This window comes from Cololabis saira, chromosome 23 (genome assembly GCF_033807715.1).
Source record: "Cololabis saira isolate AMF1-May2022 chromosome 23, fColSai1.1, whole genome shotgun sequence".
NCBI lineage: Eukaryota > Metazoa > Chordata > Actinopteri > Beloniformes > Belonidae > Cololabis > Cololabis saira.
Genome location: NC_084609.1, coordinates 29,540,684 through 29,684,862, shown reverse-complemented (window position 1 = coordinate 29,684,862; position 144,179 = coordinate 29,540,684). Strand labels below are relative to the sequence as shown.

The following is a 144,179-nucleotide window of genomic DNA, read 5'->3' as shown; positions in this document are numbered from 1 at the left end:
TTGTGCTCTTCTTCTGAGTCAGAAGGAAAACATTCTCCAAGCCGAGCCAAAGATCAACTGAGAGAATCAGAAAGGCACAGTCAAATAAGGAATAATGATTCATAAACCCATCGATCAGTACAAACAGCTGCTTGATGGAATGTAAAAGTATGTGAAAGTAAAAACTTGGCACTCATCAGTCACTTATTGCTTAACACATTTTTTACGTACTTGTTGGGTATCCAAAACCATGTTTATACTCTTCCCAATTTCTGTTGAAGGACAAACGGTCTCCGGTACGTCTCTGAAGAACTGTCCAGCCCCCATCCGAAAGCATCTCGCAGTACACCTGTCCAGTAAGCATGCAACAAGTGTCAAGACATTTTATTTTTCCTCTCCTTTTCTGTAGAAGCTAATGTTTTCTGCAGGGTTTTGGAAGAAAATTATGTATTTTACAGACATTCTCCAAACAGAGGAGGAAACTTCAAGTTTAAACTTAGTTAAGGGTTAAGTTCATCACCCCCAATATCCCTACATACGTCTAATACTGTAGGTGGGTATTGACGAGGGTATGCCTTCTCATTAATAAAGTGTTTGAAGTTGCACTGTGTAAATTGTTGCGTTGAACTGAAAATCAGATTAAATGAAATAGAAAAAAGCTGGTAAAAATAACAATTTTTGTTTAAAAGTATAGAAGGATTTCTGTCTTAAAAAGCGATAATTTACTTTTTTTTAAGCATTTCAAACATTTTTCACTTGAATTCAGATGGTTAAATATATAAACATATTGTTTAATGTATGAAAAAGATCTCATCACTACCCTTTTCACTGGAAACTGCCAGACTTCATTGTTTAATTGTATACCATACGCTTCAATTCCTACTTTCTACAACCCACATTTAACTTTGACAACGATTTATTTCTTCACTATTAACCCACTGTCATTTAAAAGCTTAATCACATCTGTCAGTCATTTTTGATACCTGAAATGGAGGGAAGGGTTCAGCCTGGATAGTATAAACCCCACTGTATGCTTGTGGGTTCGCAGACTGAATCTCTGAGCAGTCTGTCATAGAGGTTAAGATGACATGAAAAAAGGATGACTTACATGATGATACAGAGCATTTGAACTGTATGGCAAATGAGCAATGATGAAAAGCTTACCCTCAGGATAGTTTGGCTGTACAGCAAACAAAAAACATTTTGAAATTAGACTTGATCTTGTGTAAATACACTATTTAAAACTAGACAATGTGGAGAGTGAGGCAAAAATGTAAAGGGCTGTGGAGGCAGCACCTGGACCTTTACCTGACTTCTCTGTTGAGAAGAGCTCAGAAGAAGGACAAATACGAGTCCACGAAAGCCAGTCAGATCCTTCATTCTGTCCTGAGTATCAGAGTGACATAACCTCCTCAAAAGTCATCACGATTCAAAACATATTGGGGTAAAAACACACATTTATGATCAACATTGCTCTATAAACGTACCTGCATGTTGGATGAACTTTGTCTTCCTGCTCAAACTCCACAACAGAGGCTCCTTATAAACACCCACTGAGCTGCCACACCTCCTTCACAGTTATGGCAAATGTCGTCATTCCTTTGTTTTTTGCGCACATGTTTATCGACATTTTGATTAAGTTTTACAGACATGACCGTACAACACGTACTTCAAATACCCCACCCACCAAGGATATCATCCATCAAGATAATAAAAAAACAACAAAAAAAAAAAACAGGAAAGCTAAATAGGCAAATGCACAATAAGAAAAAATAAGGACACATAGGGCCATGCAATCAAACAACAAAAAACAAAACAAGCAGATGCACAGACATCAGAGCATCAGCACAGATGATTACAGAGTCATGTAGAGAATAAGATTCAAGGGTCAGGGGCACACTGCAGATCCGTGCTTTCAAAAAATGGTAAGAAAAGGCCCCAGATTTTATAGAATTCACAGAGTCTGCATGTAATACTATAAGTCAGCTTTTGTAAAGCCAGACATTATGATCATTCCTTCAGCCAATGATTGATAGGAAGACATAAATGAGATCTTTTGAATGGACAAGGAAGAGATGAATCAATTTAATTTCATTTTCAGGATAGTGGCTTAAAATACACATTTTAGGGAAGATAGCAATAGGTTTGCAAATTCTATGTATTACCTCCTTCCAAGATTTTTGCATCTTCTAACATTTCCAGATGCAATGGAAGCAGCTGCCTATTTTACCCTTACCACTCCCCTTTGTTTGGCAGATGGATCTGTGATGTTATGGGGTTTTTTTTTATTTAAAAAATTAGATATACACTGAATGGATCTGTGACCAGGTTTGATTTGACATGGTGCCCATTTATTTTCAATGGCGAACGACCAACTATACATTTTGACTCTGAGTAAGATGGGTTTTTTTTCTTTTGGGGGGGGGGGGGTTGTGACTTGGATAATGTGTTTGTCTGTTTCTTTCTTCCTCTTCTTGTATTATTTTCTGCTTTGAGGATTTACTGTCATGTTTCCATGTAAAAAAAGAGCTCAATAGAAAAAAAGAACAAAATATAAGTTGCTTCATGCTGTTGATCGAGGTCTCCTTATATGGAAAACTAATGTATAGTATTCATGATAGTTACCAAATGTCCCAGAGTTTTCGTTTCAAGGTCGTAATCTACAAATGCTCCATAAAATTATAAAATTAATAAATAAATTGACAAATCCCTCAGAGCTACTGTGTACTGTGGGATGCACAGTAGAACAGTAGGTGTGAAGTGTTAATGTATTAATGTGATTATATGGTTTCATAAAAGGCCTCGGGGCCTAGATCTTTTACCACTGTGATGGAAAATGTAGCCTTGGCCAGTTTGATTAAACCAAATCTACTACGATGAGCCTTGGCCTGGATACAGAGTGCAAACTGATACTTTGTTCCTCAAAGATTAGCTCTGACTTTACAATGATCTGTTTATGAGAATCGTAGGGACAGTCATCATTTTGTGGTGTTTAAAATCATTATGCATCCCTTGTTCTGTATCATTTTCTATATATTTTCTATATAGTATATACAAATTATAGATAATAAAGTGCTATACAAGAGGGTGGCTTAAGCCCTGACCTGGTACTATTCGTAATAAGTTAGACAAAAAAAAGTAGACAGATGAAATTAACATTAAATAATATTAAATAATGCAGAGATAGAAAAAACCTATCTGAGGTTGCTAAACTAGTGCAAATATTCAGTGCATATTGACTTGGGAGTGCTAACAAATGGCATAAAGTTTCTACAGTGCAGATAGAGTGGCGTAATGGAGATCAGAGGGGGGTAGAGTTGAAAAGAGTAACAGCTCTGGGGAAGAAGCTGTTACTCAGACGGGTGGTCCTTGACCGTAAGCTCCTGAAGCGCCTGCCTGAGGGCAGGAGGGAGAACAGTCTGTGAGCAGGGTGAGAAGAGTTTTCACTACTACTACTACTGTCATTTAGCAGACGCTTTTATCCAAAGCGACTTACATCTGAGAGAACAACACAAGCACAAAATCACATAGGAGGGTCCAGCTGGATAAGTGCTGGTTAGACTGCTGAGAGTCCAGGTGGACACAGGTGCTGCCATGCCAGCGCTAGAATATATATATATATATATATATATATATATATATATATATATATATATATATATATATATATATATATTATATACAGAGGTGGAAAAAGTACAAAAATATTGTACTTAAGTAAAAGTACAGATTTTCTGCTTGAAAATTACTTAAAGGAGCCGTGTGTAAGAAATGGCCAAAACTGTACTGCAGTCACTTTCAAAATATTGTTGAGCGGCGTGTACCCTCCCCCTCCTCCCCCCGACCAGAGGTTGCCAGGTAGGCTGCAGAATGCAGCAGGAACGTAGGCTGCCACCATGGCTGCAATAATTAGAGCCGAGCTGGCAACCCGGATGCCGAAACAATACTGACTTGGTGATTGGGAGATAGGTGGAGGGTGGAGCTTCAGAAACAATACTGACTTGGTGATTGGGAGATAGGTGGAGGGTGGAGCTTCAGAAACAATACTGACTTGGTGATTGGGAGATAGGTGGAGGGTGGAGCTTCAGGCCAAAACAAAAAATGACAACATAAACATCAGTTGAGGGCTGCAACTCCTCTTTTTAAACTGGAATATCCTGGCTTGAGTGCTGTTGTCAGTGACATAAGTATTTGAAATGAACATGATTTTTAAATGTCTGTTGACATATCGGGGTCATTTTATGATTCGTTTTATTATTGCTCTTACATACAGCTCCTTTAAGTAAAAACTTCCCATTAAGAACATTACTTAAGTAAAAGTACCTCAAATTAAATATAATAAAGTACCAAAAGTAAAAAGTACAAAATTCAAAGTACAAAATTATTTTCAAAAGGATTGCAAAGAAATGAAGTCCCAACATTGTCATGCTGTCGAAAGTGGCTTTATTCCAAGAATTTGCTTACAACTCTAAATAATGGTGATAATATTCAGACCCCTTTAGCGTTTGTCTCCGTTACCCCATTTTAATTTCTCCCTTTGCTCATCACTGCTGCTGTACCCCATTGGCCCGCTGACAGGTACACCCCCAGCCTGTAGTTGTTGTGGTATGGTTTTTAAAGGACCCAAGTGCAGGGAGAGAGAGGGAGGCCAGAGGCAGGAGTTCTCAAAAACAAAAGGATTTAATCCAAAAAAGGCAAAACACAAGGCGCTGCAGAGCAGGATAAACAAAAACCAGGAACAGGGAAAACCGACGAGGAGACATGGAGGGAAGAACCAGTACGGACCGACAGGGAACCAAGGAATGACAAGACAAGATATACTGAGGGGATAACGAGACAAGACGAGACACAGGTGTGGACACAATCAGGGCAGATGGGACACAGGCGGGGCAAGACAGAACTGAAAGTTACAAACACTGGGGGGAAGTGTCAAACCCTGACAGTACCCCCCCCTCAAGGGACAGATCCCAGATGTCCCCAGAGTCCTAACCCAGGGTGGGCGGAGGGGGCCTGGAGGAGGGCCCAGGCCACACACGGCCAAAGTTCCGGGGGTCGACCTCGGGACCGGGCAGACCAGCGAGACCGCTCGGGGGGGCGTCCCCGAGGCCTAGGCCTGGGTCTTGGCGGGGGGCGTGACGGGGATTCTTGGCGTGGCTCGGGGACTTGACAGGGCTCGGGAACCTGACGGGGCTCGGGAACCTGACGGGGCTCTGGGACCGCCTCAGGAACCGAGGGCTGCGGGACCGCCTCAGGAACCGAGGGCTGCGGGACCGCCTCAGGAACCGAGGGCTGCGGGACCGCCTCAGGAACAGAGGGCTGCGGGACCGCCTCAGGCACAGAGGGCTGCGGGACCGCCTCAGGCACAGAGGGCTGCGGGACCGCCTCAGGCACAGAGGGCTGCGGGACCGCCTCAGGCACAGAGGGCTGCGGGACCGCCTCAGGCACAGAGGGCTGCGGGACCGCCTCAGGCACAGAGGGCTGCGGGACCGCCTCAGGATCCGGAGTCGGGGCTGACAGGAGGCGGGGAGCCGGAGTCGGGACTGACAGGATGCGGGGAACCGGAACAGGCAGGATGCGGGGAACCGGAACAGGCAGGATGCGGGGAACCGGAACAGGAGCAGACAGGATGCGGGGAACCGGAACAGGCAGGATGCGGGGAACCGGAACAGGAGCAGACAGGATGCGGGGAACCGGAACAGGAGCAGACAGGATGCGGGGAACCGGAACAGGAGCAGACAGGATGCGGGGAACCGGAACAGGAGCAGACAGGATGCGGGGAACCGGAACAGGAGCAGACAGGATGTGGGGAACCGGCGTCGGGGGGCAGAGGATCCCCGGAGCTGCCCGAGTGGGGACCCGGGTCCGTGGCGCTGGCTGCGGGGGTACCCGGGTCCGAGGTGCCGGCTGCGGGGGTACCCGGGTCCGAGGTGCCGGCTGCGGGGGTACCCGGGTCCGAGGTGCCGGCTGCGGGGGTACCCGGGTCCGAGGTGCCGGCTGCGGGGGTACCCGGGTCCGGGGCGCTGGCCCCCCCTCAAGGGACAGATCCCAGATGTCCCCACAGTCCACATCCAGGGCGGGCTGGGGGGGAACACGGGTCCTCGGAGCTGGCTGAGGGGGGGCACGGGTCCTAGGAGCTGGCTGAGGGGGGGCACGGGTCCTCGGAGCTGGCTGAGGGGGGGCACGGGTCCTCGGAGCTGGCTGAGGGGGGGCACGGGTCCTCGGAGCTGGAGCAGGAACAGGGGTCGATGCGTCCAGGACCACCGCTAGAGCAGGAACAGGGAGCGATGCGTCCAGGACCACCGCTAGAGCAGGAACAGGGAGCGATGCGTCCAGGACCACCGCTGGAGCAGGAACAGGGGGCGATGCGTCCAGGACCACCGCTGGAGCAGGAACAGGGGGCGATGCATCCAGGACCACCGCTGGAGCAGGAACAGGGGGCGATGCATCCAGGACCACCGCTGGAGCAGGAACAGGGGGCGATGCGTCCAGGACCACCGCTGGAGCAGGAACAGGGGGCGATGCGTCGAGGACCACCGCTGGAGCAGGAACAGGCTGGGGCTGGCGCTGGCGCCGTCGCTTCCCCTGGGGCTGAGAACCCCCGGGCCCGCCCCGAGCCAGGCGTGTTCCCCAGAAGGGGGGAACAGGCTGGAATGCGTCCAGGACCACCTCGGGAACAGGAAGAGGTGCGTCCAGGGCCCCCACCGGAACAGGCTGGGGCTGGCGCTGACGCCGTCGCTTCCCCTGGGGCTGAGAACCCCCGGGCCCGCCTCGAGCCTGGCAGGTTCCCAGAAAGGGGTCCCCATTTTTCTCTGCCTCTCGGCGGAAGAACTCAAAAAGAGTAATATACTCTCCCGCTGGGTCCATGTTGGTCGGTCCGTTCTGTTGTGGTTTGGTTTTTAAAGGACCCAAGTGCAGGGAGAGAGGGAGGCCGGAGGCAGGAGTTCTCAACAAAAGGGTTTAATCCAAAAAAGGCAAAACACAAGGCGCTGCAGAGCAGGATAAACAAAAACCAGGAACAGGGAAAAAACGACGAGGAGCACATGGAGGGAAGAACCAGTACGGACCGACAGGGAACCAAGGAATGACAAGACAAGATATACTGAGGGGATAACGAGACAAGACGAGACACAGGTGTGGACACAATCAGGGCAGATGGGACACAGGCGGGGCAAGACAGAACTGAAAGTTACAAACACTGGGGGGGAAGTGTCAAACCCTGACAGTAGTATGCAGTGACAAAATTAAGCAACCCCAGCTGAAGGAGGATGAAGGAGACTCTTGAACTTTTTTGTTTTTATTGTTATCATCGTCTCTATTTGATTCTTTGTTTAGCTTCCGGCTTTTCCTGTCAAAGTGAACAATGGCGACCGAGAGAGAACCAGAACCGGAAATGCGTTGCTACCAAGCAAACCAATCACAGCCCTCTCGGTCTGCGTTGGGTCTGTGTCGTCTCGACGCGTAGTTACATTTTTTGGGAGGTGCAGGTCAGGCTACGGCGTAAGCTCTATGTTGATTTAACACAGAACCATAATTCAGCCTTAAGAAAGACACAGTCTTGTAGTAAGTGCATGCACCACCCGTTGCAGTCTCTTGCACTCCGCCACAGAGCAGCAGCTGCCGTACCAGACTGTGACACAGTTGGATGCTCTCGATCACGCAGGGGTAGACAGTGTTTCCTCTAGGAATTTTTTCAGCAGTGGGGGCATGCTTCCCGGGGGGGGGGGTGGCGGCGTAAATGTACGGCGTACACAAATGACCACTTGACAGCAAATGTAACTTTCAAAACCTATTTATTGGCTTTTATCCCTGAACAATAAATAAATGTTACTTCAACTTCAACTCTAACCAGTTGAAAATGTAAAAAATAAATAAAAACAATAACATTAAATAAATAACATGTAAACATCAGCTAGATGAGGCTGTGTAGACTCGATGACAAAGTTTGCACCCAGGCTCAGAGCACTTAATTTTCCTTGGCTTTTTAAAGAAGAGCTGTAAGGCTCTGTTGTAGGGAAATTCTCCCAGAGGTGGCCCATTGATGCTTAGCAGCATACATGCTGCAAGATGATCCCCCTGCAGCCTGTTTCTCAAGTCAGTCTTCACCTACAAATAGAAACAATAATGAGATTGTTTCTCTCAATTTCCTACACCCTAATCATTTAAAATTAAATTAAAATCAAAAAAAAAAAATTAAAATCCCAAAATATCTGTACCGTTTCTGATTGGGCGGGCACTGCGCATCATTTTTAGACACAACAAAGAACGCATACAGCAAAAGTTGTGTCTCGGCGGAGGAACCGGCGTCCCAGCAAAGTGAGAAGAGAAAAAAAGAGTTGTTCCGAACAGCAGACAACGCACACACTAAAGGCTGATTTATGGTTCCGCGTTACACCAACGCAGAGCCTACGGTGCAGGGTACGAGGCGAACCGCACCGTACGTGGAAATGCGGTCTTTTTTTTGCTATTAGAGCATGATTTGTAATGTGAATTTGCAACACTTAAACTACAAATAATAGTTTTTTGACGTGACATCAGAGATTGTGCATGCTCTCTGCGAAAGGATGAGGCCAATCGGGTCGTAGCTGCTTCAACTGTGCGACTCCTTCACGAGGAGCGACCAGGATTTCAAACACGTTTGATTTTCTTGCGACCTCACGATTTGTGATCGGGAGCTCGTCGTGAGCTGTTAATCTCTCGTCGTTACCCCACGTTTACTGCACGAGGCACGAGCAACGATTGGGTCAAAATTGGGCCCGATCAAAAAAAAGTTGCACGACTGGAAAATCGGCTCAAAACGAGCCGATAATCACACAGTGTATGCCCGGCTTTAATGTTCTCAATTTGTTTACCCACATTAGCGTCACTGAGTTGGCTAATAAGTCTACCTTTTCTCCGGTAATTCGCTGCCTTATTTCTTACGGCGACTACTCCTTTTTTTTTTTTCTTACGACGACTCTGACCCAATAGGATGCCCCAAACACCCCACTCCCTCCCTCCCCTCCCCCCGCCGTTGCGCTCATCATCACACAGGCTGTGCTGTGAAGGTGGAGAGATGCGGCGATGGTGCATTTGCGACAAAAAAAAAAAAAAAAAAAAAAATTATAATAAAAAAAAATTTTAAGGCGTGAATGTTAAAGCGTGGCGGCTATGATTTAGCAGTGGCGGGCCACCACTGCTGAATGAATGTAGAGGAAACACTGGTAGAAGTTCACCAGGACGGCTGAAGAAAAGAAGAATAAAGAGGCGCTGGTGAGCTTTCTTGCCGAGGCTTGTGGTGTTGGTGTTCCAGGACAGGTCCTCCGAGATGTGGGTCCCCAGGAACTTGAAGCTGGAAACGCGCTGGACAGCCATCCCGTTGATGTGGATGGGGTCGTGCTCCTAAAGAAGCTCAAAGTCTTCACTACCGAGAGCTGAAGGAATGCACGGCTCAACAGACTTTTTCAGCCTTGTCACAGAGTGTGCTGGGTAGGAACCAGATGAAGGAAACGAGGAGGCGAGAGTTAAAAAAAAAAGTGATTTATTATAAGTTTTATAAGAATTACCAAACACACAAGAGCATAAACTTGAATAATGCAAAAACCTGACCTGAAACATGGAGGGTGGACCGGCAGGCAGCAAGGGAAAGACAAGAAAAAATATACACAAAAGGCTTGACGAGACACAAGTGCACACGATCTGGGCAGATGGGAAGTCAAAACATAACTAAGGGTGCTTTCAGACCTGTGGCCCGTTAGTTTTGTTCCGATTCAGGGGCTAAATTGATACAGTTGTTTTGTTTTTCGTTTGTGGGGTTTGTGTTCACAAGGCAACCTTCTGTAGCGGTTCAAAGCTGTTAACAAATGCCAAATGCGAAAAAAAAAAATGCTACCGCGGCGCAAGAGCGGACCACCTGTCTGCCTAAATTGAACATTTTTTAATTTCACCGTGCCGCGCTGTGACGACATCTCGGCACGTCCAATAGGAGAGAAGGGAGAGGAGAGAGAAGGGAGAAGAGAGAAAGAGTTGTGTCGGTTTCTGTGTGGATTCTGTTCTCACTGCAAACGAACCGCTCCAGGTCTGGAATGGAAGCGAGCCGAGACCACCTCTCCTAGGAGATCTCGTCTCGCTTGTTTTGTGCCACATCCGAGTGCGATTGCTGTGTTCACATATACCAAACCAACCGATCTTTAGGGGGAAACGCTCCCTGTTAAGATTAAGATACACTTTATTGTCCCACGTGTGGGAAATTCGGGTTGGGCTTTAACCCATGCTGCGCCCACAGACAACAATAATCAACAACAACAAAGGACAGGGACTTCTCAAGGACAAGAACATACACCATATTTACATAGACATACATAGACTGTTTCGGAACAACTGCTCCAAACGGGACAGGTGTGAAAGCACCCGTAAACACAGGAACATGGGGTTACACGACAAAACAGGAACTTAAATACCAAAACTGTGAAAACTCAAAAAACATGACAAGCCTGGCTACAGTGCTGAACAGAAAAACGTGGGTTGTTTTTATTATCCTCTATAGCTTTGCAAATGGCTTTTCTATATACGATAAGACTATCTTTCCATGCACAATAAGAGTTACAGACTTAAGGCTGAATTAAAGCTGCAAGCAGCGATGAACGGGCCCTCGCACTCACGGCCACCGCCCCCCATAAGCATATCAGAAATGACACCACCCACGACTTCCTATGTCAAACCATTAAAAAGTTATAGAAGAAAAAAGGGACAACCAATCAGAAGAAGGGGCGGGGCTAATTCAGGCCAATGAAGGTCAAGGACTCCATAAAGAATCTGGTGACACCAGCCACGACTCTCTATGTCAAACCATTCCAAAGATATAGCAGAAAATCGGGACAACCAATCAGAAGAAGGGGCGGGGCTAATTAAGGCCAACGAAGCTTAAGGACTCATTACAGAGTCCCATCACACCACCCACAACTTCCTATGTCAAACCATTCAAAAGTTATGGCAGAGAAAAGTATTCTAGGGGGCGCTGTTGAGCTGTTAGGCCACGCCCATTAATGCAAACCATGAAATATCAAATTTATCGCTAAGTCTGTCTTGCATGCAAAATTTGGTGACTTTTGGAGAACTATCAAATATGGACCAATCAGATTTCAAAATGGCCGACTTCCTGTTCGGTTTCGGCCATGGCGCCAAGAGACTTTTCTTTAAGTTGTGCCATGATACAGGTGTGTAGCGATTTTCGTGCATGTACGTCAAACCGTATTGTGGGGCTTGAGGCGCAAAGTTTTTTCTGTCTGAACCAATCAGATGAAGGGTGGGCGCGCTTTTCGGCGTCTAGCGTCGCCACGGTAACACTTTTGAAAGAGAAAAGTAATGCGTGGTGTCGGAGGATGGAGACGCACATTTTGATGTATAACACACCTGGGTGCACGTTACGGTTTGGGCCGTATTAACTGCCGAAGGAAGGCATAAATTTCGACAAAATGACACGATTAATTCAAAATGGCCGACTTCCTGTTCGGTTTCTCGACTTGACGCCCAGAGACTTTTCTTTAAGTTGGGCCATGATACAGGTGTGTACCGATTTTCGTGCATGTACGACAAACCGCATTGTGGGGCTTGAGGCACAAAGTTTTCAAGGGGGCGCTGTTGAGCCATTTCGCCACGCCCATTAATGCAAACCATTAAATATCAAATTTTTCGCCAGGCCTTACTTGCATGCAAAATTTGGTGAGTTTTTGGGCACGTTTAGGGGGGCAAAAAGGCCTTCCTTTTGTCAGAACAATAATAAGAAGAAGAAGAATAATTCCTGCAATTACAATAGGGCCTTCGCACTGCAAGTGCTCGGGCCCTAAATATGCTTCTGCGTCACACCAACGCAGAGCACACGCCGCAGCCGTGACGCCGTGCTGAACCCTTCGGACTTCTCCGTCTCTCAATTTGGTCGCGGTGCAGTACCCCCCGCGGCCACTAGTTAGCGATCTTTTTCTGAATGGTTTATCCGACTTTTTCCGGTCACAGTAAATCAAAGAAATAAGGACAACTATTGTGCAAAAAACAAAAACAAAAAAAATCCCACATAAACGAAGAAAAGAGCCCTGGAAGTTCACTACTGATTCAAACCGTAAACCGGAAATGCGTTGCTTCCAAGCGAACCAATCACAGCCCTCTCCGTCTGCGTGTGGTCTGCGTCTCCTCGACGCGTAGTTACAATTTTCGGGAGGTGCACGTCAGTGACGGCGTCAGTGACGGCGTCAGTGACGGCGTGTCCTCTGCGTCGATCCAAACCAAACGCCGTAGGCACGGCGCCATTTTGACGCAGAAGCATAATTCAGCCTTTACAAGAGTCCCACTTCCTTTCCATTGCATGGACTTTTTGTTTCAGCATGTAGATATGCAAATTATACCAGATTAGAGATATGATTAGAGAACCTCTTTCTCAAAGGAGCAACTGCATCTAAATTCAATTCAATTCAATTTTATTTATATAGCGTCTAATACAACAGAGTTGTCTCTAGACGCTTTACAGAGACCCATACCCAGAACATGACCCCCGAGCAGTTATTACATAAACAATGGCAGGTAAAAACTCCCCTAGTGGGAGAAAAACCTTAAGCCAAACAGTGGCAAGGAAAAACTCCCCTTTAGGAGGGAAGAAACCTTGAGCAGGACCAGGCTCATAAGGGGGGACCCTCCTGCCGAGGGCCAGACTGGGAGTCAGGGACGGCAACAGTCCCTGACCCTACTTCAAAGCTGAATGAAGTAAATCTGCAGTGTTATTGACAAGGATTTCAACATCAGAGGTAGAACTTAGCTCACTGGCTTCAACTGCTTCACTATCTTCCACTGTCGTAAGATGAGAAGCGATGGCTTCCCTAAATTTAGCAATAGGTTTATCAGATAAACATCTGCTGAAGTAATACCTCAGCAGTAATATTTTGCACTTTAACAATGACAATGTTAAGTTCAAACGTAAATAGTGGAGAGTTAGAAGAGAATTTACAGGTGACACTAACAGATTAACGGGTTTTACGCCGTAGGCGAGAACGAGATCAAGTGTATGATTAAAACAGTGCGTCGGTTTGTTTTCTCTTTGTGAAATGCCCATCGATTCTAGAAGAGCCTCCAAGAACTATATCTGGACAAAAATAAGATGAAATTCAAAATTAGGGTTTTTTTATTTTCCTTTGGTGTCAGTTATTATCTTTGTGTCACACTTTTGGAAAATAATATGACATACCTAAAAAGAACAACTATACAATAATACATGACTGTTTATCCAAGGCCCATGCAGGAGCACATCTTTACTCATTTCCTATCACATGTTATGGGTGATAGGGTAAAAACGTCCTTGCTTCCAGTGGAATATCTACAGCTGCTTATTAGCTAAATGTTATCAACCCTTGATTTATCTCCTCTGACCTCATAAACAGTGCAAATAAATGATAAGTGTGTGGCCTTTTGAGGAAGAAAACAATCAAAGAAAGACCTCTGCATGCAAAAATAACATGTGAAGCACTTACATAACAGCGTTGTAGCAATGCTTTATGGCAGGTATTATCACACCAATAAAGCAAGATTCAAATTTCCCTCTAGATGCAAATAAAAACCCAGGTGTATGTTTTTTACAACACAAACTGAAAAATGTAATTTCTTTCATCTGCTGATGGGACACAGAAAACCCACTGTTCAGTTCTGCACTATTTGATGCAAGTCAATGACCAGGAACGCTGTTGACGCTTTTCACTTTTTTGTGAGAGAAAGGAGTTAGAGGTGGATCAAGCTTGTTTTTAAATTCACCATGTATAAGAAAAGTACAGGTCTGAGTAGGTGATAAGCACATAAAGTGGAGCTCTGAAGAGGGTGCATTTATTCATTTTCAATAATAGTTTGAAGGAAGAACAAAATATAAGGAAGTTGCTTCATGCTGATGATGGAGCTCTTTTTATAGGGAGAACTAGTTTAGAGTATTCATGATAGTTACCAAATGTCCCAGTAGGTTCATTTCAAGGTCATATTGTACAAATGCTTCATAAAAGTCCAAGTAAATAAATTGATAAATCCCTAAGGTGTCAGTATGCTTCTGCGTCAAAACGACGCCGTGCCTACGGCGTGTGGTTTTTGTACACGCAGAGGACACGCCGTCACATGCGCCGTCAGTGACGTGCACCTCCCGAAAATTGTAACTACGCGTCGAGGAGACGCAGACCACACGCAGACAGAGAGGGCTGTGATTGGTTCGTTTGAAAGCGAAGCATTTCCGGTTTCCGGTTTGAAGCAGTAGTGAACTTCCAGGGCTCTTTTCTTCGTTTATGTGTGATTTTTTTTGTTTTTGTTTTTTGCACAATAGTTTGCACAATACTTTGATTTACTGTGACCGGAAAAAGTCGGATAAACCATTCAGAAAAAGATCGCTAACTAGTGGCCGCGGGGGGTACTGCACCGCAACCAAATGGAGAGACGGAGAACTCTGAACGGTTCGTGACGGCGTCACGGCTGCGCCGTGTGCTCTGCGTGTGTGTGACGCAGAACTGTAATTCAGCCTTTACTGTGTATTCATGTGATTATATGGTTTCATAAAAGGCTTCAGGGCCTAAGTTTGTATAGTAAGTAAGTTAGTCCTTGCCACTGTTTGACTTAAGGTTTTCTCCCACTAGGGGAGTTTTTACCTGCCATTGTTTATGGTATGTTTATGTAATAATTGCTTGAGGGTCATGTCTGTTGTATTAGACGCTATATAAATAAAATTGAAATTGAAAATTGAAAATTTAAATGGACTTCATCTCAGCATTCAACACAATCATCCGCCAGCAGCTCATCCACTAACTGGACCAGCTGGGGCTCAACACCTCCCTGTGCAACTGACTGTTGTAGTAGATGATATATCAATAAAATTGAATTAAATTAATTTGAAAAAGTTAGATTTCTTGGAGGAAGAATTGATGAAAAACGAATGCGATAACATGTTGAAAAACATTAGCAGGAGATCAACTCTGTACCAAAGCTGTCCAATTCAGGAGCAGAGACAAGTTTAAAAAAAAAACCAACATGACTAACAAGTTCATACCTTTTAGACCTTTTTACCACTGTGATCGAAAATGTAGCCTTGGCCAGTTTTATTAAACAAAATCTACTGCGACGAGCCTTGGCCTGGATACAGAGTACGAAGAGATACTTTGTTCCTAAAAGATTAGCTCTGACTTTACAAGGATTTGTTTATCAGATTCATAAGGACTAGTCGTGGTGTTTAAAATCCTTATGCATTCCTTGTTCTGTGTCATTTTCCCTTAAATTAAATGAACACATAATACTTAAAATAATTAGTTTTTATATATGACATTTTATATATATATATATATATATATATATATATATATATATATATATATATATTATATATATATATATATATATAGTAAAGGGGACTTATATCCATCTCCATATTGTATGAAATTGATTCATTCGTTTTTTATATTTGTGACACCATCTCGGTGCACAAGACCGGTTCTTTTTTTGGTTAGAAATATTAGCTCATTTTGAATTTACCATAAAATTACATATTATTATATTTTCCAAAATATGAAGCAATGGGCCTGTCTTAGGTACATTCTTCTTTTTTTTTTTTTTTACATCCACTTCGAATAATCGGTACTCTATCAATATTCATAGTGTGTTTCTGCTTATAATGGGATGTTGCAATAATTTACAAGTATATCACATTCAGCCAAATTTTGTACAGCTTTTGTACAGCTGGGAATATCTTTCTTCTGGGTTCCTGCAGGTGTAACAGAATGAGAAGGTACAGTATATATCCTAGCTATTATTTGAAGTCATACACAATACACTGTAAATGTTTATTTTACTTAAGGCATTATATTGTTAAATGACACGTGTATGGTAGTGAAAGAGTCCCATTCCTACAGGATGACATCATGTTGTAGAAGTTGAAAGGAATAACCAGTTACAACTTGGCTGAGATTAGGAAACCCAGAAATAAAGCATAGACTTCACAGAAGTGTCGGCTTCCCACCGGGTTATGTTCTTATCGTGTTTATTTGATTATCAACATTTTGGCCCTCTGATGACAATTAGATAATTTCCTTTAACCACTACAGTGAAAAGAGACAAAAGAAGATTTAACTGTTGAAATTCCAGTCATCTGATGCCAAACATGCAGCTGTCTTCATCACTGAACATGTTCAATCATACGGTGCTTACAGTATGTCAAAATTGTTAGACATGGCAAAGTTTGTTTCCTATTAAGAATTAAAAATACATCTGATAGGCAAGCAGAAAAAAATTAAATCACATCGAGTACGAGTATTTTAATTTGTGTACTTGCCGATACCGAGTACCGATCCGATACTTCTACCACAAAAATAACTAGGCTAAAAATGCAATGAAAAATGCAATGAATTCCCATTAAATTACAGTAAGTAGTATTTCAAAATATAAAATACTACTTACTGGTGTAAGTAGTATTTTATATCTATGGGTTTTATTTTCAACAGATAAATTCAATAAAAATAAATAAAATGAGTAGAATAACTATTTTAAACAAAAAAATAATGTTTCTGTGTAAATAAAAAGTCTCCACCCTGGCACTGTCTTCACATTTAAGAAAATATTATCAAACATATAACATATCAATGAAACATCATATCACGGCTCGAGTGCATCGAGAAGACGGTGAAATCCTTCGTCTTCTCCAGCTGACAGTGGCTGCTCATCCAGCGATATAACGGGTTAGAGCCTCCGTAATTTTAACTTGTCTCTTGCCATTATCTGTCACTTTTGCAGAACCTGAGCTAATGTTGGCTGTTGTTCTTTCAGTATTATTAGCAAACTCTGTATACTCAGCTTTATGATGCGTCTTGAGATCTTTTATCAAGTTGCTGGTATTAAACGACGTATTCTCCTTTCCTCCTCTTGACACCTTAGCAGCAGTAGCTTCAGTCTGCCTTGCTTCTGTCGTCCCTTATTCTTAAATATGTCCACACTGCTGACGTCCCGCTGCATTAATTGTCGCTATCTTGTCTGAAACGGCCCTGCCAGTCTCACTCATGGGTCAAGTATATGAGAGCAGTATCGACCCTGATACCGATACCACTATCGGTATCAGGGCATCCCTTGTACAGACTCCAGGACTTGTCCGTTTAACCAAATCCAGAGACGTGAGACTTTCCCTGCAAGAGATACCGCTCACTGTGACGTCCACCCAGCGTCCTCGCCACTCCACCTCCCAATAGTGGGGTTGGGTGAACTTTTGGCGACAGAGCACCTGGGAAACGCTCTCAAACCACCCTGCATTCACACTGAAAGCGTCACGGGCGTCATAGGCGTCTGACTGCCATTCATTGTCTATGAAAAACGGGCGTCGAGAGGCGGCGGGAGCAGCGGGGGCGGCGGGTGCGGCGCGTCAATTTAAAGTTGAAAAATCTGAACTTTATGCAAATGAGCAGCGGCGACGCTGAGGCGTCGTCCAATCACAGACCGGGATTCCCGAAGCGAGAACTCTCAATGCAGATTGTACTTTCATGTTCACACAAACATACACTCATTCACATGCGTACAAGAGCAGAGCTGTGCACTAACAAACTTATTTTATCAGGAATTAATATATTTCATCCAGCAAAATGACATTTTGCTGGTTTGACTGCCGTTTTTACCTGAACTGATCACGTGAAACACGTATCTGATGGGTGAGGAGCTGGATGGTGAATGATTTTATTTGCTACATTGATCCAACGAAAAATAATTAAAACCCGTGTTTATTTAGACCCTCCAGAGGCGGCCGGCCCCCGGGCCGGTCGCGTCTCTCCTCTCCACCCGCGCTCTCCTTTTTTTTCTCTTACGACCTCAGATCAGACGACCCGCTGAATTTAAGAGGGAAGAGCTCAGCGCCGAATCCGCAACTTCCTGCATATTTCGCATATTTTGCAACTTTCCACCCTATTCCGCAACTTACAGCATATTCCGCAATTTCACCGCATAAAAGCACATAAAAAACCCGCACATTTAATCGCATAATCAATGATTTTAGCCCGCAAAATCAAGGATTTTAGCCCGCGGAATCAAGGATTTTAGTCCGCGGAATCAAGGATTTTAGTCCGCGGAATCAAGGATTTTAGTCCACGGAATTAAGGATTTTTGCCTGCGTTTTTCTGGAGGGTCTATTTATTAATCACAAAACACAGGTTAAACATCATGACCAAATCTGCTCCGACCCGGTGTGTCAGTATCAGCGCAGACAGACTGCAGCTTCGCCTGAATTATGGTTCCGCGTTAAATTGACGGCGTAGCCGACGGCGTAGGGTCGCGGTGCGGTGTGCGTCGCCGCGTACCCTACGCCGTCGGTTCTGCGTTGGTGTGACGCGGAACCATAAATCAGCCACCGGGAGCAAGGGGTCGCTGGGTTGATGTTGATCCGCGGACCAAGCTTTTTAACTTTTTAACAATTGTTAAGGAGCATCAAACTCACTCTTATCTACGCAGAAATAACGCTAAAATATAAAGAAAGCTTCCCAAAGTGTGATCTATGGTGAAATAGGAAAATTAAGATGTGTACGCTATATGTGTAGGCTGTTCCCACTGTTCCCTTCAGTTCTGCAGCGCAGCTTGAAACCACGCCCACCCCCGCCCCGCTGCAGGCACTGACGCTTTCAGTGTGAATGCACCAAGCGGCGAGATGCTGGCGTCGGGACGCCCTTGACGCTTTCAGTGTGAACGCAGGCTGATCTGGGTACGGCTGACCCTGTCTGACCCAGGTCACCTGCTTTCCTCCATCATGCAGAAACAGAGACTTGGAAGCTGAGCTTATGTCGAGTTTCAATGCTCGTGCATCTGTACAAAACACAAACGTGGAATTTTGAGTATTTTATATTAAATTATTGTATTTTTTCTCAGCAACGATGGCATTCAGGGCAATATTAAATCAGTATGAGACCAAGGACTAAAGGGTTCTCCGTCGACCAATCTTTTCTCATAAACGGCCTATAATTAAAATCCCTCAAATGTCAATTTTAGATTGAGACATTTTTCAAAACAGTTTCCGAGACAAGCTGGTGTGTTGCAAACTGTTTTGGTGTGACCGAAAGTGTGAAAAGAAAAAAGAAATCCCCAGATGAAAACAAATTCTGCCATCTGTTGGACAAATAACAAAACAACAAAGTACAGGACAATCCCCCAAATTAAAGTGGCACATCTCAAACTTTCAAAGTAAAATCCATCAATCCGTCCATCAGTACAGTGAGACACATTTTGCACTTTAACTCTTGAACAAAATCAAATGTCACAACCTGAATCAGTATCAAAATGTCAACTTGTTAAGTCAGGTTAAACTTAGTTTTTCAGGGTTGATTTAAAAAAACACTCTGGATTATGGTCCACACTGTGAAAATAAAGACCTGCATGCATGTATATCTATTTTTCTATAAACTGAGTGTGTTAAATTAGGAGTTATTTCTTGAATTCAAATAATGGTAGTCTGTTTAATTTGTATTAAACTGGAGATTACATACAAATCCTGTATCCATCCATTATCTATACCCGCTTTATCCTTTGCAGGGTCACGGGGGTCTGCTGGAGCCTATCCCAGCTCATTTCAGGTGAGAGGCAGGGCAATGGGCAATTTAGAATCATCAATTAACCTAGTATGCATGTTTTTGGACTGTGGGAGGAAGCCGGAGGCACGGGGAGAACGTGCAAAATCCACACAGAAAGACCCCGCTGGGCCAGGGAGTTGAACCAGGAACTGTCAAAATCACCCCCCCCTGTAAAACTGCCATCCCCCCTTTCCATCCCTTATGTCATTTCATCAATGAATGTGGTTTTACTGCTATTTCAACATTTAGAGTCATCACCAGAAAAATAACTTATTTGACAATTTTCACCTGTTTCAAGTAAATTTTCACTTGAAAGTAGGAAAATCTGCCAGTGGGACAAGATTTATCTTCTTATTACAAGAAAAAAAATCTTGTTCCACATGCAGATTTTTCTACTTACTTGTATTTTCTGGACTATAAGCCGCTACTTTTTTCATAGGTTTTCAACCATGCAGCTTATGAAGGTGCTGCTATTCTGTGGATTTTTCTTCCACCGCTTGGGGTGCTCTAACCGGAATTAGAATCAAAACTAAGACAAAATAAATGCAAAGAAGAATATGCTTCTTCTTCTTTAGCAGATATAAGTAGGTAGAAGCAGATTTAAACAGATAAATAGATAAATAAATACTTATTTATTTGATTTTCTCTTGGTTCTGTTCCGTTTTAATCAGCAAAGTTGCTGCCGTGTTAAAAGACACTGTTAGGAAAGGATCTATTTAGGTACAAACAGTTCAAAATCCTTCTGTACATGTAGTAAATATCTAATCTAACAACATAAATATCTGCGGCTTGCATATCTTTTTTTTTTCTTAAATAGAGCGGATGCGCCTTGTATATCTTTTTTTAATTATTTTTTTAAAAATAGAGCGGATGCGGCTTATATACAGGTGCGGCTTATAGTCCAGAAAATACGGTATTTTAAGTGAAAATCTACTTGAAACAGGTGAAAATTGTTGTTTTTTCCAGTGATGAGTCTTGTTTTAAGTGTACTGAGATTTTTTTTTTTACTAAAATAAGACATTTTAACTAGAAATAAGACAAATATTCTTGTTAAGATTTTGAGTTTTTGCAGTGATCCATTTTACTTATCCTGTGAAGGACAGAGTCATATTGATAAGTTCAGAAAAGTGTTTTTTATTGTTGTGTTTTGATGTATTTGATGTAAGCCCAGTGGATATTTAAAGCTTACAGAAGGCTGCATTTAACTGCTGCTATGTCATTCCTGCAGTATTTCTGCAGGTGTTTTGGTCACTGCTATTATTTGTAATATATTATATTATTTGTAATCAGCACAAATTATCTGTCCCCATATGATTAAATCCACCATCCCCCCTGATTTCTTTTTACAACTCGAGTACTGGTTATGGCCTCATAAAAGTAAAGAAATGAGACCACAACATATTAAGGACGCCACACAAAGATTTCAAGGGTTGAAAATCAAATTTTATTGATTTGTTGTTTTTAAAATTAAATGCATAAGTTATGTCTAACATGTGCTGGAATGACAATAAAAACTCCTTGAATATCGTAAAAAATGAATGAACAGATGTCCAGGGGTATTCTGGGAGGTTTTTCTGATAGCTGGTGAATGAGAATGTTTTCTTTTGGTTCCCACGCTATTCCCATTCCATATGCTGCCTTTGGGATCTATTTTCAGGAATCTTAATATTTCCTTCCGTTTGACGGTGTTCACGTGACACAGCAGAACAGACCCACTACAGTCTTGAATAAACTGTCTCAGCGACCTCAAAACCTGGACGAAGCTTTTTTTCAGTAGAGATTCATCTCTTATTGCTGTTGTTTTCCTTTTCTAACTGAATATTGGGTCATGTAAACGCCGAACGGAATATCCCCATCAAAAGGAACAGGAATTTGTTTTCTGCACATGTTCTTTTCGCAAGGAATCCTGGTAATTTGAGTCCAGGAAGTTCTTATAAACACGGAGAAACACAAGACCAGGGGCCTGTACTACGAAGCGGGATTTGGGGTTAGCGAGGTAACTTCAGGTTTAACCCTGGGTTTTCAGGACTACGACGGTGGTTCACTTCTTATCGGGGCACATCGCCATGGTAACTTATGCTGAACCGCTAACCTGCTCCGGAGCAGGTTATGTTCGAGATACAGATCGCCGGGTGTAAAAGCACCGCCCACTGACCAATCAGCTCTCTTGGAAAATGGCATGCCCTTTCGAAGAGAATCCAGTGGAGCTCGGTGCGCGGATCGTGAGAGGATCCCTCCGAAGAGAACGCGTATTCAGGGACCGCCAAAACCCCTTTGCTTTCCCTGATGAGTACCTGTATGAACGATCCAAAAAAAAAGGAAAAAAAGAAAAAAGAGGTGGAGGAGAAAATAAAAAATAAATCAATCAATGAATAAATAAAACAAATCATCACCCAAAATCCGATGTACAGTCAATCCAAAACTAATACCAATTAAATAAATAAATCAAGAAGAAATGAAAAAGAAGATGCATTTGTAAGGGGATAGCAAAAAAGGGATTTTCAATTTCGTTCCTCGAACATTCTGAGAAGTCACTTTAAAATACTAAATACCCACCTCCTGAAAAAATAAAAAATTAAATTAAATAAATAAATAAACCCAATTCTTTGGTACAGCATCAGCACAAGTTATCGGTCAACAACAATAGTTATAGAACCAATATATACAGACTGTCTCAGAAAATTAGAATATTGTGATTTTCTGTAATGCAAACACAAAAACAAAAAAATGTCATACATTCTGGATTCATTACAAATCAACTGAAATATTGCAAGCCTTTTATTATTTTAATATTGCTGATCATGGTTTACAGTTTAAGATTAAGATTCCCAGAATATTCAAATATATGTTTATATCCCTATGAATTTACGCATTTATACAGTCAGCGATCTTTTGCCAGCTGTCTTTCCTGGATTTTGCAGCTGCAACTGTGTTGCTTTTTGCCTGTATTATATGCCTATACTCATCATATTTCCGTAAAATTATTGTTTGCTCTTCGCTACTGAAATAAGCGGCTCTGACAGCGGACTTCTCCATGCTTGCGATTGGTCATGCGCTGAAAACACCGCCCCTTTTATGTGCACGCGCTCATATCCAGATTGGAGAAACCTGGGTTGATATACCGAGTTGATAACCGCCGTCGTGTGACCGCTTAGCGTGATTGCAATTGTCCGGGTTAGTGAATCTGGATAAGGAAAAGATATCCTGGGTATGTTGAACTTGCTTCGTAGTACAGGCCCCAGGAGGAGACTAATACCTTCATAAATGTAATGAAGGATATGAACATTTTGGCATTTGTAGACGGTAGAAAGTACCGGGATAGCTAGATTTACTAAAAGGTGAGCCAAAAGTTGCGCAAAGCAGGATTTGTACGAACAGCAGACCAGATCAAGCACTGCTGGAAGTCGCTGAAAAAGGTGACTTCTACTGGGCTGTTGATTTTTTTTTTTTTTTTTGGGCTGTTCATTATCTGTCGTGCTGCTGTTATTGTTGTTGTTTTGGATTTGGATAGAGAAAGAAGAAGCGGAAATGACAGGAATTGTGTCATGACGTTCTCCGTGCGTCGCTGGTTTGATCCAGATATCCCAAATGATTATTCACCATGTAAACAGGGATAACCCTGTTTGCTCACGCATGGAAACGGAATATTCCGAATGTTTCAGTAACCCGAATATTGACCTTAACCGGAATATTGACTGCATGGAAACGTAGTAACTGTAAAGAAATAACTGAAAAGTCCTCATCTCCTTGTCAATCAGCTCTTTTAAAGTGGCCGAGAGCAGCTCTTTAACACCAGTCATGTCTGCTTTGTCGTTCGGTCATGTGATCATCTTCTCTCTTGTTCTTCTTCTGAAGTTCAAATGCAGCAACACTTTCAGTTTTGAGTTGGTATATGCTGGCGTAGCTGTCATCATGAGCTCAGATAGAAACCGAGTGCACTGTTTACTGGAAATACATTTGTTTGTGCACTCCTCAGATATTTGCAAGTACGCATCATTGCAATACAGAACAATATCAGCTAGTTCAGTAGGCTGATTGTAGACTGATATGAGAGCCATGAAGGTCATTTATGCATGCATATATTGTATGAAGTAGGTCATTTATTCAAACTTTCAATAGCTGCAAAACGTTGGAAACATTAGTTTTAGTTTAGTTTATTTCATTTATTTCGCACATGTAAAAAAACAAGAAAAAAGACAAGAAAAAATACAGGTGGGCATTCCACCACATAAAGAAAAAAACCAACATCAAAACACATATTTCAAGTTACATGTTCGAAAAGCAGTGAGAGAAAGTATAAACTTATTTAATCCCACCCCCTTTCCACAACTAAACATAAATTATATGTCTGTATTTATTTTTTATACTATACACTAATTTGTATAAATATATATAATTTTTACAAAAATAACCTGTTTAATACAAGATGTAAGCTCTATCATAAATATAATATAACTATGATATAAATATAATGTAATATAATATAATACGTATATCAACATGACAAAATAGCAGAACACACACAGCTGGTGATCTTTAAACACAGTCTTCACTTTTATACCTCAAATAAACAGACAGAACACATGTCATGACAAAATATAAAAGCACAGGGGCCGTAGTCCACCATGTCAGAATACATTGTTAACACTGCACCAACTGATTTTTCTTTGCCCTAAATTTAACTGAATTACAATTGTACTTGTCTGTAAAGTAACTTTTGTACATGTGGTCCTGGTGTTTCAGGCCCAGACGTGTCACTCGTGCGACTGGTCATCTGAGCCGTCATACTTCATCAGCAGAGCAATTCACTTCCTGTAACTGTGCTATTCTAATTGTTTATTCTTTCTGCATTCAGCAAGAAATCTGTAATTATCGAAGTATTTTTATTTGCCAATAGAGGGAATGTGCATGATGTCACAGATGCGACTTCACAGCAGGTTACAAACACTGAGTGTCAGAAAGACTGAGTGTCAGCGTAAACTTTCAGTTTGAGCAACTGGAAAACATCTAAAATGGGAAAGAGCTGTTGTGCGATCGACTGTACTCATAGATTTAGCAAGAAATCTGAGTTATCGTTTTACAGACTGCTGAAAAATAAGCTTAAGAGAGACAAATGGATCGCTGCAATTCACAGAAACAACTGGATTCCAGACACCGAAACGTGGATTTGCCGTTCCCATTTTGTATCAGGTAATGTTGGATTTTTGGGTAGCTAACGTTAAACGGTCAAATCATAAAGTTCGGTGTACTCATCACTTTAATTTCCACAACAAATCCTGCCTTGAAGTCGCACCAAGCGTCAAGACTTTTGTAAGCCTTCAAGCTTTGCTTCGTGTATTTCCCCGGCGTAGAAAATAAGTACATATAAACATCAGGAAACTGGATTCGTGGCCAAATATTAATGTCCATGGACCACTGGTTCTTGGTAACTGTACCAAATATTAATGTCCATGGACCACTGGTTCTTGGTAACTGTACCAAATATTAATGTCCATGGACCACTGGTTCTTGGTAACTGTACCAAATATTAATGTCCATGGACCACTGGTTCTTGGTAACTGTACCAAATATTAATGTCCATGGACCACTGGTTCTTGGTAACTGTACCAAATATTAATGTCCATGGACCACTGGTTCTTGGTAATTGTACCAAATATTAATGTCCATGGACCACTGGTTCTTGGTAACTGTACCAAATATTAATGTCCATGGACCACTGGTTCTTGGTAACTGTATCAAATATTAATGTCCATGGACCACTGGTTCTTGGTAACTGTACCAAATAATAATGTCCATGGACCACTGGTTCTTGGTAACTGTACCAAATATTAATGTCCATGGACCACTGGTTCTTGGTAACTGTACCAAATATTAATGTCCATGGACCACTGGTTCTTGGTAACTGTACCAAATATTAATGTCCATGGACCACTGGTTCTTGGGGTAACTGTACGGGTCACTGTCAAGTCCAACTGCCTTTAATTTAAGCCCATAATCGTCTGTTATCCCGTCTTCTCCACTAGTTGCAGCTGTTTTTGCTGATGTTTTTGCCACTCAGTGTGAGTAAGGGGGCTGGTCCAGTGGGGAAGTGACGTCAATGCAGACCCTCTATTCTATTCAAATGTAGATTCAGATTCCACCTTTTTACTCATTGAAAGAAAAACCTCACCAATGAACACAGGACCCTTACATGTACATAACACCCTCCCTTCAAGCTGCAGAAAAGAGAATCTGGGGTAGAAATGGAGAACGTCTGAGGGCCTGGTAGCACAGCGGTCTCTCCGTCCCCACCAACACAGACCTCCCTGCTCCAGCTGCCGGGGAGGCTCTACGTGGATCATGTGATACAAATGGTCCGCGCCCAAGCAGGAGGCTTGGCGCTGTAGTCAACGGTGACCTCGCTCTCTTTAGGCTTCTGTTCACCGCATGTATCAAGGCCACAGAACGTCTCAGGGTCGGCATACGGGTTCTCCAGAGCTTTCAGAACTCTGTTAACCTGCAATGATTGCAAATAAGGTGACCGTTGCAAACCTGATAAATAGTCCTTGTCTTGAATAAAATACACAGATACACAGGTCTGTGTTTCTATAAAACTGATGGTTGTTTTTCTTCACCTAATATTAACTTTACAAAAAATAGAGAAAGAATTATGAGAAAATACAGTTCAGTTATACGGGCCAAACTAAGAAAAAAAAAAATTTAAATTACGAAAATAAAGTCGTAATATTACGAGAATAAAGTCGTAATATTACGAGAATAAAGTCGTAATATTACGAGAATAAAGTCATAATATTACAAGAATAAAGTTGTAATTTATGAGAATAAAGTCATAATATTACGAGAATAAAGTCATAATATTACGAGAATAAAGTCGTAATATTACGAGAATAAAGTCATAATATTACAAGAATAAAGTTGTAATTTATGAGAATAAAGTCATAATATTACGAGAATAAAGTCATAATATTACGAGAATAAAGTCGTAATATTACGAGAATAAAGTCGTAATATTACGAGAATAAAGTCGTAATATTACGAGAATAAAGTCGTAATATTACGAGAATAAAGTCATAATATTACAAGAATAAAGTTGTAATTTATGAGAATAAAGTCATAATATTACGAGAATAAAGTCGTAATTTATGAGAATAAAGTCGTAATATTACGAGAATAAAGTCGTAATATTATGAGAATAAAGTCGTAATATTTGTCCTTCATTCAAACACCTTCATAAAGATGTATTATATATAAGCTGGCTGACCTCAGAGAAGTCTCCGCTTTCCGCAGCACGAATTGCATTCTGGGCGATGTAGTTGCGCAGAACGACACGGGGATTGTTGCTGTTCATCACCCGGAGTCTCTCCCTTTTGAGAAGGGACAAGTCACCTGTGCCATCCGACTCACGGCCCAAACGCCTCCTGGTGTTACAAAACCAGAAGAAAATGTGCATTGCTAGAGAGGTTAGTGTTTTCTATGCAGACACTCAATCCAAAAAGAAGCTTTTTTCAAAACCACAGAGACTGTACAAGGAGTCTGTGCTGATGTTGAGCAGTTGCACAATCCACAGTATGTGCAACATGAGACACTGCTCTTAAGAAAATGCACACAAGTTCATCCTGCGCTCGTCTTACACTTATACAGTTTAAAGTACTGTTTAGAGTCCACTTTTTCTAAAGCTCCACTCTCACAAATCTATCCCAGTATCACTGACAAAATGCAACAAATGTCAGGCCTCATCCTGCAGGTTAACTCATATGTTCATATTTTCTACTCCCCCCTTCTCTCTTTTCTCTTTCTTCTTCCTTTTTAGTTATTTGTTTACTTTTTCTTTTTTCTTTCCTTTTTATTCATCTATTTTTTTAATTTATACTGTGTAGCTTTAATACTTAATTATTACTTAAAATAATTTTCAGTTATTTATTTATCGTTATTAATGTTATTTCCGTTGAATTGTGTAATGTTTTGTCCTTAAATCAAGAACATCCTAGGAGGTAGACTGTATATCTTTTTCTCATTCCATCGAGATGCACAGTATTTTTTTATGGTGTCAAATATCTTATATATTGTAGATTGACATACAGAAATAATATGACACTCAATGTAAATGTGTCATTGATGCCTGTTCTACTTTGCCTTACCCCCTAATAAAATATATATATATTATATATATATATATATATATATATATATATATATATATATATATATATATATATATATATATATATATATATATATATATATATATATATATATATATATATATATATATATACATACACACTGTATATATAAAAAATCTACATTTTATTCTCTCCATGTCTTTGTTTGACATAAAAATCCCCAATATTCAACCTAAAATAAATAAACAAACAAATGTAACTCAACGCTTCCTTAACCAAAGATTGATCTTGTTTTACCTGTACTTGCAAACCCAGCGGAGCCAGTCATCACGCAGCTTTTCCTTCAGCGGATCTTCATCGGTCTCAACAATCTCCTTCATCCGCCTGATCAACTCCAGCTGCCGGGCCAGCGCAGGCTGCTCCGCCGCCACCCCACACATCACCGGATCGCTCTCTGCCATGGACAGAATCATTGCCAATTCTCTAGAAATGGAGGAGATGGCAACGTTTGGGAGTTATCCAGAAATCCAGCTCCAGCTCTGCAGGTCTTGCTGTTCCAGGTACAGTTGCGAGAAGAAGTATTTATTCCATAAAATGGGAGCTGGTCTTTAGATTAGCACCATAAACAGACAAACACAATGTGCTAAAGCTGATAAGCAAACAGTTAATTACTACACACCTCCAATCTTGGTTATTAGGACTTTATGTCTATTCAGTCTATGGGTTTGGTTACTCTTTCCTCAGTCACTGTGAATGTTTAGTTCAATGAAGACATGCAACATTACCAATGTTTGTATGTTTTAGCTTACAAACAATGGCACTGCGACTTAAATGAAAATCCAACCCCCCTTTTTATGGTAAATCAGTGTAAAAAAGCTATAAATTCCAGAGGTTATAAACTTCCTGTTGCCATATCTGATACACTTGACTAAATAAGAGACCTTAACTTTAACAGTTTTTGTATATTGCTGTATATGTGTATGTTTTATTATTATTTAATTAATCTTGATTATAATGAAATAGAGTTTAGGGGGTAGGATTTAAGAAGTTTTTACTTCTTCCTACTTCTTTTCGAGCATGTTAATTATGATGGATGCATGTTTTTATTTATATTTTTGTCTTTTTTTTCTTATTTACATTTATTTATTATTGATTATTATTGTTTGGTTTTGTTTTCACTACTGTTTCATGTTCAAAATAAAATTTCAATTCAATTCAACTTACATATTATCCTGGTATGCCTGTTTCCCAATGTTCTAGCATTTAAAAAGAAGAAAACATCAGATGAAAAGAGGATATAAGTCATTTTAAACCTGTCCAGTGTTCAAGAAGAAATAAATAAGCATTTACTGGGAGAATATGGCGGGGCGGCTTGACAGTTCCCATTTATATCATAGCTACTCTGTTTGAAAAAAAAACAAACAACTTATGCTGCTCTTCCATTGTAGGCTGAGTACAGTGCCTTGCAAAAGTATTTGGCCCCCTTGAACTTTGTGACCTTTTTTCCACATTTCAGGCTTCAAACATAAAGATATAGAACTGTATTTTTTTGTGAAGAATCAACAAGTGGGACACAATCATGAAGTGGAACGAAATGTATTGGATATTTCAAACTTTTTTAACAAATAAAAAACTGAGAAAAAAAAACGGATTAACTTTGCATGCCCACTTTTTCAGTTTTTTATTTGTTAAAAAAGTTTGAAATATCCAATACATTTCGTTCCACTTCATGATTGTGTCCCACTTCTTGTTGATTCTTCACAAAAAATTACAGTTTTATATCTTTGTTTGAAGTCTGAAATGTGGCAAAAGGTCACAAAGTTCAAGGGGGCCAAATACTTTCGCAAGGCAATGTAGCCACCTTTAACTCCTCAATAGAGGCACACTGCTGGAGTATGAGGGCCACCACCGGCCCCGCGGCGGCCCTCTCACCATCCCCCTCCTCAGGCCAGCCAACACAACTCAGCAGCTGGAAGGTGTTTGTGAAATCTGCACCTGAAAGAAAAAAAAAGCCCATTGCAGTAATGCTGCACGAAACAGAGCATCAAGTTGCGCAATTACACCCCGATGAGTCTGTTTACCGGTGATGTGCATGACACGCAACAGGTCTGACACGAGCTCGCCGTCTGCTGCCTCTTCTTTCTGAACAAGTCCCAACTTCTTCCTCATGATACCCAGGTAAAAATCCTCATACGTGGGCGTGAAGTCCTCCAGCACGGCTGCTGCTGCTCCTGCATCCAGCTCGGAGCCCAGAGCCTCGGCCAAGCGAGCCAGGTTCCAGCGGCACACGGAGGGCTGGGCCTGGTAGGAGTAGCGCCTTCTCTTGTCTGACGCATTGCAGACAAAATCTGGATCAAACCTGATATGCAGATGGGGTGTTTTTGGTACAAACTAGTGCTGTCAGGCAGTTAAAAAAATTAATCTAATTTATTACAGGATTTATAATTAATTAATTAATCGAATTAATCGCATTTTAATCTCAGAATTCGAATTCTAGGACATTGCAAAATTGCAGTGCATGACTAATGAATTGAATACATTAAAAAGAGAAGATTTGAAATCCACATTTTTATTGGTGAAGTTTGTTTCATAAATGAAATTCAAAAGAAAGAGCTCAAGCACATCAGCAAACCAATTAGGCCAGGTGTATTATTCAAAAATGCAATACAAATACAGTTAAATAAATAAAATAAGGCTGAGTCTCAAATAGGCACTTAAGCAGACTCTCAATTCAAAATTAAAACTAAAGCTGACTCAATACAGCAATTCAAGTACTAGTAGCTGTAACGTTTACAGTGGAACTTATCCGGACATGTTTAGTGTTTAAATGATAATTCAGGCTGGAGTAGCTCCGCTGATGGGAAAATAATTTTTTACCAAATGTACAAATCACCGCGTTCTTGTTGACAGTCCCATCTTCTTTCTTTTTATACATAAACTTGCCGTTCAAAGGCCCCAGCAAAGATTTGCTGGACTGAGTCGTCCAGGTCTGTTGTCACCCTACTTTGTTTGTTTGACTAGCCCAGCGGTCGGCAACCCAAAATGTTGAAAGAGCCATTTTGGACCGCAAAAAATGAAAAGTCTTGTATAAGCCTTAGAATGAAGACAACACATGCTGCATGTATCTATATTAGTTATAACTGGGGGGAGATTTTTTTTTCATTATGCACTTTGAGAAAAAAGTCAAATGTTGAGAAAAAAGTCAAATGTCGAGAAATGTAGAGGTGTGGCAGCCTAGTGGTTACAGAGGAGGGCTGGAGTCTGGAGGACCCAGGTTCAAGCATGTGGATTGCAACCAAAAGTCAACCACCTTGGGCCCCTGAGCAAGGCCCTTAACCCTTACTGCTCCCCGGGCGCCGTGCCATTGCATGGCAGACCACTGCTACTAGTTCAACTAGAAAATGGGTTAAATGCAGAGAAAGAATTTCCCCATTGTGGGATTACTAAGGGAAGCATTTATTTATTTATTTTATTTTAAAAAAGTCGAAATTTCGAGAAAAAAGTCAATGTTGAGAAAAAAGTCAAAATGTTGAGAAAAAAGTCGAAATGTCAAGGAAATAGTCAAAATTTCGTGAAAAAAGTTAAAATGCTGAGAAAAAAGTCGAAATGTTGATATTAAAAAGGAAAGGAAAAAGGAAGAAAAAAAAGAGAGAAAAAGGAAAAAAAAAAAAAAACAAGAAAAAAGGAAAAAAAAAAAGAAAAAACGGTCAAACATTTTTGAAAAAGCTCCAGGAGCCACTAGGGCGGCGCTAAAGAGCTGCATGCGGCTCTAGAGCCGCGGGTTGCCGACCCCTGTACTAGCAGCAGGAGGGAAGTGACCTGCCATTGCCAAGTGGCCTACAGGTCCCTCAATGGGCCAAATTTAAAATGCTCGCGCATTTTGTAATTGCGTTAACTTTCATAACGCGTTAATTCAATTCAATTTTAATTCAATTTTATTTATATAGCGTCTAATACAACAGAGTTGTCTCTAGACGCTTTACAGAGACCCATACCCAGAACATGACCCCCGAGCAGTTATTACATAAACAATGGCAGGTAAAAACTCCCCTAGTGGGAGAAAAACCTTAAGCCAAACAGTGGCAAGGAAAAACTCCCCTTTAGGAGGGAAGAAACCTTGAGCAGGACCAGGCTCATCAGGGGGGACCCTCCTGCCGAGGGCCAGACTGGTGGGTCAGGGACGGCAACAGCACAGCAGGCAGGTGGAAGCAGCAACGGGATGACCGGGGGTGGGGACCGCAGGCCAGCACACAGCTCCCGAAGCTCCGGCCCAATCAGCAAGTCCCAGGTTGGGGTGCAGGGTCAGGAAAAGACTTGTGCTCCGTAATGCAAGCTACAAGCCACCCATGGCCACCTGCAGGACAAAAGAGAGAAAAGGGAGGAGAAGGGGGGGGCAGCAACGGGATGACCAGGGGTGGGGACCGCAGGCCAGCACGCAGCTCCCGAAGCTCCGGCCCAATCAGCAAGTCCCAGGTTGGGGTGCAGGGTCGGGGAAAGACTTGTGCTCCGTAATGCAAGCTACAAGCCACCCACGACCACCTGCAGGTTCCGGTGTCCGGCAAAGGATGCTGCAACATGGACAAAAGAGAGAAAAGGGAGGAGAAGGGGGGGCCAGCACAAGAAACCACAGGAGCGACTCTGGCACACTAAAGTTTACACTACCTAGAGATTTACCAACACCAGCTACAGGTTTACTAAACACTAACTATAGGCTTTACTAAACAGAAATGTTTTAAGTTTAGTTTTAAAGGTGGAGGTGGTGTCAGCCCCCTTAACCCAGATTGGAAGTTGGTTCCATAGTAGTGGCGCCTGATAGCAGAACGCCCGCCCTCCAAATCTACATTTAGATACTCTAGGAACTACAAGTAAACCTGCACTCTGAGAACGGAGAGCTCTGACAGGAACATAAGGCACTATCAGGTCTTGCAAATAATGCGGAGCTAAGCCGTTTTGGGCTTTATACGCAAGTAATACAATTTTAAATTGGATTCTGAATTTTACGGGTAACCAATGGAGCGACGCTAACACTGGAGAGACGTGGTCTCTCCTGCTAATTCCTGTCAGTACTCGTGCTGCTGCATTTTGGATCAGCTGGAGCCTATTCAGCAAATTACTTGGACATCCTGCTAACAACACATTACAGTAATCTAGTCTAGAAGATACAAACGCATGAACTAGTTTTTCTGCATCACTCTGTGAGAGGATTTTCCTAATCTTTGCAATATTACGGAGATGGAAAAAGGCTATTTTACAAACCTGATTGACATATGGTTTCAACGACAAATCCTGATCGAAAATAACACCAAGATTTCTCACAGTTGCACTGGAAGCCATCGCAACACCATCTAATCCCTTCCTAAGATGCTCTGGACCAAGAATGATAACCTCTGTTTTATCTGAATTTAGAAGCAGGAAATTTCTGGACATCCAGTCCTTGATGTCCCTAAGACATGCCTGAAGTTTAACTAACGGTTCTGTTTCATCCGGCTTCATAGACAAATAGAGCTGCGTATCATCAGCATAACAATGAAAGTGTATGCCGTGATTCTGGATTATACTTCCCAACGGCTGCATGTATAAACTGAACAAGATTGGCCCTAGCACTGAACCCTGCGGAACACCATAACAGACCCTTGACTGTTCTGAAGAAACCTCATGTACATGAACAAACTGGAACCTGTCAGATAGATATGATTTAAACCAACGTAGAGCTGTCCCTTTAATCCCAACAACATGCTCTAACCTGTGCAGTAAAATGCCATGATCTATAGTGTCAAAAGCAGCACTGAGGTCCAGTAGAACCAGTATGGACACTAATCCCTTATCTGAGGCCATAAGGAGGTCATTCGTGACTCGAACAAGTGCTGTCTCTGTGCTATGATGCATTCTGAACCCTGACTGAAAGACTTCAAACAGATCATTTCTATACAAATAGTCACATAACTGGCTTGAAACTGCCTTTTCCAGAATTTTAGACACAAATGGAAGGTTGGAAATTGGTCTATAATTAGCTAAGGTGTCTGGGTCAAGAGAAGGTTTTTTAAGTAAAGGTTTAATTACTGCGACTTTGAAAACCTGTGGTACATATCCTAAACTTAGGGATAAGTTAATTTGGTCCAGTATTGTCGTACCAATAAGAGAAAAAATATGTTTGAATAGACGAGTCGGGATGGGGTCTAACATACATGTGGTTGACTTAGCTCTATTAACGAGTGAAGTCAGCTCAGGGAGGTCTATAGGATCAAAACAGTCTAGAGACAAGTCAGAGCCTAGGGAAGTCGCTAAAGCTGAAGAAACACCTACAACCGGCTGGTTGATTTCTTCTCTAATTCTCGCGATTTTACTGTTGAAGAAACCCATAAAGTCCTCACTACTGAGAGCTGCAGGAATGCACGGCTCAACAGAGTTGTGACTCTTTGTCAGCCTGGCTACAGTGCTGAACAGAAAACGTGGGTTACTTTTGTTATCCTCTATCAACGTTGAATAATAAGCTGTTCTGGCTTTGCGAATGGCTTTTTTATATACTATTAGAATAACTTTCCATTCACGATGAGAGTCTACAGACCTACAAGAGTACCACTTCCTTTCCATTTTACGCACGTTTTGTTTCAACATGCGGATATCTGAATTATACCAGGGAGTTAAGCTCCTGTGGCTAGAAACCCTCCTTTTCAAAGGAGCAACTTCATCTAAAGCTGAATGCAACAAATCAGCAGTGTTACTAGCAAGGAAATCAACATCTGCAGAGGTAGAACCCAGGTCACTGGCCTCGACTACATCACTATTTCGCACTGTCGTAAGATAAGCAATGGCCTCCCTAAATTTAACAATAACTTCATCAGACAAACATCTGCTAAAATAATACCTCCTATTTTGCACTTCAACATCAACAAAATTAAATTCAAACGTTATTAAGTAATGGTCGGATAAAAGGGAGTTTACAGGTGACACCAACAGACCATCAGTTTCAACACCGTAGGTGAGAACGAGATCGAGAGTATGATTAAAACAGTGCGTCGGTTTATCCACTTTTTGTGAGATACCCATTGATTCTAGAAGAGAATCGAAGGCTAATTTAAGATTATCGCTTTCAACATCCATATGAATGTTAAAATCACCCACTATGATGAATTTATCTGTGCTGATCAATAATCCAGAAAGGAAATCTGAAAATTCAGACAAAAACTCCAGATACGCACCAGCAGGGGGCCGGTACACTACCACTAACACAACTGGCTTCTCTGATTTCCGGCTCGGAAATTTCAGACCAAGCATGAGGCTTTCAAATGTATTATAGTTGCACTTGGGTTCAATTTTTGTTTGGAGACCGGAGTTATAAATTGCTGCGACTCCTCCGCCTCGGCCCGTGCTTCTAGGAATGTGATGATTAAAGTAGCCGGGCGGAGTTGATTCATTCAAACTAACATACTCTTCCTCCTGTAACCATGTTTCTGTTAAGCAGAAAATATCACTCCTGCTCTCTGTAATTATATCATTTACTAACAGAGACTTAGAGCTTAATGATCGTATATTTAGTAGTCCGCATCTAATTTTTCGGTCTGTAATTGGTACCAAATGTGCATTGGTTTTAATTTTTACAAGGTTATCTTGGTTAACGCCTCTATAACGCTGCACCTGGTGAACTTTTGGAGGGCGGGGAACTGCAACCACTTCTATTTTGCTAGGCACCTGGCCAGAGTCGCCAATATCATGTAATCCTACAGTTTTAGAGTCGCTAATTACATAATGCAATCCTACAGTTTTGTTGGCAGGCGTTGGTCCTTGAGAAGCAACAGATGTGTCGCTGAGTGGGGAAAAACGGTTAGACACATGAAGCGGGTGGTGGTGTTCTGTGAGCCCTTTAAGACTACCCTTCCTCCGAACCGTCACCCAGCTGCCCTGCCTGGCCGGCTGCCGGGGAGCTGCAGGGGAGCGGTTACGCTCAGCTGCTACGGGCCGGTCCGCAGAGGATTCTATCGGACTATGGTCTAGTTGGCCAAACCGGACCTCTAACTGACTAAGCCTCGCCTCCAGCCCTGTTAAACTACAGCTCTGCATCCTGGCCTGGACCCTGCATTGTCAGGGGGAGTGTCTAATAACATTGGCCAGATTTCTAGACATAAGAGCTGCACCATCCCGGGTGGGATGAATGCCGTCCCTTCTAATCAGACCGGGCTTTCCCCAGAATGTCTCCCAGTTGTCAATAAAGTCCACGTCGTTTTCTGAACACCACTGAGACAACCAGCGGCGGAGCGAGAGCATGCGACTAAACATGTCGTCGCTGGTCAGATTGGGGAGGGGGCCAGAAAAACCTACAGAGTCCGACATGGTCTTGGCGTAGTTACACACCGAGACAATATTCATTCTGGTTACTTCCGACTGGCGAAGACGGGAGTCATTAGCTCCGACATTGATGATAACTTTACCATATTTACGATTACCCTTTGCCAGTAGCTTCAAATTTGCTTCTATGTCGCCCGCTCTGGCCCCCGGGATGCACCTAACTAAGGTCTCTGGAGTCGGCTTCACATGTCTGACTATGGAGTCTCCAATCTTAATTAGAAGTGTAATTAATTAATCTAATTAACGCGCTAAACTGACAGCCCTAGTACAAACTTTAGTGCACTGTGAGTCTCATAGTTTTACCATGAGCCTGTAATAGTAAACCTGCCTGGCCTTCACCTCCAGCAGCCTTACTGTACCTGTCCATGAAACCGAAGGGGCCATAGTCCAGAGTGAGACCCAGGATGCTCATGTTGTCCGTGTTAAGGACTCCATGACAAAAGCCCACACACTGCCACTGGGCCACCAGCTTAGCGGTTCGCATCATCACCTGGGGATGATCCAATAAAAACAGATTACTGATATGATTTTACACCTGCAGCAAATGAAACTCTCTAAAGGCAAGACAAGTTTATTTGTACAGCACAATTCAACACAAGGTAATTCAAAGTGCTTTACATCAACATTAAAAGCGGCAAGACGCAATTAAACAGTAACTAACAAATAAAATTAAAGCTGCAAGCAGCGATGAACGGGCCCTCGCGCCCTTGTGCACGTTCAGGCTGCAGTGGAAGCTTGTATGACTTGATGTAGATTCTTCAGGCCTGGACATTTAGTGGATGAAACCAGCCACAACTCTCTATATCAAACCATTCAAAAGTTATGGCAGAAAGTAGGAACTATCAAATATCGACCAATCAGAAGAAGAGGTGGGGCTAATTTGCACCAAATAAGGTGAAGGAGTCAAAACCGAGTCCGATGACACCAGCCACAATTCTTTATGTCAAACCATTCAAAAGTTATGGCAGAAAGTAGGAACTATCAAATATGGACCAATCAGATGAAGGGGTGGTGCGCTTTTTGGCGTCTATCGTCGTCACGGTAACGCTTTTGACTGAGAAAAGTAATGCGTGTTGTCGCAGGATGGAGACGCACATTTTGATGTATAACACACTTGGGGACACGTTACGGTTCGGGCCGCATTAACTGCCAAAGGAATGGCATAAATTGCGCCAAAATTACACAATTAATTAAAAATGGTCGACTTCCTGTTCGGTTTTTCGGCCATGGCGCCAAGAGACTTTTCTTTAAGTTGGGCCATGATACAGGTGTGTACCGATTTTCGTGCATGTACGTCAAACCGTATTGTGGGGCTTGAGGCACAAAGTTTTCCGGGGGGCGCTGTTGAGCCATTAGGCCACGCCCATTAATGCAGACCATTAAATATCAGATTTATCGCCAGGCCTGGCTTGCGTGCAAAATTTGGTGACTTTTGGGGGACGTCTAGGGGGGAAAAAGGCCCTCATTTTGTCGGAAAAAGAAAGAAAGAAAGAAAAAGAAGAAAGGAAAATTCTTACAGATACAATAGGGCCTTCGCACTGTAGGTGCTCGGGCCCTAATGAAATAAAATGGTAAGAAAAGAGGTAAAATAATAAAAAGCACAAGTCTCTAACTCTCTAAAAAATTGTCTATGACATGTGAGTCCTTACCTCTCTGAAGAAAACCCCATTCCTGCTTTTCCTCCTGCTGCCGTGAGCCTGCTGAATGTGAGGATAGAAGGTTTCTACCACGTAGTCCAGCAGCTGGGCGCGGATGTCATGCCTCCCCGCACTGGGGCCCTCCAGGCCGGAGGAGCCGTCTCGGCCCAGAAAGATCTCAAAGGAGCCAAACCTCACGACAAGGAAAAGTTCACACTCTAAACTCTGTTACCTTACAAATGAAGTCATACGTGTGCAGAGCCGGCCCAAGGCATAAGAGAACTAAGCGGCTGCTTAGAGCCCCGTGACCACTAGGGGGCCCCCAAGAGTAAAATAAATAAAAAATAAATGAATAAAATTGTTTTTACATAAATACACATTGACGAGGTACTGTTTATCCAAGTTGAGTGATTTTAATTATAGTTCTAGTTTTGGTAGTACTTTGTTGTTGCACTTAATTGTTGTTCCACTTCAAATTGTTGTTGCACATTGCTGTTGCAGTTTATTTAAAACCAAAACTAAAGTAGATAACGTGTTTACAGTAAATGGTTTATAAATTATCTATTTGATTATTTTATTTGTTTTAGTAGGTCTAAACTAATGACAGAACTATATCACTTTAAATATTAAGTGTAAATCAACCCCAGGCTGCTCTTGTAGCTGAATTTGCTCCCATTTCAGATTAAAACCATAGATGGTAAAAACCTGCCAGACTGACAGTAGGATGATGGAAACAACACTGCTGCAACTGTGCAGCTCTCTGACCTTTTATCTGTTGCTTCTCTGTGTGGCCAGTAGGGGCAGTTGCTGACTTTGATCAATATTAATTGAAAGATTTTTCTGCAAGTTTGTTAATCTGTTGTCTGCTTCCAATCATCTAAATCAGGGCTCGGCAACCCGCGGCTCTAGACCCGCATGCGGCTCTAGAGCCGCCCTAGTGGCTCCTGGAGCTTTTTCAAAAATGTTTGACCTTTTTTTTCTTTATTTTCTTCTCTTTTTCTTTTTGTCTTCTTTTGTCCTTTTTCCATTCCTTTTTAATCTCGACATTTCGACTTTTTTCTCGACATTTCGACTTTCTTCTCGAAATTGTAGTTTAAAAGGAGCCGTCTGTAAGAAATGTCCAAAACTGGTACTGCAGTCACTTTCAAAATATTGTTGAGCGGCGTGTACCCTCCCCCTCCTCCCCCCGACCAGAGGTTGCCAGGTAGGCTGCAGAATGCAGCAGGAACGTAGGCTGCCATGGCTGGGATAATTAGAGCCGAGCTGGCAACCCGGATGCTGAAACAATACTGACTTTGTGATTGGGAGATAGGTGGAGGGTGGAGCTTCAGAAACAATACTGACTTGGTGATTGGGAGATAGGTGGAAGGTGGAGCTTCAGAAACAATACTGACTTGGTGATTGGGAGATAGGTGGAGGGTGGAGCTTCAGAAACAATACTGACTTGGTGATTGGGGGATAGGTGGAGGGTGGAGCTTCAGAAACAATACTGACTTGGTGATTGGGAGATAGGTGGAGGATGGAGCTTCAGAAACAATACTGACTTGGTGATTGGGAGATAGGTGGAGGGTGGAGCTTCAGAAACAATACTGACTTGGTGATTGGGAGATAGGTGGAGGGTGGAGCTTCAGAAACAATACTGACTTGGTGATTGGGAGATAGGTGGAGGGTGGAGCTTCAGACCAAAACAAAAAATGACAACATAAACATCAGTTGAGGGCTGCAACTCCTCTTTTTAAACTGGAATATCCTGGCTTGAGTGCTGTTGTCAGTGACATAAGTATTTGAAATGAACATGATTTTTAAATGTCTGTTGACATATCGGGGTCATTTTATGATTCGTTTTATTATTGCTCTTACATACAGCTCCTTTAACATTAATCTCAACGTTTTCGACTTTTTTCTCAAAATTTTGACTTTTTTCTCGACATTTCGAATTTTTTCTCGACATTTCGACTTTTTTCTCGACATTTCGACTTCTATCTCGACATTTCGACTTTTTTCTCGAGATTGTAGTTCAACATTAATCTCAACATTTCAACCTTTTTCTCGACATTTCGACTTTTTTCTCAACATTTCGACTTTTTTTCTTGAAATTTTGACTATTTCCTCAACATTTCAACTTTTTTCTCAACATTTCGCCATTTGCCATTTGCCTTCATTCTAAGGCTTATACAAGACTTCATTTTTTGCAGCTCCAGACATATTTGTTTTTTGTGTTTTTGGACCAATATGGCTCTTTCAACATTTTGGGTTGCTGACCCCTGGTTTAAATCACTGTGGATTACAATCTAACTACAACAAAACGTTCTTACATCCAATTTTACAAGTGTATTTGTAATGACAGGGAAGAACATGAAATAAGTTTATAGTGGGTGTGTGAATGATCAATAATCAGTATTATTGGCAGTAATAGAGGGCCCCAAAATCACATTTAGCTTAGGGCCCCATGGAGGCTGGGCCGGCCCTGTACGTGTTTCATGTTTCACTGATGAAAGCCAGAAAAACCTGATGAAGGAGGGAGCGAGACGGAGGACCACCGAGCAGCGCTCTAGGGTGCGGTGGCCGCTGTTGAGAGGGTCCCTGTTCACGTAGAGGTCGGAGGTCACGAGGGAGGCTGCGCGGGTGCTGGGGATCCCCAGGGCAGCCATGGCCTCGCTGCAGAGGAACTCTCTGATGCTGGATCGCAGCACCTTCCTGCCATCACCGTCTCTGAGCAAATCACAATCAGGATCATCTACACAACTCTAACTCAAAATTCTTTGACTGTGCAGCACGATTGTCATAGTTGAACGGATGAACAGATTCAGTCAAATAAAGAGAAAGGAGCACTGGTCCACTGGGGGTTGCATATATATTAATGGTTAATACCAAGTTTGGTAAGAACCTAAAGCATATATATGCATTTTAATATATAATCAATTTAATATATAACATATATAATTTTTTTAATTATAATTAATGTTATAAAATATGTGAGGGTTAATACCAAGTTTGGTGAGAACCTAAAGCATATATATACATTTTAATATATAATCAATTTAATATATAACATTTTATATATATATATATATATATATATATATATATATATATATATATATATATTTATTATTAATATAAACATGTGTGAGGGTTAATACCAAGTTTGGTGAAAACCTAAAGCATATACAGTATATGCATTTTAATATATAATATATATTAATATATAGTCAATGTAACATATATATTTTATATATATATATATATATATATATATATATATATATATATATATATATATATATATATATTTATAAACATATGTGAGAGTTAATACCAAGTTTGGTAAGAGCCTAAAGCATATAATTGCATTTTAATATATAATAAATGTAATATACAACATTATATATATATAATAACTATAAAAATATGTGAGGGTTAATACCACGTTTGGTAAGAACCTAAAGCATATATATGCATTTTAATATATAACATTTTATATACACTTTTTTATATATATATATATATATATATATATATATATATATATATAAAATCAATATAAACACATGTGTTTCCCCTCTGGAAGTTGTATCTATCTAAAGTGCACCAAGCAGTTAATCTCTTAAGCAGCTCTAGTTTCACATGACTCTTGTGCAGAGGCTTGATTAAATCTGCTGTGCAACCTTGGGGAACTGTCTGAGAAAATATGATAAATTATCATTTTTGTCACATACACTTTTTAATTCTGTTCATGAGGTTGATTGACAAGCCCACCTGGAGTAGGGTGTGACCCCCGCACCTTTCAGCTGCATCTCCCAGCGCCCCTGGGTGTGTTCCACCTCCCCCAGGTACATGGCGGCTCCGTCCCCCAGCTGTCCGGCGAACAGGCCGAACTGGTGCCCGCTGTAGCAGTGGGCGGCGGGCTGGGAGCCGGGCAGCAGCCTGCAGCCGCCCAGGAGCTCCGGGCCCGCCGGGTCCAGCAGCACCTCCGGGGCGCTCACGCCCAGCAGCCGCAGCGCGGCCGCGGACACGGACACCAGGCGGGGCCGGAGCAGAGGCTGCAGGGACCCGAGCCGGGAGAAACACGCTCCCCGGACCGTCCTGGAGCCGCCCCGCTCCGACTCATCCACGGGGAGCTTCTTCAACACGGTGTTGTTGAAGGGTAGGCGCTCCAGGCCCGAGGAGGAGGAGGAGGACTCCATGATGAGAGGTGCCGCCGCTCAATACACTCCTCACACTGACATTTGCACCCGCACTTCTGATTACAGGTTGCCACCTTTCAGAAATAGAAATAAGGGACGCCCCGATTTCAGCAGCGCAGGAGCCAAAAAAAAAAAAGCCCCAAAACTTCTAAACTGCATAAAAATGTGTTTATTTTATGTGAAAAAACAAAATGCTTTGATTTAAAGTTTAAAGTGCTTTAATAGCATTGAACTTGCACGACTGTACAGACAGACAACCATACTGGGAACTGAAATAGCCTCCTATGCTATGTATGTCCACATCAGCCCAGATGTATAATATAGATACAGGTGAAGAATATGGTGTAAAAGTTAATTTATATCAATAATTCAACTAGAATATGGTGTAAAAGTTAATATATTTCAATAATTCAACTAGAATATGGTGTAAAAGTTAACTTATTTCAATAATTCAACTAGAATATGGTGTAAAAGTTAATTTATTTCAATAATTCAACTAGAATATGGCGTAAAAGTTCATTTATTTCAATAATTCAATGAGAATATGGTGTAAAAGTTAATTTATTTCAATAGTTCAACTAGAATATGGTGTAAAAGTTAATTTATTTCAATAATTCAACTAGAATATGGTGTAAAAGTTAATTTATTTCAATAATTCAACTAGAATATGGTGTAAAAGTTAGCTTATTTCAATAATTCAACAAGAATATGGTGTAAAGTTAATTTATTTCAATAATTCAACTTAAAAGGTTAAACTAATATATTACCTAGTCTTATTACATGCAAAGCAAGATATGTTAAACCTGTAGTTGTTATTTGTTATTTATTTGCTTGCAATATTTCAGTTGATTTGTAATTAGTCCAGAATGTATGACATTTTTGTTTTTTTAATTGCATTACAGAAAATCGCAATATTCTAATTTTCTGAGACAGTCCTGTGTCTGTGTGTGTGTATATATATATATATATATATATATATATATATATATATATATATATATATATATATATATATATATATATATATATACCAAAAATTATATATATTTTTTTGTATAACACTGACGATTTTCACCTGTAAATTGGGTTATTTGTGTTGTGGAAATTGAAAGGACCAATAAACTAAACTAAACTGTAATTCCAGGACTGTCCGCCAGAGGGGGCAGTAACCCGTAGAGACCAGAGCAGAGCAGAAGAAGAAGCCACTACCATCACATCTGCAGCTCTCACATCAAACCCGCTCCAGTCTCCACCATGACTCGTCTTTTCCTCCTTTAATAAGCGTTTATTCTTGTCAAAACCGGCGGAGTAATTACTCGACAACCTCTCTGAAAACTTCAACACCGGTCGGAGGAAATGGACCCAGGTGATTTTACTTCCAGCGGTGGTTTTATCCAGGAAACATAACAGGACAAACACTAGTTCAGTCAAACAAGCAGGACTTTATCACTTTATCACCGATTCATGCACAAGTAGCTCATTATATACTTGTTTATGGCAGTAGTTTGATGAGCTAGCTGTTAGGTTTGTTTTGTATTTGTCGTTTTTCATCATGGTCCGTTTTAATAAGTGTAACATGTAGTTATTATGGTTGATAAACTTTGCAAAAGTAGCTAACTGGGTTTGAGCAACATTAATGCAGAAAACGTAGGTGTTGCATTGAAAACAAGTGAGCTAGTAAACTAATAAACTGTTATTAAGAAAGAGAATCATCATTAGCGTTTATATTCTCAGTATTGTTTTGATATCATTATAACTGATTAGGTGCACACTTTTAACATGTAAAAGTTATTATTCAGGAGGGCCTTTCTGGTATCTACACTGCTTTTTTCTGTTTTATATGTTTAACATTAATTGTCTGGATGGATTACTTGGAAAATGCTGTTGAAGCCCCTCATCTAGTATTAATTATATACAATAAAACTCCAGGGATCAGTTCATATGTTGCTATAACTTAAAAACTGTGCCAAACAACTGATACCATTAGATACAACTCTTTCCTTTTCACTGAATGAGATCTTATTACACATGAATACAATTATTATCATGTTTTTTTTATGTTTTCTTTACTTTGGAAAGGGTTAGTGAAACAGAGACTGTCAACCTGCTTTTTCTCTGTTTTTCAGGAGCTTCCTTGCCTCTGGCCTCACTGCGTCTCCTGGTCCCGCCGGTCCAGCTCATGACGGCCTCCATGTGGCGCGTGCTGAAGAAGAAAGACGTCATGAACTACTGGAACGTGGCAGAGTTTGTCTCTGGGGTGGTGGACATGGTCCCAGAACTACTGATGAACAAGCACAGGAGTCAGCTCGACTTGGGATTAAGAGCAAGGGTGAGAAGTAACACCATGCCAAATAGGACTGGGGATCCATTCAAATGTCAAGAATCGATTCCGATTCGTAAGATTCAGAATCGATTATCACACTTTGATCCGATCCGATTCGATGTTGATTTGGGTTAGTGTTATTAAAACAGTTTTTTGAGCTGTTGCATGAATGATATGACTGTAGTATGCAACATATTACTACTAGTATTATATTGACGTTCAACAGCAAGTATTGGCAGCTAATGATGCTGTAAGGACCAATCAGCTCCCAGAATGCTGATAGAACTGCTTTTAGAAACATCGTGTGGCAGAATGACCAAACAGATCCAGGGCAGCAAACAGAAATCGCTTTAATTTTTTCCCATTTTTGAGAATTTAGTTTTTAGCATTTTATGCAAATGTAACCCCAAGACAGTATATAAAGCAAAGAAATATAGACAATGTATGCAATTGTAACTGAAAACTGTAATGTTTTCATACCTTTAAACATTGTACTAGTTATGCTTGTGTCCAACAAAACATTCCTTTTTTGGGCATAAACAAAAAAATACCAAAAGTTGTAATGTAATGTTGAAAAAAAAAATCGATCTTTAGACGTATGAATCGATTTTTAGGAATTAATATGAGAATCGATTTAGAATCGGAAAATGGATTTTTTTCAACACAGGCCTGATGCCAAAGTTTGAAGCCTTCGAGAAGTAATCATTTAATCCATCTTTATGTTTCATGCACTACGAAGGTTTTGAAACAGCACACTGTCATTTTGTGTGTTTTTATTTTTCACCACAACAGTTCATTCTGGAGCTGTGCCAACATGAACAACTTATAAAACCTGAGAGTATCTTTTCCTACTTGGACAAGATCAAATCAACACGTTCAGATTTGATAGATGTAAGTGCCCGTATTCAGGTTTGTCATAAAAACCCTTTTATACCTCAGTATTTTGATGCTTAGTCTAAAATGGAGTCCCACCTGCCCCTGGGATATCTGTGCTGCAGGCGGAGGAGGAGGAGCTCACCGTTAACTTCCTGAACTTGATTCAGACTCTGCTCAAAGACCCTGAGGAAAGACAAGACTTTTTCCTGGTGAGGCAGCTTCACTTTCTCCACTGATGAAAGTACCTTTACAGAGTTTTATAGCTGGATGTATATAGGACTGTCTCAGAAAATTAGAATATTGTGATAAAGTTCTTTATTTTCTGTAATGCAATTTAAAAAAAAAAAAAAAAAAAAAAAAAAAAATGTCTTACATTCTGGATTCATTACAAATCAACTGAAATATTGCAAGCCTTTTATTATTTTAATATAGCTGATTATGGCTTACAGTTTAAGATTAAGATTCCCAGAATATTCTAATTTTTTGAGATAGGATATTTGAGTTTTCTTAAGCTGTAAACCATGATCAGCAATATTAAAATAATAAAAGGCTTGCAATATTTCAGTTGATTTGTAATGAATCCAGAATGTATGACATTTTTGTTTTTGTAATTGCATTACAGAAAATCACAATATTCTAATTTTCTGAGACAGTCGTGTACACGTACTCTTATGTATGCTCAAATGCATTCATATACATTTTGTGTGCAGTAAAATAGTTTTAATCTGTTTTTTTTTTATTCTTTTAAAGGACATTTTCCCTGCAGTGTTTGGACCTCAGTATGACAGTGACCTGCTGATGCTGTTCTCAGAGTTCCTGTGTCGCCTGGCTCAGCTGCTGCCGGTACCAAACCTCCAGCAGGTGAGAGCCAATGCAAACATACAACTGTAACTAAATTAAAATATTGATGCACTAGTTAACATCTGTATTGATTGCACTGGGAGGCCTACAGTACAACGTAAAACCTCTGGAACCGGCTTTCATTTGGCATCATGCAGTCTTGTAAGCAAAATTCATAACAGCAGTGATGCTATCAGTGCGTTAATGGATCAAAGATACATTATCTCCTCCCCTCAGGTGATCTCTCCTCAAACATCAACTTTAAATATCAACTAGTGTCCAGTTACTGTACCAGTTTAACTCATCTCATTTACAGTGGATTACAGGGAAATGGTAGCTTTTCAATTCAATTTTATTTGTATAGTATCTTTTACAACAGAAGTTTGTCTCTAGGATCTTTCCAGAGACCAGAACATGAACCCAAGAGCAATTATTACATAAACACTGGCAGGTAAAAACTCCCCTAGTGGGAGAAAAACCTTAAGCCAAACAGTGGCAAGGAAACTGGCAAGGGCTTTAATCAGAAAGGCTAAACAAAATGAGTAAGCTGCGTTGTCTTTCAATATATGGGGCAGTAACTTTGAACTCTGAACACAGGATGTTATCATCCACGTGCATTGATTCAACAGTCTTTGCACACCCATACACCCTTGCTTCACATCTTTATGTGGAGAGAACGTGACAGTTTTGGTTTATTTAGATGGTTTATTTTGTGCTACTAACTGTGTGGCAGCTGCATTCATGTATTTGTATTTATTTATTTGATCTTAATGTAAAAATAAAATATCACCTCCTGGGTTTAACTAAGCAACTAGGTAATAGACTCTCATAATAATCCTCCGTGTTTCAGCTGGCAACAAGTTATTCATCCCTAACTGATGCAATGAATAGCTTCTCATTTCTTAAACAACCATGTTGGAAGATGCATCCTGATGTTGTGGTTGAGATGTTAATCTGTTTTAAGAAGAGTCAATTTATTGGCATCAAGCAAAGAAAACATCTAAGGAGATTGCAGGTGTTTGGTTTTCTCTTCATGTGGTCCGTCAGGTAAACGGCTTTAATGTTAGTACGGAGTAGGGCTGGGCGATATGGACCAAAAGTCATATCTCGATATTTTCTAGCTGAATGGCGATACTCGATATATATCGATATTTTTTCTGTGCCATAATTGGGGTTTCCCCCAAAGCATTATAGCATAGCATCTCTGTTAGCTTCATTTTTTTCTGAGGCAAACCCTTAAAAAAACAGTCAGTTTTAATACAAAGCCTCGTGCCAAATGTCACACAGGTTCCTTTATTAACAGAGGTCTGCACAATATCAAAATGTATAAAACAAATGAAATAAAAATAAACTGCCTGCATATAGAGAATAAAAATGCTTCTTGAATAAAATAAAACAAATATCCCTTTCCTGCATAACAATTAAATTAAAATACAGTAACAGGCAGACTTTTCCACTGAGGTTGACAGTTGTGCAAATAACAAAACATTTGTGCAAATCTCAAATAAAACATTCAAGTCAATTTGTCACTAAATAAGCTATATCAAAATCATTAAAAAAAAAAAAAAAATTCAAAATTTTTTTTTTTTTTAATCGATATAAACGATATTGTCTCGTACCATATCGCGTTTGAAAATATATCGATATATATTAAAATCTCGATATATCGCCCAGCCCTAGTACGGAGACACAATCACCAGCGTCAAATAGAAAAGGCTTTACATGTCAGGATGGATGAATGTTCACTCAGCTTGCCTCTGTCACAGTGGATGAACGATGCCACCAAGTGACCAGAGGTTCCACATCCCAATGTTTATAATTACATGATTGAATTAATAGATGCAATGGATTTTGCAGCCCAAAGCATTTCATTAAAAATTAGCACACGTGCTCAGAGTAGTTGGCATCGGTTGATAGGCTAACTAACTGACTTGGACTTTTATCTGCTCAAGTTGCACTTTTTTTCTGTTTTTTTTTTTTTGTCTTCCTCTTTTTAAATGTCATGAGGTGTTTGACAACTGATTTTCCCCAGTGGGGACAATAAAGGTTCCATGCATGCATCCATACGCTATGCCTGGTTTTGTGTTGCAGAAGGTTCCTCCCTTATCCTGCTTTTGATATTAAACTCTGTGTTTACGGTTACCTTTCCTACAGACGGCCTCCTGGCTCGGAATCGAATCATCTGTGTTAGAGGATTGTTCACAGACGGTATCCAAGTCCACGGAGCTAAAACATCTCCTCCTGCACCACAAAAACCTGGGGCTCCTAGAGCAACACGGTACTTGCTTTAATCACATCTGTATCATCTTTTTTGTGCGTTTCCATAACTCTTTAGCTTTAACTCCTGTCTCCTACTACTTCTTTGTGCAGTTCCACCTTATGGCATGGGTGAAAACGTTCTTTCCTCGCTCTCTGCCGTCTATTCTCCGAGGGTGGCAGCGCCTACGGAGCAGCCCGACCAGTCAAACCCAGCACAAGACCTCAGTGATGACACGGGGCCCTTGGTGTTGGTGGATGACGTCGCAGTTGAAATAATCACCATCTCTGATTTTGCTGAAGTAGAAGTTTGTCTAAGCCCCAGCGTGGAAACGGTGTTGAGAGAAAACCACGCTGAAGTGGAAAGCACCGGTACAGCTGCAGGAGTTCCTCAGGGAGGAGTGAGGGAAGAGGAGGAAGAGGAGGACGAGGAGGAAGCAAACCCTCACACACCGTCCTCCCTGCACAGAGCTACCGCGGGGCCGCACGACTGTCCACACTGCAAGAAGAAGTTCAAGTTTGCCTCGTCCCTGCTGGCGCACAGCGTCATCCACACCGGGGAGCGGCCCCACCAGTGCAGCGACTGCGGCCGCAGCTTCTCCTTCAGGCAGTCCCTGAAGAGACACAAGCAGACGCACAAAACCGGCCGCACGTACGACTGTTTGGTCTGCAAGGAGAGCTTCCGCTCGCTGTCGGCCCGCACCGAGCACAAGCAGACGCACATGGACAACGGCGCGTACTCGTGCAACCGCTGCGACAAGAAGTTCAGCTGGGAGCTGTCGCTCACCCGGCACCTGAAGAACCACGCTGAAGACCACGGTGGAACCCAGGACGGGCCGGATGACGGACCGGAGGACGGACCGGAGGACGGGGAAGCTGCCGCCAGCATCAGCGAGGCCAACGGGGATGCGGATGGAGCAGACGGAGAGGAGCAGCCTCCAGGGGACGCAGCGCGTCAGGTAGGGGTGGGACGATACGGGTAACTCACGATTCAATACTGTGGCCCACGATAACGATAATATCGCGATACATATTTGTATCACGATACATGATATCTACGATATTCGATATATTGTAAGAAATTTCATCAACGATATACAGGACTGTCTCAGAAAATTAGAATATTGTGATTTTCTGTAATGCAATTACAAAAACAAAAATGTTATACATTCTGGATTCATTACAAATCAACTGAAATATTGCAAACCTTTTATTATTTTAATATTGCTGATCATGGCTTACAGTTTAAGAAAACTCAAATATCCTATCTCAAAATATTAGAATATTCTGGGAATCTTAATCTTAAACTGTAAACTATAATCAGCAATATTAAAATAATAAAAGGCTTGCAATATTTCAGTTGATTTGTAATGAATCCAGATTGTATGACATTTTTGTTTTTTTAATTGCATTACAGAAAATAAAGAACTTTATCATAATATTCAAATTTTCTGAGACAGTCCTGTATATCACGATATATGTGACTGAAAAAGAAAAAATACCCATAAAAAGGAAAACGTTTGTAGTTATGCATTTATTCAATGCCAAACTTAATACAATGTACAAAGAAAGTGCATTTGTATAGCACCTCACTGCCTGTTAGTCTTGTAAATGTAAACACTGTACAAATTAAAGTGCATGAACAATAGTGTTGTGACAACCACGTAAATCCATTATGTGTTGTAATAAAATATCAATATTTGCCATCAGTTTATCGATTATTTATTGTGACAGAGAGCGCAACAATGTATTGCAATATCGATTTTTTTTTTTTTTTTTTTTTTTTTTTTAATTTTATTTTTTTTCTTCCCCACCCATAGTGTCAGGGCAGCAGCGCTGCCTCACCTGAACCTGCGTGTCCTGCTCCCGAGCCGGACATCCACCGGGTCACGGTCCGCACAAGCGGACGCAAACGCACACCGACCATGAAGATCAGGGTGATAAATCTACAGAAACGCATGTCCACGGAAAAGATGACAGATGTCACAAGAGTGAATGCTCCAGCACAGAGGCCTTTACCCTTCATTTGGTAAAACCATCACTCTTCATTTACATTTCTTTTTTCCTATTTTGTTCTTCCGACACATTTCTGTAAACATAATTACCTTCACAGAGACTTTTGGCACTTTTCCACTAGCACCTACTCGGCTTTACTCAACTCGGCCTGGTTTCTTTTCCATAACAATTCAGCACCTGGAGCAGAAGTAGGAGGTTGGAGAAGCTGCTGTGATTGTGTGATCTAAACGAAGAAGACAACACTAAAGATGTAGAACCTGGAGGAGATGATAGATGTGCTGCTGGGTCTGTGGCTTGTGTTCCATATCAAGTTAAAAAATGAGAGTGAGAGAAACTTCAAGCGGCAACACTTTTTAATTTCGTTTGTCTCAGCGCTGCTGAAAAGTCAGCTGGAGCCGTGAGCAGCTATGAAGAGACAGAGCTCCTGGTGGATCTGGTCGTTCCTTATCTCCGTCTAGATCCTTTTTAATTCTCTCCTCAGCACCAGGTTTATGAACATCTGCACCTCAGAGTTGGATCATGAAACAGACTTTTGCTGCCGTTGCTGGTTGAATAAAATGAACAAGAAGCCGTCAGAGTCACTCTTTCACTGACTCAGACGTCTGACTCAAACCCCCCGACCAATCGGTGGTCTGTAGTGTGATGATGTCAGATACAGCCGACTCAGCACCTTAGAACCTCGGCAGAGTAGTTACAGAAAAGTATCTACTCGGCACGTTAGACCCCCTAGTGGAGAAGAACCAAACCGAGTCGAGTCTGGCTGAGTAGGTACTAGTGGAAAAGCACCATATGTGTGTTTGTTTTTACCCGGATGTTGTGGTTTGTGTGACCGGACACCGGGCGGATTAACGTAGACTATTACTTTTCCTCTGTTGCAGTTCAGAACACTCCTACGGGTCAGCCGTGGGCTCCAAGGACGGGGATGAAAGTGAGTGTTCACTGTAACGTCTCATCACAGAAACAGAACCAGCCTTTTTTCAGTCACAGTGAAAGGTTAACGTCCCTGACGTTGTCGTGCAGGGTGCCACCCGATTCTAAATCCATTCTCATATTAATTCCTAAAAATCGATTTGTATGTCTAAAGATTGATTTTCTTTTTTTTTTCATTATTACATTTTCGCCCGGTGAACTTTAATCCCAGTAGTCACGTCATTTAATTCACACATTGGCGTGGTGTGAAACTATCAAACAATTAACATGGCGCAGAAGAGTAGCTGCAGCGTTAACAAAGCGCTGGTTTTGAAAACTCCTGAACTAAATGAACTAATGAACTTTTCTTTATAGAAAATGCTGGATATTTTAGCTTAAATTTCTAAATGTTATATTAGTTCAATGAAGTTCATATTATCTATATTTACTAGAGCTTGTTCGGTTTCTCTGTTATCGGACAACAGTTTGTCATGACATTCCTGAAAAATGTCTGGTGCTTCATGGCACCCGGCATAAATTAGACAAGCTAAAATGATTTGGTTACTGCATGATCTGTTGCAATTTCTTTCTTTTTTTGCACTTTAAATTGATATTTATTTCTTAGTTATTTCACAAAAATGATTGTGAAATTATTATTTTACTAGTTATTTTACAGTCATATAATTCATGCAACAGCTGAAAAACATTTTAATAACACAAACCCAAATCAATATCTGATCGAATCAAATGGTGATAATCGATTCTGAATCTTAAGAATCAGAATCAAATCGATTCTTGACATTTGAATCGATCCCCAGCCCTACATTTCAGTGGATACAAACTTAGTGAAAACACTTGAGCTTGTAAGTTCAACCATCAGCATTCTCAAAAAAGACATTACAAACTCAAGACTAACTACAGAGCTACTTTGTCATCAATGGACTACAGTACATAGGATTTCATGTGACCCTGGTGAATGAAAAACTGTCAAATGATGTGAAATGTATGAATACATTTAACTTACTTACTCAAATTAAAATAGTTAATAGTTTTAAAGTTTTTCCCCTGGTTAATAGTTCTGTCTCTCTGCAAGGTTCTTCGGCAGACGCCTCGTCGGCTGCTTTCTCCTCCCAGCTCTCAGAGGAAGTGCAGGTCCAGCAGAAAACGGACAAAGCTCCCTCTGCAGAGAGAAACTCGGCCCTTCAGATCCTCCCGGAGGAAGAAGGACTCTTCACCTGCTTGGACTGCGATAAGAGCTTCAAGTTCCCGTCCCTGCTGAAAGCCCACCGGCGCGTCCACACGGGGGAGCAGCCCTTCTCCTGCTCCCAGTGCGGCCAGCGCTTCTCCTTCAAACAGTCCATGGATCGACACCGGCAGACTCACAAATCCACATGCACGCACAAGTGTCTGATCTGCAGGCAGATCTTCAAGTCGGCGGCGGAGCAGCGGGAGCACGACGGCTCCCACATGGAGAACGGGGAGTATCTGTGCTCCGAGTGCGGCCGCACTTTCCCCTGGAGGTCCGGGCTGGTGAGACACCTGAAGACGCACGGCACGGGCGCCGACGCTCCCGCCCCCGCGGGGGATTCCCACAAATGCCCTCGCTGTCACCAGGGCTTCAGCTGCAAAAGCTACCTGAACAGACATCTGCAAACGCACAAGGAGGAGAGAGTCCACACCTGCAACTGCGGGAAGAGCTTCGCCTACCGCGCCGCGCTCACCGCGCACCAGCGCATCCATCAGAAAGAGCGGCCGCACGCGTGCAAACAGTGCGGGAAGGGATTCCTGTACAAGGGCGGCCTGCTGAGCCACATGAAGATCCACTCGGAGGAGATGCCCTTCATGTGCTCCTTCTGCGGGAAGAGCTTCAAGAGGGAGCGCAACATGAAGAAACACGAGCGCTGCCACACCCGGGAGAACGTGTTCAGCTGCTCGCAGTGCGACAAGAGCTTCGTGTACAAGGCCACGCTGGTGCGGCACGAGCTGACGCACTCCGGGGAGAGGCCGTACCTCTGCTCCGACTGCGGGAAGGGCTTCTTCTCCCACGCCGAGCTGCTGAAGCACGAGCGCTTCCACACCGGCCACAAGCCCTTCCAGTGCCCGTACTGCGGCAAGAAGTTCACCCAGTCCTGCTACCTCACCATCCACCTGCGCTACCACACCGGCGTGCGGCCGTACTCCTGCGCCGAGTGCGACAAGAGCTTCCTGAGCGCCAACCGGCTCAAGAGACACCAGCGGACTCACTCCGGGGAAAAACCCTACCTCTGTGTGGAGTGTGGGAAGGGATTCAGGCAGTCGTATCATCTTAAAATGCATCAGCAAACGCACGTTTCATGAGAAAAACATCGAGCAGGGTCAGTGTACTCCGCGGCCATCCTTTTTTTGTTTTGAAATGAAAAAAAAAAAAAAAAAAGAGAAATAATCAGTTTCCCGTTTTTTGTTTTGAAAATAAAAAACGGAAAACGGATTGTTATCCGTTATCCTGTCTTTCAGTGTGGTAGGGTTGATGAACTCTTAACATTTTGCCCACTCTGCCCTCAGATGCTTTTACTCCTTTTGTGGACAGATATCCAGTCATCATTTTTCGGCCAAAAGATTTTCCCGTCTGGGGGTGGGAGGGGGGGCAGTATGTTAGAGTTCAGTACATATTATTGATTGGACGCTGCAGCTGAACGGACATCACTGCAGTTTCGTGACAGAGTGAAGACAGATTACAGATTAATCTCATGTTTCAATCCCAGGTTTCATATTTGATTTATTTTCTGTTTCAACATTAAAAAAAATCTAAAACTTGATTTTCAATCTGATCAACAAAAGAACCAGAAACAACTTTCTTCATTTATTAGATTTTCAAACACATCAATGAAATCGGATAACGGGAAACAGATTATTTTGGATTATTTCTCTATTTTTATTTTGTCATTTCAATTTTTGGTCTTTGGCCGCGAAGTACACGGACCGAGCAGCACATAAATCATGGAATCTAATTTATGCCACAAAAGCATCTTCTCATCTCCTCTGTAACCTGATCGACTGTAAAATCTTCTTCCAAGCAAGATCATGCTGAATCTTTCCAATATTAAACTGCTGGCTGTGTCGCAGTATAACTACAGCAGATGAAAGCTGAACTTTTTTTCTTTGTCAAGAGTGCTTAAATAACGAATGAAGCCAGTTCTATAAACTCAGTCTTTATTTGCAAACGTCAGCAGGTTTTAGACCGTTTAACAGCGGGTAGGAAAATAAGCTTAAACCATTGGTGTCATTTCAAATCGTAAAAGAAACAGTTGGGGTCCAGAAAAAAATCATCTTACATGTAAAATATTTAGTGTTGCATCTTAAACAGAATTTGGGGCTTTATGTCACAAGATTTACTGAAACTTTTATGTGCAGGACAAAGACATGGGCTACTTCATGGAAGATTTCATCAGCGATGCTAAACAACTAACTTTAACTAAAAAGGAGCAAATCTAGACCTGCTGTTGGCTGATGAAATACTGGCTTCCATGATGGATCCGGAGAGTTCCGGCGTTACGTCGTCTCCCTACACGGCGATGTGCAGGGTGATGGGGCAGTGGTCGCTCCCCATGGCCTGGTTCCGGATCTTGCTGTCGCACAGGCCCGGCAGCAGGGAGGACGACAGCACGAAATAGTCCAGCCTCCAGCCCACGTTCTTGGAGCGGGAGTTCATCATGTAGGTCCAGAAGGTGTAGGCGTTGGTCTGCTCCGGGTACAGGTCGCGGAAGCTGTCGACAAAGCCGGCCTCCAGCAGCTGGCTGAAGCCCTCGCGCTCCTCCGGGGTGAAGCCGGCGTTCTTCTTGTTGCCCTTGGGGTTCTTCAGGTCCATCTCCTGGTGCGCCACGTTGAGGTCGCCGCACAGCACCAGGGGCTTCTGCACGTCCAGCTCGCTCAGGTAGTTGCGGAAGTCCACGTCCCAGGTCTTGCGGTAGTCGAGCCGGACGAGGCCTCGGCCGGAGTTAGGGACGTAGGCGGTGACGAGGTAGAAGTTCGGGAACTCGGCAGTGATGACGCGGCCCTCGCTGTCGTGCTCTTCTTTTCCTGGAAGATCCGACATGTTATTCATTCATTTAGAGATTAATCACAAATGTACGGAACTACGAAAAATATTTTAATTCAATTCAATTCAATTCAATTTTATTTATATAGCGTCTAATACAACAGAGTTGTCTCTAGACGCTTTACAGAGACCCATACCCAGAACATGACCCCCGAGCAGATATTACATAAACAATGGCAGGTAAAAAACTCCCCTAGTGGGAGAAAAACCTTAAGCCAAACAGTGGCAGGGAAGAAACCTTGAGCAGGACCAGGCTCATCAGGGGGGACCCTCCTGCCGAGGGCCAGACTGGTGGGTCAGGGACGGCAACAGCAGCAGGCAGGTGGAAGCAGCAACGGGATGACCGGGGGTGGGGACCGCAGGCCAGCACACAGCTCCCGAAGCTCCGGCCCAATCAGCAAGTCCCAGGTTGGGGTGCAGGGTCAGGAAAAGACTTGTGCTCCGTAATGCAAGCTACAAGCCACCCACGGCCACCTGCAGGACAAAAGAGAGAAAAGGGAGGAGAAGGGGGGGGCAGCAACGGGATGACCAGGGGTGGGGACCGCAGGCCAGCACACAGCTCCCGAAGCTCCGGCCCAATCAGCAAGTCCCAGGTTGGGGTGCAGGGTCAGGGAAAGACTTGTGCTCCGTAATGCAAGCTACAAGCCACCCACGACCACCTGCAGGTTCCGGTGTCCGGCAAAGGATGCTGCAACATGGACAAAAGAGAGAAAAGGGAGGAGAAGGGGGGGCCAGCACAAGAAACTACAGGAGCGACTCTGACACACTAAAGTTTACACTACCTAGAGATTTACCAACACCAGCTAGAGGTTTACTAAACACTAACTATAGGCTTTACTAAACAGAAAGGTTTTAAGTTTAGTTTTAAAGGTGGAGGTGGAGTCAGCCTCCTTAACCCAGATTGGAAGTTGGTTCCAAAGTAATGGTGCCTGATAGCAGAACGCCCGCCCTCCAAATCTACATTTGGATACTCTAGGAACTACGAGTAAACCTGCACTCTGAGAACGGAGAGCTCTGACAGGAACATAAGGCACTATCAGGTCTTGCAAATAATGCGGAGCTAAGCCGTTTTGGGCTTTATACGCAAGTAATAAAATTTTAAATTGGATTCTGAATTTTACGGGTAACCAATGGAGCGACGCTAACACTGGAGAGACGTGGTCTCTCCTGCTAATTCCTGTCAGTACTCGTGCTGCTGCATTTTGGATCAGCTGGAGCCTATTCAGCAAATTACTTGGACATCCTGCTAACAACACATTACAGTAATCTAGTCTAGAAGATACAAACGCATGAACTAGTTTTTCTGCATCACTCTGTGAGAGGATTTTCCTAATCTTTGCAATATTACGGAGATGGAAAAAGGCTATTTTACAAACCTGATTGACATATGGTTTAAACGACAAATCCTGATCGAAAATAACACCAAGATTTCTCACAGTTGCACTGGAAGCCATCGCAACACCATCTAATCCCTTCCTAAGATGCTCTGGACCAAGAATGATAACCTCTGTTTTATCTGAATTTAGAAGCAGGAAATTTCTGGACATCCAGTCCTTGATGTCCCTAAGACATGCCTGAAGTTTAACTAACGGTTCTGTTTCATCCGGCTTCATAGACAAATAGAGCTGCGTATCATCAGCATAACAATGAAAGTGTATGCCGTGATTCTGGATTATACTTCCCAACGGCTGCATGTATAAACTGAACAAGATTGGCCCTAGCACTGAACCCTGCGGAACACCATAACAGACCCTTGACTGTTCTGAAGAAACCTCATGTACATGAACAAACTGGAACCTGTCAGATAGATATGATTTAAACCAACGTAGAGCTGTCCCTTTAATCCCAACAACATGCTCTAACCTGTGCAGTAAAATGCCATGATCTATAGTGTCAAAAGCAGCACTGAGGTCCAGTAGAACCAGTATGGACACTAATCCCTTATCTGAGGCCATAAGGAGGTCATTCGTGACTCGAACAAGTGCTGTCTCTGTGCTATGATGCATTCTGAACCCTGACTGAAAGACTTCAAACAGATCATTTCTATACAAATAGTCACATAACTGGCTTGAAACTGCCTTTTCCAGAATTTTAGACACAAATGGAAGGTTGGAAATTGGTCTATAATTAGCTAAGGTGTCTGGGTCAAGAGAAGGTTTTTTAAGTAAAGGTTTAATTACTGCGACTTTGAAAACCTGTGGTATGTATCCTAAACTTAGGGATAGGTTAATTTGGTCCAGTATTGTCGTACCAATAAGAGAAAAAACATGTTTGAATAGACGAGTCGGGATGGGGTCTAACATACATGTGGTTGACTTAGCTCTATTAACGAGTGAAGTCAGCTCAGGGAGGTCTATAGGATCAAAACAGTCTAGAGACAAGTCAGAGCCTAGGGAAGTCGCTAAAGCTGAAGAAACACCTACAACCGGCTGGTTGATTTCTTCTCTAATTCTCGCGATTTTACTGTTGAAGAAGCCCATAAAGTCCTCACTACTGAGAGCTGCAGGAATGCACGGCTCAACAGAGTTGTGACTCTTTGTCAGCCTGGCTACAGTGCTGAACAGAAAACGTGGGTTACTTTTGTTATCCTCTATCAGCGTTGAATAATAAGCTGTTCTGGCTTTGCGAATGGCTTTTTTATATACTATTAGAATATCTTTCCATTCACGATGAGAGTCTACAGACCTACAAGAGTACCACTTCCTTTCCATTTTACGCACGTTTTGTTTCAACATGCGGATATCTGAATTGTACCAGGGAGTTAAGCTCCTGTGGCTAGAAACCCTCCTTTTCAAAGGAGCAACTTCATCTAAAGCTGAATGCAACAAATCAGCAGTGTTACTAGCAAGGAAATCAACATCTGCAGAGGTAGAACCCAGGTCACTGGCCTCGACTACATCACTATTTCGCACTGTCGTAAGATAAGCAATGGCCTCCCTAAATTTAACAATAACTTCATCAGACAAACATCTGCTAAAATAATACCTCCTATTTTGCACTTCAACATCAACAAAATTAAATTCAAACGTTATTAAGTAATGGTCGGATAAAAGGGAGTTTACAGGTGACACCAACAGACCATCAGTTTCAACACCGTAGGTGAGAACGAGATCGAGAGTATGATTAAAACAGTGCGTCGGTTTATCCACTTTTTGTGAGATACCCATTGATTCTAGAAGAGAATCGAAGGCTAATTTAAGATTATCGCTTTCAACATCCATATGAATGTTAAAATCACCCACTATGATGAATTTATCTGTGCTGATCAATAATCCAGAAAGGAAATCTGAAAATTCAGACAAAAACTCCAGATACGCACCAGCAGGGGGCCGGTACACTACCACTAACACAACTGGCTTCTCTGATTTCCGGCTCGGAAATTTCAGACCAAGCATGAGGCTTTCAAATGTATTATAGTTGCACTTGGGTTCAATTTTTGTTTGGAGACCGGAGTTATAAATTGCTGCGACTCCTCCGCCTCGGCCCGTGCTTCTAGGAATGTGATGATTAAAGTAGCCGGGCGGAGTTGATTCATTCAAACTAACATACTCTTCCTCCTGTAACCATGTTTCTGTTAAGCAGAAAATATCACTCCTGCTCTCTGTAATTATATCATTTACTAACAGAGACTTAGAGCTTAATGATCGTATATTTAGTAGTCCGCATCTAATTTTTCGGTCTGTAATTGGTACCAAATGTGCATTGGTTTTAATTTTTACAAGGTTATCTTGGTTAACGCCTCTATAACGCTGCACCTGGTGAACTTTTGGAGGGCGGGGAACTGCAACCACTTCTATTTTGCTAGGCACCTGGCCAGAGTCGCCAATATCATGTAATCCTACAGTTTTAGAGTCGCTAATTACATAATGCAATCCTACAGTTTTGTTGGCAGGCGTTGGTCCTTGAGAAGCAACAGATGTGTCGCTGAGCCCTTTAAGACTACCCTTCCTCCGAACTACGAAAAATATTTTAGAGGAGGAAGATTTTTTTTTATTGTGCACTTCGAGAAAAATGTTGAGAAAAAAGTCCAAATGTCGAAAAAAAAGTTGAAATGTCGAGAATATTGTTGAAATACAATTGAGAAAAAAGTTGAAAAGTCAAGAATATTCTAGAAATAGAATTGAGAAAGTTGAAATGTCGAGAAAAAACTTGAAATGTCGAGAATATTGTTGAAATACAATTGAGAAATAAGTCGAAATGTCGAGAAAAGTGTCAAAATGGCGAATATTCTTGAAATACAATTGAGAAAAAAGTCAAAATGTCAAATATTCTTGAAATACAATTGAGAAAAAAGTCGAAATATCGAGATTAATGTTGAAATACAATTGAGAAAAAAGTCAAAATGTCAAATATTCTTGAAATACAATTGAGTAAAAAGTCGAAATGGCGAGAAAAGTAAAAATGTCGAGAATATTGTTGAAAAACAATTGAGAAAAAAGTTGACATGTCGAGATTAATGTTGAAATACAATTGAGAAAAAAGTCGAAATATCGAAAAAAAGTCAAAATGTCGAATATTGTTGAAATACAATTGAGTAAAAAGTCGAAATGGCGAGAAAAGTCAAAATGTCGAGAATATTGTTGAAAAACAATTGAGAAAAAGTCGAAATGGCGAGATTAATGTTGAAATTCAATTTCAATAAAAGTTGAAATTTTGCCTTTTTTCTCAACATTTCAACTTTATTCTCAAAATTTTACTTCAACATTATTCTCGACATTTCGACTTTTCTCTCAAAGTGCATAATGGGAAAAAAAAAATCTCTAAAATATTATTTTTATTTTTCTCCTGCCTGGCCCTAATAGTCTTCTGTACAAATGTGACTTCACAGCAAAAACTATTTAAAAGCTGGTTTCCTTTTTTTTTTTATAGAATGCAACCACAGATAATTTGCTAAACAACCCACTCACCAATTCCATACGTCACTTTGATGGGTTCAGTCTTGCAGAGCATGGCGACGCCGCTGTAGCCCTCCTTCTCGTCGGACACGGCCCAGTATTTGTGCGGGTACTCGGGCATGGACGTGATGTCCGCCGGCAGGGCTTTCTCCCCACACTTGGTTTCCTGGAGGCACAGCACGTCCGGGGCCTCCTCGCGGACCCACTGGATGGGAAGAACCACAGCGGACCTCAGGATCTTTGAAATCAGGCCTCAGAATGAACTCAACAGATTTTTCACACTGTGGAAACTCACGTCCAGGCCCTTCTTCTTCACCCACGCCCTCAGCCCATCCACGTTCCAGGAGGTGATCTTCATGTTGGGGCTGCGTCCGTCTTTGCTGGTCGTCTTGTCGGGAGGATCGTCGTACAGTATCGGAGCCTCTGGTTCCTTGGTCTTCTTAGTTTTCTTTGTAGTAGTTTCTACGGGCCAGAATGAAGGGGGGGCAGGTGAGATGTGTACAGGATGTAAGGAAAAAATAAATACATTCAAAAGGTAAAAAGCCTAAAACTAAAGGCAAGGCAAGTTTATTTGTATAGCACAATTCAACACAAGGTAATTCAAAGTGCTTTACATCAACATTAAAAGCGGCAAGACACAATTAGTGAATAACAAATAAAATTAAAGCTGCAAGCAGCGATGAACAGGCCCTCGCGCGTGCAATTTTCACCAATAAAAGTCAAGGACTCAAAACTAAGTTACGGTTCGGGCCGTATAAATTGCCGAAGGAATGGCATAAATTGCGCCAAAATTACACGATTCATTCAAAAAGGCCGACTTCATGTTCGGTTTCCGCCATGGCGCCAAGAGACTTTTCTTTGTTACAACATGATACAGGTGTGTACCGATTTTCTTGCATGTACATCAAACCGTATTGTGGGGCTTGAGGCACAAAGTTTTCTAGACGGCGCTGTTGAGCCATTTTGCCACGCCCATTAATGCAAACTGTTAAATATCAAATTTTTCACCAGGCCTGGCACAAAATTTGGTGACTTTTGGGGCACGTTTAGGGGGGCAAAAAGGCCCTCATTTCGTCGGAAGAAAAACGACGACAACATCTCCTACAGATACAATAGGGCCTTCGCACTGTAAGTGCTCGGGCCCTAATGATAAGAAAAGAGGTAAAATAATAAAAAGCACAAGTTGTTAAAAAGTAAGGGCAGTAGAGTACAGCAGGTACATCTCATTCTTACAACGGCAAGAATTACAAAGACCTGGTCAAATACAGTATTACAAAAGTAATCTGTAACAATTCGTACGGTGAATTAAACCAATTTGACAATTCTATGCCACATCTGGATGTGTATCCGTGTTGAATTACCTGAGCCCGAGTCATTCTCTCCCTCGGCAGCCGCCTCCTCTGTCTTCTTGCCCCTTTTCATTCTTGAAATCACTCTGACAGGAAGCACAACTCGCAGACACACAACACGCACACACAGAAACACACTCGCCGCTGCAAAGACAACAGTTTTACGTGTTAGGCTGTGAAATTAAACAACTGTGCAGGACAGTGCAACTGTGAAGGAGCCTTGTTGTTTTCTCCCGCTGCATCATTAGCTTGGTTTTTATTTAGGTGTAGAAATTGATCAATTATCCACGTGTGCAATTACAATAGTTTCATGTGCTCTAAGGGGTTTGCTGCTTTTCCCCCACCAACGTTTTTGGACTGTGACTCGGCCTCTATGAGTTTGACAGGTATTTTTCTTTCAGTCAATGAAACTTTATTTGTATAAGACTTTATGTGGAACACAAAGCGCTGAATATGATTAAACAGCAGAATCAACATTTATCGAACAAAAACTGACCTTTTATATGTAGAATAAGAATTATTTCAACTGATCCCAATTAGGCCTGGGTTAAAAAATAAATAAATACATTTTCCGATTCTAAATCGATTCTCATATTAATTCGAAAAAAAATCGATTGGTATGTCTTAAGATCGATTTTTTTTTCTTTTCGTCCATCATTACATTTTAACTTTTGGTATTTTTTTGTTTATGCAAAAAAAGGAATGTTTTGTTTTAATTGTATAAATTGTTTATATTTCATTACTTTATATACTGTCTTGGGGTTACATTTGCATAAAATGCTAAAAACCAAATTCTCAAAAATTAAAAACCGAAATAGACCAAAAATGGAAAAAATTAAAACGGAATGTAGGAAAAAATAAAACCCATTTCATACGTCTCTGTTTCTTCCCTGGATCTGTTTGATAATTCTGACCCACATGATGTTTCTGAAAGCAGTTCTATCAGCATTCTGGGAGCTGATTGGTCCTTACAGCATCATTAGCTGCAATACTTGCTGTTGAATCTCAATATAATACTAGTAGTAATATTTTGCAGAACTACACAGTCATATTCATGCAACAGCTCAAAAAACAGTTTTAATAACACTGTTATCCAATATCGGAATCGAATCGGATGGAATCAAATCAATTCTGAATCTTAGGAATCGGAATCGAATCTTGACATTTTAATCGATTCCCAGCCCTAATCCTAATACATAAGAACAGTTGGGTCATGTATTTCCTCCATCACTGTCCAAAAAACCAAAACCTTCCAGTCAACAGGAAGCACTTGCATCATATAGTTGAATGAAAACTGGCTTTTAGTTCTGCATCTTTAAGGAAGCATCAGGGCCTGTTGGGGCCTTCATGAACAAAACCCCTTGCTTCTTTAGATTGGTGGGTAAATTATGTTCTTTAGACTTTGGAAATATAAAGACCCTCCACATTTACTGAATTTTACATGCAGATAAACTGATATTTGCAAGTTCAAAAGCTCATACACGCAAAATGCCCCCAAAATTAAGATAAGAGTACTTTTTAACATACAGAAACATTATCTGCAAGGCATGTTTCTGTTAGTTTTAAGTAATGCATCTGGACACGTTCACTTCTCTTCTACTTCCTGGTGCCTGTTTGGAACAGTTATTTGCTTCAAAGAATCATGTGCACGTGGTTACAAGTGTGCACATCCACCAGACAATGAGGCCTTAAACACATTCCCCGACAAAAGAGGAAGCACTCAAGCATGAATTGGCCTTCGGTATCTGATGTAAATGCATTAAATGCAAACACACTTTAATGCACAAACGATCCCTGCAGGATTGCACTGCTTGCAGCATGAAATTAAGATGCATAACCGACAACAGATGCAGCATTTCTTGGTTTTAATCGCAGTCCTGTGCAGCCTTGGCTCGCTAGGCTCAGCAACAAAGAGCTGCAGCCGCAGCGGCCTCGGCGAGATCATTAATCAACCTGCGACCCTGAAGACCCTGAAACTCTCCCCCCATCTTACACCCGGGACCAGCTGCAAATGTGTCCAAATAAATGTTGCATTTCAAAGTGTTTTCATGAAAAGTACATGCAAATAATCTTACTTGCGCTGTAAAGCAGGATGCAGAGCCCAGTCACTCCCCCAAACACACATGTGCTGCTCCGAGTCAGAGGGTCGCCCTGCACATGCCTGCACAGAAATACAATTAAATAAGAATAATAATTAAAATAGAACTCACCATGTAAAGAAATCTGTTATACTAAATGAATATGAAAATGGAGGACTACATTTTCTTGATTTCTGCACTTTAAATAACACATTTAAGATAAATTGGCTTAAAAATGTCCAGAGGTGTCTTCAGTATTCAAATTCATTACTCAGGTAGAAGTATAGATACTAGAGTTTAAAAATACTCCTGTAGAAATTGAAGTATCAACTCAAGTTTTTTACTCAAGTAAAAGTATAAAAGTACTGGTTTCAAAACTACTTAAAGTATAAAAGTAAAAGTAATGTAAGGGGAAAAAAAGCCATTAAGGACAAAAGACATTGAAAATGAATGTATCTTAGTATAATGTAAATATATTAAAGAACCATATATGTGTACTATTGAGCATTAACATGTGTTTCAGAGAGCAGCAGATATGATGACTAGTTACCTATAAGTATTGTAATGGTGCAAAAAGTCAAACTTCAGAGGCATGTTATCATTTATCCTAACCTTTATTGGAATGTACATCCAAGTTTAGTTGCAGGAATCTGAGGGAACGGATGTAAGAACAAAACTGGACAAGAACATCTGAAACAACCACAACCAAATTCACTCTATCCGGATGGAGAAATTTAACTGGATAATTTTATTTAAAGGCCCAAATGAAATAGAGTAACGAGGCTGTTTTTAAAATGGAAGGAGTAAAAAGTACAGATAATTGCGTGAAAATGTAAGGAGTAAAAGTAAAAAGTCGTCTGAAAAATAATTACTCCAGTGAAGTATAGATAACCAAAATTTCTACTTAAGTAAGGTAACGAAGTATTTGTACTTCGTTTCTTGACACCTCTGAAAATGTCTATAAAAATCCCCACTCCATATGGAATTTCATACCCTCTCATATTCTGTCAAAATTGGGTGGACTGAATTTTTTCTTGGCATGCAACTACAATATTGACAAAATCTCAACAAAAATGTCATCATTTCACCGCCAGGCCTTCCTATCATAGTCTCTCATCTTCAAACACAACTTCTCTCCCCATTGCAACCCAGTCTCAAATAAAAACGTACCCTGCCTACGTTGGTCCAAAGTGCAAAAACGTAGAGGGGTTACAATATTAGCCCTTGAAATGTATAACGGTTACATTTTTCTGCCTATTCATTTTGCGTCCAAGTCACGTGACTTTTAAGATTCTGGCCGTGACAGCAACAAACATGGTGGACATTTTTCATTTTTGAGTGAAAGAAATCAATATTTTGAGTTAGTTTCTGCATAGAAATATATATATTTTACTTTCATAATATTCACTCAGTGAATTTACATAATCACTTGCTTGCTCAACCCAGTCTCACATAAAAACGTACCCTGCCTACGTTGGTCCAAAGTGCAAAAACGCAATATATTATATGGAACAACAAGAATCTACTCTTTAAACACAAATCCCTTTTTATTGAACATTGGTTTAAAAATAACGTAATATTTGTGGCTCAATTGTTTGACAAGGTTGGTGGTCTCTATTTTTACATTGAGTTCTTAGAAGAATATAATATCCCTATATCACCTGGAGACTATGCAAAAGTTTTTGGAGCAATCCCATCTGGAGTGTGCATGTTATTTAAGTCTCAAATTAGAATGGAAACCCCACAATTAGCCTTGCTACCTTTGATTGATACGACAGTTGGCAAAATTTGCCTATCCTGCAACCATAATAAGAATAATAAAACAATTAGAACTTCATTTAAAAGGGATATCTCTGCAGTTCCATACGTGATCCCATAATGGAATAAATATGTAGAAAATATTAACTGGAAGAAGGTCTGGCTCTCACCCAACCAATACCTGGTGACAAACAAAGTTAAAGAAATTTCAAGTTAATTCATAAATTCTATCCTACAAATTATCACATTGTAAAAAAGATTCAAAAGAAATATCGATTCAAAATGTACTTTTTGTTCTGCAAATTTGGAAACAATGACACACTTATTCTGGCTGTGCCCCTTTGTTCAAACTTTTTGGAGTGATATGTGTAATTTTGTGTCTGAAAGCATTGAAACTGATTTCAAATTATTTTGGAAGGATGTGTTGTTTGGTGTTTCTGACCATGTAACGATTAGAACAAAGCCAAAAGAAACATTTATTATGAATTTGTTGATTATCCTTGCAAAATTCCACATCCACAAATCCAAATTCTTACACAAAAAACCCTCTTTTTTTTTTACTTTTCATTGTGAATTCAATCAGTATCTGGACTCTATTAAGTTTTCTACAAATTCAAAAGCAATCAAAACCATAAATGTATGTAAATGTTTTGGCTTTCTGTTATAATTTCATCCCCCCTGACTGGTTATAATGTGTTGTGCTTTTTGTTTTGTTTTTTATTTGATTTATACTCTTTATATTATAACTCAACTTGAAATTGCATAATGTGAAGATTTGTAATCATTGTACTTTTTGCAAATGGTAAATAAAAAAAAAAATAATAATAAAAATAAAAAATTATTATTATTTTTCTCATGCGGTGTGGAACTTGTGTTCTGGCTTGACATTTACAAATGGATAAAGCGAAGGATTTTATCCTTCCTAACTTCTATTACTAGAGTTAATGTAATATTTGGCATGTTTGTACAAAACAAAAGTGATGAACTCTGTTGTAATGTAATCCTCTGTATGGCCAAATTCTTTATTCATTTAAATAGATATCTACAGGGTTCCTACACATTTTTCAAGGTCAAATTCAAGCACTTTTCAAGCACTTTCAAGGGTCATTTTCCAAATCTTCAAGCACCTTATCGCTGTGGTAAAATATCTACAGGAATATATACACTCATAATTATTTTTTCCGCTTTTTATCACAATTATGTACATTATATCATGCTGTAAACATCTAGTTATGTTTTATAATAGCAAAATGTTTAAAAATGAAAGGAGAACACAAAATGTTATCCAAAAAAAGGTGCACCACTTGGCATTCTCCAGGCACACTCGCACTGAGACAGAGAGATCTGAGAACACCCTGTCATTTTCTTTTCTTGACATACATTTCTATGTTTCAAAATGTGTCGCCTATCTGCAAGAAGTCTTGGTTTGCCGTCTAATCTGGCAGTCAATATTAAAAATAATCACACAAAAACTTCACTTTCAAACTTCAATTCAACTTCAATAATTTCAAGTACTTAAACTAAAATTCAAGCACTTTTCAGGCCTTGAAAACATAACATTGAAACGCAAGCATTTTCAAGGATTTCAAGCACCCGTAGGAACCCTGTATCTAAAGTCATCCCCCCCCAATTTTTTTTATTTTTTTTTAAATGAATCTGGATTATATTTAAAATCTTTAAAACTAATAACTGAAACAAAAGCACAAAAAATTGATGAAGTGTTAAGACATTTTCCGACTGATTTAGAAGACTGATATCATTACTTACCCCTTGTATGATGGACCTTGTTGTATTATTTTACTTAAATGTCATGTATTTATTTATTATTGTTTGTACCCAGTACTGGAGTTGAGGGGGGATCAGGGGGGATGAGGGGGGATGGCATCCCCCCCTGAAATAAAAACGGTCCAAATCATCCCCCCTGTAAAACTGCCATCCCTCCTTTCCATCCCTTATGTCATTTCATCAATGAATGTGGTTTTACTGCTATTTCAACATTTAGAGTCATCACCAGAAAAATAACACCAGAAAAATAACTTATTTGACAATTTTCACCTGTTTCAAGTACATTTTCACTTGAAACAAGTAGAAAAATCTGCCAGTGGGACAAGATTTATCTTCTTATTACAAGCAAAAAAATCTTGTTCCGCTGGCAGATTTTTCTACTTATTTCAAGTGAAAATCTACTTGAAACAGGTGAAAATTGTTGTTTTTTCCAGTGATGAGTCTTATTTTAAGTGTAATGAGATTTTTTTTACTAAAATTAGACATTTTAACTTTGAAATAAGACAAACAAAGATTTTGAGTTTTTGCATTGATCCATTTTACTTATCCTGTGAAGGACAGAGTCATATTGATAAGTTCAGAAAAGTGTTTTTTATTGTTGTGTTTTGATGTATTTGATGTAAGCCCAGTGGATATTTAAAGCTTACAGAAGGCTGCATTTAACTGCTGCTATGTCATTCCTGCAGTATTTCTGCAGGTGTTTTGGTCACTGCTATTATTTGTAATATATTATATTATTTGTAATCAGCACAAATTATCTGTCCCCATATGATAAAATCCACCATCCCCCCTGATTCTTTTTTACAACTCCAGTACTGTTTGTACCTTATTTTCATATTATATTACTCTATAATTGACCTCCGACATTCACTCTCTTGACACTTTATTCTCAGGTTTACATACAGTGTGCAATCTAGTGTTCCCTTTATCAACCTAGTTTCGTTTGCAAATGTATTTGTATGGAATGTATATTTGCCATGTTTGTTTTATAATGAACCTTTGAAACGATTAAAAGAAAAAAGCGGTGCTGCTGTATTAATGGAGCCTTAACGGGGCTTTCTGGTCAGGCGCGTGTCGGGCACCTTAGGGCTCGGGGTCCTTGTAGCTTCATTGAGCTGCAGAAGTTACCACGCTTAAAATTACTGGTTTAAAGATTAAACTTGCTCAGATTTGGATTGATGTGACCTAAAGACGGGAATTGGGAAGCTTGGTAAACTAATACTCTTTGGTTTTGTTTACATTTTAATATGAACTGGTGAATAAAAGCCAGTGATTGTGGTCTTGTAAGTGCTTGATTACTTTATAATCATTTTATTTCTCTGGATCATAAATGTTAATCCTGCATGGGGGGTGTTGTTGCTTTTTGTGGGAGTCTATCTCTGTCAGGAAACATTTGCCACGAAGATTGACATTTAAATGAACACATGCAAGTTAAACTATAAAAAGAAATGCATACACTGTGTCAGTATTCTGACTGAAAGTTAAATGACATCATTATAATAAGTTATTTTAGCATCTAATGAACACACCCTTCTATCTGGGGTTTGACGGGAGATCAGTGATTTCAACTTTATCATAATGGTGTGTACAGGACTGTTTCAGAAAATTAGGATATTGTGATTTTCTGTAATGCAATTACAAAAACAAAAAAGTCATACATTCAGGATTCATTACAAATCAACTGAAATATTGCAAGCCTTTAATTATTTTAATATTGCTGATTATGGTTTACAGTTTAAGAAAAATCAAGTATCCTATCTAAAAAAATTTGAATATTCTAGGAATCTTAATCTTAAACTGTAATCCATAATCAGCAATATTAAAATAATAAAAGGCTTGCAATATTTCAGTTGATTTGTAATGAATCCAGAATGTATGACATTTTTGTTTTTTTAATTGCATTACAGAAAATAAAGAAATTTATCACAATATTCTAATTTTATGAGACAGTCCTGTAATGGTATATTGCTAGTGATGACATAAAGAAAAGTAAAATCAGGAGAGGAAATCAAGTTGTCGACGTTAAAGAAGCAAAGTCTTACATATGTCAGTCTATGACTGAAACTTAAGAATTAAATAACAGTTTTTTGGCTCTAAACTTCCTCCCACTTTCCTTCCACCTTCACCACGACTTTCTGTGACAGACAGGTCAACTCTTGTCTTTATCAGTCTGGCCATCAACTCATCAGACATCACCTCACTGGATAAAAGGCTTGATGAGAACACGAATCTGAGTTTGGTCTAACCTAATTTAGTCACCTCTTTATTAAGAATGTACACAGTAACCAGTGCTACTATGTTCTTAAACATTCAGTCTGAAATAAACACTATTAATCCACTTCAAACCTTCACTGACATGTTAATTTTTTTTTCATTTTCACGATTTATCAGTCTGGTTTATATTAACAGTATAATATAGGTTTACTCAGACGTCACTAAATAAATAACTAAATAACAGACTCTTAAATGGGTCTGTTGTACCTGTTCGATTGGAGAAACTCGGCAGTTGTCAACTGGTTCTTTAAAATTTAAGACACAAGTTAATCAGACAAGACTGATATTCTAGTATGTCAAAGTATTGATTAGGGCTGCAAAATCTATCAAAGATGATCAAAATGACCATGTAGCTGACTTAATTCTTATTCTGGAGCATTTCAATCCTTTCCTATTTGTTTTCTGGCTTGACTGAAATGGACTCCTCATATGAATTAAATGGGAATTACACAAAGATGGATTTCTTGCTAAATTATTATTATCATTATTATTATTATTATTATTGTTGTCTAACTGCAGAATATTGTCTTTCCTGCAAATGCTTTTGCAGCTGCCATGACGATAGTAATTGGGTTTGAAGGCAGTGCCAATAAGATTGGCATTGGCATTATGCGGGATGGTGAAGTGCTTTCCAACCCAAGAAGGACTTTTATTACTCCTCCTGGTCAAGGCAAGTTCCTTTAAACTTCCTCAGCACCCTGGTCTTGAGTCAAACTGTGACTAATGTTTGTGGAGCTGACAGTTTGGTGGTTTCCCCGTCAGGGTTCATGCCCAGCGAGACGGCCAGACACCATCGTGCCGTCATCCTGACCGTCCTGAAGGAGGCGCTGGAGCAGGCGGGACTCAAACCGGCGGAAATCGACTGCGTGGCGTACACCAAAGGTAACCAAACCTTAACCCGCCTTACTGCCTTCAGAGAACAGGTCTGGCAGCAGCACGATTTAAATGAGGGCAAAGCTAATCTAAGGGTGTTCAGTGGAAAGAAAAGTTATGAAGAAGTTATGTCTACATCCACTTTAGTCTCCAAATTGTCTGTGGAGCAAGTGGAGTCACAGCACAAAAACATGTTACCGTTTAGAGCCACGTTCACAAGCATGTTTCCTCTTCAATGCCTGGTTAAGGCAAGGCAAGTTTATTTGTATAGCACAATTCAACACAAGGTAATTCAAAGTGCTTTACATCAACATTAAAAGCAGCAAGACACAATTACACAGTAAATAACAAATAAAATGATAAGAAACAAGGTAAAATAATAAAAAGCACAAGTTGTTAAAAGGTAAGGGCAGTAGAGTAGTAAGTAGCAGCAGTATTACAGATGACATACCGTTGGGTGTTTCAGGGACATGTTACAGCCACCTAGGGTTCAGAGGAACAATCTTGTTTCAAGGTCAACTGTGGCCAATAACAAGATTTAGAAATGAGGGCAACACATGGGCAGATTTTGTGCCAAGTGTCCCCGTCCTCTCCATGTGATAAGATATAACACTTGTAAAAACAGTTTATTTATATAGTATTATTCCTAACCATTATTTCTCCATGAAGTTGAACGGTTCATCCTCTGGAGGTTTGTATGGACTACTATCAGCTAAAGTGAAATTATGACTAAATATTGTTGTCAACGAACCTTTATCACTTAAGGAAAACGAGACAAGACGCAACTAAAATGCTGGTCATGTGACGGTAACGATAATTAAATATATAATGCAATATCGTAGAGGAATAAAAACAAGACTAAAATGTAGATTACAAAATCAAAACTCTGCTAAAATGTGTCTTCATTTTCGTTGACCAAAACTAGACGAAATGTTCTACCAAAGATCCTTAATGTCCATGTTTTCAGTAGTTTCTCTGGTTTAATGTCCATGTTTTCAGTAGTTTCTCTGGTTTAATGTCCATGTTTTCAGTAGTTTCTCTGGTTTAGTTCTGCTGGGTGACGTTAGTCCTCAATCCCAGTCGCTGCAGCAGGAATCAGATCCAGAAGATGCAGCTGCAGAGTTAGAGGCTGATGCCGTTAACGCAGAGCTCTAGTTAACGTCCATTAAAAACAAAGTTACATAGAGAAACGCAGGGATCTGCTCTGGGGCTGGAGAAGAAGAAGAACCATCTTTGGATACACTTTCCTACATAGACGTGGAAAAGAAAACCCAATGTGTCGTTGAAAAAGAAAAAGATGGGGAGAAATGTGGAAAAATAAATATGTTGTAAACTCAAATTAGAGTCTTCTGTATCTGGAATGAATGTATTCTTGAGTCTATAAGGTAACAATAATCTAATAATAAGATAACCTTGTTTGAATTGTAAAATGGGTTTGGCTAAATACAATCTTTGACTAAAACTAGACTAAAATGCTCAGACTTTTAGTCGACTGAAACTTGACAAGACTAAAAGGAGAATGAACGTGACTAAAACTAATAAAAACTAAATTGATGGCTGGACCCAAAGACGAGACTAAAACTAAAATGGAAACAGGCTGACAGAAACAACACTACTCTCAGCATATATCCGCTATCAAAATAAAAGTCTTTATCAGCCCTGCTCGTATTTTGTTTTTACGGGCTGAATGTTTTTAATTCATTCATTTTATTCAGTTGAACACAATGATAGAAGATGCATAAAAGTAATAATCATATCAATCAAATTCACTATCCTACCCACTATTTTACTGTGAAAAGTTGAGCCTGACATGTTTCCCCCGCTGCAGGTCCTGGTATGGGTGCTCCTCTGGTAACCGTGGCGATCGTGGCACGTACAGTGGCTCAGCTGTGGGGGAAGCCCCTGCTGGGCGTCAACCACTGCGTGGGACACATTGAGATGGGAAGACTCATCACCAAGGCAGACAACCCCACCGTGCTGTATGTGAGCGGGGGGAACACGCAGGTCAGTTCTGGGACACACCTTCATCACACACCTTCATCACACACCTTCATCACACACCTTCACCTTCATCACCAGGGCTGGGGATCCATTCACATGTCAAGAATTGATTCGATTCCGATTCTTAAGATTCAGAATCGATTATCAAGATTTGATTCCATCCGATTCGATTCAGATATTGATTTGGGTTAGTGTTATTAAAACTTTTTTTTGAGCTGTTGCATGAATGATATGACTGTAGTTCTGCAACATATTAATACTAGTATTATATTGAGATTAAACAGCAAGTATTGCAGATAATGATGCTGTAAGGACCAATCAGCTCCCAGAATGCTGATAGAACTGCTTTCAGAAACATCGTGGGTCAGAATTACCAAACAGAGGTTTGAAATCGGTTTTATTTTTCCCACATTCCGTTATAATTTTTTCCATTTTCGTACTATTTCGGTTTTACATTTTTGAGAATTTGGTTTTTAAAATTTTATGCAAATGTAACCCCAAGACAGTATATAAAGTAATGACATATAGACAATTTATGCAATTATAACTGAAAACTGTAATGTTTTCATACCTTTAAACATATTTAAAGGCAAAAACATGACACCAGTTATTCTCGTGTCCAACAAAACTTTCCTTTTTTGGGCAAAAACAAAAAAATACCAAAAGTTGTAATGATGAAAAAAAAAAAAAAAAAAAAAAAATCGATCTTTAGACATACAAATCGATTTTTAGGAATTAATATGAGAATCGATTTAGAATTGGAAAATAGATTTTTTTTCAACACAGACCTAACCATCACCGTAGTTACTGCTCTGCTGTGAGTTAACATCTGCAGTCATACATGTTTATTGGAAGCCAATTTGATTAGTTTCTGGTGTTTTTTGTGATCAAATGTTTTTTATGTATATTTCTTTTTTTTTTATTTTTATTATAAACGGTGGCATCCACAATGATGTCAAACAAACATTACACATATATATTATACATTATATTTTCATCCCCTTCCAAACCCACCCCTCGGACTTAAGCATTCGATGACAACAATTAATAATTAATAATAAGGAAAACAGAAAAAAAAGATAATACAACAATAAAAAATAACCAAACAAACAAAAAAAAGAGGACAAAATAAAACAAAGGCAAAACATAATAATACCAAAAACTGGACAAGGATAGCTGCAACAAGGTAGTCTATATCAATTTATAATACATCTTTCAAGTTTGGCTTTAATTTGATCTGCTGCCATATACCTGAATAAAATATTTAGTTGTTTTGCATTATGGATTGGGGATGTAGATATTTCCAGGTAGATAATATCAAGAAAAGTCAAATACCAATGGGAGATGTTAAGCGTGTGTGGTGGTTTCCATCTTACTGCATCTCCATCTTTTTTGCTGCTGTTAGACCAGCAAGCAAAATTAGTTTTTGACATAGTGAAGCATTAATTGTGGATTCTGTACTGTTATCGAACATAATGCAGATTGTGGTGTTGTGTTGAAGGTTATTGCGTACTCCGAGCACCGGTACAGGATATTTGGGGAGACCATTGACATCGCAGTTGGGAACTGTTTGGACCGGTTTGCCAGAGTTATTAAGGTTTGTGTTTTTGGCTTCATAAAATCAAGTGGTTTTTATAAATGTATATCAGCACCTGCATGTGAAACTGTGTCTCCACGTAGATTTCCAACGATCCGAGTCCAGGTTATAACATCGAACAGATGGCCAAAAAGTAAGTAAAGTTAAATAGTGAGTTGAGTTGAGTTTGTTTTACAGGTTTTGTTTCTGCGATGCTTAACTTTCTTAACCGTTCCCTCCCTCTCCCGCAGAGGGAGTCAGTTTGTGGAGCTGCCGTACACGGTGAAAGGCATGGACGTGTCTTTTTCTGGGATTCAGTCTTATATCGAGGTATGTGGATCACTCATCTGTGGAAATGGAAATGTGTTTGTTTTGTAAAACATTTAAATTTCGCATTTTTGTAATGCAGATAGTATTTAAGCTCAACTTTCAGCTTGTCCCAACAAGAAGTTGAGAAATCCCAAGAAGATGAACGTTGTTCTCCTGTTTATTCATTAACGGCAAGGTCTGGTCATATTGTGGTTAGTTAAGCTAAAAATATGATGATGAATATTAAGAATGAATGAAAAAGACTCAAAAGAAGTTGACAGGACTTTTTATGTTGTATTTATCTCGTATAATTTGTAAAAGAAAATGGGACATTAGGCAAGGCAAGTTTATTTGTATAGCACAATTCAACACAAGATAATTCAAAATGCTTTACATCAACATTAAAAGCGGCAAGACACAATTAAACAGTAAATAACAAATAAAATGATAAGACAAGAGGTAAAATAATAAAAAGCTGTTAAAAAAGTTGTTAAAAGGTAAGGGCAGTAGATCCAGCAGGTACATCTCATTCTTAAAATGGCAAGAATTACGTTTCTATACAGTCAAAACGTACAAAGACCGGGTCAAATACAGTTTTACAAAAGTAATCTGTGCCGATTTGTGCGGTGAATCAAACCAATTTGACAATTCTATGCCACAATGCCTGTATTCAGGGCTTATCCATCACTATTGTAACTTTGCGCGGTTTTCAAAAATCATAAGTATTTAATTTAGGAGTACACTTCAGTAAACAGTAATGTTTTTAGTTCTGATTTAAAGGATCTACAGTTGGAGCAGACCTCAGGTCTACAGGAAGTTTGTTCCACCGGTGAGGAGCAGAATAACTGAACGCTGCTGAACCTTGCTTGGTTCTGGTTATGGGTCCTGATTTGATTTTTTGATTTGAAGATTTTATTTCGAACATGCATGATAAAAAAGCATACAAAAAAGTGAAAAAACAGGATACATTGTGAGGAACCAGAGCGGCCTCCCCACGTACAAGGGGACAACAAGGGCTTTTTATTTTGTGTAAAAAAAAAACACAGACATACAGGTGGAATGCAAAATCCGTATTCTGAAAAAAGGCACAATGGGGCATATAATAGCCTGTCAGCCAGCTTCCTCCCTTCAGCAGACCCCTCTTCTGGTATGCAGCTGCTGTTTATAAACCCAGGCAGGGTGGAGAGGTTGATTGGACACAGGTGTGCCACAATCAGCAGAACCAGGCACACCTGTGTGCTGCTCCCCTGCAGACCACGCCCAATCCTCCACACACATTAAAAAAAAGTCTCGTGATGGTGAGAAGGGGAGGGGTTGCTCACTTTCTCACATATCTGTATATATATATATATATATATATATATATATACATATATACATATATATATACATATATATATATATGTATATATACATATATATATACATATATACAGTATATGTATGTAGAGCACTTCATATAATAATAGTTCACAGATCCACCAACATGCTGGAAACGGAGTAGGAATGAAGTAACCACTTACCGAGTCCTCCCCCTGAATCTGACATACATTCTTACATTCTTACATAAAACAAGACAAGTTTCAATAACTGTTCAATACGGTGATATAATACTCAATTATATGTATGTATAAATTATGGACGGATGAGCTGATGAAAAACTGAACGCAGCTAATAAACCAACACGACATGTGGCACAGAAGCTGAAGTGGACTGGAGTGTTTGATGTTAAGTAACAGTTAGTTCACGGCTGGTGCGTAACAGCTTATACAAACGTGTCATACTCTAACGGGTCAGCAGGGGGCACTACTGAGCACTTTAAACATGAGTCACGTTCCACCTGAACTGCTCCAAGAAATGTGACTGGAGAAGATTAACGAGGACATTGGTGCTGTTCTCACGTGAAGTTTGAGAAAAGATTAAAATTCTCTTCACCGTTTCCTCGCTGTCAGGAAACTGCAGCAGCTCCTCATCAAAGCTGGGCGCTGACTCAAAAACAAGACATAAAAACAGACTTTTTCAAAGTAAAAAAGTGGAATATTGTGCAGTCACGTGATCTCAGCCTGACGGAGCTGCATCTGTTTGTTCCCTACCTTATTTAACTGTTACACAAATGTTTTGTAACTGAATTAAATAATCTGCCGGGGCATCACATATCATAACCTAAAATTAGAGGTATCATAAATAATTTATTTATTGTTGGCTTTATCTCGAACAACAACAAATCACCATCAAATTAAAAGCGTCAAAATATATATAAAAAAAGCAAAACCGGGGAGTCACGTGGGACGCCGTCCGGAATGGCTGCGAAGTGAGGAACTCCGCAGAGCCAAACACATTACACCCCTATAAAAATGAGATAGTGCGTTACTAAGTGCTCGAATATAAGTCTAATAGTGATAAGAACAAATAGACAACATGCCAGGAGACGAACCAAGACAAAGCGCGCGGGGGAAGAAGAAAGATGAAAAGGAGCTGACAGCAACGGACGAGGCCCGGTGTGATACAGCCACGGAGCTAGCCAGCATAAAGTCCATGCTGCAGGGAATCGCAACCGACATCGGAGGAATGAAAGGCAGCCTCGAGTCTCTCCAGACGACGGTACAGCGGCTCGGGGGCCGAATCACGGAGGCTGAAACCCGCATCTCTGCGCTAGAAGATGGATGTAACACGAGAGAGGAAAAGGTAACTCGAGTGGATAAAACGTTGACGCAGCTTCAGGAACAGGTGACATATCTGGAAGACGCGGGGCGCCGTAATAATGTTCGTATTGTTGGTGTTTTGGAGGACTCTGAGAAGAGAAATATGGAGGAGTTTGTGGGTACATTGCTGGAGGAGGGGCTGGGCTTGGACATTGGCGGGGGCTTTGAGATGGAGCGGGCTCACAGATGTGGCCCCAAGCCAAATCCTGAAGCGAGATATAGCCGCCACATCTTGGTCAAGTTCCTCCGGTTCGGGGCGAGAGAGGCGGTGCTGAGAGCGGCGAGGGAGAAGGGAAACGTGGAGTGGCGGGGCCAGCGCATTTACTTCAGACAGGACCTGTCTAGAGAAACGGTGCAGAAGCGCAAAAAATATGACGAAGCTAAACGCCAACTTCGACTGATGGAAGGTGTATCATATGCCGTGTTGTACCCGGATACACTGAAGATATCCGTGAACAACAAAAGCCACTTCTTCAAGACCCCCGCGGAGGCGCAGGCATTCATCTCCACTCTGCGCTGACAGCTGCGCCTGCTGAGGGTCAGCCACCAGGGGGCGACAGAGCATCACGCAACCCCTTGGGACTTGGGCTTCGTGTTACCAGACATAGAAACCAGAGATGAGGAACCACTAGCACTCTATATGAAGGATGTAAGACATATTATCTGTAATTTCAATTAACCGTTCATGAGCATTCATATTACCTTTTTGCTTTTTTTGTTAATTAGAGACAATATTGCTCCTACGGGACTATTATGGCAATGGGAGTCATTATAATTTCACTACAACATAATTCATATATGTTTTGTAAATATGTTATTGAGGTTATAGTCAAAACGGGGGTTCAGACTGCCTGATTATCTGGGGATTGGGACAGAAAAGACCGCACTAGTGGTCAATAATCTCAATGTTGAGGACTGAACATCTCAGGCGGATTACTATATTTTTTCTGTACTGGCAGTGGGTGGATGTATAATTGTGAATTGTCTGGGGAGGGGAGGGGAACTTGGAGGGGCTGGTCTGATTTTTTTTTTTTTTTTTTTTAGGTTTGTACAATGGATATAGACTTGCACTGAGGTTGGTATTAAAGGGGCCCAGTTACAATAGATTATTTGTTACAATTTGATATGCACAAATAGAAGGGTAATAAGAGAATTGGAGACGAGGGGGGGTGGGGTGTTTGGCAGCCGGGCACTTTGAGTCCCACGGACCTATTATAGTAGGTTATTTTCTTTTCGTTATCAAAGTTGAGGATGGCAGCAGACCAGGACCTGTTGGATGGTCTTTGTTGCCAGGGGTTGGTAACGTATGTGTTTTTTCTGACAGTTTTCTTATTATTTCTTGTTTTCAATAGTTTAGCACATTCTGGTTTGCTGGATAGTATGGTGACACCGCAGATCACTCTTATGACAAGCATAGAACATCTCTCTGAATATTTGAATACACATAGTGACATCAGAGCAGGGCGTGGGACATGTAATACAAATGAATTATCACTATGACAGGGACACTTAAGATAGTTACTTGGAATGTAAAGGGGGCTAACCTTGCCATTAAAAGAAGGAAACTCTTGATGTATTTAAAACAAAAAAAGACAGACATAGCTCTCCTTCAAGAGACACATTTGGACCCGACAGAATCCCAAAAATTACAGAGGGACTGGGTGGGTCAGATTTTCTACAGCACATTCTCCTCCAGTAAACGAGGCGTTATTATTTTGATACGAAAAAATATATTCACAAAGGTATATGAACAGAAAAATGACACTGAGGGGAGATGGGTAGCGCTTGATATTGAGTTAATGGGGAAAAGATGCTCCTTGGTAAATATATATGCCCCCAATGTAGACTCGCCAGAGTTCTTCTTTGACTTAAATAAAATAATACGGAATATGGGGAATACTGATGTAATAGTTGGAGGTGACTTTAATCAAGTGAGGGACAACGTATTAGATAGATCGGGTGATACAGATAGATCTAGGCCTATTCAAAAATCCCAAATAGCTATTGATTCAATTTCAGAAGAACTTGGTCTGGTGGACGTGTGGAGGCTTCTGCATCCCCAGGAGAGGGGCTATACCTTCTTTTCCAACCCACATTCGTCATATTCTAGGATCGATTATTTTTTGGTGTCGAAGCAACTAGTGTCGATAGTAGAACAGACCTCTATTGGAAATATTGTGATTACTGACCATGGTCCGGTAGATTTGACCTTGCGATTTAAGACTGAGAATGAAAAGCGCGCCACACGCTGGAGATTTAATATATCACAGCTCCAAAATGAACGTTCTTGTGATTTTATCAGACAGCAAATATTAGAATATTGGGAAATTAATGAAGGGACGGTGAATAATCCGGGGGTGGTCTGGGACGCCTTTAAGGCATATTTAAGGGGTAGATTAATACAGCATTCCTCCTATCTTAAAAAGCAGGCAGCGGACCAACTGTCTAAATTAGAAGTCCAGATTAGAGACCTGGAAAATGAATATGCGGACGGTGGGGACCAGACAGTATTCGCTAACCTGAGTAAGGCAAAATTTGATTTAAATAGCATCATGCAGAAAAGGGCAGAATTCTCATTGTTTAGGTGCAGACAGAAATATTACGAACAGGGAGAAAGAGCAGGGAGGTTATTGGCTCAGAGGGTGAAACAGCAGCAAACACAAACCTTGATTCCGGGGATACAGAATGAAAAAGGGGAGACTGTAACGGATAACATGGAGATTAATAACATTTTTAAATTGTTCTACCAGAAATTATATACGTCACAGGACACATGGAATATTGGAGAATTCCAAGATTTTCTGTCTGGCACTGATCTGCCAGAGTTGTCTGGGCCAGTTGGGGAGGAGCTGGGGGGACCCATCACCTCAGGAGAGGTCCACCAAGCCATTAAAGCCCTTGCTGCTGGGAGGTCTCCAGGGGGTGATGGGTTCCCCACAGATCTATATAAGACGTTCTCAGATCTGCTGGCTCCAAGGCTTCTCACCGTATTTCAGGATGCGTTCCAGAGGGGGAGTCTACCAGAAAGTATGCGGGATGCAATAATAACGCTGATTCATAAAAAGGGTAAAGACCCACAAATGTGCGGGAGTTATAGACCAGTGTCCTTGATAAACGTGGATGCAAAGATCTTGGCCAAGATTTTAGCAACAAGGCTAGAGAGGTACCTGCCAACACTGATCCACCCAGATCAGGTAGGATTTATCAAGGGCCGGACATCAGCAGATAACTTACGTAGATTGCTGCATCTCACATGGCAAACAAGAAATAGTGCAGAACCGGTGGTGGCTTTCTCTCTGGACGCACAGAAAGCGTATGATAGAGTGGAATGGGAGTATCTGTTTGCAATACTGGAACGGTTTGGGATTGGTAGCTCATATGTTAAATGGGTAAAGCTGTTATATAGATTTCCAAGAGCATCTGTCCTCACAAATGGGAATATTTCTACTCCTTTTAATCTTTTACGTGGGACCAGGCAGGGCTGCCCCCTGTCCCCTCTGATCTTCGCCCTGGCCCTGGAGCCACTAGCAGCAGCCATCAGGGGCCACACTAATATCGAAGGCATAGTTTCAGGACAGAAAGAACACAAATTGCTTTTGTATGCGGATGACGTTTTGTGGTTATCAAATAACCCAGAAACTGCAGTTCCAAAGGTTCTGTCATTGATCGGCTCTTTCTCGCGTATATCAGGCTATAAGATCAATTGGTCTAAATCCGAAGCCATGCCCTTGTCTAAATTGTGCCCCCCGAGTATTCGAAGTAACTGGCGATTTAAGTGGCTTCCAACCGGACTGGTTTATTTGGGTATTATGATTACGCCTGGATTGGAAAACATAATGAACGTGAATTTGCTGCCCCTTATCCAAAAAATTGAAAGTAACTTATTAAATTGGGCTAAATTGGGTCTGTCACTGATAGGTAGGATAAATGTCTTAAAGATGATTATAGTACCGCAGATGAATTATGTAACATATATGCTACCTCTGGAGTTTCCGCCCCCACTTCTTGCTAGATTTAACAGAGCCATAAGTAGTTTTCTATGGGCAGGCAAGAAACCCTCTTTTAATAAGAAGAAACTGTATGCATCAGTGGGGGAGGGGGGACTTGGGTGTCCAAGGATAGATTGGTATCATTATGCATTCTCACTAAGTCAGCTGTCTAAATCAAATATGTCAGGTGCCTGCGCTCCTGCATGGGTAGCAATGGAAAAAGAGCTAGTGGAGCCCTGCTCAATACAAGCTTTTCTTACTCAGACAGGAGGGGAGATACCTTATAGAAATCCTGTGCTGGCATTTGCTAGAGATAGTTGGAGAAGAGCTCATCAGATTTGTAGCTCGAATCCCCATTATACCAAGGGGTCATCAATATGGTATAATAAGTCATGGAAAATTAATAAGAAGTCTATCATGTGGGAAAATTGGGTGAGAGCAGGAGTAATGCTAATGGAAGACCTGTTCGATGGGAAACACTTTCTCTCCTTCGAGCAGCTGGTGTCCAAATATGACATACCTCGGAAGGATTTCTGGAAATATCTGCAAATTAGGAGTTGCATAACAACAGCAGATAGGAAGAAACATGTTGCCCCTGTCACTGATATTCAGGAGTTGTGGCGATCGAGCTGGAAGCTTAAAGGAGGGACGTCCAGGTTTTATAATAAGTTTAGAGAATATCAACTACCAAATTATGTGGGTGTCAAACTGGCTTGGGAAAAAGATTTGGGAATAACTATTCAAGGGGATAGCTGGAGGAAGACAATACAATCGTGGTATTCCACAGCCCGGGACATGCAAACACGCCTAATTAATTTCAAGATAATAAATAGAAATTACTGGACACCAGCAAAGATGTCGAGGCTGGGACTAAGGGAGGACGACAAGTGTTGGAGGTGTGACAAGGGGAGGGGTACATTGATCCACATGTTGTATGAATGTGAAATGGTACAGGACATCTGGTCAGCGGTTGTTAGGTGTATTAACAATATATTGGGAACAGAACTCACGGAGGATCCAGCACTATGTGTATTAGGCATCATACCAACAGAAGCTAACTTGTCTGCACATAAGTGTTCTTGGGTGAAACTGGCCCTTTTAACAGGAAGCAGGATAGTACTTAGGCATTGGAAGTCAAGAGAGAAGGTCAGTTTTAAGGAATGGAGGGATGAACTGGCTAAAATAGCTTCATTTGAGCAGCTTATTCACAGAGTTAACAACAGTATAAGTGTGTTCAGAAAAGTCTGGGAACCATATCTGCAAATGATGAGTGGAGAGGTTAGCCATAATAATTGAAATCTTTGTGTCATATCCCGGAGGTATGTGTATCAAATAATGTGTGGTAGATGAATGTGAAATGCAATTTTGTAGGAGGAAATGCGGTGTTGCATATGGTGTCAAGAGGAATGTGCATTTTCTTTGTTTTCTGTTTTTTTTTTTTGTTTTTGTTTTTTTTCTTTGTCTTTTCCTTTCTCGTGTTCACAGCGTGGTTTTGTATTGCTGTAAATGGCCATATTATGGACATGTGAAGTGCTTGATCGAGTGATGGAAAATCAATAAAAAAGTTTAATCATAAAAAAAAAAAAAGCAAAACCGAAATAAAGTACATCAGCAAAATAATGTGTTGGAGAGGGAACAGGAGGAAGAGAATGCTGAGTCCTGACCCTTCCTCACAATATCATATCTTTTGCCTTAGAAAATATAAAAATTAAAAGAAAAGAAAAGAAAGAAAAGACAAAATAATAACAAAAAATAAATAAATACAACACAAACAATTAATAAAAAAAATCAAGGCATAATTAAACTGGCCGCCTACAATATCCTAAACTCAAAATGTAATTTCCCAGTCACTTCTTTGACGATCCATGACCAGCCATGAATGCAGGGAGTTGGGCCGCTCGGTGGCGCAGTGGGTTAAGCAGCGGCTCATATACTGAGGCTACAGTCCTCCTCCTGCAGCGGTCGCAGGTTCAAATCCCGGCCTGCGCACCTTTGCTGCGTGTCATCCCCGATCTCTCTCTCTACCCCTTTCATATCTGCAGCTTGAGGCCAAAAAAAACTTAATATCTGCAGCTAGAGCCCAAAAAAATCTTAAAAAAAAAAAAATTAATGCAGGGAGTTACATTTGTATCATATATGATGTATCACATAAGGAACAGAATAATAATAAAAGAAATACATATATACCAGATCCTCTTTTGAGAAATAATTCCAACCATTTGTATTTCTTTCCCAGGAAGCTGCCAATAAGATGCTGAGCTCTGGACAGTGTACAGCGGAGGATCTGTGTTTCTCACTGCAGGTACTTTCAGACATTGATCCCACTTGATTCACAGTCTTTTAGACACTAGAGCTGTTTGTCCCATGATGAAGGTGTTTCAGGCTCAGCTTCTGCTGCAGCCCTGCTACGGTCATGGAAAGGTGATTTTAATGACCGCATCACTACTAGGTGTGGGACGATACGGGTAACTCATGATTCAATACTGTGGTGATATGTGGCCCACGATAACTATAATATCACGATACACGATATTCAATATATTGTAAGAAATTTCATCAACGATATATTTACGATATATGAGACCGAAAAAGAAAAAATACCCATAAAAATGAAAACGTCTGTAGTTATGCATTTATTCAACGCCAAAACTTCATACAATGTACAAAGAAAATGTATTTGTATAAACCTCACTGCCTGCTAGGGTTGTAAATGTAAACACTGTACAGCTGGACAAATTAAAGTGCATGAACATTAATAACATGTTTTATATAAACCAGGACAGTGCACTGCTTTGTTTCTAATACTGAAAAGTCAGTAAGCAACTTAATTTTGCATCGTACCTCACTGTGCATGAACAATAGTGCGGTGACAACCGCGTAAATCCATGATGTGTGTTGTAATAAAATATCGATATTTGCCGTCAGTTTATCGATTATTTATAGCGACAGAGAGCGCAACAATATATTGCAATATCGATTTTTTTTCCCATCACTAATCCCTGGCGTCCCCCGGCTCTGCAGGAGACGCTGTTCTCCATGCTGGTGGAGATCACGGAGCGGGCCATGGCCCACTGCGGCTCCCAGGAGGTGCTCATCGTCGGGGGCGTCGGCTGTAAGTACGGCACAAAAGACACGCCACAATACATCTATAACATCAAATATCAACTACTAACTTCTCTGAAGGGGAGGTTTAATTGTTTAATGAGGATCCCCATTAGCTACAGCATGACTGCAGCTATTCTTCCTGGGGTCCGCCAGCATATTAAAAATAATACAGTACTAAAACATAACATATAAAAGCAAACCAAATACATTTCCACTAGATAAAGAGAATATCAAATTAAAAATACAGAGATATTCCACAAAAAGAAGACAGCAAAATGAGAACATGACACACAAAAAAAAGAACACTACACAGTTAAGAGTTCATCTGAGGTGGAAAGCAGTCCACAATTTCATTTCATTTGTAGTCTAGAACTTCACAACTGATCTAATACAGAAAAAAGAAAAAAATAAATACATTCAACAACAGTCATAACCAACTATGTTTCAATTTCCAGCAGGTCAGACAATCAGTCTCATCAGCTGCTGGTTTCAGTGATCTCTATTTCAATGTTCTATCATTTTACTTATACTGATTCAAAAGATGTTGCTTAACAGGTGGTGTGGTTTATAAAAGCTGTGGTTTTGTTCATCGGTCATACAGAAACAAGCCGAACACTTTTTAAAGAGCTGTACTTTTGTTACATTGTCACCAATTTCAGGTGAAAGTGTCTTGATCATCGTGATCATGTTGCTTGATCTTAGGAAGTGTTGTAGGAAGTGTTGTAGGAAGTGTAGTAGGAAGTGTAGTAGGAAGTGTTGTAGGAAGTGTTGTCTGGTTGTCGTGGTCTCCTGCCACCGTTGTAGCTACGATCAGCTTTGGACGTGGGTGAAGCTGCGGGTGTTTCCTCTGGAACGTGTGGAGGACGTGACTTCTGCTTTCCTCTCAGGTAACCTGCGTCTGCAGGAGATGATGGCTGTGATGTGTGAGGAGAGAGGAGCCAAGCTGTTCGCCACGGACGAACGGTAAACATTCACTCTGTTAAGAAACCACAGATGAAGTTTACCCCCCTGTGCAGCTGGCTGGAGGTCCCTGGACAGACTCTCCTAACTACCGTTACAGATGTGTGTGTGCTGATGGTCCTTTTTAAAACCTTTTATATGTCGCAGCGCAATACTGCCACCTAGAGGCAGAAATGACAAATGTCTGAAAGATGAGATAGAGCAGGGGTCGGCAACCCAAAATGTTGAAAGAGCCATATTGGACCAAAAACACAAAAAACAAATATATCTGGAGCCGCAAAAAATTAAAAAAAAATAATAACAATTTTGCACGCCCACTTTTTCAGTTTTTTATTTGTTAAAAAAGTTTGAAATATCCAATGAATTTCGTTCCACTTCATGATTGTGTCCCACTTGTTGTTGATTCTTCACAAAAAATTGCAGTTTTATATCTTTATGTTTGAAGCCTGAAATGTGGCAAAAGGTCACAAAGTTCAAGGGGACCAAATACTTTCGCAATGCACTGTATAATACTCAATTATATGTATATATAAATATAGTCAAAATCAAACAAATCAAGGCAAACAAAAGAAAACAAAACAAACGCCCATCATTTAGTTGTGCTACTATGTATGTATATACTAATAGAAGTAATTATAATGCATATTATTACATTATCATTACTTTACTATAATACTACAATATCATAGAGAACAATAGACAGCAATGGTATAAGAATATACTTGAATAACTATATAAGAGTAGATATGCTATATACACTGGTTCATATATTTGCATCCAATTATATACATAAAAATTACTATAAATCTATTTATCGACATATCTACATATAACTATAAATCAATATAGTTAATATAGTAGTTGCCCTGAGAACGGCTACAAGTGGATCCGGCTCCCAACATCTCCCATAAGCCATAGAGAAGCAATGGAAAATAAGTTTCCAGTATGTATGAAGTTTACTGCATAACCAACAAGAATGTACTAAATTACCAGTCGCAGACTTGCATTTGTTGCAAATGGGTGAAACGGGAAAGAAACTGTACAGATTTTCTCTAGAATAATACAGTCTATGTAACGTCTTGAGCTGTATAACACAGTGCCTGGCTATACTTTTCAAACATTCATCCCATACTTTTTCTTCCAATTGTATTTGTTGGTGTATTTTAATGTAGTTTCTGGACTCTGAACTACTCACCAGTTTAGAAATCACCAGCAGGTGTAAAGTATCAGACCAAAGACGTAACTTTTTGATGTGAAGAATGTCCATGTTCGTGTCGTGACCTGTCTGCTGGCTAACAAAGCAACGTTTGTGGCCCAGATTCTGCATCGACAACGGCGCCATGATCGCTCAGGCAGGCTGGGAGATGTTCCGCTCGGGTCAGGTGACGGAGCTGGAGGACTCGTGGATCACACAAAGGTACAATCCACTGTTTTCATTCCTCACAGTCTGACCTCTTCATCATCCTCAATCTAACATTTAAAGATCTGGATTACGGGCTCACAGACTGCATCCATCCCATCAGCGGTGTACATTTCATTGATTTAAATCAGAGGTTTTCAACTGGTTTTGTCCCAGGGACCACCATTATAACCAAGAAGCAACTCGGGGACCAACTGCTTTTGGGGATGTTTGTTTTTTTTTTGCACCTGGCTTTTAAATAATAGTATGGGCCTATATAGGCTATTCATTGGAATCAGTGTATATTTGTATTTGCACCTTTTGCTATAAAAAAAAAAAAAAAAAAAAAACAGTCAATGAAAAATGAACAATAGGAAGCCAAGAGTTCTTATAATATTACAACACTCACTCATTTGACATAATTTGGATGGGTAAATTATTCACGAAAATGAATAGTATTTGGAAAATAAATTGAGTCTAAAAAATATATATTTTTTATATATTTTTAAATAAATTATTATTGTTTTCCATTTCCAATTTCACGGACCACCTGCAATACCACTGCGGACCACCGATTGACAATCCCTGATTTAAATGATTACTATGTGTATATGTATGTGTGTGTATATATGTATGTATGTATATAGTATGTATATATATATATATATACATATGTATATATATACATATGTATATATATATATATATATATATATATAGTGTTATATATGTATAATATAGATATTTATATGTAGATATCTTTTGGTTTTTTTGTATAGAAATTAAATACATTTTGATTATAATGAAATAGAGTTTAGGGGGTAGGATTTAATACGTTTTTACTTCTTCCTACTCCTTTTCGAGCATGTTAATTATGATGGATGCATATTTTTATTTATATTTTTGTTTTATTTACATTTACTTATTGATTATTGTTTTGATTACCGTTTCATGTTCGAAATAAAATGTAATTTAATTTCAATTCAAAATCCAGTAAGTCCTGAGCTGGTTGTTAACATGGGGTGTTGGTGCTGCTGCAGGTACAGGACAGATGAGGTGGAGGTGACGTGGAGAGACTGACCGGACTACGGTTCTGATTGTGGTTGCAGCAGGTCTGCTTCACCCCGCCTGGACGGAGCAGCCCAACATAGAGATGCTGCACACGTGCGTGAAAGATGTTTAAAGATGGGAAGAATACATGTTTCAAGAGTTTGATTTTCTATATTGTACTCTTAAACAACTACAATCTTTACATCCATCCAGGTAGACATCTGTGTGTTGTTCCTCCGCATTAGCTCATTAAAATATATATTTTAAAAACCAGTTCAACATGTTTTTCAGTTATCGTGCATCATTTCACAATTGTCACTTATGTATCAACATGAGTTTTCATAAACGATAGTTTATTATACCGTCTTGTGGCTGCAGTGGATTTGCCCTAAAGCTGTTTAGAAACATCACTAACTGCAGATTCATGTGTCACCACTTTTGTGTGTGGGGACTAGAACCTGCCTTTGCCTTTTAAACTGTTTCAGGGAACTTTATTCAGGAAACACCAGTTTACCGTTATTACAAAGCTCATAAATAAAGCCCTGAGGCAAGGAATGCTGGGAGCACATCGTATTAATCCAGTTTGGTTATTGTTTGAATCACATGCAGACAATAGAAGGACAAGGTGTGACGGGACACCTACAGATTCTCAGGAAATTACCTGCTCTTGCATTTCCCCTAACAAAATAAAGGATTCATTGGGGAAGTTTAGTTTTTATATTGCACATGTGGAAAAAGCTTGTAAAATTTCCAACCCCTGAATTTTTTTTAATGAACTTGAAATGCACCGTTAATCACCGTTGTTATAGTAACCATTTCACTGCCTAAAACAGCAACTTGTATAAATTGTCCCTTTATTTTGTTGTGAAACATTGATTTTTACACTTTTGAACATCATTTTGTACGTTAATACATTAAAACATCGTCATCTGAACTCAATTAAAGAGGACTAAGATGAAGCTCAAAGTTTATTCATTTTTATTAAGCAATACTGTTCTTGCATCTCTCCATTTTCTCCAGTGTATTTTTTTTTTAATTCAATAAATCATTTTGAAAACTCATACGGAACATACTGAACATGGGGACATCCCTTATGGATTTATGAATAACATTCTCCCTATTAGGGTTAAAAAAAAAAAAACGAACAATAACCCAGGAACAGCATTAAGATCTGTCATGGTAAAGGGTGAACTCTACTGTGCCTTTGACTACACCCTTCTGTAAACTGAAGACATGGATACAGAAGTCCCCTGCATACAGAAAAAAAACCTTAAGCAGGTACAACACATTCCTCTGGTTTTGATTTAGGGGAAAAAAGGAGGAAAAAAAAAACACTGCTGAGGGTTTCTCGCACACAGATTGGTCAAACTTTTTTTTTTTTTTTTTTTTTAAAGAAAGTGCTTGATTGACCACTCGCTTGACAGAGGACAAAGTCGGATAAAAATGCAACTTTCAAAAAAAGGGAACACAGATTAAATTAGACTCCTTGCAGATTGTTTTAAAAGAAAAAAGACCAGCTCTACACATACAAGCTAAAATGGTAATGAAGTGATGAAAACAAGTCTGATTAATTAAGGCAGGCTTTCTGTAAGGCATTAAAAAAGTCCATTGCTGTAGGATCTCAAAGGAGTTAGTCCAAAGTGTCTCAGTGTGGCTTTCCGTGAAAACATCATCCTGAGTGCAGTGTGTGAACAGGACTCAAATTTGCCCAACTGTTATGCTTTAATGTGCATGTGGGTGTGTGTTGCGTCTGTGTCGATGCTCGGGGTTAGTGGCGCTGCTAGGCGGGGTGATCCTGGGTGCCCTTGTACCAAAGAATCCTCTTTGGATCTGAAAAAAAAGAGAAAGAGAAGAATGAGTCTGTGTTGTAACTGAAATTGGGTTGTTACGTGTCGTAGCGGTTAATGACGACATACGGTTTCACAACACCTCACCACAGTTTAGACAAGAGCCAATATTCCTAAAACATTTCCATTTCTTCAGAGTCAACTCACCTTTCTTCCGTCTGTTGCAGATAATATTCCATTCTGAGAGAAAGAAAAGAAAAGAAACGGATGTTTAAAACCAAAAAGTTTATCATTTTAAAAACGAAGAGCGTTACCTAAAAAGGTTATGTAGCGCTTACCTCTACTGTGATAATTCAAAGCCTCCACTAGATGGCGACAACTAAGCAGCAACTCTCCATTGCCCTCCACCTCTGCACGTGTGATGGGGGGAACGGAGGCGGGAGGAACCGGCTCTGCTGTTTCTTCGGGGAGGGGGACTGTGAGAACTGTATCGTGCTGTAGGTCTGCTGGATGTTGAGCGTCTGCGGGCGTGGGGGTGTCAGCGGCGGGGCAGGTGCCGGAGCCCTCCGTGATGGACTTCACCTCGCTGATAAAACTCAGACCCCACTGGTTCTGTAGCAGCACGCCGATGGCGGGGCGTTCCTCCTCCAGCGCTCCGCTCACGGGCCCGGCCTTCACCTTGGAAGCGTAGCTGACCGCCGGCTGCAGCTTGGCGGGGCTGTCCTGCACCGGGAAGGCAGGTGGGGGCTTCAGCAGAGAGAAACTATCCTCCACCCACCTCTCCTTCTGAGTAGTGTTCTGAGGTCGCTCGGAAGTTCGACTGACGCCCTTCTGGCTCTCCCTGCGGAGGCTGCGGCTCTTGTACTGGTGGCCCCGGCGGTCCTTGTCCCTGCGGGCGCCGAGGCTGTGCGTCTGGCCGGGGCTGACGGGGTCGCCCTCGGGGGAGAGCTGTCGGGATGGCTGGGTGCTTCCGGGGGCACAGCCTCCACCCCCACCGCCTCCGCAATTGCCTGAACCGGGAGACAAGCGGCGATTGCGGATGTGGGGTTCTGATTTAGTGGCCGACACGAGGACTGCTGAATCACACAGGCTATCAGACTCACACACAGTGTTGGTGGCTTCCCATGTACCTGGAAGAGAAGAGCACAGGACGGTCAAACATCCGCCGCTGTGACACAGCGGTACTTAATTCAAAGTCAATCAACCGCCTAGTTATTAAGAAAGCATGTGCAGCCAAACAGGTCTGGTTTTATTACGCCGCATGCATGCATTCATAACGGATCTTTGCACTTGGCTTTTCCAGTAAACAAACATTGGCAGGGTGACACATCTTCATGTGACTTCACTTAGGTTGAATCTGAACAACAGCTCCCTGTTTTTCTCCTTTAAAAAAAACCTCATTATCTTAACACATTTTTGTCTTAAGGTACAACATTCTGGCCAGCCCTGTGGTTTTTAAATCCTGCTATTACAGATACAGGTCTAGGTCAAATTCAAGCACTTTCAAGGGTCATTTTCAAAATCTTCAAGCATCTTATCGCTGTGGTAAAATATCTACAGGAATATATATATTCATTTGTTTCCACCTTTTATCACAATTATGTACATTGTATCATGTGGTAAACATCTAGTTATTTTTCATCTTACTGATTTTATTTCTCCTTGTAAAAACGAAACTATACACTCTAATCCAAATTTTGTGAAAGACGCAAGAGTTATAATTTCAAGAACTTAAAACTAAAATTCAAGCACTTTTCAGGCCTTGAAAACAACATTGAAATTCAAGCACTTTAAAGGATTTCAAGCACCCGCAGGAACCCTGAGATAACGACAGATCCTCACTTACAGGACTGTCTCAGAAAATTAGAATATTGTGATAAAGTTCTTTATTTTCTGTAATGCAATTACAAAAACAAAAATGTAATACATTCTGGATTAATTACAAATCAACTGAAATATTGCAAGCCTTTTATTATTTTAATATTGCTGATTATGTCTTACAGTTTAAAATTAAGATTCCCAGAATATTCTTATTTTTTGAGATAGGATATTTGAGTTTTCTCAAGCTGTAAGCCATGATCAGCAATATTAAAATAATAAAAGGCTTGCAATATTTCAGTTGATTTGTAATGAATCCAGAATGTATGACATTTTTGTAATTGCATTACAGAAAATCACAATATTCTAATTTTCTGAGACAGTCCTGTACAGTCTGATCCAAATTTTGTGAAAGACTGTTATAATTTCAAGCACTTAAAACTTTCAAGGATTTCCAGCCCCCGCAGGAACGCTGAGATAAAAACAGATCCTCACTTTTGCTTCTTACATGTTCTTATATCAGATCTTTTGCTTTAGTAGTCATTCAGTACAAAGAAAAAAAAAAGGCCATATCAGGACATCCCAGCTAGTTTGCGCACGTTCCAAACAATATTGAATGAATTATTGAACATAAATGAATGTATGAACCGTAAAGAAAGCCCTGGAAGCTGGTGTTACATAACGACCTGATCATGCTTCCTCACTGGCTAGCTCCACAAAAGGATGACTTGTTAGACACTTTATTGCAGACGGAACACCGTCCAGCCACATGGCCCAGACCAGACCTCTGATCTCGTTTTAGTGTACAAAAAGACGAAGAAAAGCGTCGAGCTGGAAACGCAACAAACGGTTTTAAATAAGTGTCCCAACGCGATCAGACCAGATAAACCCGGCCTGTTCGGCTCAGATACGAGGAAACTTCGAGGTCCTTGTGTTGTCCTACTAAAAAAGGTCACCTTAAGAGGTTATAAGCACTAATAAAGCGGGGAAGCCGCCGAGTAGCGGGGCAGCGGACGGCGCTGTTAGCACACAGTAAAACCCGATTTATGGTTCTGCGTTAAAGCGACGCAGAGCCTACGGCGTAGGTTACGCTGCGACGCGCGCCGTAGGGTGCGCGTCGCAGCGTAACCTACGCCGTAGGCCCTGCGTCGGTGTAACGCAGACCATAAATCCCCCTTAATTAGCCGCGTCATGGTTCCCCACAACCAAACACAACCGTCTCTCAGTTCTAACGGCCGAGGCGTGGATTAATTTCAAATACAAAAAAAAAAGAGTCATCGTCGAGGACACGTTTTGTTTCACAACAACAGAAAAGCCCCGGTTAGCCGCGGTGCTAAAGCGAAGTCAAAGTTTCGTAACGTCTCATTCAGAGAAGCTGCAGCCATGGCGGCGGCGCCATGGCAACGGGCCGCCGCCCCTGCGGGAGACCCCGTACCTGTCTTGATATGCATGTCTCCAGCTGGACCGTCGGGCTGAAGGGGAACCGGGCAGGAACTTTTGTTTACAGCGAGACAGAAGACGATTCTTTTTTGCTGGAGCCGCCACCCGGAAGCAGCACGGGAATGTGGGTGGGACAGGAAGTCCCTGCTAAATAAATCGTCCGGCGGGAAACGAGGAGGGAATTTTGATTATTCAAAAAAATGAAACCCGGACCACGTGACGAACACGTGGGTGGAGGGGAGGCCGTTCATTGGTCGAGCGCGCAAGCGCACATCCACACGCTTTTTATGGACTCCAGTAATATAATTACGACATTAACGGCAACAAAGAGACATATTTGACCTCAGAACTCAAAGTACTGAAGCTGCTTTTCCCAGGGTTCCTACTGGGGCTTGAAATCCTTGAAAGTGCTTGAATTTAATGATTGGTCTTTTGGTTTCCTTTTGTTTTCACTCTTCTAGAGATTGTTTCCAAAGATTCAAAAAAACTATGTGCAGATATTAGCAAATGTATTATTGACTCTTTCACTATAGATTTTAATTTACATTGGGAAAATGTTGTTTTTGGTTTCCATTGTTTCCCTAAGAAAGAAGGAAAATGTTAATTTTTGATAAATCTGTTTTTATTTCTTGCCAAATTTCATATTCATAAGAGTAAATTTTCAAAGAAAACCCCTTGCTTTTATGTTTTCCAGAAAGAAACGGAACTTTACTTAAAACTAATCACTAAATCAACAAATGAAAAGGCTATTAAAACCGTAGACTTGTGTAATATGTATAATCTTCTTGAATAACGAACATCACCCCTGGCTCATGTTCTGTATTCTATTTGTATACAGTTCCTGTATACTATTCTGTTTCCTACAAAAGGAAAAGAAATGCAATGTATTGTATCAATTGAAACTGATCAACCAAATAAACTACTACTACTAATTTCAATGTCTTTTCAAGGCCTGAAGAGTGCTTGAATTTTAGTTTAAGTGCTTGAAAGTGCTTGAAATTATAACTCCGTGTCTTTCACTAAATTGGGATCAGACTGTATGGTTTAGTTATTACAAGGAGAAATAAAATCAGTAAGATGAAACACAACTAGATGTTTACAGCATGATACAATGTACATAATTGTGATAAAAAGCGGAAAAAATAATTATGAGTATATATATTCCTGTAGATATTTTACTCCAGCAAGAAGGTGCTAAAAGATTTTGAAAATGGCCCTTGAAAGTTCTTGAAAAGTGCTTGAATTTGACCTTGAAAAATGTGTAGGAACCCTGTTTTTCCTTTTCTTTGTTTTTGTTACAATCTAGGCAAGGTAATGTGTTTATTTTATTTTCTTCATGTTCACCAACTATATACACATACCCAAGCAAAAAGTACTCACATTTTGATAAAATGTGAGTACTTTTTGCTTGGGATTTTTCTTTCTCTTTCTTTTTAGGTCTATCATCAATAAAATGTGTCACAGTTCAAAGTTCTACTCCGGTAAGTTTACTCATCAGTTCTATTTATATATGACTGCTTATTGTGTGTGTTTTTGTCGAGATCATTAGCTTACGTTATTTGGCCCCTTTTGTTGTAGGGCCATTAAAGTTATTTTATTTGACGTCGAGGAGTGTGTTTCCTCATTTACTTTGTTCTTTTTATGAACACGGTAACAGGACATGTGATTATTGCTACTTTAGGGTTTAAAACAAAACTATGAAATTAATTCATAGCTTTAAGTACACAAATCATAAACCAACACAAGCAAATCATTTTTTAAAGTTGGAGGATGTGATCTAAGAATTAAAACATGGTGTCCTAGGTCTGGACCCAAAGGTGCAGTCATATCACGAACAGTTGGGAAACAATTGTATGGCACTTTAAAACCAACATGTTGTACATTTTTTCTTTTAATATTATTTGTTCAGTTGTATTGCACCAATCACCACAACAAATTTCCTTTTTTGTGTTAAACTACTTGGCAATAAACTTCTTTCTGATTCGGATTTTTTGACCAATCAGATAACACGTCTCCCTGGACCTGTAGCACTAATCCCAGATATAGTAAAGAAGTCAACACGGATACAAAAGGTACAACCAGCTCTTACATAGTTTCCACCTGTCTTGAATGGTTAACTGTTATCCTGTTTTTGTACTTCATCTTTTCATTTTAGAGAATGCAAAACTCTGTGAGACATTCACAACCTTTATTAATTCTGTTCAGCTAAAACCAGTACTGGAGTTGAGGGGGGATGAGGGGGGATGAGGGGGGATGGCATCCCCTCCTGAAATAAAAACAGTCCAAATCATCCCCCCTGTAAAACTGACATCCCCCTTTCCATCCCTTATGTCATTTCATCAATGAATGTGTTTTTACTGCTATTTCAACATTTAGAGTCATCACCAGAAAAATAACTTATTTGACAATTTTCACCTGTTTCAAGTCAATTTTCACTTGAAATAAGTAGGAAAATCTGCTAGTGGAAGATTTATCTTCTTATTACAAGCAAAAAAATCTTGTTCCACTGGCAGATTTTTCTACTTATTTCAAGTGAAAATCTACTTGAAACAGGTGAAAATTGTTGTTTTTTCCAGTGATGAGTCTCGTTTTAAGTGTAATGAGATTTTTTTTACTAAAATGAGACATTTTAACTAGAAATAAGACAAATATTCTTGTTAAGATTGTGAGTTTTTGCAGTGATCCATGTTACTTATCCTGTGAAGGACAGAGTCATATTGATAAGTTCAGAAAAGTGTTTTTTATTGTTGTGTTTTGATGTATTTGATGTAAGCCCAGTGGATATTTAAAGCTTACAGAAGGCTGCATTTAACTGCTGCTATGTCATTCCTGCAGTATTTCTGCAGGTGTTTTGGTCACTGCTTTTATTCGTAATATTTTATTCGATTTTTTTTACAACTCGAGTATGGGTACAACCAACTCTTACATAGTTTCCACCTGAATGGTTTACTATTATCCTGTTTTTGTATTTAATTTATTCATTTTAGTGAATGCAAAACTCTGTGAGATATTCATAACTTCTATAAATTATGTTCAGCTAAAACTACATATCCATCCATCCATCCGTCCATCTCACCTGCTTATTGGCGGGTCAGTTGGAGCCGTCCCAGGCAGGGCTACCACCTGGACGGGTTGCCAGTCCATTGCACGGCCACATACAGACTAATGACCGCTCATGCTCCTAGTTGGAATCACCAGTTAACAGTGGACCTTTTATGTTTTTGGACTGTGGGAAGAAGCCGACGTACCCAGAAAAAAACATGCAAGAATGAGGAGAAAAGACAATGAACCAATGTTTCTTATTCCCACTACCTTTTCTAAACCAGACGTTATTTTCTACATTCTGCTTCATTTTTTGCTCTTCCTCTATTTTCTTGTCTTAATATGGACCTGACATCATCTCTCTTCTGCTCCGACTTTCTAACAATACCCATTCTTTACTTTAGATTATCCACTTCCCCTTCTTGTTCTATATTCATGTACATCCGGAAATGTCCTTTTTGTGAACCTCGATGGCTTCCCTCTGTCTTACCTCGATGTTTCAGTAGAACCAGGACTGATACATGTGGAGTGGAGGTTCTTTTTAATGCCTCCCGCATGATTCTCTCATTGATGTTTTTTCCAGATCAGAAACCACATCTGAATGTTTCTGAGGTCATTAATGGAAGAGAATACAGAACTACACCGTATTATTTTAGCCTCTTTGTTATTTGTGACATTTTCTTGTCAATGCTTTTGTTCCAAACACACGTCTTTGTTTGTTTGCACGTTCAGTTTTGGGTACCATGTCCCGTGCTGATGTATTTATCTTAGGCTGCTACCAAAACCATCTGTTAACCACACTGCAGATATTGAACAAATAGCTTGTGTTTCAAGTCCAAAAATATCAAGAGTACCTCACTGCAGACAAGATGGCCGACAAGGGCACCGCCATACCGGTAATATAACGGAGGTAGTTTACAAGCGGCCATAAAACGACAATTATAAAACACACACATTATTTATGTATATATATATATATACATATATTAAAAAACGTTACTTTTTTGTTTTTACTTTTTTAAAACCTGTGACATCCTCAATCACCCTCAGTAGCTCAAAGATCTATTGAAAATAAAAGTACAAATCAATAAATTCATTTTTTATATGTAATATATCTGTGAACACACGTATACATGACTGATGGCATTTTCATGCTCATGATGTCCCCTCATCCCTGAAGATCCTTGGTGCGTTAGGAAACGACCGGCAGGATTCTACCATAAAACCAAAATAAAAAGTTCAAAAACGTGTGTATGTTTTTATATATACATATATATATATATATATATATATATATATATATATATATATATATATATATATATATATATATATATGTATATATATATATATATATATATATATATATATATATATTATTTATATATATATATATAAATAATTACATTTTTTTTTTGCATCTTAAGTACATTTATATTATATATATACACATATATATATATATACACATAGATGTTTTTTATTTTGTTATATATGTATATAAATCGCAGTAATTAAACCTTTACTTAAAAAACCTTCTCTTGACCCAGACACCTTAGCTAATTATAGACCAATTTCCAACCTTCCATTTGTATCTAAAATTCTGGAAAAGGCAGTTTCAAGCCAGTTATGTGACTATTTGTATAGAAATGATCTTTTTGAAGTCTTTCAGTCAGGGTTCAGAATGCATCATAGCACAGAGACAGCACTGGTTTGAGTTACGAATGACCTTCTTATGGCCTCAGATAAGGGATTAGTGTCCATACTGGTTCTACTGGACCTCAGTGCTGCTTTTGACACTGTAGATCATGGCATTTTACTGCACAGGTTAGAGCATGTTGTTGGGATTAAAGGGACAGCTCTACGTTGGTTTAAATCATATCTATCTGACAGGTTCCAGTTTGTTCATGTACATGAGGTTTCTTCAGAACAGTCAAGGGTCTGTTATGGTGTTCCGCAGGGTTCAGTGGTAGGGCCAATCTTGTTCAGTTTATACATGCAGCCATTGGGAAGTATAATCCAGAATCACGGCATACACTTTCATTGCTATGCTGATGATACGCAGCTCTATTTGTCTATGAAGCCGGATGAAACAGAACCGTTAGTTAAACTTCAGGCATGTCTAAGGGACATCAAGGACTGGATGTCCAGAAATTTCCTGCTTCTAAATTCAGATAAAACAGAGGTTATCATTCTTGGTCCAGAGCATCTTAGGAAGGGATTAGATGGTGTTGCGATGGCTTCCAGTGCAACTGTGAGAAACCTTGGTGTTGTTTTCGATCAGGATTTGTCGTTTAAACCATATGTCAATCAGGTTTGTAAAATAGCCTTTTTCCATCTCCGTAATATTGCAAATATTAGGAAAATCCTCTCGCAGAGTGATGCAGAAAAACTAGTTCATGCGTTTGTATCTTCTAGACTAGATTACTGTAATGTGTTGTTAGCAGGATGTCCAAGTAATTTGCTGAATAGGCTCCAGCTGATCCAGAATGCAGCAGCACGAGTACTGACAGGAATCAGCAGGAGAGACCACGTCTCTCCAGTGTTAGCGTCGCTCCATTGGTTACCCGTAAAATTCAGAATTCAATTTAAAATTTTATTACTTGCGTATAAAGCCCAAAACGGCTTAGCTCCGCATTATTTGCAAGACCTGATAGTGCCTTATGTTCCTGTCAGAGCTCTCCGTTCTCAGAGTGCAGGTTTACTCGTAGTTCCTAGAGTATCCAAATGTAGATTTGGAGGGCGGGCGTTCTGCTATCAGGCACCACTACTATGGAACCAACTTCCAATCTGGGTTAAGGAGGCTGACACCACCTCCACCTTTAAAACTAAACTTAAAACATTTCTGTTTAGTAAAGCCTATAGTTAGTGTTTAGTAAACCTCTAGCTGGTGTTGGTAAATCTCTAGGTAGTGTAAACTTTAGTGTGTCAGAGTCGCTCCTGTGGTTTCTTGTGCTGGCCGCCCCTTCTCCTCCCTTTTCTCTCTTTTGTCCATGTTGCAGCATCCTTTGCCGGACACCGGAACCTGCAGTGTGGGAGTGAGGGGGGCAGGGTAACGGCCCCTTTTGGGCGGGGGAGAAGGTTCGTCCCTCAAGACTCCTCTCCCTGGCCCTGCCCCTTTTCAACCTTTCCCCGACCCTGCACCCCAACCTGGGACTTGATGATTGGGCCGGAGCTTCGGGAGCTGCGTGCTGGCCTGCGGTCCCCACCTCTGGTCATCCCGCTGCTGCTTCCACCTGCCTGCTGTGCTGTTGCCGTCCCTGACCCACCAGTCTGGCCCTCGGCAGGAGGGTCCCCCCTTACGAGCCTGGTCCTGCTCAAGGTTTCTTCCCTCCTAAAAGGGGAGTTTTTCCTTGCCACTGTTTGGCTTAAGGTTTTTTCTCCCACTAGGGGAGTTTTTACCTGCCATTGTTTATGTAATAACTGCTCGGGGGTCATGTTCTGGGTATGGGTCTCTGGAAAGCGTCTAGAGACAACTCTGTTGTATTAGACACTATATAAATAAAATTGAATTGAATTGAATTGAATAAATAAGTTTAAAAAAAAACATGTAACATTTTATATATAAAATGTGTGTGTTTTATCATTTTTGTTTTATGGCCACTTGTAAACTACCTCTGTTATATTTCTGGTATGGCGGTGCCCTTGTTGGCAATCTTCCCTGCAACCAGGTCACTTTCAAAAATATTACAATCTTTTCATCATCAACACAGAACTATCCTTCTCCATTTAGGATTTCTTAAGAGTCCATTGTTTTAAGGCTTTTATTCATATTGCAAAATTTGAATATTTTGTCTGGTGAAAAGAAGTGGCCTGCTCACTCCTCATGTAAGGAGACTTGAGCTCAGTGCAGGAACTCCCAGGGTTGGTAGAGGATGGCAAAGCCCAGGACTGACTTAGGTAGGAGCACTCAGTGATGAAATGGGGGAAAAAACTGGGATAAAAATATAAAAAAAACTAAAAAAACAAAACGTAATACATGATTCGTTCCTGACGGATCAAAGACCCAACGACCCTACGACCGCATCCTTGTCCATGTGTGTCCGCATGTGTCTCTTCACCCTCGTGGCCGTGGAGAAACTCTTCTTGCAGAGCAGACAGCTGTGCGGCTTGTCCCCGGTGTGGGTTCGGATGTGCATGTTGAGGTCGGAGGAGCAGCGGAACCTCTTCTCACAGAAGGAGCACGGGTACGGCTTCTCCCCCGTGTGGACGCGTCTGTGGAGCAGCAGCTCCCCGGAGGTGATGAAGGCCTTGCTGCAGTGGGGGCACCGGTGGGGCCGCTCCCCCGTGTGAATCAGGTTGTGCCGCACGAGAGAGGTGGACTTGGCGAAGCTCTTGCCGCAGTGCGTGCACACAAAAGGACGTTGGCCCGTGTGGCTGTTTAGATGTTCCATCTGAGAGCGTTTGGTTTTGAAGCACTTGGGGCACTGAGGGCAGGTGAAAGGTCTGAGGTTGCTGTGGCTGCGCTGGTGTCTCACCAGCTCTCCGTTGGTGAGGAACGTCTTCTCGCAGGCGCCGCAGACGTACGGCCTCTCGCCCGTGTGGATCCGCTCGTGCCGCGTGAGGCTGGACAGCTGGGAGAAGCTCTTGTCGCAGGCCGGGCACTGGAAAGGCCTCCGGCCGTTGTGGGTCAGTAAGTGCCTGTTGAGGATTTGCAGCTGTGCAAAGCTCTTTCCGCACTCCGCACACGGGTACGGACGATCCCGGGAGTGGATCTGCCGGTGCTTGTTCAGAAGCCAGACGTGCGTGAAACTCTTCCCGCACTCGCAGGAAAAGGGCCGCTCGCCCGTGTGCTTCATCTGGTGCCTCTTCAGGTCCGACGCTCGGCTGTAGATCTTCTCGCACTGGGAACATTTGTACTGCCGTCTCACCACGTGGCTCTGTCGGTGCCTCAGTCGCTCCAGGATGCTGTGGAAGCTCTTGCCACATTTCTGGCATTTGTACTGTCCGCCCTCCGTCCCGGCTGCGTCCTCTGCCACCACCACCTCCGTCGGTAACTCCAGAGGAGGGTTGCAAGTCTGGCCGCAGGAGGTCCGTTCAAAATGCAGCTTGAGCAAGCCCATCTGGGTGAAGCGCTTGCCGCACTGGGAGCAGAGGAAGGGCCGCTCTCCGGTGTGGGTCCGCTGGTGTCGGGTCAGATCCCACGAGTTCTTGAAGCCCTTGGTGCATTCCCCGCAGGCGTAGGGGCGCTCGCCCGTGTGGGTGCGCTGGTGGCGGGTCACGTCCGAGGCTCGCGTGAAGACCTTGCCGCACTCCTGGCAGGCGTGCGGGTCGGGCCGGTCGTGGATGGGGAAGGGCTGGGGGAACGGCGGTCTCTGGGGTCTCTTCCTGGGAGGCTCCGCCGCCTCGGCGGCCTGTTGGAGTTGGTCGTAGCGCTCCGGGTGACTGCGCTCGATGTGCTGCAGCAGGTAGGACTCCTGCATGTGGAAGAACGGACACTCGGAGCAGGCGAACACCTGGGTGGACACCTCCACCGTCGCACCTGTTCACAACACAAATGACACAGTTGTGCAACGTTTACTATGCCCTCTTTTAATCCCTGTCATTTTTGTAGAAACGAGTAATAACATATCATCTGATGTCTGCATGGAACCCACTTCCCAAAACTTTAAGCAAACTATTAACATAAAAGAATTCAAATTGTTAGTAAAGAAACATCTGTTGAATAGATAAATATAAAACTTATTTAATTATTATTAAATAAATAAATACATAATGTAGATAGTATATTGGTATGTGTACATATATATATATGTATGTATGTATGTATATATATATACACACACACAAAGGACTGTCTCAGAAAATTTGAATATTGTGATTTTCTGTAATGCAATTAAAAAAACAAAAATGTCATACATTCTGGATTCATTACAAATCAACTAAAATATTGCAAGCCTTTTATTAGTTTTTTTTATGAGTTTTCTTTAGCTGTACTGCTACAGCTAAAGAAAACTCAAATATCCTATCTCAAACAATTTGAATATTCTGGGAATCTTAATCTTAAACTGTAAGCCATAATCAGCAATATTAAAATAATATTTTTTATTTTAATTTTCTGAGACAGTCATATATATATATATATATATATATATATATATATATATATATATATATATATATATATATATATATATTCAATTCAATTCAATTTTATTTATATAGCGTCTAATACAACAGAGTTGTCTCTAGACGCTTTACAGAGACCCATACCCAGAACATGACCCCCCGAGCAGTTATTACATAAACAATGGCAGGTAAAAACTCCCCTAGTGGGAGAAAAACCTTAAGCCAAACAGTGGCAAGGAAAAACTCCCCTTTAGGAGGGAAGAAACCTTGAGCAGGACCAGGCTCATCAGGGGGGACCCTCCTGCCGAGGGCCAGACTGGTGGGTCAGGGACGGCAACAGCACAGCAGGCAGGTGGAAGCAGCAACGGGATGACCGGGGGTGGGGACCGCAGGCCAGCACACAGCTCCCGAAGCTCCGGCCCAATCAGCAAGTCCCAGGTTGGGGTGCAGGGTCAGGAAAAGACTTGTGCTCCGTAATGCAAGCTACAAGCCACCCACGGCCACCTGCAGGACAAAAGAGAGAAAAGGGAGGAGAAGGGGGGGCCAGCAACGGGATGACCAGGGGTGGGGACCGCAGGCCAGCACGCAGCTCCCGAAGCTCCGGCCCAATCAGCAAGTCCCAGGTTGGGGTGCAGGGTCGGGGAAAGACTTGTGCTCCGTAATGCAAGCTACAAGCCACCCACGACCACCTGCAGGTTCCGGTGTCCGGCAAAGGATGCTGCAACATGGACAAAAGAGAGAAAAGGGAGGAGAAGGGGGGGCCAGCACAAGAAACCACAGGAGCGACTCTGACACACTGAAGTTTACACTACCTAGAGATTTACCAACACCAGCTAGAGGTTTACTAAACACTAACTATAGGCTTTACTAAACAGAAATGTTTTAAGTTTAGTTTTAAAGGTGGAGGTGGTGTCAGCCTCCTTAACCCAGATTGGAAGTTGGTTCCATAGTAGTGGCGCCTGATAGCAGAACGCCCGCCCTCCAAATCTACATTTAGATACTCTAGGAACTACGAGTAAACCTGCACTCTGAGAACGGAGAGCTCTGACAGGAACATAAGGCACTATCAGGTCTTGCAAATAATGCGGAGCTAAGCCGTTTTGGGCTTTATACGCAAGTAATAAAATTTTAAATTGGATTCTGAATTTTACGGGTAACCAATGGAGCGACGCTAACACTGGAGAGACGTGGTCTCTCCTGCTAATTCCTGTCAGTACTCGTGCTGCTGCATTCTGGATCAGCTGGAGCCTATTCAGCAAATTACTTGGACATCCTGCTAACAACACATTACAGTAATCTAGTCTAGAAGATACAAACGCATGAACTAGTTTTTCTGCATCACTCTGTGAGAGGATTTTCCTAATCTTTGCAATATTACGGAGATGGAAAAAGGCTATTTTACAAACCTGATTGACATATGGTTTAAACGACAAATCCTGATCGAAAATAACACCAAGATTTCTCACAGTTGCACTGGAAGCCATCGCAACACCATCTAATCCCTTCCTAAGATGCTCTGGACCAAGAATGATAACCTCTGTTTTATCTGAATTTAGAAGCAAGACATTTCTGGACATCCAGTCCTTGATGTCCCTAAGACATGCCTGAAGTTTAACTAACGGTTCTGTTTCATCCGGCTTCATAGACAAGTAGAGCTGCGTATCATCAGCATAGCAATGAAAGTGTATGCCGTGATTCTGGATTATACTTCCCAACGGCTGCATGTATAAACTGAACAAGATTGGCCCTAGCACTGAACCCTGCGGAACACCATAACAGACCCTTGACTGTTCTGAAGAAACCTCATGTACATGAACAAACTGGAACCTGTCAGATAGGTATGATTTAAACCAACATAGAGCTGTCCCTTTAATCCCAACAACATGCTCTAACCTGTGCAGTAAAATGCCATGATCTATAGTGTCAAAAGCAGCACTGAGGTCCAGTAGAACCAGTATGGACACTAATCCCTTATCTGAGGCCATAAGGAGGTCATTCGTGACTCGAACAAGTGCTGTCTCTGTGCTATGATGCATTTTGAACCCTGACTGAAAGACTTCAAACAGATCATTTCTATACAAATAGTCACATAACTGGCTTGAAACTGCCTTTTCCAGAATTTTAGACACAAATGGAAGGTTGGAAATTGGTCTATAATTAGCTAAGGTGTCTGGGTCAAGAGAAGGTTTTTTAAGTAAAGGTTTAATTACTGCCACTTTGAAAACCTGTGGTACATATCCTAAACTTAGGGATAAGTTAATTTGGTCCAGTATTGTCGTACCAATAAGAGAAAAAAAATATGTTTGAATAGTCGAGTCGGGATGGGGTCTAACATACATGTGGTTGACTTAGCTCTATTAACGAGTGAAGTCAGCTCAGCTCATATATATATATATATATATATATATATATATATATAAATTAATATTTATTAAAAATGGTTATTGGTCCAAACTATGATAACTATACATTGTTTGAATTTTTTGATGTTATAAAATGTATGAATATTAGTATTGTTTTATTTATAACTAAATGTTAAACGGAATTACTTTTAATTTTTTCTTTATTTTCTGTTTTTCCTTTTCTTTTTTTTTATATGCTACCTCTTTAGGTTTGCTTTTAATATTTTTGTTGTTATGTACTGTGTATTATGTGTCGGACCCCCAGGAAGAATAGCTGCAGTTTTACTGTAGCTAATGGGGATCCAAATCAAAACTATAATCTATAAACAATCGGATTGTATCAGCCAGAGACAACAACATATACGTTTAACCCTCTCTGTGCTTCTATTAAACTAACATGGGCACTACTTAGTACCCCGGACTGATGCTCATCCCCAGAACTTGATGAACTGATCACGAGCAAAAGTGACGAGCTTTAAAAAAGAAAAAAAACAGAGATTTTTGAGTTTTCTGGTCTGAATCATTCTTGAAGTCACTGAGTTGAGCATGAACTGAACTTCTCTGTTTACCAGAATACTCTGGAGGGAAGTTTGCGGTTATCTGTCCGGCGGTTATAGCCAGACCAAAAGTGGGTCATAGAAGAGGACAAGAATCTGAAGTACACAAGCAAACCTAAACCAACACGACTGAAAAGGAAAAGAATCAATGTTTGTGAAGAGACAAAATCCAGACATTGATCCAGGAGAAATGTTCTGGTATCAGCCAACATTTCAGCTTGTATCCGTCTAGTTCTGAGACCCATTATGACTGAATGATTCTATTGTTTTTATCCTTCTTTCGCTGCATGTGTGTGTTGTGTGTACTGCTGCTGCTCAAAGTGAATTTCACCACTGAAGGATGAATAAAGGAAAATCTAATCTAATCTAATCTAATCTAACAACCAATGGCTGCCGGTCAGTAGAGGGCGCTAGGGCGCCGCCCCCATCCAATTAAGAGAAGAAGAATAAAATAAAAATACAATAGAAAACATACTGTAAGATGCATATAATTATTAAAAGAAGGTGTGATTTCAGTCTGTGGGTTACTGTCAATAGTAATTAAATGTTGTTTAAATATTTATTTGGTTCCAAAATGTTTTTTATTTTATTTTATTTACTTCCGGAAGTAAGAAGCGCCGGTGAAACAGAAGTGTCTCCAGCGTTGATAAGCACGTTAGCTGAAGATCTTTTAATTGGTTTGAATTAGATTCATAAAGGGACGCAGTCGTGTCCCAGAAACTCAGTTATCAGCAACGAATCCCCGATCAGTATCGTGACTCGTATGTTATTGTTTTTTTAATCTAATGTGATTGCACAATTCATTCCCCGTCTTTTTTAGAAAATCAAACTGAACAAACCAGATTTTCTGTTTGTTTTAAATAGGTTAAATAACACTTGCTTTTGAAATAATATTTGTTGATTTTTGTATATTAATAGGTCAATAGTCGTCAATAGGTAAACTCAGTAAGATTGTCAACATGTCTAGCAAGATTGTAGACCAACAACAATTTACGGACCTGTGGACCTCCCGGGCCCAAACATCTTTTATACCCTAGTAGAGCTCTGCTAAATAAATTATAGATGCATTATTCATTTCATAATCCACTAGGTTTGGTGTGAAGCACTTTAGGATCATTGTGTTAATTGATGTTATTGTACAGTGTTGTACTATACTGCACTTAATTGTTCTATGTCGAATTGTCTTGTATATTGTTCTGGTTTTTTGTTTTTGACCATGTATTCTGACTGCCACAGATGCAAAAAGAATTTCCGAAAGGACAATAAATTGAAACTAACTAACTATGTATACCAAGGTCAATTGCGCCCCCCCCCCCCAAAAGATTTTCTAGCACCAGCTGCCACTGCTAACAACACATGTAAAAGACCCTGGCAGTGGATGTAAGATATCTGACATGCCCAACAATGACATTAGGAAATGGAGTCTGCTAAATGTGTGTATGTGCAACAGCTGCTGGTTGTGCATCAACTTTTAAACATGCCTGACAGATGGAGTTTAGATGGAGTTTACCTTGACCACCGAGGGACTGGAGGCTCCGGTGGTGCTGCAGGAGAGACCTCAGGTCTTCAGGATGGGAGAGCGCTTGCAGGCAGTCCCTCAGTACGGAGGGGGCCGAGGTCAGCCAGGAAACAGTCTGTTCGGGGGTGAAAACAGACTCATCAGTGAGAACGGGACGCTTTAAATTCATTCTCATTTCCATACAGTGAGTTTAGATGGTCAAGTGTGACGAAAAAAGGATTTTTTTTTGTTTTCTTCAAATGGGGACAATCATAAAATGTATCATTTTTCCAGGCAGTTGTGATTTCTTTTCCTACCTGCCCCAGATCTGGCACCGGCAGGAGTCTTTCCAGTTTAGAAAGAAATTCCCATACGAGAAGCTGCATGTCTGTGTCGTAGCTGAGGCCGTACTCTGCTGGAAAAACCTCCTGCCAACGACAAGAGGACAGGGCCACTTCAGATTACCACGCAGGGAAACAGTCACAGAAAAGAGACATTAAAGAGCACGAATCTTGAGATCTTTTAAGCTCCTAGAAAAAAAAAAGAAAAAAATCATGGTTTATGTTACACCCATGATTTCCTGAGTTTGGGGTTTTTTCAATTGCTAAAAAGGTAGAATAAAAAAGAAAAACACACAGCCCAAAACAGCAATGCCATGCATATGTGGTAAAAATAACACTGTGAGGGGGAGAAAATAAAAGATATAAAAGATTTTGAGCACAAATCACTGTTACGTGACTGAGATATGAATGAATGAATAGATGAATGAATGAATGAATGAATGAATGAATGAATGAATGAATGAATGAATGCCTTTTTATTGTCATTATACAATGTACAATGAAATTGTAGAGCTTTTCCTGCTCAGTGCAAAACAATTAAAGTAAAAATAAGTATGTAAAAAGTGCAGAAATGCTAAACATTAATATAAGAATATAAAGTCTCCAGACATTTATTGTAACTGTACATGTTGTATCTTGTATTTGTTCAGGACATTGATGCTTTTGGAAACAAACGTTTCCTCAGTCTCAGTTGCTTTTAAGTTTCTGTTGCACCTGCCAGACGGCGACAGCTCAGACGGCTGAGAGCTGGGAGAGCTGGGAGAACTGGGATGTGAGCGGTCCTTGGTGACGCTGCGAGCTCTGCCGAGGCCCCGGCTGGAGGAGACGTCCACCAGGGAGGGGACAGGACAGCCGACTGTCCTCTGAAGCCTCTCTGTCTGCCTCAGGGCCGCTCCCGTACCAGGTGGAGACCGCTACATCAGCAGGCTCTCCTCGGCCAGCAGCAGCTAACCGTCCAGATTGTTCCTCCTGAGGACTCTCAGGAAGAGTCGACACAGGAGAGGTCGTCATGGATCTGGACTCCCAGGAACCTGAACGCGTGGTCTCTATCCACATGTTCTCGTTGATGAACAGAGGAAGTGGGACGGTTCTGTTCCTCCTGAAGTCTATGATGATCTCCTTTGTCAGATTGTTGTCAGGTTGGGAGCCTCTGCACCTCGTCTCTATAGAGGGAATGCGCATGACGTCACAGATGCGACTTCACAGCGGGTTACGCCCACTGAGTGTCAGAAAGACTGAGTGGCAGAAAGACTGAGTGTCAGCGTAAACTTTCAGTTTGAGCAACTGGAAAACATCTAAAATGGGAAAGAGCTGTTGTGCGAACGACTGTACTCATAGATTTAGCAAGAAATCAGAGTTATCGTTTTACAGACTGATGAAAAATAAGCTTAAGAGAGACAAATGGATCGCTGCAATTCACAATAACAACAGGATTCCAGGCACCGAAACGTGGATTTGTGGTTCCTATTTTGTATCAGGTAATGTTGGATTTTTGGGTAGCTAACGTTAAACGGTCTTTTATATTTTTTCTTTTATATTTTTAGCCGGGTGACTGCCAATGGAAACTAGCTTTGTAGCTAAAATTGGGTGCATTTGCATTTTTAATTCTAAATGTATATGAATGTACACTGTCCCTTCCCAAATAAACTGAATTGAATTGAATTAAATTCGGCCAAATCATAAAGTTCGGTGTCCTCATCACTTTAATTTCTACAACAAATCCTGCCTTGAAGTCGGACCAAGCGTCAAGACTTTTGTAAGCCTTCAAGCTTTGCTCCGTGAATTTCCCCGGCGTAGAAATTAAGTACATATAAATATCAGGAAACTGGATTAGTGGCCAAATATTAATGTCCATGGACCACTGGTTCTTGATAACTGTACCAAATATTAATGTCCATGGACCACTGGTTCTTGGGGTAACTGTACCAAATATTAATGTCCATAGACCACTGGTTCTTGGTAACTGTACCAAATATTAATACCCATGGACCACTGGTTCTTGGTAACTGTACCAAATATTAATGTCCATGGACCACTGGTTCTTGGTAACTGTACCAAATATTAATGTCCATGGACCACTGGTTCTTGGTAACTGTACCAAATATTAATGTCCATGGACCACTGGTTCTTGGTAACTGTACCAAATATTAATGTCCATGGACCACTGGTTCTTGGTAACTGTACCAAATATTAATGTCCATGAACCACTGGTTCTTGGTAACTGTACCAAATATTAACGTCCATGGACCACTGGTTCTTGGTAACTGTACCAAATATTAATGTCCATGGACCACTGGTTCTTGGTAACTGTACCAAATATTAATGTCCATGGACCACTGGTTCTTGATAACTGTACCAAATATTAATGTCCATGGACCACTGGTTCTTGGGGTAACTGTACCAAATATTAATGTCCATGGACCACTGGTTCTTGGGGTAACTGTACGGGTCACTGTCAAGTCCAACTGTCTTTAATTTAAGAACATAATCAGCTGTTATTCCGTCTTCTCCACTAGTTGCAGCTGTTTTTGCCACTCAGTGGGAATAAGGGGGCTGGTCCAGTGGGGAAGTGACGTCAATGCAGACCCTCTATTGGCCGACTCGTCTCCCTTGGACATCAGTGCAACCACGGTGGTGTCGTCAGCAAATATGCCAATGATGTTCTTTTTGTGGCCTGCAGTCGTGGGTGTAGATATGGTACAGGAGGGGCCTCAGCACGCAGACCTGTGGTGACCCAGTGGTGACCCGGTGGTGACCCGGTGGTGACCCGGTGGTGACCCGGTGGTGACCCAGTGGTGACCCGGTGGTGACCCGGTGGTGACCCGGTGGTGACCCGGTGGTGACCCGGTGCTCAGTGTGCAGGTGGAGGAGAGGTGGGGGCCAAGTCTCACAGTCTGGGGTTGGTTGGTCAAACAATCCTTGATTCATGAGCAGGTGAGAGGAGATTGTAGTGTTGAATGCTGAGCTATAATCCAAGGAGCATCGCAGTGTAGCTCAGCACGGCGTGCAGAGCTATGGCGATGGCGACCTCTGTGGATCTGTCCGCTCTGTAAGCAAACTGATGGGGGTCAAACGTGAGGGGGAGACCATCCTTGATGTGCCTGAGAACCAGCCTCTGGAAACACTTAGGGTGCTTTTAGACCTGTGTCCCGTTTGTTTTGTTTCGATTCAGGGGCTAAATCGATACAGTTGTTAGGTTTTTCGTTTGTGGGGTTTGTGTTCACAAGGCAACCGTCTGTAGTGGTTCAAAGCTGTTATCAAATGCCATGAACCAACTGTTCTCTCCTTGGTCTGAAATGAACGTGGAAGGAGTTTCCTCTTCCGTACTCTTCCGTAAACAACAATGGTTATGAGTGAGTTGAGTCGGTTGCTGTGTGGATTATGTTCTCACTGCAAACGAACCGCTCCAGGTCTGGAATGGAAGTGAGCCGAGACCACCTCTCCTAGGAGATCTCGGCTCGCTTGTTTTGTCCCGCATCCGAGCGCGATTGCTGTGTTCACATATACCAAACCAACCGATCTTTAGCCGCTCCCTGTTTCAGAACAACTGCTCTAAACAGGACAGGTGTGAAAGCAACCTTAGTGATCACGGGTGTGCGGGCAACAGTAATCATTAAGGCTGGTTGTGGGTACATGTACATATCCTGTACTTATTAAGACAAGTCTTCAAAGACAAATAAAGCAGAGACCCGTTATTGGTTTTCTGTGGCGTGGCTTTATGAAATCTTGCCGTAGCAGGCTAAAGAATGAAAATGTCTGAGGTACAGGAACCCCGAACAGCTGACAGATTAATATCAGGCTCAAAGAAAGCTTTCCAACTGGCCCTTTTGTAGGCAGCCAAGGCTGCCATTAAAATCCCCCCCAGCTGAACCTTCGATCAGTCATCTGCCAGTGGAAGCAACCTTCGACATAAAAAAAAAAAAAATCAACCATAAAACCTTTTGAAAGTGTTTCCAAAACGTGACAATGGGTGGACATTCCCAAAACCTGTATAGTTCCTAATAGAGCTGCATTTGTTACAGAATCTGTCAATTTATGGTTTCATCAATTAATTTTGTTGTACACAACATGTTGCTGTAAAGGCCTTATGGGCAAACTTAAAATGCAGTAACTGATGAGCCAGACGTTTGGAAGATGAGAAGTTCAGACAGATTCCCAGTCAGGCTCCAAACCAAGTGGGACGAATTCCCCTTGACCGAACTGAAACAGCTCCTACGGTGGGAGATTTATTTGTCATGAATAAATCATAGAAATATGATCTGGTCGTTTTACATTTCTGTAAAGATGGGATGATTATTGAAGCGGCCGTCCCACAGAACCCTGTGTGCCTTCCCATCAAAGTGCACCCTGAGATGAAAAAAGAAAAGGGTTTGCCAGGGAAAGAGAAAACATCCTGAAAAAAACCAAAGCCCATCAGGGTTAAAAATATTAGTATGGACATGTTTATCTGACCGAGAAGGAAAAACAAAAGCTTTAAAGCCTTTGTGCCATGTGAGAGAACATTTAAGAAAAGTGTACCCCAGGATAGGGATGGGAATCTAGATCCGGTTCTGAACAAGAACTGGTTCCCAGTGTTTCAATTCCTTGGAATCGTTTGGAAATTTTGCAAACGATTCCCTTTTCGATTCCAGTGGGAAAGAACGACGTCATTACGCACGTTGCGTAAGCCAGCAGTCAATAGTACACGGCGCCCAAGTGATGAAATGCTTGACAGTCCAGTAACATTTCAGTAAAAAAGACGACAACGAGACATCTTGCAATACTTGCCAAGTGAATATTTCATCAAAGGGCGGAAATCCTACCAACATGCAAAAACATTAGTGCACACAACATGCAATAACTATCAATCAATGTCGTGTTTTCGATCCGCTCCGGACCAACATCACTAATTCTCAAACCAGCAGCAGCAATAACGTTAGCATGTCCTTGGCTGACTCCATGCAGGTAACTAATTAACTAACATGCCTATCATATTAGTGCCATTTGCCTCATTGTTTTCCTTTTTCCCCAAACGAGAATGGATAAGGGAATCGATTAAGAACCGAATCGTTAAACAGAATCAAAAAAGTTATTGGAATCAGTGGCTGCTGGTCAGTAGAGGGCGCCGCCCCATCAAATCCATCAAATCAAGCGAAGAAGAATAAAAGAAAAAGAGAAAGAAAAAAAAAACATGCTGTAAGATGCATATAATTATTAAAAGAAGGTGTTATTTCAGTCTGTGGGTTACTGTCAGTAGTAATTAAATGTTGTTTAATTCTTTATTTGGTTACAAAATGTTTTTTATTTACTTCCGGAAGGGGCGTTTGGCGGAAATTGGTTTGAATCAGATTCGTAAAGGGTCATGTGCGTCCCTTTTTTAATCTAATGTGATTGGACAATTCATTCCCCGTCTTTTTTAGAAAATCAACCTGAACTACACAAACCAGATTTTTAAGTTTGTTTTAAATAGGTTAAATAACACTTGCTTTTGAAATAATATTCGTTGATTTTGTATATGATCAATTATCTGTAAGAAAGGAACGTTATCTTTTCAAATATAAATTCCAGACAGAACAATGGAAATGTTAATGTTTTTCTTCTCTCTAATGTGTAAAAATAAACTGAACCCAAACCAGGAAGAAAAAAAACAATACAAAATAACAGTGGATTGTTGAAATGATAAACCCGTACTGTATGTTCAGTTTTCTTTTTCCACTGCAGCAGAACTGAACTGCTTCACTAAAACTTATGACCAATAAGCCATTGTTGTTGGATGGTTACATTTTTCAAAAATTAAAGAACCAAAAAATTATTTTCTAACTTTCTTTTTTCCCTATTGTACCAAACTTGTACCGTTACACCCCTATGTATGCCAAGGTAAATTGCGCCCGCCCCCAAAAACTTTTTGCACCAGCCGCCACTGATTGGAATCATAGAAATCGTATCAATTCCCATCCCTACCCCAGGAACTACAGGACCATACTTGAAGACAACAGTTAATAACTGGGCTGGTTGGGGCCCAGTCGCAACAATGAATGTCTTTGAGACAAGTCTGAGAGGATAAACTAGTCCTTGTCCAATGGGCCGCCAGGAACTTTTCAGAAGACACATCAAACCGTATTTTTAAAGCCTGAAAATAATGCTTGAAATTTAAGTACAGCTAGACCCCCCCAAAGGGTTGCAACTCTGTAGTGTCTTTACGCAAATATTAGACCTTCTGTTATTCCATATAAAATGTGTACATAACTTGTCAATGTCCCTGAAAAACTGTGGAGTCACTGGAATGGCAGAAAAACAAGAATTAACCCTGGGGGGAATGTTCATTTTCAGCGATGAAATTCTACCACAGAGAGCAATTTGCAGAGCGGAGCATCTGCTCGGGTCATTCTTAATCTGCTGTAACGTGACACTAAATTTGTGCTTTTTAACATGACCAGGGGAAGCAAGAGCATTCACAAACTTCTTAAAATAACCACGGGTCACCTTTCTGTGAAAGTTTCTCCATACAGGCATCATTTGCGTCATTTGCAAGAAAAAAGTATGTGAATTTGAAATTAACTTGCTTTCTGACAACAAAATCTCTGAAGAACTTCTGTGATGGATTTATTTGGATGTTTAGGTTCATTTTTGTGCATGACCATGGCAGCCACATTGACATTACCCCCCCTACCCTAATTATTTTGTACCATTTACAGATATTAAATATTCATAATCATGTGTCTTCTCTCCTTTTTAAGAGGCATGGTCCACATGGGCAAAGGCTTCTTATAAAACAGCTACATTTAAGTGTTTGAGGGCTCATTTCATTATTTGGACTCGAGGTTTGCAAAGTACCGCCTCCAATTAGCTTTTGTAATCTATAGCTTATGTTACTTTTCCCTCCAGGACTTTGGATGTTTGCAGAGTGTGTTCAATAAAGACATGAAAAGTTCTGTTTGTTGTGTCTTATCAACATCAAGCACACTGTTTGTCTATTACATTCACTTAGAAAAACATCATATCACACTTCATGCACCGGTTAATTACAAACGGTTCAAATACCTTTGCATACATCAAGTGTGCATGAAGAGAGGGTTTTTGTTGCTTGTGAGTTACAATTACAACAGAGGAAAGCCTAAAGTGGTCGTGTAAATTGTACTGAAGGTCTAGAGAAGTTATAACTAGTAGGAACATTAATTCATTAATGATAAGGTGCAGGATTCCCGTGAGAACAGAACAATTTCCAAATGAGTTCATACCTAATGGCACATTAATGTTTGCATGCAGTCCAGGGATGTAATGTGTTGACAGTGATGCATTAGCAGTGCAAACCTCAGGAGATTACTATCTGGGTAATGGAATCATGAGGACGCGTATTAAATGGTGCATTTTTCAAAGCCTTTCCTTGCCTGGTAAAAGTGTTCCCTCTCTGCTGGGTCTTTCAGTAGCGTCTGGGTGAGTTCTATAAAAATGGCCTCTTCTGCATCCACTTCTGCATCCCCACTCTGAAAGAAATCACTGTCATTAGGACCACCATATCATGCTTGATTTTAGATTTCTTGACCAACAGACAGCAGAGGGTCATTGTGAATGGTTATTTGTCTGACATTGTTGTGACGAATACGGGTTCACCATAAGGGTGCGTACTGTCACCTCTTTACATTTTATATACGGACAGCTGCAGATCTTTTTGTGACGGCAGCTTCCTTGTCAAGTTTCAGAGTGCCGAACATAACCATGGTGTGGCACTTCCTGCATTTGTAGATGGGTGTAAGGACAACTTTTTAGAATTGAATGCATCCAAAACTAAAGAAATGTTGGTAGATTTTAGACGTAACAACCAGGCCTTCACTGAGAGTGTCATGATGGAGAGAAGATTGAAATTGTCAGCTCCTATAAATATCTGGGCACTGTGTTTGACAACCAGCTTAAATTTGATTTCAACCCTGAAGCAACTGGTCAAACGTGGACAGCAGAGGATTCATCTCCTTCGTATGTTGAATTCTTTTTCCTGTGAGTCCAGTGATTCTCTGTCGTTTTTATCAGTCCTTTATTGAAAGCCTTTTAACTTATTCTTTTATTTGTTGGTTCAACAACTTGTCACTCAGGGACAGAAACAGTCTTAACAGTGTGGTGAAAATCTGTTCCAAGATTATTGGACTCAACCAGAGAGACCAGGGCTCTCTATGGGAACAACAGGTTTTGAGGAAGACTCAGAGTATTCTAGGAACTTCTGGGCATGTCTTAGAAAAATAATTTTCACTGCTGCCTTCAGGACGTCGTTATGCCTAATCTGTTTGTAATGGTAATCGCTTTTCCAAGTCTCTGCTGTCCGGCTATTAAATTTATCCTTATGAGTTTGTTTGGTATGTGCATTTAGGTACTGTGTACCGTCTAGGAATGATATCATCCGGTGTTTGTATAGACTGTTTTTTTTTTTTTTAAATTAATTAATTTATTGGTATCAGCACTTTTTAATGCAATAAATTGCAGATTTTTGCACACAGCTGCCAACTTTCTCTCTGTGTTTCTATTGAATATGTTTGTTATGTGTGTGTTTAGGCACGAGCTGCCAGGTCAAATTGCCCTTCAAGGGATAAATAAAGTTGTCTTCAATCTTGAATCATATCAATCGGTCAGCAGTCCATCTGATCAATAATCACACAAGCCTGGCCCTGTGCAGAAAGCACCGGCATGTTCCCATCTTACCTCTGACATGAAAATGTGTGTGCTGTGAAATCACTGCTGGTACTTACACCCGAGTACCCCAGCGGACGTATCCGCTCCAGGTGAGGCTGCACACACAAAACGTTAGCCGTTTCCTCACTTCTACACAACTCAAGAATAATCTGAAAACCAAGATGTCAAGAGAAATAGCTACTGATGAAGTATTCCCCCTTGCAAAACTTTTGATAAATGCAAATGTGATATGCACCGACTCACTTTTGCTCTCAATCGGAGAAGCAGCTTTCCTCGTTGCTTGGGACTCAGCAGGTCTGGGACCGACTCTGTCACCAGGGTCACAAACTCATCCAGCTTTCCATAGTCCAGGACATGTTTCTGCTGAGCCACTTGCCACATGGCTGCAGACAGTAGCCGCAGAGGAGGGATCAGCAGTCTCAGGGACGACAGCGGCAGGAAGATATCTGCTGACCACAATGACAGTTTCATTGTTTCATTGTTTCATTAGGATCCCCTTTAGCTGCAGCTATTCTTCCTGGGGTCCGCCAACATTTTAAAATAATACAGTACTAAAACATAACATAATAAAAGCAAACCAAATACATTTCCACTAGATAAAAAGAATATCAAATTAAAAATACTGTGCAGACATTCCACAAAATTAAGACAGCGAGATGAGAATATAACACAACACAAAAACACTGCACAGTTAAGAGTTCATCTGAGGTCGTCAAAAAGTCTGAAAAGCAGTTCACAATTTCATTTCATTTGTAGTCTAGAACAGTGGTTCTCAACCTTTTTTCCTTGTTTCCCCCTCTACCTGTGTCTAAGACCAGCCAGGTCCCCCGACCCGCACGTACTAGCACCAAAATAGTCTTTAATTGAAAAAAATGAACATTAATTATGATTTTTTGATACATTTCTCTTTGGTTTACTCTGTATACATATGACTTTGTTTTTCTCCAATGTCACCAATGTATAAAATATGCACAAAAGGACATAAAAGGACATAAAAATATTTCTAAAAAATGTCTCTTTTAATATGAGACCAACATTTTTTAACATTTTTCCTTTAACAACCGGTTGGATTCAGTGTATAAAAAACACTGAAAAATAAAAAATATTCAAGACATTCATAAATTATTCCTAACAATGTCTTATGAATGACTCATTCTCAAATATAATTTTTACAACTGCATAATTTCAAAGCAGACAAAGATTCGCGCCCCCCCCAGAGATCTCTGGCGCCCCCCCAGGGGGGGCCCGGACCCCAGGTTGGGAGACACTGATCTAGAACTTCACAACTGATCTAATACAGAAAAAAAGAAAGAAAAAAATACATTCAACAACAGTCATAACCAACTATGTTTCAATTTCCAGCAGGTCAGACAATCAGTCCCAGCAGCTGCTTGTTCAAGTGATCTCTATTTCAATGTTCTATAATTGTTACTTATACTGATTCAAAAGATGTTGCTTGACTAATAATTTGAATGTTCTTATGCTGTTTGTTTGTGTGATGCGTTTGGGAAATGAATTCCACTCATACATGGCCCTGTCAACAGTCAACAGTGCTTTTAGCAGCATTAGAATCACATTTGGCAGCAAAATATCCTCCAGCTGCAGTAAACACGTTAGGATTTGATGTTCAAGGTGTAGTGGAATTATTTGCAATTAACCCTGAAATAAAATAATGAAAAGGTTTGAAATAGGAGAGACTAGTGAGTGAGAAACCCCAAATCCCCACAGAGATCATGTTCTGGCTGGTAAGAAAACTGACTGAAAAGTGCAAGAAATTAAACAAAACACATTCAAAAAACTGTTTCCAGGGAACGTTTCATATCTGTAAACTCCCATTTCTACTTTGTTACAACAGGTTTGGGAACAAGCAAGATCCGAGAAAAACAAAAGGTGTAATTTGGAAATCTTACTTTTACATAAACCTGTGCCTGTGAATCCAGGCAGTGAGCACTTATGAATCAGTCCTGAGGGCTTAAATTTAACCACAAACAGTAAACTATTACGCCTTGCAACTACTTGTCTGGCGTTGTGCCAGAAGGATAATTTTGTAAGTGCATTCAGACAAGTCTGGGTGGAAGATTTGAGGTTCTTATTCAATATTTTTTTTTTTTTTTTTGGTGAAGAAAGTCAAAGTTTACTCATGTATAAGGCAAAGAAGAAAATAGTTGGAATAGAAAAAAAAACAAATTTTTTCCAAAAAGCATTAGCTGTACACCCACAGTATGGTGGAGAAAAGACAGCAAACATAATAGTCAAGGGGCAACTTTATAAAAGAGCCTCCGTTAAGACTTTTGCTCACATGTCTGGGTAAAGTTTGACAACCTATTTTTTTTGTTAGAACAAATCTATAGAAAGAATTTTAGGGGTGTTGTCATCTTGAATTTTTTAGCTGGTGACCACTAGAGGCGCTAGAATATCCAAGTTCTCAATTCAGGCATATGGTCAGTTTTGGTCAACGTGTACAATTTGTATGCATAATTGTCAAGATTAAAACATTGTACATCTAAGGAAATAGATAAAACAATACTAAAAAAGCCTTTATGAATCATATTGTAATATTTTAGCCAATATTGGATACAAAATATCACTTTTTTCATAGACGTTTTTGACACAGGATTTCATAGAAAATGTGTTTCACTGCAAAAAAAAAAGGAAAAAAGATGGTTATTATGTGTGTGTTAAAAACGCCTATAAAAAAGTTTCGACTTTCTTTCTCAATTTCAACTTTTTTCTCAACATTTCAACTTTTTTTCTCAACATTTCGACATTTTTTCTTGACATTTCGACTTTTTTTCTTGAAATTTCAACTTTTTTGCTCGACATTTTGACTTTTTTAATCGACATTTTGACTTTTTTATCGAAATTGTACTTCAACATTAATTTCGACATTTTGACTTTTTTCTCGACATTTAGACTTTTTTTCTTGAAATTTCAACTTTTTTGCTCGACATTTTGACTTTTTTCTCGACATTTCGACTTCTTTTCTCGAAATTTCGAATTTTTTGCTCGACATTTCGACTTTTTGCTCGACATTTCGACTTTTTTGCTCGACATTTTGAATATTTTGCTTGACATTTCGACTTTTTTTTCTTGAAATTTCAACTTTTTTGCTCAACATTTAGACTTTTTTCACGACATTTAGACTTCTTTTCCTCGAAATTTCGACTTTTTTTCTCGACATTTCGACTTTTTTCCCAGACATTTCAACATTTTTTCTTGACATTTCGACTTTCTTTCTTGACATTGACTTTTTTTCTTGAAATTTCCACTTTTTTGCTCGACATTTAGACTTTTTTCTCGACATTTAGACTTCTTTTCCTCGAAATTTCGACTTTTTTTCTCGACATTTCGACTTTTTTCTCGACATTTCAACTTCTTTTCCTCGACATTTCGACTTTTTTTCTCGACATTTTGACTTTTTTCACATTTCTACTTTTTTTCTTGAAATTTCAACTTTTTTGTTATTATGTGTAAACGCCTATAAAAAAGTCATATTTTTTAACCAATATTGGACAAAATATAGCAATACAATTAAAAAAAATGTTTTCCTATTGATGTTTTATCCATTTCCCTAAATATAAAATCTTGAACATTGAAGATTTTGCATATAAACTGTACATTTTTACCATTATTGTGACCATATGCATGAATTGAGTATTTAAATGTTACAGCGCCTCCAGTGGTCATCAGCAAAGAAATCCAAGATGACAACACCCCTATTATTCCTCCTAGGGGTTCCTTCTAACAAAAAAATAAGGTTGTCAAACTTTACCCAGAAGCGTGAGCATAGTTATCAATCTTAGGGTTTGCCCCCTGACTGCATCAACAGCATTGATGCAATTCAGGTAAGTCCATAGCACCAGACAAGGCCAAATGTTATAATTAATAAGACACATTTCCAAATACAGTGTGATTAAATGTTGTAATTCCCATCCAGATCAGCTCAACAAGACCAAGAAAAGATGGAACATCACCACTCAAAGGCAATAGAAAAAGAGTGGACCAGGTGCTCGTTTAGGGTGTGACTGCTGTAAAATGGTGCTCTTGGATCGGACCCGGGAGACAATGTGGAAAAATAGAAGCTAAAGATCCAGGCACTCGAGACGAGGTGGATAAAAAGATAAAGCCTTTATTAGAAGAGGGCTGCCAACATAACCCATATAAATAACCACAGGTGTGGTAATGAGCACAGGTGAAAACAATCACTCATCAAGGAGAAAACACAGGGGAACCACATAGTGACATTTTAAAGTGGTATGGGGAGTTACACTCATCATAGGGCTGGGCGATATATCGAGATTTTAATATATATCGATATATTTTCAAACGCGATATGGTACGAGACAATATCGTTTATATCGATTTAATTTTTTTTTTTTTTTTAATGATTTTGATATAGCTTATTTTGTGACAAATTGACTTGAATGTTTTATTTGAGATTTGCACAAATGTTTTTTTATTTGCACAACTGTCAACCTCAGTGGAAAAGTCTGCCTGTTACTGTCTACATTGTATTAATTGTACAGTGTATTTTAGTTTAATTGTTATGCAGGAAAGGGATATTTATTTTATTTTATTCAAGAAGCATTTTTATTCTAAATATGCAGGCAGTTTATTTTTATTTCATTTGTTTTATACATTTTGATATTGTGCAGACCTCTGTTAATAAAGGTACCTGTGTGAAATTTGGCACGAGGCTTTGTATTAAAACTGACTGTTTTTTTAAGGGTTTGCCTCAGAAAAAAATGAAGCTAACAGAGATGCTAACAGAGATGCTATGCTATAATGCTTTGGGGGAAACCTCAATTATGTCACAGAAAAAATATCGATATATATCGAGTATCGCCATTCAGCTAGAAAATATCGAGATATGACTTTTGGTCCATATCGCCCAGCCCTAACTCCTCACAACCAATAATCATTGGAATAAAACATCCATATAGTACACAAAGAAAGCGCCGTACATATGAGCATAACATGTCTACAACCTGTGTAAAGACAGGTCTGAAAAAGAAAAAAACACTACACAATACGAAACCAAAATCAAAAGGAAAGAACATGACAAGCCGACAAAGGACGGCATATATTAAAATAAGCTACAGTAGCCATAACCACAAGGTGAAGGCTGCATAGCAAGCAAGACTATACCAATGACAGGGAAGCAGTAGGCTACATTGAACAGTCAGATCCCAATAGACATATAAACCAAAACGACCTACACACCAAGATTCATAGGAAACAAATGGATCAAAGAAGGCCAGATAGGCCGAAACATGTTGGCAGCCCTCTTCTAATAAAGGCTTTTTTATCTTTCTATCCACCTCGTCTCGAGTGCCTGGATCTTAAACTTCTATTTTTCAGCACTACTCAAAGGTTTAATATTGCAGATGTCTTTCCAGATCATAATGAATATAAACACTTTTGATGAGTAAAATATTGAAGTAGTCACTGGATAGAAAAGAAATATAAATCACATTGTTTTATTAGCTCATATTAAATTGAGTATATATATAAAAAACTAAGTTTAAAAAGCTCTTGACTGGGAAAGGTGTTTATCTAATTTTTTTTAAAACTTTATTAGCAAATCTTGCTATACAAACACCGACAATAGTGTGGAACAGCAGATACAATGATGGAGTAAATTATAAAAAATATCTAGTATGAATAAGAAGTCATAATGTAAATAATGAAGGTAACAGTCATAATAATAATAATAATAATAATAAAGATGAGTAAGTAAATAAATAGAGAATAAAATAAATACATAAATAAATAAAACAAGTATGAGGAATAGAATCAGATGCATAGAAAACAATAAGGAAAGGTCAAGACAGTTATAAATAAAAGGTTAGTCAGAGGATACAGGGAAAAACTTTTCATAGTTGATTAAAAATATATTGCTTTTTTTGTTGTTTATCAAATAAAGAGATTTAAGGATAGAATTCAATACTAGTAGAAAATGGGCAAATTAGGAGTAGCTATACAATAAATATTAGATCTCCAGCCCTGAATGTTCTGCTAACAATCACAGCTGGTAGCTTTGGCTTTGGCCAGACCTCTGCAGGTTTAACACAGCTAAGATACAAGTATAAGCATGAGTTATGTAATACACACCTGTGTTCTGTAGTTGACCCGCACTTTTCATAATTTTGGTCGTTTTTAACACCTTTAAAAGCCGCTAGGAAACTATCACAACATACAGTAGCAGCAGCGTGGAACTGCTGCCTGGGCCGGAAACGCTAACCCGCCTTCAAAATAAAAGCACTGACTTGGAGTACAAAGGTTTATACTTCAGAGAAATACATTTACAGGACTGTCTCAGAAAAAGTCATACATTCTGGATTCATTACAAATCAACTGAAATATTGCAAGCCTTTTATTATTTTAATATTGCTGATTATGGTTTACAGTTTAAGATTAAGATTCCCAGAATATTCTAATTTTTTGAGATAGGATATTTGAGTTTTCTTAAACTGTAAGCCTTGATCAGCAATATTAAAATAATAAAAGGCTTGCAATATTTCAGTTGATTTGTAATGAATCCAGAATTGTATGACATTTTTGTTTTTATAATTGCATTACAGAAAATCACAATATTCTAATTTTCTGAGACAGTCCTGTATGTGAAAATTGGTTTGCCAAGTCAGTAGAAAGTCACTATTCAAAATGTGCAGTACATCAACCAGGCCTAACATGCACACATGGTCCCTAAATACAGATATTAAAACCATATGGCAAACTTTGATGAAATCATGGCCTTTATGCAGGAAGGAAAAACACTTTATTTGTATTATTATCCATGTGGAAATTTCCAAAATCTCTTTTTCTGCCTAAAAATCTTCCATAACAGTGTTTCTTGTTAAGTGTAGTCTTAAATCCCTTGCATCATCATTGGTCCCATCATGAACTCCTCATATGGCTTCTAATGACAAAACACTCATTTCAACATGTAAGCTGTCTTCTTCTTAGTGCTTCCTTATTAATAAAAACAGGAAAAATGTCCACACAATATTAGAATAGATAAAACAGGGCAACATTTACAGTAATAACATTGTCTCATTGAATTTACAATCTTTATATTTTACAAGTCCAGAAAATGGCAGTCAGTAAAGGCGTAGTAGGTTTTTAAGAATGGGTACACTTCAAACTTTTATCTTCTTCACGGCCAAAAACTCCATCCGTGCAGTCAGTTAGTTCGCAGCATGAGGTTACACGTCAACGTGGGCTGTCTGAGGTTCTGGTGTCTGAAAGTCTGGATGTCTTGCACATCTATGGACGAAGATGAAGAAACTTGAGGTGTGGTGTCCAGTAACAAGGCATTAAATACAGTCCAAGCTGGGTTAGCTGTCCTGACGGCTGGGCAGGACCACCGCTTCACGTCCTCGGGTTCCACGCTCACGGGACACACCTTCAACAGAAGACCAGTAAATGTCAAGTATTATTCAAACAAAAGTTACAAAAGTAAACTCCAAAAGACAGTCAGTTTTGGTGCAAATTCTCACAAAATGGCATTTTGGAAATATGATGAAAGATAAACAGAAAAGAAAAAGCAAGTAACTGACATTTGTACAGAATACATTTGAATGATTTATTAATTTTGAATTAAAGTAGTCTAAGAGAGAGCCCAGCTATAACTAACCTGGGGTTGAAAATTATCAATTAATGCTGTTAATGCAAAATTAGTCAAACCAAGTAGAGTTGGAAAAAGAGGCTTTGCAAGTACATAACTGTTGTACAGGACTGTCTCAGAAAATTAGAATATTGTGATTTTCTGTAATGCAATTGCAAAAACAAAAATGTCATACATTCTGGATTCATTACAAATCAACTGAAATATTGCAAGCCTTTTATTATTTTAATATTGCTGATCATGGCTTACAGCTTAAGAAAACTCAAATATCCTATCTCAAAAAATTAGAATATTCTGTGAATCTTAATCTTAAACTGTAAACCATAATCAGCAATATTAAAATAATAAAGGGCTTGCAATATTCCAGTTGATTTGTAATGAATCCAGAATGTATGACATTTTTGCATTACAGAAAATAAAGGACTTTATCATAATATTCTAATTTTCTGAGACAGTCCTGTATTTGCCCATTTAACAGTTTTTCCCATTGTCATAATTGATTAAATTCACATGCAGTCTAAATTATTTAATTTAAGATTTATTTAAGATAAACTGGGAAGTGTAAAAACACCCGAAATTAAGTTTAAAACTGTATAAAGATGTCCAGCTGGGTGAATGTCGCTTTGAAACTGTGACTTCAACAAGCTGCATCAAAGAGAGACGCCAGTGGTGCTAAAACTGTTTATTCCGGGCACAAACTGGGCGTTTAAGTTAGAATATCCGTCCAAAACCAGGAAAATAGAGACTTTTTAAAGCGCTCCGTGTTCAGGACTCGCTTCCGTAGCCGCCCTGTTAGCTGTAAACTTCTTATTACTCACTTCTTTAGGGGATAAAGAGATATACGAAGATGAACAGGGCGACGTCAAACAGAAAGAACACCCAGAAGTCGAACCAGTAGGAGTGTTGCGGTAAAGACACCGGGGCTCCCCGGGATTTGAGCATTTTGTTCGGGTCTTCTGACTCCGAGACCGGACTCCTGCCTGACCCCATGGCTGCCGTCGGCGGAAGTGAGCTCAGCGGGGAGGTCCTTCAAAATAAAACATCCGGGCCTTATTTAAGTGGGAGTCCTTCAAAATAAAACACCCTGACCTTATTTAACGGGGGAAATCCTTCAAAATAAAACATCCTGACCTGACATGACCTGACCTTGGTAACAACATTGTTTTTATTTTATTTCAGATTCGTAAGGGACGCAATCGTGTGCGTCCGAGAAACTCACATTTTTTTTTATTTTTTATTTTTTTATTGAAACATAGATACAAACAAACAAGGCACATAATGGTCGTATCAGAATTACAAACTTTTGCCTTGGGTTGAGCAACATCAGTATTACAAAATATACACTGAGAATCTAATTATCGTACAACATAAAATAAAAATGAAATAAAATGAAATAAAATAAAATAAAATAAAATAAAATAAAATAAAATAAAATAAAATAAAATAAAATAAAATAAAATAAAATAAAATAAAATAAAATAAAAATAAAAATAAAAAATAAAAATAACTCACAAGGGCCATCTCATACTTAAATCATATCTTTCCAGTAAAGAACACAGCTTAAGGGCTTTCTTTTCTTTAACAAGACTCAAGGACTTTAGGAGCTTTAGCTAATTTCTCCAATGGGTCCAACACGGTTTGGTCCCAATAACACCAAATTATTAAGGACAAAGTCCAAATTCTTGTCTTCTATTTTTCTTTTTTTTTTCTCTTTTTATATATATGTGTGTGTGTGTGTGTGTGTGTGTGTGTGTGTGTGTGTGTGTGTGTGTGTGTGTGTGTGTGTGTGTGTGTGTGTGTGTGTGTGTGTGTGTGTGTGTGTGTGTGTGTGTGTGTGTGTGTGTATATGTAACTAGTGAGTGAATGAACCAATGAAATGCCTTAATTATACTCTGTAATAGAACATCACCACATAACACCATATTTACGCTTCAGTGTTTGGCGTTCCTACGCTAAGCATGATAAGAATGTAGCCTATCTGGTAAAGCGAAAACTTTACCAGAAAAAACTAAAATAAGATTTGAGTTATTGTTCTCGGATTTCATTAACCAGGCTGATGTGTGTGTGTGTTTATATATGTATAATGTCTATATGTACACACATATACGTGTGTACACACACACACACGCATGTGTGTGTACAAGATTATTATCAATGTAAATTGTGTAATGAAAACAGAAACCTCTAAATTAGGCCTTGTTTCCCCTTCTTTTTAGGCTCAATATGGCTGACAAAGGTAAGATCTCAGGTATTATGTATGTAGTGTATACCCTGTCATGTCTTGAAATTGAAATGGTATTACAGTAATGTTGTTTTTTATTGCCCAGGGGACATGTGAAATAAGTTCACCATAATTACTGGTGCATTTAAGTGGTTTGGGTTCCATAGCCAATATGTTTCTACAATGTGTCATGACATATCAGCAATCTTTTGGTTACTTCACACTTTATTAGTTTTGTGTTCTGCAAGACAGTTAACACGCTCATTCAGAGAGTGTGTGTGTGTGTGTGTGTGTGTGTGTGTGTGTGTGTGTGTGTGTGTGTGTGTGTTTGTCCCTGTGCTCTCCTGTTTATTCCATAGCAAGCAGAACTCCAATTTCCCGGGAGCAGAGGGAGGTGCTGGTGTCCCTTTATAACGAAGGGCTGTCCAGCACCTCCTCGTCCAATGATGAGCTGCTACAGGAAGCAGCTCGGAGGACAGGATTGTCAGTTGGAGTTATAAAAGTAAGTTTCCAATCAGGTAACATTAGATAACATAAATTATTGTATCTACATTGTGCATTCCCAACTGTCTCTTCTTTTTCCTTTCGCCTTTTACCATTTTACCCTCCACCCCCTCATTTATCCTTCAGCACAGCCTGAAATCTCTAGAGTGTGTTTCCTCTAGACCTCTGGCTCTATCCAAATTCTGGTCTTCAACAAAAACACCAAATATAACTGTCTTCACTGTTAAATGTAGCTCAATGTCCTTGGACTGTAGCAGCTCTGCAACTCACTCCAAAAATATATTCTGAACAACAATGAAAGAAAAGATGTTGCAAAGTTTCAATTTCCCTTTCACAAAAAACACAATTATTCAATTCAAAATTAAATTTTAATCTTAAAAACTCGTTTGTAGGGTAAATTTCATTTAAAATTTGTAAGTTTACCTCTTTTATTTTCGCTGGAAGTGGAAATGAAATATATTTTTTTCTTATTTTCCTAATCTTTTCCACTTCAAATTCCTTTAGGATATACCATCTTTTTATTGGGTTAGGGTAATATTCAGGGTAATAATGTTTCTAATGACTTTGTTAGTACATTTAAAGTACATCCTGACCTTATTTAACAGGAAAGTTGTGGGTCGACTTTTAAATGGAGCTACTGGAAAATTTAGGTGATTTTTTCCCCTTTAGAGAAACATTTTTTATACTGTTAAAACAATAGCTGACAAAAAAGAATGTAAAACATGGGGTCCAGTCCGTCCACATGTCATTGACTCCAGCTTCTTAATTAGTGTAAATGTGGTCATACTGGTATTCAGTAAATTATGTTTTAAAGAAATGCCCAATCGAATTATTTTAAGAGACTTAAAAAAAAAATCAATCAAAAAATGGCGTTGGATTTCACAATTTAGTTATTTACTTATGAATATGCAATTTACCTAATAAAACATAGAGGTTGCCAATTGTGCACATTTTTTTCTCTTTCAATTCAAAATAAATAATACAATTTTTCCCTTCTATATTGATTTTATATGTTGTTTTGCACAGCATGTAATTCTCAAGGTTTTTCCAATAGTACTACTATACGAGCAACCATAGAACAGGTGAGTTACACTTTCAGGTTCAGCTTTACAAAAGGTACACTCGCTATCAATATCCCTAAATCCTGAAATATATGTGTTAGATGGATATATGTTATGTAGTATTTTTAAGCGTAGTTCTCTACACTCTTTCACTTTTTTAAAATTGTATATATGTTAATAAGAACTGTCATTTTCCTATTTATTGTACAGTGAGCAAAAATAACAGGGTCAACTTCACTGTCTTGTTTGACCTGACTTGGCCAAATAAACATGATTCTGATTGTAATTTTATTTGTGATACAAAATCTAAAAGGAACAAGCCACGCCTTGTGCCAATTCATATTTATAAAAAGTGCATGCCAGAAAAACTGTTATTTTTCTTGCATTATAAAAACATTCTCTAATATGTTTATTAGTATATTTTTTTACTCAAGACATCAATACCATTTATATAAAGGGTGTTAATGAATGGGAGGATGTTGGACTGTTTCCCCCTCCGTTTGGGGGCTCCGGCGGCGCCGGGGGCGCCCATGGATGTACGGTGGGGCCCTGGCCCGGCTCGGAGGGCCGGCCCCCGTCTACTGGATGGCCGGTGGGGGGACGCGGGTGTCTTATCAGGGCCGGCTTTGCTGGTCCTGCTTCCTGGCTTTGGCCTCCGCTCCCCCTCCTTCCCCCCCTACACGATTCATACGCACATAGGCGAAGGGCGGGGGGTCCGGGTCGTGGGGGGCATTGTCCCGCGTGGCCCGGCACTCCCCGCCTCACGGTTTTAACAGCAAAATAGACACTGCACATTCAACACTTAATAAATACATTTGACAAGGACACGTAGTTCGGGAGGGGGGGGGTCGGTGTCAAATCGATACTTGGCCCTCCCCCCTCCCTGTTTTTATGGCATTATTCACATACACTCAACACCAGGGGCGGGAGGGGGTCCCACATCACCCGCGCTCCCTCACCGGCCTGGGATGGGTGGGTCGGGGTTCCCGGGCCTGGCGGGGCTCGCCGTGCAGCCTGGGGCGCCTTCTGGCAGTGCTGGACTCCTGCGGGGAGGGGGAAACGGTGCGTGATTGTGTGTCTGTGTCGGTGAGAATGCGGTATGGAAGGGTCCTGCCATGGAGGATTCGGGCCTCCATTGGCAGGACATCAAAACTTAATAATTTATCATTATTATATTATACAAAGATGGTTATTATTATTATTATTATTATTATTATTATTATTATTATTATTATTATTATTAGTAGTAGTATTATTATTATGTATAGTATATCATATTATTAATAGTATAGATATCGGATAGTTGAATGGATGAATGAATGGGATGCCTGGGTCTGGGGCCCTCCGTTGTCGGGCCTGCACGGGTGTCGCCCTGTTGGGGGGTTCCCTCTCTCCGGGCCCGTCTCCGGTCCCCCCCGCTGCCTCTGCGGCGGGGCGCCCCTGGTCTTGGAGGGCCACTTTCGTGGGGGACGGGTGCGCCTGCCGCGTCGGCGGCCGGGGCGGCTCTGTCTCTCCGGGCAGGCTGGCCCCCTGCCGGGTGGGGGTCGTTGGCCTGAAGGGTGGTGGCCTCCTGGCCGCGTGTCCGGCCCGGACCGGGTGGCCGGGGATTGCCAGGGTCGCGGTCCACCGCTGCGGGATCCCTGGCTGCTTCTTCCCGCGCCGTGGGGGCCCCGCCCGCGGGCCCCCTCGGCCGCCGCCGGGGGGGGGGGGGGGGGGGGGCCTCGCAGGCGGTGGGTTGCCTCCCTCCTACTTCTCCCCTCTGTGGGGTTGCCGGTGGCCTGGGCGGGCTCTTCCGTGTCGGCCTCTGGTCTCGCGGGTGGCGGGGTTGCTCCCCCCCCTCCCCCACTATAGATACACTTCAGGTGGTACTTTGTTTGGTTTATTACACACACACACACACACACACACACACACACACACACACACACACACACACACACACACACACACACACACACACACACACACACACACACACACACACAACACACACACACACACATATAGTCACTTAGTCACATGCATATACACACACACACACACACACACACACACACACATGATCATATACATACACACACACACACACATAGACATACACACTGGCTTGTTCACCTGCATGCTGGCTCTCTAGTTTTTGGGTTTAGGTAGCGATAGCTTAGCTCAGACTGCGACGATCAGATCTCAAGATTTAGGTCGATTGCTGTTATTGTTTTGGTTTGCTCCGTGCCGGTTTCGTGCTTTGTTTGTGGTTTTTTGTTGCAGATTTCCAGTGCTTGACGTGTGTCTCCGTGTGTTCCTGCTTCCTGGATTGGCAGTGGATGTCGTCACCCCCCCCCCCCCCCCCCCCCCCAAAAAAAAAAAAATGGGTTTGTATGTGTATATTTATGTATGTGTACGCATATGTGTGCGTATATATATGTATATATATTAAATATAGTAATAATGCACATATATACACTTTTGGTTTCTACCGTCATGGTATCAATCAATAATATGTGTGCAGACAAGGTAAAAAAAAAAAGAAAAAAAAAATGGGTTTGTATGTGTATATTTATGTATGTGTACGCATATGTGTGCGTATGTATATATATTAAATATAGTAATAAAGCACATATATACACTTTTGGTTTCTACCGTCATGGTATCAATCAATAATATGTGTGCAGACAAGGTAAAAAAAAATTAAAAAAAAATAAAATGTGGCCTTACTACTATTCCTCCTCCTACTACTACTACTACTACTACTACTACTACTACTACTGTCATTTAGCAGACGTTTTATCCGACTACTGTCTGTCTCTGTTGTGCGCAAAATATTCTCACTCCTGCCAGTGTGCACATATACACACACACACACACACACACACACACACACACACACACACACACACACACACACACACACACACACACACACACACACACACACACACACACACACACACACACACACACACACACACACACACACACACACACACACTATATTTATCCACTATTAAAGAAAACCCACACCCCAATGACTTTTGAAGGATGCTGCATTTAATCCGTTGAAATTGCCTGTAATTACATTTTTCTCCATGAAAGCCAAACTTTTCCAACGGACTTGAACGCGACTTCTTGCAATGAGATTTTTCACACCCACATTGACTTGAAATGTTGCATTCAATATGTTGACATTCCCATTAATAAATAAAAAAAAAAAAAAAAAAAAAACCCAGCCACCAAATGTTGCAGTCAACATTTTGTTTTCCACCATTAAAAAGATACCCATACAGCCCCCTCCTTACTTGAAGTGGGTTGCATTACTGTAAGCATGTGGAAATTTCCCATAATTACATTTTTGACCATTAATACCACAGATATCATTGACTTTTGAAGGATGTGGCATAAACATTGAAATTCTCATAATTACACGTTTGTTTTTTGACCATTAAGCCTGACACACCATTGACTTCTGAAGGATGTTGCAATTTCCTGCAATTGCTTTTATTTCACCATGAAAACCCATGTATTGGGATGTTGAAAGTCCCCCCCTACCCCACCACCATTAACCCCCGGAATGAATGATGCATTTATTGCAACTGGATTTTTACACACCCTTAGAAAAACACCCATACAAACCTCCCCCCCTTACTTGAACAGGGGTTGCACTTAACCATGTGGGAATTTCCCATAATAACCTTTTTTTTTACCACTAAACCCACAGAAGCCTGAGTTGAAGAACGTGGACATGTTTAAAATGTCTGTAGTTACATTTGTCCACCACTAACACCCACATGTACACCACTGACTTTTGAAAGATGTTCCGAAAGATGACCGACATGTTGACATTCCCACAACATTTACCATTGAAACCAACAGACACCGCTCTCTTTTGGAGGACATTGGATTTAACATGTTGACTACTCCAGCAATTTTTCCACCATTACAAAAGCCCATATACACCCCCCTTACTTGATGGGGTTGCTATTAACAAAATTTCCCATAATTACATTTTTGACTTATATGAAATGACACCATTGACTTGGATGTTGCAATTTTCTGCAAAAAAGCCCCACATAGACCCCCCCCCCATATTGACTTGAAGACTGTTGCATTTATTGCAACTGCATTTTCCCACAATTTCAACCACTACAAAAAAAAAACACCCCACAACCCAGACCATTGACTTTGGAGGGATGGTGCTGTAATTTCCTGCAATTGCATTTTCCCACTTTCTAAGAAAACCAATGCCCCAAGTGGCTTTTAAAAGGATGCAGCATTTAATATGTTGAATGTTTTTGAAATGGCATTTTTTCGACCATTACAAAACAAAAACCTTGTAGAACTTCCCTTATTGACTTCCGGGATGTTGCATTTAACATGTTGAAATTTCCCATAATTACATTTTGACCATTACAGTCCACAGACACCACTGATCTTTGAAGAAAGCAGCATGACATGGTTCAAAATTGTAATTTTATTTATCCATCACTAAAAACCACAAGACACCACTGACTTTCAAAGATTGTTGCATTTAACATGTCGAACATTTATGCAACTGCATTTTTTTTTCAGCATTAAAACCGATGTACACACATTGAGTTTTGCAAAGATGTCACATTTAATAGTTCCTGCAATTGCCTTTTAAAAAAAACATAATACATGCGACTGCAACACCCGGCAGTCAAAGACCAATTTATCTCCTTCCTGGGAGTAAATCCCAGCCTGCTTATAGCGTTGTCCTGACTGGCTACTCTGATAAGGCCTTGTTGATGCCCCACACAAGAAATACCCAACACCTTTTCCATTTATCCCTCAATAAGAAGAGATATCTGGGTTATTAACGGTGTCGTCACCTTTAGAGGCTCTGGTGTTACATGGTTACTGTAGCTTACTGTATGAATGGCCTCTTTGTGCACACTTCAAGTTAGTTTTTGCTGTTAAAATGCTGGATTTATCTGATACAATAACAAAATAAAACATGTCTGTCCCACTATATCCAAACCTCATGGAGAAATGTGTCCAAGCCGACTGCAGACCACTTAAACTCTTCAAACTGTTAGGAAAGTTCAGGTGTGCTGGATTCATGCTTCTTTTCTGTAGGTTGTAATGATAAACACTAAAAACCTAACTCTCCAACTCCATGTAAAGTTACATTATGAGGGCCTGAGGCCCTATTGTATCTGTAGGAATTTTTGTTTTTCTCTTTTTTCTTCCGACGAAATGAGGGCCTTCTTGCCCCCCTAAACGTGCCCCAAAAGTCACCAAATTTTGCACCAAGCCAGGCCTGGCGAAAAATTTGATATTTAATGGTTTGCATTAATGGGTGTGGCCTAACGGCTCAACAGCGGCGTCTAGAAAAGTTTGTGCCTCAAGCCCCACAATACGGTTTGACGTACATGCACGAAAATCGGTACACACCGGTACATGCGCCATGGCCGAAACTGAACAGGAAGTCGGCCATTTTGAATTAATTGTGTAATTTTGGCGCAATTTATGCCATTTCTTCGGCTGTTTCTTTGCCCGAACCGTAACGTGCACCCACGTGTGTTATACATCAAAATGTGTGTCTCCATCCTGCAACGACGCGCATTACTTTTCTCAGTCAAAAGCGTTACCGTGGCGACGCTAGACGCCAAAAAAGGCGCCCCCCCTTCATCTGCTTGGTCCATATTTGATAGTTCCTACTTTCTGCCATAACTTTGGAATGGTTTGATATAGAGAGTCGTGGACTTACTGTAGTTTTGAGTCCTTGACCATAATTGGTGCAAATTAGCCCCGCCCCTTATTCTGATTGGTCGATATGTAACACTTCCGATTTTCTGCAATAACCTTTGAATGGTTTGACATAAAGAGTCATGGGTGGTGTCATCGGACATGGTTTTCAGTCCTTGACCTTTATTGGTGAAAATTTGCACGCGCTAGGGCCCGTTCATCGCTGCTTGCAGCTTTTCGATGATTGCGCTTGTTTAAGAAGGAGCTGATTTTACAGATTACTTGAGCTGCAACAGCTGATATCACTTGAGTTTCCATTGGTCTGCATGCCTGTCCACCTGTCCACCTACATCATTACTGAGATGTCTCTGTCTCAGGGGTTTATTCTGTTTTATTTTATTTAACTTAGTAATGCATATGTTGGGGTAGAATAACATTTCAGATAAAACCTATTTAAACTAAAAGGACAAATTAAAAAAACTATTAATGTACGCAGAAATGTGAGTAAATGCACTTAGTTAATTTACACGGTTAATGATTAGGTGAAATGACATGGACGACCTTCAGAGGCTATTACTCAGACACGCCACTCCTTGTTTTGTTCTCTTCTTTTTAAATCGTTTTTCTAAGCAGGACCATCCACAATAAGCTGGCTCTGCTTGACGGTCCAGAACCAGCTCCTGCAAGTCTTTTACCCGAAGCTGGGGTTTCTACATCCAGGAAATAGCTTGTTCTTCTACACGAGTGTCAAACCCACGTTCAGCAGTGAAACAGCAGCCGTTGAACAAGAAGTTCCTTTCTAAACTCTTTGCCAGTGCTGTTGACGATGAGCCCCCACATCCTCAATAAGGACAGACGGTGATTTCAGAGTGATCTCTATCCGTGGTGCTGAACTCCTACAAATGCCTTGAATTTGTGTCTGAAATGTATTCGTTTTATTAGGCTATGTTTTTGTTGTTCTTGTGGTTTATCGGGCTTTGTCATGTTATATCATTATAGAAGTAGAAGTGGGTTTCCGCTATCTGTGGTGCTGATAAATGCAACTAAACGCTTTGGATTGTGTCAAATAGCGAGGCTTCAGGTGCTGCTGCTTGTGTGCGATGAATAACTTGCTGGGATAGATGTATAAAGTCCGAAAAATATAATTTATTAAAAAAAGGTCAACAAAACAGGTTTCAAAATTAAAATTACCCTTTGTAGAAATGAAATCTTAAATATTTCACCTTTTCTTTTCTTTCAAACATTTTTTAAAGTGTGTTCCTGCAGCGAGAGACAACAGGTTCACACACCTGAGTCATAGGGGCGGACATTAAATGATATGTTACCCTGCTGCAAGTAAACATAATTATTCTGAAAAATGGTATTATTACTTTAAGAAATTTGAGAATTATCTTTCACAATCTCTAATAGCCAATGTTCTGCTCTTACATCTAGTAAGTGCTGCACTTTTAGTTTTATAAATCTAACAAACAGAAAAATACTCAGTTACAGTGGAAGCCACTTAGCCTTAATTGTGCCAAGATTACCAAATTGAATGGACCCAAAATATTAATTTCTCAAAATTTGGGTCCAGAATGATTAACTGTCATCCTTTAAAACGGGTTTTGCTTAAAGTACTGCAGAGCAGATACTTAAGAGTGTTGTGACTGGACTTGATACGGTTTTAGTTACATAAATGACATCAGAGTTTCCGGGCCGAGGACTAAACTTCTCTGCACATTTGTGGCACTATTTGCACTTCAGTCATCTGGTACTGTTGGTCTGCTGTTTGGGTTTGGTTTTTGTGTGTCCCTGCTTCCTCAGGAATTATAACCCATATCCAGTCTCTTATATTTCATACATCTTACATGGTTTTACATGATGTTCATGCAATGAAGTTTCCAGTCTAGTGTGAATCTGAATGGTGGTTAATGCTTTAAAATCGAATGTAAGTATCTGAAGAAACAGTCCCACTTTGCACGTGAGACTATGGTGTATTAAAGTATTGCTGCAAGACTCAACGGCAAGGTAGAACAAGTATGACCAGACTGTTAGATCTGTTATATCCTCCACTTGAACTCATTCTGAATGTACTGAACTACAGTTTTTTTTAAATCTCTTTTTAATATTTTAATTCCAAAGTCCACTTATACTTTCAACATGAAACCTTCAACAGTTGTCAAAAACAGCATTGGTAATTATCGTATCAGTCAAAAGTTGCATAAATAATGCAACATTTAAATGGCAATATGACATAAATGTGAGTTTATTTTTGTCTAAATCATAAAAGCATGTAGTTGTCCCACATTTAGCAGCTTACTGCCTACCAAACTGGTTATTGCTTATATTAATTTTCTTAATTTGTTGGGAGGAGCTGGAGGAGCTGGAGGATGTAGCTGCTGTTGCCTGAACCTGAATCACATAAGAGGAGGATAATGGATGAGTGGATGTCTTGAAACACATCACACACAGCGTTGGGTGATGACAACAGTACATGGATGTCTGCTGCCCTTCACACGTAACCTTCACTCTCACCTCAAAGCTTCTCTAAGTTAAAGGGGACCTATTATGGCATCTAATACCTATTTTAAACAGGCCTTGAATGTCTTAAAAACAAGCTTTTGATTCTTTTTGCTAAATGAATTAGAAATTCATCCTCTGAACCATGTCTTTATCTTCCCATTCTCTAACCTCATTATCTATGAAGGATTCTGAGTGTGCGGGGCTATGATAATGAGGCTCTGTGCTGATTGGCTGCCTGAATGACACGATACACAGCTACGGAAAAATGGAGGAAGCTCCGGCCGGTGGAGTTAGTTGTGGATGTGGTTTCACGCATCGGAGGCCGACCGATGTAAATCGCATTTTGTCTTTTGTTACGTAACGACAGGAGCAGAATCTTATTGGCTCGTAGATCCACATCACACTGGGCGGATCATCCGGGCGGCTGTACAGACACTGCAGAATTTGGTTGCTTTCCTCCTTCTCTGAGTTGGCAGGCTGAGGGGAGACCACTTTATATATGTTGCAAGAAAAAAACATGTTTTTCATAATAGGTCCCCTTTAAAAGGAAGCTCCCACAGAGCTTGTCACACGGATCCTCCAACTGTCTTCTTCTGAAGCAGAGGATTTTGATTATTAGTCCTCCAGAATATGGCCAAATTATAGCACCTGTTTGTTGTGCAAGTCATTTTAATGTCTAAAATATTCAGTATTAAAATCGAGAAAAAACAAATGCAGTTATGGCTCAGAAATCTCTTCATCTTGGATGATACAGACCCATCTGGACTCTGATCGTAAGAGGAGTGCTTTGACCGAAGAAGCTACATATTTCAGTGGAGAAAAGTTGAGAACTGCACTCTAACTGAGAATGAAGAAAAGGAGAGCATCAAGTAGTTGTTTCCTGTTTCACTGATTTGGACGTAGACTGCCATTCAAAATTCATGTTAAGCAACATTCAATATATTGCCTTAATTGATGGCAGGAAGACATTAAAAATAGACCCCCCTCTGTACACAACTTACAGTATTAATGAAGCAATGAGCTTGATGCTGCAACTGAAATGATTTAACCAAGAAGCCAAATGTATGGTTGACCTTTGTAACTGCCACCAAAAACACGTATGGCTGCTGCAGATTGTTGATGTTTCAGTGTTTAGCTATCCTGGCCAGCCATCCCCATCCACTTCAGAACATGGTTCCGGTACCACTCCCCTTCACAGCCGTTACTCATCCTGTGTCCAGGACAGGCTCTATATGATACCTCATACTAAGAGCAGCAGTTCACAACAACCCAGATGGCTGCAGAACTCCTAACGCCACTTTGGATCATACCGGAGTATTAGGGCCAAACTAAAACAAAAAATATTTTGGAAATTACGAGAATAAAGTCATAATATTATGAGAATGAAGTCATAAAATTACGAGAATAAAGTCATAATATTATGAGAATGAAGTCATAAAATTACGAGAATAAAGTTGTAATATTATGAGAATAAAGTTGTAATATTATGAGAATAAAGTTGTAATATTATGAGAATAAAGTTGTAATATTATGAGAATAAAGTCGGAATATTACGAGAATAAAGTTGTAATATTATGAGAACTCTAACAGGAAGAGCTTCTTCTCCCTGTGTTAAAATGAGGAATATTGAACATCTTGTGAAGTTATATTTTGGTATCGGTTTCACAAATAAGGAAATACTTAATCTTTTGGCACATCAGCATCGAATTATTATCAGTGTAAGGACTTTAAAACGATTGTGCAAACAACTGCGTCTATTTCGAAGAAGGAACCACACAGACTTGGAAGAAAATCTTTATGATCATCCTCATTGTTTCCTGAGAAACAACAAAACCTCTTTGAATGATGCAGATGGAACCACCGCTACTATACTATACTATACTATACTATACTATACTATACTATACTATACTATACTATACTATACTATACTATACCAGACAGCTCCTCTTCCACTATGTGCTCTTCCTGTTAAAGTTTTTAAAGTTTTTAAATTACGACTTTATTCTTGTAATATTACAACTTTATTCTCATAATATTACGACTTTATTCTCGTAATATTACAACTTTTCTCGCAACATTATGACTTTATTCTCGTAATTTTACGACTTTATTCTCGTAATTATACGACTTTATTCTCTTAATATTATGACTTTATTCTTATAATATTACGACTTTATTCTCATAATATTATGACTTTATTCTCGTAATTTTACAACTTTATTCTCATAATATTACGACTTTATTCTCGTAATTTCCATTTTTTTTTTGTCTTAGTTTGGCCCTAATACTCCGTCGTAGGATCAACACGTCTTACTTCAGAAACCATTTACTGGTATTCCCACTCCACTGAAAGTCATTCTGGATGTTGTTTTTTTTGTTTCTGATATTAGTGTGGTTGTTGCTCTGCAGTTCTGTTCTGTTCTGCTTTGGATTTCCAGGGGGTGTACCAAAGTCAAATCCAGAGAAACCAGAGGGGAAAAGAATCTAGTTGGCTTGCCAAGCCACATATGGGGGACACCCAGAAAGGATCTGGTAAACCATTTACTGCTGAGTTACTGATCAATAGTGTTAGACAGAAATTGACCAGAAATCCCATTTAAGTGAAAGACCCAATCCCAAAGGATTAACAGCCATGAACACATTCAGAAAGACAAAGAATCTCTATAAAGCCTTAGGTCAGCTGTTTTTCATCACTATGAACTGGGTCAGTATCATTTCTGCAGCTGTTAAGGTGCTTAGGCTGGATTTTATACATGATTAAATTAAAATTGGTCTCATGGTGTTATATTTTTCTCACAAAGAAATCAAAACCAAAGCTCTGGAACAGTGTCATGTGGTTTTGTTCCGAGGTTCAGATTCAAGATAACACCTTCAGAAGTTTATGGTTGCACCAAAATAAGCCCCCTTTTGTTGCCTAACGTCATGTCAGGATTTCCAGGTAGGGACGATGGAAGTGAACGCTTCACCAGCATGAACGTGACACTACAATCATTTTTGGCGGCACTGCTGTCAAACATTTTATAAAACACAAAAACAGGAAAACAACCCATCATGGAACATGTTGAGTGCACTATTTAGGGTATAACACATATTCAGAAAGAACTACAAAACACACCACAGTATGAAGTGCACTACATAGAGGGGGACTTTGGACCCATGCAAAAAGCTAAAACCATCCTAATATTCAATCAAAATATCCCTTTAAGTTTAAAACAAGTCAAAGTGATTAAACACTGAAATGGACATTTCCACACATATGAAATTAAAGATGTAATGGCATGAAATTGAGCCCTATTTTGAATATACAGGACTGTCTCAGAAAATTTGAATATTGTGATAAAGTCCTTTTATTTTCTGTAATGCAAAAATGTCATTGTGGCAGGGTGGAGAGGTGGATTGGACAGGCACCTGTGTCCCATCCACCTGAGTGGGATCTCTCCACCCTGCCTGACTTATAAGGCGGAGCTGGACAGCAGAAAAGAGGTCGGAGGAGCTGTCTGGTGTGATGCTTGTGCACATGTTGGTGATTGAACTTAAAAAAAGAAGGGTCTGCACGAAGCTCCGTGTCTCTCCATCCTTCGGTCGGGCCCCCGTGGCACTCGCCCTGCCACAGTCATATATTCTGGATTCATTACAAATCAACTGAAATATTGCAAGCCTTTTATCATTTTAACATTTTATTATTTTAACATTGCTGACATGGCTTACAGTTTAAGAAAACTGAAATATCCTATCTCAAAAAATTTGAATATTCTGGGAATCTTAATCTTAAACTGTAAACCATAATCAGCAATATTAAAATAATAAAAGGCTTGCAATATTTCAGTTGATTTGTAATGAATCCAGAATGTATGACATTTTTGTTCTTGCATTACTGAAAATAAAGAACTTTATCACAATATTCTAATTTTCTGAGACAGTCCTGTATACTGTGATGGAAATCTGAAAATAAAGACTGACAAAATAACCAAATGGTCTTTATGTCATTGAATGAAAACCTTGCAAGGGATCAGCATACAATCAAGACAAAGTATATCTGCACACTGATGGTTTGCTCCAAGGTGTAGGTGTGTTTTATAGACAAAGATTGTGTAAGTAAATGTATAACAATCTAGAAAGTCAAGAAAGAAATTACAATGGACAGGTGATCAGAAGTTCCTTCCTGGATTCAGATAAAAATTTAAACAACAAACAAAGAGCAGAAGATAAGATGATTGCATTTCCAAGACTCAGACAGTGAGTTCATTCAAATTACAAGTCTGGAATCAAAATGCATCATATAAAGTATTACCATGATGTATCCGAAATGTTGAATACATTGTTATTTTTCCATTACAATACAGTGCAGCATTTTCTTTAGCGAGGTTTTCATTTTGAAACAAATGATCCACATGGTCACAGGGCTGATTCTTTAATCCCTGCAGCCGTGGCCTTGGAGTCCCGCAGGCGCCACACTTTTGTTGTCAAGCTCTCCGCCTCTTACAGAGCAAACCAACAAACCAAAGCCTTTATGAGCTTCGCTTGTTGGAGGGAGAATAAACAAATTCAAATCAAGACAGCCTGATTCATATAGCGCCAAATCATCTCCTCAACACACTTCAACAAAACAGTTTAAGTCATTCCAAAGCAGTCCAATCAATACAAAGCCAATAAGATAAATAAATAAATAAATAAATAAATCATTGCTTCTAAAACAAAGCCAACAGATCAGAATTCAAGAATTTTCTACAATACAATCCCACGTCTTGAGCAAACACCGGGAGGCTGGAAAGGAAAAACTCTCTTTTAAGTTTTTCGCCCCCCGTCCCAAAAAAAACCCAAAAAAAGACACACACAAACTTCAAATTTCTCCTAAGAGAAGAATGGATATTGCTCAACATGCAACGTGTTTTTGATCCACTTCAAATGTTGACCACTGTACTTAGAACCGCCCATAAAATTACACCACTTTCAACCAGTGACCTAAAAAGTAAAGGAAGATCAAAACCAAACCTTACCATTGCGTGAAGATTTTGATGCTCCATTGTGGTTCCCTGTGCAGGCCCGGCTGCCCGTGGGTCTACATCCAACACGACACTGGAGACTCTTATTTTTACAGTTGTTTGAGTGCAAAGATAGTTCAGTTTTACAAAGCAAGCTCCAGGTTCCAAGCAACAATCCATGTCTTTCTTTAGACACGTAGGGATCACATATACTGTATCACCACCACTGATACAAAACACAGAGCAACTGGGTCCAAACAGTGTGGGGTATCATCCCTTTGCACAACCTTTTTAACTTTAGCAATATTCATTGTCTAATTTGATTGGAGGGGAAATGAAAATGAAATAAATTTTTCTTTCCCTCCAAATAAAATATATACAGTGGGGCGAAAAAGTATTTAGTAAGCCACCAGTTGTGCAAGTTCTCCCACTTAAAAAGATAAGAGAGGCCTGTCATTTTCATCACAGGTATATCTCAACTATACGGAACAGTATTAGGACCATGCAAGAGAAAAAATATTTGAGAGGGGAAGATTCTTTTCTATTGTGCACTTCAAGAAAAAAGTCGAAATGTCGAGAAAAAAGTCGAAATGTCGAGATTAATGTTGAAATGCAATTTCGTGAATAAAGTCAAAATTTCACCTTTTTTCTCAACATTTCAACTTTATTCACAAAATGTTTACTTTTTTCTTGAAATTGTATTTCAACATTAATCTCGACATTTCCACTTTTTTCTCAACATTTCGACTTTTTTCTCGAAATCGTACTTCAACATTAATCTCGACATTTTGACTTTTTTCTCGACATTTTGACTTTTTTTCTCGAATTGCATAATGAAAAAAAATCTTCCTCTTCTAAAATATTATTTTTATTTTTCTCCTGCCTGGCCCTAATACTCTTCCGTACAACTATGAGAGACGAAATGAAAAAAAGTGTGATTGTTAAAGAATGTATATGCAAATTATAGTGGAAAATAAGTATTTGGTCAATAACAAAAGTTTATCTCAATACTTTGTTATATACCTTTTGTTGGCAATGACAGAGGTCAAATGTTTTCTGTAAGTCTTCCCAAGGTTTTATACACTGTTGCTGGTATTTTGGCCTATTCCACCATGATCTCCTCTAGAGCAGTGATGTTTTGGGGCTGTCGCTGCAACACGGACTCTCAACTCCCTCTAAAGATTTTCTTTCTCCAGTTGAGATCTGGAGACTGGCTAGGCCACTCCAGGACCTGGAAATGTTTCTTATGAAGCCACTCCTTCGTTGCCCGGGCGATGTGTTTGGATCATTGTCATGCTGAAAGATCCAGCCACGTTTCATCTTCACTGTCCTGCTGATGGAAGGAAGTTTTCACTCAAAATCTCACCATACATGGCCCCATTCATTCTCTCCCCTACACGGATCAGTCGTCCTGGTCCCTTTGCAGAAAAACATCCCCAAAGCATGATGTTTCCACCCCTATGCTTCACAGTAGGTTTGGTGTTCTTTGGATGCAACTCAGCTTTCTTTCTCCTCCAAACACAACAAGTTGTGTTTCTACCAAAAAGAATATTTTGATTTCATCTGACCATATAACATTCTCCCAATCCTCTTGTGCATCATCCAAATACTCTCTAGCAAACTTCAGACCTGGACATGTAGTGGCTTCAGCAGGGGGAAAGTCTGGCCCTGCAGGATCTGAGTCAGAAGTAACAAAGTACAAATACTTTGTTACCTTACTTAAGTAGAAATTTTGGTTATCTATAATTCACTGGAGTAATTATTTTCCAGACGACTTTTTACTTTTACTCCTTACATTTTCACACAATTATCTGTACTTTTTACTCCTTACATTTTAAAAACAGCCTCGTTACTCTATTTCATTTCAGCCTTTAAATAAAAACTATCCAGTTAAATTGCTCCATCCGGATAGAGTGAATTTGGTTGTGGTTGTTTCAGATGTTCTTGTCCAGTTTTGTTCTTACATCCGTTCCCTCAGATTCCTGCAACTAAACTTGGATGTACATTCCAATAAAGGTTAGGATAAATGATAACATGCCTCTGAAGTTTGACTTTTTGCACCATTTTGAACCAAAGGGGGCGCGGTGGCGCAGCTGGTAGTGCAGCCGTCTCACACAGCAAGAAGGTCCTGGGTTCGATTCCCGCCGGGGACGCTGTGAGCGCTGAAGTGCGTGTTAGTTCCCCCATGACTTCAGCACCACACCATGGGTGGGGTTGGGGAAAGGGTCTTTCTGTGTGGAGTTTGCATGTTCTCCCCGTGTTCCCTTGGGTAGCTAATGTGAGCTACTCTCACAAAAACATGCACACAGTCCTGGGCTACACATGCCCCCTCTGGCCAACCGGGGCGCCAGATGGGGTGGGGAGGATCCGGCCGGAATAACGTGATCCTTCCACGCGCTACGTCCGGTCAGAGAATCCTCACCCTGTCTGGTGAAAAGAAGCGGTCCATCACTCCTCAGGATAAGAAGGAGACCTGAGCTCAGTGCAGGGCCCTCCCTGGGATCTCCTGCTCTCTGAAACACATGTTCATGCTCAATAGTACACATATATGGTTCTTTAATATATTTGCATTATACTAAGATACATTCATTTTCAATGGCTTTTGTCCTTAATGGCTTTTTCCCCCCTTACATTACTTTTACTTGTATACTTTAAGTAGTTTTGAAACCAGTACTTTTATACTTTTACTTGAGTAAAAAACTTGAGTTGATACTTCAACTTCTACAGGAGTATTTTTTAACTTTAGTATCTATACTTCTGAGTAATGAATGTGAATACTGAAGACACCTCTGCATAGTGAGTTACTGATGGTTACTTTGTTACTCTGGTCCCAGATCTCTGCAGGTCATTCACTAGGTCCCTGTGTGGTTCTGGGATATTTACTCACCGTTCTTGTGATCATTTTTACCCCCTGGGGTGAGATCTTGGAGCCCCAGATGGAGGGAGATTATCAGTGTCTTGTATGTCTTCCATTTTCTAATAATTGCTCAGACAGTTGATTTCTTCACACCAATCTGCTGACCTATTGCAGATTCAGTCTTCCCAGCCTGGTGCAAGTCTAGAATTTAGTTTCTCACGTCCTTTGACAGCTCTTTGGTCTTGGCCATAGTGGAGTTTGGAGCGTGACTGTTTGAGGTTGTGGACAGGTGTCTTTTATACTGATAACCAGTTAAAACAGGTGCCATTAATACAGGTAATGAGTGGAGGACAGAGGAGCCTCTTAAAGAAGAAGTTACAGGTCTGTGAAAGCCAGAAATCTTGCTTGTTTGTAGGTGACCAAATACTTATTTTACCGTGGAATTTACTAATTAATTCAGAAAAATCCTGGATTCTTTCCCCCCATTCTGTCTCTCATAGTTGAAATTTACCTATGATGAAAATTACAGGCCTCTCATCTTTTTAAGTGGGAGAACTTGCACGATTGGTGGCTTACTAAATACTTTTTTGCCCCACTGTATCTTCTTTCAGCTTGTGTTTTTGCCAACAGATACCTTTCCCTCCACTTGGGTGCAGTGTTGTCCTACTTTACCTCTGCTGTGCATCTGGTGAAGAAAATCCAACGACACGCCGTTTGAGTGACACCAAATACAATTTATTAGGGCTTTACAAAGACTACAAAATCCTCCAGATGAGTTAAATCACTGTCTCTGTATATTTACATGATATGTTACATACAAATGTACAAAATATAAAACATTTAAGGACAAATGTTTCACTCATAAAAGAAAAAAAAACCAAACAAACTTTCTCTCAAACCAGAGTAAATGCAATAGTCTCCAACTGAGATGTAACTGTAAAGTGTGAGGGGAGAACAATGACCAGTTGATCATCAACACCATGGTGCACACTGGTAATGGTGTCAAGGCGCCGCTATCTTGGGAAACAATGGCCTATAACAGGAGTGGAGATAGGGTTTTGGATACACGGGTGTCAGTGTAGGTAAGGAGCAGCCCTGTAACCACGGCAACTACCCCTTAAGTCATGCAACTACACACCCTTGTAGACATAAGGCTGGCCGATTCGACCAGAATCACACCACAACTCTCTGAGGCTTGGCTGCAGAGACACGGGAAGAAGCTGAGCACAGGTAGGATTGTAGAGGAGAGGGTTTGTCCTGAGGTTGTGACTAAAATGACTTCTTGGTCTCTGGTTGGGTTTGACTGACCAGTAGCACCTGTTTAGATGTTTTTTACAGTACGTTGTCAGGTCATCTTCGGTGCCTCAGACAGCTAGCAAGCCTCGTAGGGGAGATTGAGTTTGGGTCACACTGTTCGGAAAGGAAGTGCCTCTAGGGAAATACAGGCATTCCCCAATGACAATGAGGGTCCGACGGATATGACGGCAGGAAAAACAGTATTGAAGAAGTGTCTATTTTTTCAGTATGTGAATTTTAGTGAGTTAAAAACAGTTTCGTTACTGTACACTGTATACCTCCTGCATAGGCAAAACATCCAATCACCACAAGACACATACCTGTTTCTGACCATGTGTGGAGTTTTTGCATTTGTCTTTTTTTTTCTCTCTCCGTTTTCAAAGTACAATAATTTACTCAACGGGTTAAGCGTATTGTAACATCGACAGGGTAGAATGCATCTTTGATTCACTGTGCAAGACTTGGAAGTATTTACAACCCACCCCAAACCTCAAAATGTGCAAAACCAACCCACTTAAGCAAAGAGAGGACAATCAAAATTCTAAATGGCTTCCATCCAATACACGCATA

General features: G+C 40.3%; 8 protein-coding genes across 8 annotated transcripts in view; 2 read left to right on the top strand and 6 right to left on the bottom strand.

The window, feature by feature from the left end:
- LOC133424206 (fibrinogen-like protein 1) overlaps window positions 1-1,470 on the bottom strand; it is a 3,056-nt gene extending 1,586 nt beyond the window's left edge. The window contains exons 1-5 of the mRNA XM_061714664.1: window positions 1,288-1,470; window positions 1,144-1,159; window positions 963-1,045; window positions 211-328; window positions 1-57 (exon numbers count right to left, since the gene is read on the bottom strand). The exon at window positions 1-57 is cut by the window's left edge and continues 123 nt beyond it. Coding sequence (XP_061570648.1) covers window positions 1-57; window positions 211-328; window positions 963-1,045; window positions 1,144-1,159; window positions 1,288-1,359 — 346 coding nt within the window. The 5' untranslated portion in view covers window positions 1,360-1,470. The remainder of the gene's footprint in view (window positions 58-210; window positions 329-962; window positions 1,046-1,143; window positions 1,160-1,287) is intronic.
- A 23,838-nt stretch (window positions 1,471-25,308) lies between these two features.
- On the bottom strand, window positions 25,309-41,840 carry selenoo2 (selenoprotein O2). Its single transcript, XM_061714667.1, has 10 exons — window positions 41,413-41,840; window positions 40,162-40,365; window positions 37,666-37,846; window positions 36,376-36,506; window positions 29,755-30,032; window positions 29,535-29,668; window positions 28,898-28,929; window positions 27,971-28,156; window positions 26,812-26,968; window positions 25,309-26,046 (listed from the first exon to the last, which is right to left on the bottom strand). Exons 1-10 carry the CDS (start codon window positions 41,838-41,840, stop codon window positions 25,888-25,890), a joined length of 1,890 nt encoding a protein of 629 aa, XP_061570651.1. The 3' UTR covers window positions 25,309-25,887.
- A 1,356-nt stretch (window positions 41,841-43,196) lies between these two features.
- LOC133424171 (zinc finger protein 311-like) lies at window positions 43,197-53,459 on the top strand. Its single transcript, XM_061714620.1, has 10 exons — window positions 43,197-43,206; window positions 43,967-44,169; window positions 44,956-45,054; window positions 45,162-45,248; window positions 45,790-45,900; window positions 48,034-48,157; window positions 48,250-49,094; window positions 49,956-50,164; window positions 51,030-51,079; window positions 52,154-53,459. Exons 1-10 carry the CDS (start codon window positions 43,197-43,199, stop codon window positions 53,395-53,397), a joined length of 2,982 nt encoding a protein of 993 aa, XP_061570604.1. The 3' UTR covers window positions 53,398-53,459.
- A 773-nt stretch (window positions 53,460-54,232) lies between these two features.
- apex1 (APEX nuclease (multifunctional DNA repair enzyme) 1) lies at window positions 54,233-63,541 on the bottom strand. The gene is made up of 5 exons (XM_061714660.1): window positions 63,455-63,541; window positions 61,392-61,523; window positions 60,326-60,492; window positions 60,043-60,235; window positions 54,233-55,116 (listed from the first exon to the last, which is right to left on the bottom strand). The coding sequence occupies exons 2-5, from the start codon at window positions 61,450-61,452 to the stop codon at window positions 54,602-54,604; spliced, it is 936 nt and encodes a 311-aa protein (XP_061570644.1). The 5' UTR covers window positions 61,453-61,523; window positions 63,455-63,541; the 3' UTR covers window positions 54,233-54,601.
- Window positions 63,542-68,092: 4,551 nt separating this feature from the next.
- osgep (O-sialoglycoprotein endopeptidase) lies at window positions 68,093-87,553 on the top strand. Its single transcript, XM_061714658.1, has 12 exons — window positions 68,093-68,210; window positions 69,825-69,944; window positions 70,037-70,156; window positions 71,976-72,151; window positions 73,650-73,745; window positions 73,829-73,878; window positions 73,976-74,054; window positions 82,961-83,026; window positions 83,746-83,836; window positions 84,717-84,792; window positions 86,108-86,206; window positions 87,229-87,553. The coding sequence occupies exons 2-12, from the start codon at window positions 69,830-69,832 to the stop codon at window positions 87,266-87,268; spliced, it is 1,008 nt and encodes a 335-aa protein (XP_061570642.1). The 5' UTR covers window positions 68,093-68,210; window positions 69,825-69,829; the 3' UTR covers window positions 87,269-87,553.
- A 646-nt stretch (window positions 87,554-88,199) lies between these two features.
- On the bottom strand, window positions 88,200-92,432 carry si:ch211-214j24.10 (uncharacterized protein LOC558894 homolog). The gene is made up of 4 exons (XM_061714661.1): window positions 92,279-92,432; window positions 89,364-90,155; window positions 89,233-89,265; window positions 88,200-89,068 (listed from the first exon to the last, which is right to left on the bottom strand). Exons 1-4 carry the CDS (start codon window positions 92,292-92,294, stop codon window positions 89,019-89,021), a joined length of 891 nt encoding a protein of 296 aa, XP_061570645.1. The 5' UTR covers window positions 92,295-92,432; the 3' UTR covers window positions 88,200-89,018.
- A 6,891-nt stretch (window positions 92,433-99,323) lies between these two features.
- LOC133424170 (zinc finger protein ZFP2-like) lies at window positions 99,324-115,321 on the bottom strand. Its single transcript, XM_061714619.1, has 6 exons — window positions 115,094-115,321; window positions 114,907-114,999; window positions 113,560-113,655; window positions 106,169-106,279; window positions 105,864-105,987; window positions 99,324-100,807 (listed from the first exon to the last, which is right to left on the bottom strand). Exons 1-6 carry the CDS (start codon window positions 115,319-115,321, stop codon window positions 99,324-99,326), a joined length of 2,136 nt encoding a protein of 711 aa, XP_061570603.1.
- Window positions 115,322-143,038: 27,717 nt separating this feature from the next.
- The window catches only part of nav3 (neuron navigator 3), a 321,553-nt gene continuing 320,412 nt past the window's right edge, over window positions 143,039-144,179 (bottom strand). Inside the window, 1 exon segment of the mRNA XM_061714666.1 lies at window positions 143,039-144,179. This exon segment is cut by the window's right edge and continues 2,354 nt beyond it. The gene's annotated coding sequence lies outside the window, so the exon portion shown is untranslated.

Coding starts and splice junctions, on each gene's coding strand:
- selenoo2 (XM_061714667.1), bottom strand. CDS start 41,840: ATGGAGTCCTCCTCCTCCTCCTCGGGCCTGGAGCGCCTACCCTTCAAC. Junction 36,507..37,665: donor ATGGGGTTTTCTTCAGAGAG/GTAAGGACTCAC, acceptor GATCATCCCCAG/GTGATGATGCGAACCGCTAA. Junction 29,669..29,754: donor GCGTGTCATGCACATCACCG/GTAAACAGACTC, acceptor TTTTTCTTTCAG/GTGCAGATTTCACAAACACC.
- LOC133424171 (XM_061714620.1), top strand. Junction 44,170..44,955: donor ACTTGGGATTAAGAGCAAGG/GTGAGAAGTAAC, acceptor TCACCACAACAG/TTCATTCTGGAGCTGTGCCA. Junction 45,249..45,789: donor AAAGACAAGACTTTTTCCTG/GTGAGGCAGCTT, acceptor ATTCTTTTAAAG/GACATTTTCCCTGCAGTGTT.
- apex1 (XM_061714660.1), bottom strand. CDS start 61,452: ATGAAAAGGGGCAAGAAGACAGAGGAGGCGGCTGCCGAGGGAGAGAAT. Junction 60,493..61,391: donor AGAGAATGACTCGGGCTCAG/GTAATTCAACAC, acceptor TCTGGCCCGTAG/AAACTACTACAAAGAAAACT. Junction 60,236..60,325: donor TGAAGAAGAAGGGCCTGGAC/GTGAGTTTCCAC, acceptor CTTCCCATCCAG/TGGGTCCGCGAGGAGGCCCC.
- osgep (XM_061714658.1), top strand. CDS start 69,830: ATGACGATAGTAATTGGGTTTGAAGGCAGTGCCAATAAGATTGGCATT. Junction 70,157..71,975: donor CTGCGTGGCGTACACCAAAG/GTAACCAAACCT, acceptor CCCCCGCTGCAG/GTCCTGGTATGGGTGCTCCT. Junction 83,837..84,716: donor CATCGTCGGGGGCGTCGGCT/GTAAGTACGGCA, acceptor CTTTCCTCTCAG/GTAACCTGCGTCTGCAGGAG.
- si:ch211-214j24.10 (XM_061714661.1), bottom strand. Junction 89,266..89,363: donor TTTGAATTATCACAGTAGAG/GTAAGCGCTACA, acceptor TCTTTCTCTCAG/AATGGAATATTATCTGCAAC. Junction 89,069..89,232: donor CTGCAACAGACGGAAGAAAG/GTGAGTTGACTC, acceptor CTTTTTTTTCAG/ATCCAAAGAGGATTCTTTGG.
- LOC133424170 (XM_061714619.1), bottom strand. CDS start 115,321: ATGAAACTGTCATTGTGGTCAGCAGATATCTTCCTGCCGCTGTCGTCC. Junction 115,000..115,093: donor TTCTCCGATTGAGAGCAAAA/GTGAGTCGGTGC, acceptor CTTGGTTTTCAG/ATTATTCTTGAGTTGTGTAG. Junction 106,280..113,559: donor AGAGGGAACACTTTTACCAG/GCAAGGAAAGGC, acceptor TGTCGTTGGCAG/GAGGTTTTTCCAGCAGAGTA.